This window comes from Lepidochelys olivacea, assembly GCF_965140295.1.
Source record: "Lepidochelys olivacea isolate rLepOli2 genome assembly, chromosome: 9".
In the NCBI taxonomy this organism is placed as follows: domain Eukaryota; kingdom Metazoa; phylum Chordata; order Testudines; family Cheloniidae; genus Lepidochelys; species Lepidochelys olivacea.
Genome location: NC_140419.1, coordinates 11,007,769 through 11,151,947, shown reverse-complemented (window position 1 = coordinate 11,151,947; position 144,179 = coordinate 11,007,769). Strand labels below are relative to the sequence as shown.

The 144,179-nt window shown below is 41.4% G+C and overlaps 2 protein-coding genes and 1 long non-coding RNA gene across 5 annotated transcripts; 2 read left to right on the top strand and 1 right to left on the bottom strand.

Annotated features, from left to right (window-relative positions):
* Positions 1-48,228: 48,228 nt before the first annotated feature.
* TTC14 (tetratricopeptide repeat domain 14) lies at positions 48,229-65,744 on the top strand. 2 transcript variants are annotated; one of them, XM_084638573.1, is made up of 12 exons: positions 48,229-48,466; positions 49,486-49,610; positions 53,806-54,005; positions 54,924-55,008; positions 55,118-55,247; positions 55,890-56,042; positions 56,792-56,863; positions 59,326-59,445; positions 59,561-59,683; positions 60,386-60,503; positions 62,841-62,950; positions 63,955-64,424. In XM_084638573.1, exons 1-12 carry the CDS (start codon positions 48,303-48,305, stop codon positions 63,971-63,973), a joined length of 1,419 nt encoding a protein of 472 aa, XP_084494699.1. In that variant the 5' UTR covers positions 48,229-48,302; the 3' UTR covers positions 63,974-64,424. The 2 variants fall into 2 exon arrangements, with proteins under 2 accessions (XP_084494699.1, XP_084494698.1); XM_084638572.1 differs by having other exon boundaries at positions 48,238-48,466; positions 64,281-65,744.
* A 3,306-nt stretch (positions 65,745-69,050) lies between these two features.
* CCDC39 (coiled-coil domain 39 molecular ruler complex subunit) lies at positions 69,051-98,325 on the bottom strand. 2 transcript variants are annotated; one of them, XM_084640017.1, is made up of 20 exons: positions 98,116-98,325; positions 96,603-96,722; positions 93,832-93,978; positions 92,837-92,995; positions 91,799-91,891; positions 91,577-91,705; positions 89,428-89,619; positions 87,868-87,971; positions 87,237-87,369; positions 84,180-84,374; positions 83,309-83,473; positions 81,366-81,503; positions 79,688-79,896; positions 77,925-78,048; positions 76,700-76,859; positions 75,044-75,150; positions 71,058-71,198; positions 70,687-70,866; positions 70,319-70,404; positions 69,051-69,401 (listed from the first exon to the last, which is right to left on the bottom strand). In XM_084640017.1, the coding sequence occupies exons 1-20, from the start codon at positions 98,230-98,232 to the stop codon at positions 69,233-69,235; spliced, it is 2,868 nt and encodes a 955-aa protein (XP_084496143.1). In that variant the 5' UTR covers positions 98,233-98,325; the 3' UTR covers positions 69,051-69,232. The 2 variants fall into 2 exon arrangements, with proteins under 2 accessions (XP_084496143.1, XP_084496144.1); XM_084640018.1 differs by lacking the exon at positions 70,319-70,404 and having other exon boundaries at positions 69,263-69,401.
* Positions 98,326-98,477: 152 nt separating this feature from the next.
* LOC311525857 lies at positions 98,478-111,839 on the top strand. Its single transcript, XR_014712877.1, has 4 exons — positions 98,478-99,554; positions 108,719-108,788; positions 109,920-110,186; positions 111,401-111,839. It is a non-coding gene; the product is annotated as an uncharacterized lncRNA (long non-coding RNA).
* The last annotated feature ends 32,340 nt before the right edge of the window (positions 111,840-144,179 follow it).

The window sequence follows — 144,179 nt, the reverse complement described above, 5'->3', positions numbered from 1 at the left end:
CATTTTGCCCGAGCAAAGGCTTCGGGATCACATCCCTCCTTTGTCATCTCTTATAAGATGGCAGCTTTTAGGGGATATAAAACCATTAACTGACTATACCTCTGTCCTTGGAGTTAAGCGCACATCACTTTCTGGGATGGACTTTCTCTCATTAGCCTTTTACATTGTTTCTTTTAACAGGACCCAAAGAAACAACAAGTTTCTACTATGCTATAAATCCAGGTAATCATGCAGTATTTTCCAACATTAAGTGTTAGTGACAACCTAGTAATGCTCTCTGTGGTATTTATATAGGTGTGTGAGTATATTTAGCTATTTTTAATGACAGCTTCCTCTCTATGCCAGTAAAATGCTGATACAAACTTCTGTGGTTTAAGCCACACTGAATATGAACATCTGACTATTGTTGGACAGTAGATATACTTATCCCCATTATATACATGGAGAAGCCAAGGCACAAAGAGGTTACAGAGCTAGCACAAAGAGGTTAAAGAGCTTACCCAAAGCCTCAGAAAGAGTCAGTTGTGCAATTAGAACTCAGGAATTCCTATGTCTTACTCCTGTGACCAGACCACTAGTCCAAATTGCTCTATAGCAAACAATATGCTCGTGTACCAGTGCTGGTGCTATAAAGGGGGTGCAGTCTCTGTTGTAGTCATGCAGTCATAAAGGATCTCCAAAGTGGAGTCCAACGTTTAATTGTCTTTTAACACACTTGCCCTACAATCAGAGGTCAAAATACTAAGTTTGAATTAAGCAACATTTTGCCTTGAAACATGACTTCATAAATTAAGTTAATTCAATTTTAAGCAAATCAGTTCATGGTTAGCATTAATAGGACTTTTGACTTCAAATTCTCACAAATGAGCTGGAGAGGATAAAGGTTGGACAATTATTTTTATGACTGGCTGCCCATTCAATTTATGTTTCTCTAATAGTATTGTTCAGTGAGTACTCTACCAAAAATCGGCTAAGCTCATTCCACTGTGCAAGAAAGGAGACAAAAAGCCCAAAACAACTTATTTGACCACTTGCATTATTACTGGTTCTATCTAAGCTGAGTACTAAAGACATTTATTTTAGCTGCAGTACTGTGGAGATGACTTCAGTGGGAGTTTTGTCTGAGGAAGGCCTGCAGAATCAGGCTCCTAATCTTGATTTGGGCCCCAACTCAGCATAGCATTTAAGCATGTGCTTAAGTCCCACTGACTTCAATGATTAAGCACATGCTCAAGTCCTTTGTTAAATAGGGAGTGATTTAAGCACATGATTAAAGTTAAGCACGTGCTTCTGTTTTCTGAATTGGGGGGTTTAAACCCAAAGGACCACGTACTCAGCTGGTGTAAATCATCGTTACTCCATTTATTTCAGTGGTGTGACAATGACTTACAACAGATGAACATTTATGCAGATGCTCTTTATATGGTAATGCACAAATGTTTGTAATCTGGAAAAGACATTTGGGGCAGTCTACCCTAGCCTTTCAAGATGTGTTAACTTCTTGCATTAAATGGCAATCAGGTAAACACATCTAGTGTAGACAAACCCTTACGGTCAAATCCAGATTAGTGGGATGGATCCAAGTAAGCCTCCAGTTATGGGAGGACTGGAAGAATTAAGAAAAAAAGTTGTTCTAACTTTATTTGAGTTTACCGTAAAATACAGTGACTTCAGTTTGTAACAAGCTGCTGTGGTTTAAAATTTTTATTAGAATTAAAAAATGCATGGAATGTTTATAATTGTTTTTAATGAGATTTTTTATTTGGCTGAATGTTAATTACATAATGTATGATACTATAATGCTGACTTCACTTCATTCCCAAATCTGCCCTGGAATAAAATACTCTGTCATGATGGAGAATTTTCTTGATCAACTTTTTCGAAGCAAATAAATTAAATGAATGGAGGAGATAAATTGCCCCAGTCTATTCCACACATCAGGGGACAAACTGTCTCAGTTTGTTTGCAGAAATGTGGGTGAATCTAATTACACATACAAATACACAATGTGTGTGCACAAGTACCTGATTTGTGCAGGGGAAGTTCTGGATAGGTAAGGAATGCAGGATCAGGCCTGAAGCATAAACAGATTTCAAACCTTAAAGAATCTAACACAAAAGCCCAATTAGCAATAAAGTAGCTCAATAAACCATTATTACAAAATTCACTTTGATACTTTCTGGAACAGTCTAAAAACTGTTAGCAGCTACTGTTCTTTATGATTTTCCACCTAACCAATCAGATAACTTCAGTGCTTCCTAGTGAAGATTCCAAGAGAACAGTTTGGAGAGAATGTATAATCATAATACCTGCACCCCAGCATAAGGTAACATTGACTTCTGTAGATACCTTTAATTGACATGCCAATCAAATCCTTCTGACATTTTATATCAAGGTACCTAAATAGGCTTACATTTAAAAGATAAAAAGATATGTACAATATTTTGATTTGTTGGTTTATTAAGAAAAACACTGCATTCTCACTACTCAGTTTTTCATGCTGTTAAACTAATTTACTTGCAGTTTAGAATAATCAGTCAATAGCTTGAAACTAACACTATTTCCTTACTAGTTTTTTTTAGCTTTTAGTAATGGGGGGCACACACTGGTTTGCTGCTGTAGGATCTGTAAAGAGTTCAAAGATACTGGCATTCATCTTTCATAGCAAGAAGAGCACAGAAGCATTTGCTTTGAAAATGAAAACACATAAGCCCAAATCCTGAAATCTCTATTGAGTCTTTGTTCAGTCTTTATGTGGGCCAAACCTCCATTGACTTCCCATAAAAGGACCCTCTCACTGAGTGTATCCCAGTCCACCCCAGTTTTGTGTAGTGATGATCTGGGTCCACAGGAAGTGCAGGGTCATCTGCATGAAGATGCTGTATCTCTTCACAGGCTCTGGTACTCCCTGTGAGTTTTGCCCTGACAGTGTGGTTCATTTACAAGCTATAGTGACAAGACTACCTGAGGCACCCACTACTGCACTCCTTTTAAAAAGGCTCCAATTAGGTCATATTTATATCCCTGAAGATTAGCAGTGGACTCAATGCGTGCGCACCTTATACCCTCCTACCCCAGGCTCATCCACTACCCATATGTATGTTCAGGGATGGTGTAGTGCAAGTGATGGCTTCCCTGACACAACTGGGGCCTGATCCAGGCCACCTCTGTGTGTGGCTCTATGGGATAACATTTTGCTGTCAGTAAGGACTTCAGGACTTTATAAAGAATTATACATAGAGCTGGTCAAACAATGAATTTTCTGTTCCACAAAAAAATCCAAATTTTGGTGGGAAAAATGTCCCATATCAGAACAAAAAGCTGAAATATTTTGCAAAATGAAATTTAAAAATTTGTTGCAGGTCATTGAAATTTTTTGGATACATTTAAAACATTTTATTTCAACTTTGACTCTTTTTTAATTTTTAAAAAACTTCTATATAGAAGAATTAAGTACATTTTGAAATAAAAAAATTAAACTTTGTTCCAAAAATCAAAACCTTTTTTCAAAATTTTGCACAGGGAATGAAGCATTGGGGCCAAATAGAGAACATTTCAAAGAAAACTGTCAAATCCTGGATCTTGGGCCTGATTCTCCTCTTAAATCAGGAGTAAATTCACTCAAGTCAGCAGAGTGACACAGCTGTGAAACTGTTGTGAGAGAAGAGTAAGGTCCTGTGGCCCTAGTTATGAGTTCCTCCTCCTCCATCCCTGTGCTAAGAGGGGCAAAGGATCCTTTCAGGCCTTTTGGGGTCCTGCCTGCCCCTTGGTGTAAATTAGATCTGTCTTAGAGGTGCTCTAATTTATACTCTGCTTCCCATAGCTCTCTGCGTGCTGTGGGAAGCAAAGAATAGCCAGAGCTCTGTGTGCTTTGCCTTTCCCCCTCTTTTTGCCAACATATTTTCTCTCCATGTTGCCACGCTCCCTACATCAAGAGAGGAGACTCCCTGTGCTGTGACACCTGGGGCTGGTTGCACATTCTTTATGGCCCCTTTCTCCTGCCAAAGTGGTATGAAGAGGCTATAGGACGGGAGATTTGGTGCTCATGGTTACAGGTTTCCCTTGTAATATCTACTAACATCACATAAATAGTGCAAGAAAAGAGAAAAAAAATCTCAGTGGGAAAAGAACATTTAAAAGCTGTTAATCGAAAGAATCACTGGGGAGGGAGAAAATATGGAGGAGATCGGCCTCTCTGAAAATGAATTATTTAAAAGACAAAGCATTTTCTTCATTGCAGTTATTCAGCACAAAAGAGCTGAAGGCAAATTCTGTGGTTTATTACATGTCTATGGGAATATTTCATATATGTTCATTCTAATTTCCTGGAACTGTGCAAAACAGTCTCCTGCCTTCCTTCCCTTCTCCTCCTTCTCTTTCTGTGTAAATAATTTTTTTTGCAGATTTAGTGACCAGGCTGTTAAAGGAGACTAGTGCTAGTTAGAACCAGACACTATGAAGTATTCCTAGACATGTATTAAACAGAGAATGCTAGTCATGTCAAACTGTGAGAGCAGCAAATTTATTATCCAAGGTAGGGTTGGAATTCAGGAGCCCTTGCTTCTATTTGTAGCTCTGCCACTGACTCCTGAGGTCTCTTCCAATCCTAATCTTCTATGATTCTATGACTAGTCTGATTTTGGGTAAGTCACCTCCCATCTCTGTTTCTCTGTTTTCCCTTCCACCTTTTGTCTTGTCTATATAGATTGCAAGCTCTTCAGGGCAGGAACTGTCTCTTACTATACATTTATAGAGTGCTTAGCACCATGGGACCCTGATCTCAGCTGGGGCTCTAAGCACTACCATAAGGCATGTAATAAAAAACAGTAATAACTCAGTACCCAGAGGGAAAGGGTCACTGTAGTTGCCTATGACTGAGTGCAGTATCAATAAAAGAAAAGGAGTACTTGTGGCACCTTAGAAACTAACCAATTTATTTGAGCATAAGCTTTCGTGAGCTACAACTTACTTCATCGGATGCAACTCAGTGTTTACCTTGATTAATAGAGCAGAGTCTGTCAGAGACTGGTTGACCCCATAGAGCTTTCATAAAGGTATTTCCATGAGATTGTGGGAAGAGGGTAGCATACTGTGGAATCTCAGACATGTATACATAGGTTCCCCCCTTCATCCACCCACAGAGGCAGAGGAGTTTGAGCCCAGAGGAGTGAGTAACTCAAAGCCTGAGTAAAGCAGCTTTTGTTGAATGTTATACTTGCAGAAACCTTCACACTTAGACTGTGAATCCTCTTTGCAAGATGGTTTTTCTTTGCAATCTCATAAAATGAGATCTCTGAAGATATTTCTGAGGTGTTGTTTCCACATCGTAGGGATATGAACATGAGAGAGATTGTACCCAAAGCAAGAATCATACCTCGAGATCAACAAGCCATATTCCGACTCTGTTTCCACTTGAGGAGAGCAAGCTCTGGTTTCTCTCCCAGTACTGAAGGGTAGGGATGGATATACTGAGTCAGGTTAGAACCAGAATGATCGCAACAGAAGGTAGTCATTCATTCATTGGGGTTCTTGTGGGCATTCACATAGCCATAGAGCTGAAAATCAAACCGCACTTTGAAAAGTACATTGCACTGACGTGTCTCTCTGGTTCTTGAAATGTAGTCCTGAAAAATCAAATTAAGAAACTGGGGACTTACACTTAAATAATAGGTGATTTTTCTTTTCTTTACATTGAGTGGTTGTGAGTTTGTTTTTTTGAAACTGCAGGTGTCAGCTGCATTTATGTTTCTGTTATGAGGCACTTGCTAACTAGGATCATAGCATAGGGATGGAAAGGATTTACTGGATCATCCAGTCCACGCCCCCTGCACAGTTATCTTTGATAATCATAACAAGCTGCCTCTGTTATATAAGGAACTAAAAAAGGTTTTACCGAGTCCGTAGTTCAGGACTTCAGCAGGTTTGCAATATCAGTTATATGGGAAAGTCTTTTGCAGTTAACTATTTTTGGATGTTCTGAATTTTGTTAAATTGTTTTACTGACTAGGAAGCCGTGTGATTTTTTGTTTTGTTTTGTTTTGTTAATGATGGGGAAAATGACGATTGTTGGCTTGATTGCTTTGACTCACGGGGAAGGGCTGTATGTTCTACAGACCTTAATTCCATCAAGATTTAAAATCTTTAAGACTAAGATGATCAATGATGCTGGCAGCTGAGTAAATAGGAAAATTACATTGAAATTATTTCCTGATGATTTAGTTGGAAATGTTTGCTTTAATTTTCACAAGGGACCCAACTTATCAATATAAAGGATCCCCATAGGGAAGCCTGTTCTGAAATGGGATTGGTTAAAAGATAAAGAATGATTTATAATATTCCTAGTGGGTCCATGCAGCTTTATAGATACAAGCTTAAATCTTCAATTTCTTTGCAAAGGGGATATAATTTGAGCTTCATCTAAATACATTACAATGCATTCAGTTGGCGCAAATGAAACTACTCTGTAAGGGGACGAGAAAGTATTTGCATCTTCCTATTCATTTGCCTCTGAGCCTCTTCTGCAAAGATTGTAAATGGTGCCAACTTCATCCCAGCTCTGTATATTCATCTCAGGCTCTGCACCCTTGCCTAGAATGATGATTTTAAGGATATCACTATTCTGGTACCAGTGCAACTAGAGCTCAGAGGAGGTCTAGATGATGTTGTGGTGAAAACTGTGGCACACTCTACACTCGAGGGCCAACCATAGGTAGAACTGGTGTTGCTGGCCCAGTTCTAGTACAAAGGAGGGAGACTTTCCTAAAATCCTGTGTAGATGTAACCTGGGAGTGAATCTGTGTTCTCGCCATCTCATGCACCATCATCAGTGATAAAGGATGTGTGGACCAGACTATGCCCTCAGTGACACCTGTGAAGCTTCCATAATTTCAATGAGGTATAGCTGGTTGAAAGTTAGCATACAACTCTGTTGATAATGGGCAAGGTGGAATAGAATCCAGTTCACTCTCTTAACTGTGTTGGCTCTGTAATAAAAGAATAATTTTTGTCACTGAAATAAGTGACTCTGAATACCCAACAGAAACAGATCTGTTGAGTGAGAAGGTGACATTTTTACATAATTAGCTTTTAGAGTAAAACCGCACTTAAATATACTTTTGTAGAGGTTTGAATGTGAAACTGTTAAGTGACATGTCAAACTAGTAATGATGAATTGGTGAAAAGGTAAGTGGCCTATGGGACTATTAGTGCTTCTTTGGAAAGATGTGCAAGAATGAGATGTAATGCTACTATAGAGAAAAGGTGCACAGACCATGCTCTGCAGAATATTTTGCCAAATGATCAGGTTTTAGAATAGATGACATTAGAGTTGTTCACCACATTCTCTCCACTTTGTGGCTCTGTTTCTTCTCTTCAGCACACCATCCTCATTCCTGTGAAAGGTTTCAGAGTAACAGCTGTGTTAGTCTGCCTTTGCAAAAAGAAAAGGAGTACTTGTGGCACCTTAGAGACTAACCAATTTATTTGCTCATGCTCAAATAAATTGGTTAGTCTCTAAGGTGCCACAAGTACTCCTTTTCTTATTCCTGTGAAAGTAACACACAAACTGAGATGCATGCAGTCATCTGGCCTAAAGAATGTAGAGTGCCTTCCCAAACTGCTTAGGCCAGACCAGGGCTTAGTGAGACCCTTGTTGAGTCCCCTCAGCAGGACACCAGGCAGCACAGACTGTGTGTTTAGTTAGTCTGGGAGCTGGAGAGCCAAACATAAACTAGAGATTCCATCTGTGTGGCCTGAATAAAAAATTCCCTTTTACATTCATTATAATAGTCCTGTCTCTTATTTAATGCAAGGAACACTACAGAGAATATTGAGTTTGCATAATTTAAAGTAAGGAGTAACATGCTTAATGTTTAAATGATGAAAAAATTCAACATAAAGCAGCACAGAGCCCTCAGTATTTAATTCACTTGCATGCGTGTATGCGTATGTAATCTATTTAGCTTGTTTCATCTCGCAAGGCACCCTGTGAGCACCGATCAATTAAGCTTCACCATATCCCTGTGAGATGGGTAAATGCAGGGCCGGATTTAGGGACCGGCAACCCAGGCAACTGCCGGGGGTGCCAGCTTTGGGGGGCGCCGGGTTCAGGATGCTGTTTTTGTTGTAAGCGATAAAAGGGAAAAATAGAATGTTTGAAGTAACATGTTTGAGGTATTCTGTATGTGGATTCATTTTTCACTAACTTCATAGAATGTTCTGGACCTTTGTAGAATCTCATGGAACCTTCCAGACTTTCTGAGAACTACATTTTCCTTGAACCTCCCAGAATGTAGTCAGCCATGCCCAAGCAGGTATATAAGCGGTGGGGCTTCGCCAGTCAGTCAGTGAGATATAAGAAAAAACTGAAGTGAAGTGAGAGCCCAGCTGCGATAGTGTGAACCTAGTTTTATTGTGTAATTGTGAAAGTGTATTTGTGTTTTAAGACTTGAAGAGTATAAGTAGAAACTAATAAAAGACATATTTAATAAAACGCCAGAGATATCTGTAAAACCCCTATCTGTGCGGAGAGGTTTATCTGTGGCGGCACTGTGCGGGGCTTTGGTACACGCAGGGCGCAGCTCCTCCTGGCCAGCACCTCAGGTTGGTGAACTGAGCGCTCCAACCAGGGGCGGGTTCTCTGCACAGCGCTGGGAGCGAGACGTGCCCCACCGGGGCGGGGGGGTATGGAGGAGCAGCGGGGCTGGCGGGGGGGGGGTGAAGGGGCAAAGCAGGGACAGGACAGCGAGAGGGGGAGCACGTAAAGAGCTGATGGGTGGACTGCAGAGGTGACATGTAACCGGCTGCTGCCTGGTGCCTGCCCACACTCACCAGCCACCACAGCTCGAAGTGCGCACCCAGCGCCTGCTGGAAACAGGCCGGGGGATAGGGCCCTACTGACCGAGAACTGGCACGCAGCAGGGGTTGCACTGATGGACCAGCAGGGTGAGCGGCCCGTTCCTGCACGCTGCATCTTTGCTCCGCCACCAGCCTTGCATACCCACTACCATCATCGGCCACTGAACTCCCCCACTCACCGTAGGTAGGTAGGCAGCTGGCAAGCAGGGATCCAGCCAGCAGCAGGACCCACCAGTACTGATGAGGTGGGAGACAGAAAATACAGGACAATTTGCCCGTTTTTAAGAAAAAGTCAGAACACCTGCAGGAGAGCTTAAATACGGACCGTCCCTTTAAAAAACAGGACATCTGGTCACCCTATCTTAAGCATTAAGAGTTAAGGGTTAGAATAAGGCCTAGAAGTTAGCAATATGCATCTTGTGATAAATAGGCAAACCACAAATGAACAGATGGCAATATCTTAGGAGCTTTTTTCAGTAAGAGCTAATTGCACTGATGTATCAAAAAGGAAAGGGACTCACGCAGATGATTGGTCTATCTGTTGAAAATGTAATTACAGTCAACTGGAATACCACATATGGACATCCAGAAACCTCAAATGGGCTCCTGGAATACCAAATATGAATTAGGAGCTGAGACTTGATCAGATATGGTCCTGGATGTGGGTGGAATGCAAAAAGGGGTATAAAAGGCTGTCAAATCCATCCTTTGATGGGATATCAGGAATTACCAAATGGCAGAAGCCTGCATATGAACAAACCCTTGTGTGGTGCTCTCTACTTACTTTTTCTTCTATCTTTGCTGTTACCAGTCTCCATAAGGTTGTAAGTATGTCAACATTGGGGGATTGGTTTATCTTATGCCAGCCTAAGAATGTAAGTGTGCATGATCCAGGGGGTATATTGTTATATGTGCCTGCATGGGCGGCGGATATCATAGGCAAGGGTAGGCTGTGCCTTCCCAAACAGCCTAGTGTGGCCCTGCTCATGCTCCTCCCGCAGGCCAGGCCCCCTCCTGCGTTCCCTGAGTGCTCTGCCTTGGCTGGCCTGGGCTGGCTGGCCTGCCTCCTGCAGGGAGTCAGGGCGGCTGGTGCTGGGGCTGCGCCACCCAAAGCACGGGGGCTGGCTGCGCCGCCCAGGGCCGGGACCACTGCTGCCCGGCGCACCAGGGCTGGGAGCGCTGCCGCCTGGCGCACCGTGGCCTGGAGTTGTGTTTGTGTTGGGACTATTTTTCATACCTCTCCTACTGCACAGAGAAGAAGCAAGGTCTTGTGGTTAAGGCACAGGACTAGGGTTAAGAAGAGCTGAATTCTAGTCCCAACTTTGCCACAAACTTCCCGTGTGACTGTGGGCAAGTCACTTAGGCTCTGTCTACACTAGAGACCTTACAGCAGCATAGCTGTACTGTTACAGCTGTGCCACTCTGAGGTCTCCCGTGTAGCCACTCTGTGCCGGCGGGAGAGAGCTCTCCTGCTAGCATAATTAAACCACCCTCAACGAATGCTGTTCATTATGTTGGCAGGAGAGCATCTCCTGACAATGTAGCACTGTCCACACGGGCACTTTTGTTGGTGAAGGTTATGTCAGTCAGAGGGGTGTTTTTTCACACCCCCGACTAACAAAAGTTTTACTGACAAAAGTGCTAGTGTGGACACAGCTTCAGATTATGAGCTCTACTATGTATTTGCACAACACCTGGCAGAGGGGGGACCCAGTCTCAATGGAGCCTCTAAGTACTACTGCAATACAAATAATATAGGACTGACAGGCCTGCCGACAGCAATTCCGGGCCCCAGGGCCAGGGCCGTCCCTAGCGGAGTGCGGGGCCCAGGGCGGAAGTGAGGACTCCATCACTTCCAGGACCGACCCATCACTTCTGAGACCGACCGCACGGACCAATCGCACTGGCCCACGGGGGCCCCCCAAAGCACGGTGCCCGCAGCAGTCGTCCTGATTCATCATACCCTAGGGACAGCTCTGCCCGGCCAGGGCCCTCTAGAAAGGTCCACCTGACATTTGGGCGGTGCTGTGCCTATGCTGGCTGGTGCCCAGCCAGCTACTCCTGGCAGTGAGCTGCTTCCGGCATGGTCAGGGCTTCCACATGCCTTCCTGACTGCCTTTGCCGCTGCCAGAACTACTCCCCGTGCGCCTAGGAGCCCTGCGGCCTGCCTGGGCGATTTGAAAGGGCCCTGGGCTCCTGGCCGCAAGGCTTTTTTAAATTGCCCGGGCCCCTGGGCAACTGCCCCTTTTGTCCCCCGCATTGGTGGGCCTGAGGATTGATGTTGCAATATTAAGGCTCATGCTGTGTGTCCCATTGGAAAGCTGTGAATTTACCCTTTCCAGTAAAGCTCATGCCTTGATCCTGAGGAGTCACAGCAGAGCAGACCTGACACTAGTCACTGGTACAGGACTGAATATTGAGCTAGAATATTTTGGTGCTGCAAAACTGCATCTTCAAAAAAGGTTAGGTCTAGATGTATCTTTCTCAAGCCTAGCTGCATTGTCCTTAAGACCTTCCCGCAAAAAATAAAAATAAAGCCATGCTCCAGAACAGTACCAATGAGGCAGTGAGATCTTGTGCTAAACCTGCCTGTTATTGCTTATCATTAGCTCTGCAGGATCCCAGACACAAAACAGAGCTTTACATTTGCTGCCTTGGCTCATAGCTTCATGCCAGTTTTCCTAACCTTGTTTTCAAGCTTGAGCAGGTTTTTGTCTAAATTCTAATGGAAGCACTAAATCATCTTGCTATGAAAATGAGCAGCATGTTTGGGCTATGGGAGATAATTAGTACTCTACTCCCTGTTTCAAATGAGCACACTGGGCTGAGCTCCCTAGCTAAGTGGAACGTTTCACTCACTGTAGCTCTCAATGTTCCTTCTAGTAAACATCCATTCTGAGAGTTGTTCAGCATTGGTGCTATCCTGGTTATTCACTCATTGGGATTGATATTTATAAACAATTATATTTATAAGTAATATCTAAGCTAAACATGCAGGTGATCCCTCTTGTACGGAAGGAGGGCTTATTCTCATACTGAATTGAAGAACTATTGGGTCTGATGCTCCAGTTCTTTGCACCTTACGTCTTCATTTACTCCTGTACAACGTGATTGTACAATGCTTCTGAACATGTTACATCTGCTTTGCACAGGTAGAGATGGGGACCTGAAGTGAAAATCAGTGGAGAATCTGCCCCATTGGTCTAGACTATGAACCCTTTTTCCTGGCTTCTTTGTGCCACTCTGGCAGCCAAAATTTACTAAAAAGTTGGTGTAGGAATTCGTGTGAGTTCCCTTTAGTAATGGGAATATCTGGATGGCATAAAGCCAGAGCGGTATCACATTGCCAGCTCTTCCCAGCATGTGATATAGGGGGCCTGGTTTGGGAGTGGGGGCACTGCTGAAGCACCTCTCTGCTTCGGTTATTTCCTGCTACAAGAATAACCCTTAGGGGCTGTGGCCAGCCTGTCATGAATTACAGCAGCATTTAGAATGCTCTAAATTACTCCTGGGAACCATACCAGTATCAGCAGGATCCAGAATTTAGGGTCCACAAGGCGGTGTACAGCCCCTTTCCTTCTCCCTGAGCTACACTGATCAGTCAGAATCATGGCCATACAAAAGCCAAGTGTAAGAATTTACAATTCCTTTCTGGTGAGTTTTTCTTTTCAACCCTATTTATAAGAATGAGCTAACTTTGATTGGGGAAAAAATGGTTACTGAGCTGATAGGCTGTTGCAGTTAGTCCTTGTCTGGAGAGTCCATTTCAATGCTATAATTCAAAGAGGGAGAGTCCGAACATTTTAGCCAAAGAGAAGAGAATTTAAAAAAAAAAAAAAAAAAAAAAAAAGAATGAGGTTTTCTAATCTCAGCAAGTGTTTGAAGTCAGGATGAATTTAGTTAAGCTAAATGAAAACTGTGAGTGAAGAAAGCATAATTTGGACAGCGAGAGGAATTTTTTTTTCTTAATTATGCTCTAGACTCTTCTCTCTAATGGATTCCCTCCACCCTGCAATGCTTCCTGGCCTGCACAGAATGTTCTGCAGCTGAATCAGGAGTGAGCTACCCACTAGAGCTGTGCGAATACCTCATTTTTCTGTTTGCTGGCTGAACTGCAAAAGTTGAAAAAAATTGTTTTGGGGTTGAATGAAACATTTTCTTCTATCTGAAACAAAATCTTTTGTTTCGCTTTCTGGGTTTTTTAAACACTTTAAATGTTCTTAAATAAAATTTAGGGACATTCCAAAATTTCTTTCCAGAACAAAAGTTGAACCATTTCAACATTTCTGGAGAAAACAAAATTCTTTTTGACTGAAACAAGCCACCAAAATCAACCCAAATTCACGAATTGCTTTGATTGACCTGAATCTGCATTTTAGGGAAAAAAAGGCTTTGCACAAACAATTTGCCCAGCTCTTCTACCCCACTGTTTTGCCTGTTTGCCAGTGTGTGTGGGGGTGGGAGTATTTTGACAAGTGAGCTATCTTGCAATATTAAAATATAGGGATGAGACTAATCTGCTGTCAGTTAATTCTTTCCTATGCTCAGTTCTTGAGATGAGATTTCTTATAACTGCTCATACTCACCCCCACTAAACTCTCATCCCAGTAGCAATTGCTGCTTCTGAGGATTCTGGGGATGACAGACTGGGAGTTATGAACATAAGAATGGCCATACTGGGTCAGACCAAAGGTCCATCTAGCTCAGTATCCTGTCTTCCAGTATTGGCCAAGGCCAGGTGCCCCACAGTGAATGAAGAGAACAAGTAATCATCAAGTGATCCATCCACTGTCGCCCATTCCCAGGTTCTGGCAAATGGAGGCTAGGGGCACCATCCCTGCCCATCCTGACTAATAGTCATTGATGGACCTATCCTCCATGAACATATAACATATAAAACAGAATAGTGTGAGCACCACTAGAGACTCAAACTATTTACAGGGATAATACCCTATTTAAGTGATTGCACATGTCTGCCGTAGATCTGTGCACATTCTACTGTAGGTCCGTGCACAGGTGTCAGAGAACTCTCTCCCTTACACCTGTGCATGGACCTACAGTACAATGTGCACCCACTGGGTTGGCTTTAGTGACCCTCTGCCATTGCGCACCACTGCATGCAGGTATAAGAGGGTGAAGCTGTCCCCGTCTCTCCTCAGTTCCTTCGTGCCACCGGTGATGGTTGTTGGAGTGCTTCAGTCTTGTTATAGCCAGTTCTTCTCTCACTCCTTGCCATATACCTTGTTTTTTCTGTGGAAGTTAGTCAGGTAAAGTGTATTATAGATAAGAGTTAGTATTAAGTTTCAAGGTCTTCTTTGACCAAATTCAGATTTCAGTACCAGGACTGGTACTAGAGCCCTGCCTCTCTCTCTCTCTGGGGTTTAAACCCTGCTGGTTGTATAGTAAGCTGAGTCTGCAAAAAATCTTACAAGTTGGTGGACTTTCTGGCCTCGGCAGTGCCTTTCAGAGTGATTCTGCTGATTAATGTAGCCATTCTCGTTACGGCACTGTGGCAGACCCCCTTTTCCCTCCCTCCCACAGCAAAACAGGTGGAGAGGAGGTGATAGGTCCCTTCTAAATGGTTTGATCATCTGTATTCTCATCCTCCTGGGCTCCTTCGTAGTGGCAGCAGCTAATGAGAAGGAGAGGAAGGGACATCAGGCATTGAGACCTAAGAGAATAAAAGAGGCAAGACTTGTTTGGCTGTAAACTTTATTCTACGGGAAGTCTGCAGCTCAGAGTTGCAAACCAGGAAGCACACTTAAGTCACTATGACTTCACTCTCTGGAAAAACATGATGAAGTTTAAGGGCAGGTTACCAGATGACTGCAAACAGGAATTCAGTGGTGGAGGAAGGCAAGCTGATAGCCATAACAGCTGTCCAGGATAGCTTGGATACAGCAGACACAGCAGCTTGAACCACTGCATCTGCCATAATTATGAGAAGGTGTTCTGTGGCTGCACTTCTCTGGTCTCCCTGCAGAGGTTCAACAGACCAGCCAAGACCTCCCATTTAAAGGTCCTTACCTATTTCCAGACAAGACAGACGACAGGCCTCATAGCCTAAAATATCCCAGGGAGAACTAAAGTCAGTTGGAATCTATACACTAGGGACAAAAAGAGAGCAGTTTCAGCCGCAGCAGTCCTACAGACATCAGGGCTTTGTTCCACTCTCCCAGGACCAACCAAGAAACAACGGCAGAGTTTACAGGACCACCCTCCTCTTCTGCATCAGCAGGTTCATCTTTTCCAGCCACTTCATCCAAACACGCATTTTGATGAGTTGTTCAAGGACAGTTTACCAGTTCCACCTGTTTCTACACCTTTGTTTACCAGTTGCTTCTCTCACTTCCTAAATGCTGGGTTCCGCATAACATCAGACCAGTGGGTCTTAAGCATGGTGAATGTGGGATATCTCCCTCGTCCCTGTCCCTCTTCAGGAAGCACTCTCATGAAACTGTCCTTCAGCAGGAGATCCACGACCCACCCTCCTTCCCCTCTCTATCAAAGTCTATCTGGTAAGAAGGAATTTAGGGAGTTGGGGGCAGCTCCACCCTCTTATACCTGCATGCAGTGGCACATGATGGCAGAGGGTGCTCGGTCTGCCCCAGTGGGTACTGCTGAGGGAAAATGTTCTCTGACAATTGTGCACAGGTCACTTGCACACCTACCATGCAATGGACATGTGCAACATACCTCGAAGAAGAACAGCTACAGAAAGTTTTATTCCCACTCTCACCCTGCCTCCATAGAGATTGTTCCTATCTATAAACACCTAGGTATAGGCAACAAGGCAAGGGTAAAGAAAATCGATGTGGAGTTGCTGTTCCAGGGTCTCATTCTGGGTGAAATGCACTGCCTGTGCAGATAGCCAAAGTTGCAATACTTAAGTGGGGCTTAAGTAGTGAGAAGTCCTTGTGCTGGCTCTCTGCAGAGGCGTCGTTCACTCATGCCAGTAGGGAGCTGTAAAGCAGCAGCAACAGAACCCCTTTGCTCAGCCCAGCAAAGTACTCGAGGGGTTCTATGAAAAATGCCCTTAGTTCACAAGTGCACAAGCAGCTAAGTCAAACCAGGGGCCCCAGCTAAAACTCTGACCTAGCGCCACCACTGTGGCGAAGCCAAGAGTGGTATTAGAGGATATTAAATATTTATTTGGGGATTTTGATGATGTTAAGCGTTTTTTCCTTTGGAAACTCCTATCCCAGTGATCATAAACAAGAAACAGGACTAGGATGAACAGATGGCTTGGCAGATGGTGTCTTGCTCCTTTTTTAACCAGGCTTTTGTAGAATGTGGGAACCTCAGTGTTTGTCTGACCTTGTATGTTCTTATGCGTGCTTTTAGTTTTTAATCAGTGAGTTCTGTTTAATGATGATGCTTTTTATTTTTGCCGTTTCTAGAGGTTCCTGATGCTTCAGTATTTGCATCCTTATTCCTCTCTGAAACCACCTTGAGCGACATAAAGCATTTTTTATTAAATGGGACTTTTGCAATATACTTCAGTGGGTGTGGGACCTGGCCCTATAACAAGATTTTAGAATGGTTTCTAATGTTTTTCCGCTTACCTTTTGGCTTCCCCTTTCTATCTCTTGACACAGTTCACTGAATGCCCACTAGTAGTTATAGTTTCATTGAGATTTAGAAACAAATTCAGAGGTGAGTGAGTCCAAGGGTGTTTAAGCTGGTGCAACTTCCACCATCTTGTATGCCCCTCACGGTATAATTTACATTCTTTTTGACCCCCCCTCTGCATTGGGCTCAAAATTTCACATTTGCTTACAACTTGGGTGTGTTCGGCGCCTGTCTAATCCAGGTAGGGATCTGCTTTGTAAACTGAAATATTTCAGTAATTTAAAGGTGAATTTCTTTCTATTCTATTTTGTTCTCTCTAGGTTCTTATTTTGCCGTCCTCACTGTAATATCTGAGTGCCTTCTGGTAGCTCCTTAAGCAGTGCAACATCTCTCATCTTTTCCAGGTGGGAAATTGCATTTGCAGCATAGTGCTGTGTTTTGTTTTGGGTAGGGTTTGTAGATTTGGTAGGTTGTGTTTTAAATTACAAAACTTTTATTCTGGTTCTTAAACCCAGGGACAGGCTACTAACAGATCTGCCCAGCTTAACTTTTCCTTATGCTTAATACAAAGTGTCTCTCAGCAGAGTGGAATTGCAGTGGAATTGTTCTAAGAATACCTGTGGATCCTCTTCACACACAGTCTGGAATGGCTCCATGGGCTTCCAGTTTAGTCATCCCAGAATGGACATAAGATAGTCTGTACTAAATTTCTGCCTAATATCTGACAGTACCAAAGAGAAATTCTGTGCTTGTCCCTTAGCTGCTTTATGCTGCATGCAGTCGGAAAGGCAAAGAGCTGTAGCCTTTTATTTTATTTAAAGTGAATTTAGTGATGTTGTATTACACCACCATGGGTTTGGTTCCCGTTGGTACAGTTTCAAGCACCACAGAGTGAAAATTGCCTCTGGTGCTTTTCTCAAATTTGGAGATGCTAGGAACATACAAAGTCCAAGGATAGTGACCATAGACACAATCACAAGTACAAAGTCTTGTCCATATTATACGTTTTAATAAAGCAATGAGCAAAGTTACAATTACCCATGCATATAGAAATCCTACAAAAACCTATGCAATAATTATAACTAGTCATACTCACATCCTCAAAGGTATTCTAGGGTCCAATGGACCTCTCAATAGACTATCATTGCTAGAGGGATGGTTCCTGCTGGGGTTTCCTGTTGGATCATCCCTTGGGTCTTCTCACTTTTACCCAACCAGGGAACCCTCTTTTATATTGTAATTCTGACTACAGCTAACACCTTATGCATATGGTTTTCCCTCTTTTCCTTCTCTGAATGTCCACACCCCATGAATATTGGGGTGCCCCATTTTTCATAGGTTGTTCTTAGTTTATCTTATTCTCATTATCATCTATGCAGAACATGTACCCTGCAGTCAAGACAGACATTCAAAGATGTTACAATCAGGTGTCTTGCGGTCTTGGACAATACACTGCAGTCTATTGCAATCCATTTTTCTATAACTTCACCTACTGGCACATCTTATGCCAGCAAGGTCACAAAATTACTGCATAGGGTTAATCCTAGGTCACCCACTCATGTCAAGCATTCTTAAGCCTATGGCCTACTATGGCTAAACTAGCATCTTACAGGTCTCAGCCTGTAAGCCTTGCGTTCCAGCCATTCTTTACTTATATACCGAATACACACTCATCACTCCTAATTACTTATCAGTCCTATACTTCTATAATCCTATGACTTGAAACTGTTTAGCACACATTCATTATATATGAATTGACCATAACATCGCATAATACAGTGATATAGGGATGATAAAATGAACTGATTGCCTACAGAGATCACACAAAGTCTGCACGGATTCCTTTCGTCTTTACCCTTGCCACATTAGAGAGGGCAAATGCCAAAAATGGAGAAATTTGAGGTGGTCATGCTTCCCGTGTTTGCTCATTTTTCAGTGGGAGCACACAAGGTTTGATGGGGGTGGAGCAAGGGCTTGCTGTTACCTTATCTTGCTGTTTTACTTACCTAAATTTCCCCTGTAGTTGTTAACACCAGCCAGGCTGTATGAAAGAGAATGTAGCTTAGTAGATAAGCAGATTGCTGAGAAAGGGGCAATACAGATTCTCCTCCAGCTCTGACATTAGCCATAGCATGATTTCTGGCAAATCGCTTCCCCTCTCTGTGACCCAGTTTCCTCATTTGTAAAATGCAGCATTTATGTTTGTAGACTGGGGCTGGTGGGGTATTAACTGAAGAGTGCCAAAATATGGCTCTAGAAATACATAAGGGCTCCCTTGTCTGTGCTTTCCTGATATTATAAAGTGTATCACAGTCCGCTGATGAATGGTTTTGGGAATTGCCCAGGCAATTAGGGCCTAGGCCAACTCCCACTAAAGTCAGTGGGAGTCTTTATATTGATTTTAGCGGGAGCTGTATCAAGCCCTTAATCAGAATACCTCATAACAATCTTGCGAAATCATCATAAGAATTTGTCAGCTCAGGCACAAAATACACTTGTTACTTCAAAATATATTAATTTTCCCCCAGACAAAAATCAGTAGGTAAAATTTGCCCCCACTATTTTAGAATATCAGAAAGAGACAAACAGCAAAGGATCGTCTTAAAAAGATGTTCTAAATCCCTGAAGTACGGACACAGATAAGCATCACAACAGTATTTTTGTGCATAGAGAAACAAAAATGTTTTGGGTTGAATGAAACATTTTGTTTCATTTGAGGGTTTCAAAAGTTTTATTTTGAATGAAATTGAGCCAAATTTTGAAACAAGGGCCATTTCAAATTAAAAAAACCCAAAATGTTTCATTATGAAAATGTCAAAACCATATGTTTTGATTTTTTAAAAATTATTTTTCAACCAAAAACAATTTGGCAAATTCAACACAAACTAACAAAATGTTTCAGCAGACCTCAATATACATTTTTTGGCAAAATAATTAAAAAATCAGCTAAAAATGTCGCCAAAGCTCTACTAACCGGTGTAGGTATAAAGCAAATGGAGCCAGATTTATGGCCCCCACTTCTGCCTCATGGAATACAGGGCAGGGGCATGGGCAGATTGCCTTGCATTCTGGCTGTCCTCAGGTGATCCCTATAGGACTATTCTTGCTGGTGTAAATAGAGTAACCTTCAGTCTAAGTTATGCCAGAGACCAAATCAGATACCCAATTGACCCCAGGATTAGCAAAACAGAAATGTGGCATTGTACCACTTTCTCCTTCCCCATGGCCCATTATGGGATGTGGTCCATTATAGATAAATGATATCGCCTGCATATCTAGCCAGGTGATGCTAAAGCCACCTTTTGAACAATGATTTTCTGAAAACTCCCAGAGCATCTTGAACATGTTAGATTTATTATTTATCTTGCTAAATAACTGAGCTGTGACATGCAGGAGTTTTTGAGTTAGTCTGTAGACGTGACACTATAGTTCTTAAGCAGTTAAAACACCCATTGACCTGAATGGGAATTTTGCATCTGTAAATACAGCAGGGGCAATCTAAGGGTCAGACTTGTGCTCTTGGACATGTACATTTAAGGACTGAGTTCAGGGCTGCTCAGAGGCAGGTTTACTTTGGCTCATCAAAGATAGGAGCCATTTGCAGAATGCGGATCTGGATTCAGATCATAGGGAGAACAACTAGGGCCAAAGGGCCAGATTTACAAAGGTATTTAGGTGCCTAAAGGTGCAGAGAGGTGCCTCGCTCCCATTGAAAGTCAATAGGACTAGGTGCCTAACCTGTTTAGGCATTTCCGTAAATCCCACTAGATGCCTATCTGCAGCCTTAGGTGTTTAAATACCTTTGTAAATTTGACCCAACAAGTTCAGCGCCCAAATTTCAAATGCTCAACACCCAGCAACTCCCATTGTGACATTTACGGACAGATTTTTAAAAATGCACTTTTTTGAGCATTCTGAACTAGTCTAAAAATTCTAGATGTAATATAGTTACTATCACTGTGGCATGCATCTTTCTGAGTGTTTAAAAATTTTTTTATCTGCAAAATGAAAAAGCAGTGAAATCAGACTGAAGGACTAACTTCCTAAAGTTCAAAAGAACCATTTTTAAAAAATTATTCCACTGCCAAAATAAAATCTTTAAGGTGCAGTTTTGTTTTGCAAGCACATAGTACAAATAGCATCATGGGGTTTCAGATTTATTTTGTCTCTCTGATTTCTATATCAAACGTGCTCCATTTACAAGTTGTTTTTTTCTGTCAGGCCTTCAAACTCACCGCGGTTTCAGAGTGTTAAACTGGGTTATTTCCTTGTCATGCATCATCACCAGTAATAAAGATGCTGTAGGTCAAATTATGCCCTGTGTAACCCCACTGTAATAAAGTTATGCCCTCTGTGACATTGCACTCTATATGATTTTATAAAAATATGCTAATGAGTGTGAATATAATGTAACTGGAATATCCTTCATGATAAAGGTCTCTTGTAAGGTATCATTACAAAGCTTATAATCTACTGAGTGTGGTCATCCTATTTGTATAAATGTATCACTCTTGTATCTGAAACTAGAAATATGAAATATAATTGAGGTCTGATTGTAGTTATGCTAAGTGTGGGCCATTAATGGTGATTTGGAATCTTAATGGCTCCCATTAACCAGAACAATTACCTGTAGATGGCTCTGTTTTACTTGTTTCAGAGTAGCAGCTGTGTTAGTGTGTATTCGCAAAAAGAAAAGGAGTACTTGTGGCACCTTAGAAACTAACAAATTTATTTGAGCATAAGCTTTCGTGAGCTATAGCTCACTTCATCGGATGCATTCAGTGGAAAATACAGTGGGGAGATTTATATACATAGAGAACATGAAACAATGGGTGTTACCATACACACTGTAACCAGAGTGATCACTTAAGGTGAGCTATTACCAGCAGGAGAGCCGGGGGGGTGGCGTGGAATACCTTTTGTAGTGATAATCAAGGTGGGCCATTTCCAGCAGTTGACAAGAATGTCTGAGGAACAGTGGGGGTTGGGGGGGGGATAAACATGGGGAAATAGTTTTACTTTGTGTAATGACCCATCCACTCCCAGTCTCTATTCAAGCCTAAATTAATTGTATCCAGTTTCCAAATTAATTCTAATTCAGCAGTCTCTCGTTGGAGTCTGTTTTTGAAGTTTTTTTGTTGAAGTATTGCCACTTTAGGTCTGTAATTGAGTGACCAGAGAGATTGAAGTGTTCTCCGACTGGTTTTTGAATGTTATAATTCTTGACGTTTGATTTGTGTCCATTTATTCTTTTACGTAGAGACTGTCCAGTTTGACCAATGTAAGTCTTCCTGTATACCTGTAGGCTGGCAAGTGGGTAATGAAGTCTTACAGTGACATATGATCATGTCACCTGAACTGGAATCCATCTTTAACTTGGAGCTTTTCCATTGAGAAGGAGGGGTGGGAACCCAGAGGGACAAAGGATTCCCACCTTGTGCAAAAGATATATAAGTGGGTGGAACACAACAAAGGTGGGTGGCCATCATGAGAAATCCCCTAGCTACCACCTGAGCTCGAACAAGGGCTGTACCAGGGGAAAGGATTGTGCCTAGACTAGGAAGGTGTCCAGTCTGTGAAAGAAACTTATTGAAACATCTAGGAGGGTGAGATTTTATCTGTATTCAGTTTTATTACTGTTACTTTATTAGACTTGTGTGTTTTATTTTATTTTGCTTGGTAATTCACTTTGTTCTGTCTGTTACTACTTGGAACCACTTAAATCCTACTTTCTGTACTTAATCAAATCACTTTTTACTTATTAATTAACCCAGAGTATGTATTAATACCTGGGGTGGGGGGGAAACAGCTGTGCATATCTCACTTTAGATAAGCTATTACCAGCAGGAGAGTGGGGTGGGAGGAGGTATTTTTTCATGCTTTGTGTGTATATAAAAAGATCTTCTACACTTTCCACAGTATGCATCCGATGAAGTGAGCTGTAGCTCACGAAAGCTTATGCTCAAATAAATTGGTTGGTTTCTAAGGTGCCACAAGTACTCCTTTTCTTTTTGCGAATACAGACTAACACGGCTGTTACTCTGAAACCTGTCATTATGCAAGGCACTGCATTTAGCCATATGGAGTGGAAATCTATCAACTGCATGAAAAAACTTGTACAGATACAGACAGACATCATCTTCCTTTCCAAATGCAAACAGATGGACATCGTACCAAAAGGACTGACGGTAAAAAATCCATTACAATCTACATACCACACAGACTATGTTGATAGCTTGTGCCACACGCTCTCAAAGAAACTGCGGAATCACCTGATCAACATCCTCTAGAACAGGGAAAGATTAAGAATGAGCTCTCAAAAATGGATACTCTCATAAAAAACCAACCTTCCACACAAACTTCCTCATGGCTGGACTTTACTAAAACTAGACAGGCCATTTACAACACACACTTTGCTTCTCTACAAAAGAAAAAGGACACTAAACTTTCTAAACTACTACATGCCACAAGGGGCCACAGCAATGGTTCCCTCAACCCACCCAGCAATATTGTTAACCTATCCAACTATACTCTCAGCCCAGCAGAAGCAGCTGTCCTATCTTGGGGCCTCTCCTTCTGCCCCTCCACCCCCACGAACATGATACAGTTCTGTGGTGACCTAGAATCCTATTTTCGACGTCTCCGATTTAAGGAATATTTCCAACATACCTCTGAACAACATACTAATCCACAGAGACCTCCCTACCAACACTACAAAAAGAAGGATTCTAGGTGGACTCCTCCTGAAGGTCGAAACAGCAGACTGGACTTCTACATAGAGTGCTTCCGTCGACGTGCACGGGCTGAAATTGTGGAAAAGCAGCATCACTTGCCCCATAACCTCAGCCGTGCGGAACACAATGCCATCCACAGCCTCAGAAACAACTCTGACATCATAATCAAAAAGGCTGACAAAGGAGGTGCTGTTGTCATCATGAATAGGTCAGAATATGAACAAGAGGCTGCTCGGCAGCTCTCCAACACCACTTTCTACAAGCCATTACTCTCTGATCACACTGAGAATTACCAAAAGAAACTACAGCATTTGCTCAAGAAACTCCCTGAAAAAGCACAAGATCAAATCCGCACAGACACACCCCTGGAACCCCGATCTGGGATATTCTATCTACTACCCAAGATCCATAAACCTGGAAATCCTGGGCGCCCCATCATCTCAGGCATTGGCACCCTGACAGCAGGATTGTCTGGTTATGTAGACTCCCTCCTCAGGCCCTACGCTACCAGCACTCCCAGCTACCTTCGAGACACCACTGACTTCCTGAGGAAACTACAATCCATCGGTGATCTTCCTGATAACACCATCCTGGCTACTATGGATGTAGAAGCCTTCTACACCAACATTCCACACAAAGATGGACTACAAGCTGTCAAGAACACTATCCCCGATAATGTCACGGCTAACCTGGTGGCTGAACTTTGTGACTTTGTGCTTACCCATAACTATTTTACATTTGGGGACAATGTATACCTTCAGATCAGCAGCACTGCTATGGGTACCCACATGGCCCCACAGTACGCCAACATTTTTATGGCTGACTTAGAACAACGCTTCCTCAGCTCTCGTCCCTTAACGCCCCTACTCTACTTACGCTATATTGATGACATCTTCATCATCTGGACCCATGGAAAAGAAGCCCTTGAGGAATTCCACCATGATTTCAACAATTTCCATCCCACCATCAACCTCAGCATGGTCCAGTCCACACAAGAGATCCACTTCCTGGACACTACAGTGCTAATAAACGATGGTCACATAAACACCACCCTATACCGGAAACCTACTGACCGCTATTCCTACCTGCATGCCTCCAGCTTTCACCCTGACCACACCACACGATCCATCGTCTACAGCCAAGCTCTGCGATACAACCGCATTTGCTCCAACCCCTCAGACAGAGACAAACACCTACAAGATCTCTATCAAGCATTCTTACAACTACAATACCCACCTGCGGAAGTGAAGAAACAGATTGATAGAGCCAGGAGAGTTCCCAGAAGTCACCTACTACAGGACAGGCCTAACAAAGAAAATAACAGAACGCCACTAGCCGTCACCTTCAGCCCCCAAGTAAAACCCCTCCAACGCATTATTAAGGATCTACAACCTATCCTGAAGGATGACCCAACACTCTCACAAATCTTGGGAGACAGGCCAGTCCTTGCCTACAGACAGCCCCCCAACCTGAAGCAAATACTCACCAGCAACCACATACCACACAACAGAACCACTGACCCAGGAACCTATCCTTGCAACAAAGCCCGTTGCCAACTGTGCCCACATATCTATTCAGGGGACACCATCACAGGGCCTAATAACATCAGCCACACTATCAGAGGCTCGTTCACCTGCACATCCACCAATGTGATATATGCCATCATGTGCCAGCAATGCCCCTCTGCCATGTACATTGGTCAAACTGGACAGTCTCTATGTAAAAGAATAAATGGACACAAATCAGATGTCAAGAATTATAACATTCATAAACCAGTCGGAGAACACTTCAATCTCTCTGGTCACACGATTAAAGACATGAAAGTTGCTATATTACAACAAAAAAAACTTCAAATCCAGACTCCAGCGAGAAACTGTTGAATTGGAATTCATTTGCAAATTGGATACAATTAACTTAGGCTTGAATAGAGACTGGGAGTGGCTAAATCATTATGCAAGGTAACCTATTTCCCCTTGATTTTTCCTACCCCCTCCCCTCCTCAGACGTTCTTGTTAAACCCTGGATTTGTGCTGGAAATGGCCCACCTTGATTATCATACACATTGTAAGGAGAGTGATCACTTTAGATAAGCTATTACCAGCAGGAGAGTGGGGTGGGAGGAGGTATTTTTTCATGCTTTGTGTGTATATAAAGAGATCTTCTACACTTTCCACAGTATGCATCCGATGAAGTGAGCTGTAGCTCACGAAAGCTTATGCTCAAATAAATTGGTTAGTCTCTAAGGTGCCACAAGTACTCCTTTTCTTTCTCTCTATCAGTGTTACAGATGGCGAACAATTTATGAGTTTACCCTGTATAAGCTTTATACAGGATAAAATGGATTTATTTGGGGTTTGGATCCCATTGGGAGTTGAGCATCTGAGTGTTAAAAGACAGGAACACTTCTTAAGATGCTTTCAATTAAGTCTACAGCTGCTAGGGGACATGGTTCAGACCTGGGTCTGGGTTTGCAGCAGGCGAGCGGGTCTGGAACAAACCACACAGGGCAGTGAAGTCCCAAGCTGGGAGGGCAGGGAAAGCAGGGGCAGAAGTAGTCTTGGCACATCACAGAAACCCCCTTGGGGCTGCCAACTGGTCCAACCCATCACACCCTCAATTATTTATTATGGTAAGACCTAGGAGCCCCAGTCACCAATGACACCTGTACAGCTCCAGTGCCTTATGGAGGCTGCATAGGTATAAGCAACTGAAACTTAGTAAATACTTCTGTTGATGCATGAGTAGGAATAGAATTGAGCTCTGTTAACTGTGTTGGCTCCTGAAGGGCTAAGAGGATGAAAAACAGTAAAAACTTATTTTCCAGCATTAAAGTGATAGCCATGACAGAGAGCAGCTCTGAGCAAGAAGGTGACATTTTTGCACAATCACTTATAAGAGCAAGACTGCACTTCAAAATGTATTGATACCTACAGTTTTTATATTCAGAAGTTGATTTGTCTTCCACACTTTGTGCAAAGAAAAACATCCCCTGGGCTCAGCCCTCACATGCAAAGTCTCAGAACATAGGCAGTGTTTAAGGTCAAGTGATAAAGAGAAGAGGAAAGATGAGACGTCCCCTAGAAATGCTGATGCAGTTGTAACTATAATGAAGGTCCCAACCGCCATCCTCATATTAATGTTTGTTTTTCTCGTAGTCGCTCTGTGAAGGTATAAAGTTCAAGATCACACTATTTGATTAGCATATTTTTTTGGAAATATTTTGCTGACACATACATTTTGTGGGGGAATCTTTTGTGGGGTTCCCTCTCCTTCTGCTTACTCACTGAAAGCCTGTGTTAGACTATCTGCCTGACCAAAAATTTAGAATCAGAAGAACCGGGAGGATGAAAACAGTAGACAAATAGTAATTAAAGTGATAACACTCGATGGCTGAGCTCCTCTCAGGTTCTGAAGTACTTTCTGATTGAAGCTGACTGAAACGTAACCTCCCACTTTATCTGGTCTTTAAAATTTAAATAGGAAAGATGGTGTGCAGTTCTGATTATTTTACAAGGCTACAGTGGGGGCTGGTGACAATTGAGAGTGGGAAGGTGAATCCCCCCATAGCATTTGGATCTTCCTTAGATCAGCTTTCCCCCCCCCTTCTTTCTTTGTCTTCCATCATTCTGCACAGAATGAGGCAATGCAGGATATACCTGTTCTGAACCAGCAGCCTCTGCAAGGCTAGCCAGGAAGCTGCCACCAAAATGTATAGTGTTGTGCATTATAGAATCACAAAGCACCTACTTGGATTTGCTCAGCAAAGCCTCCGCTTTTATTTAAACCCAGAGTGCCCAATTCTTAGTTGCCATGTGCTGTCAGTTACAAAGCGCAGTAAATATAAAATGCTACTACTATGATCAAGTAGGATTTGCACTCACTTTGCACCACTGTAAATGACTGTACATAGTACAGGCAAATGCAGAATCAGGCCCAAGAGATGTATCCATGCATCCGACGAAGTGGGTATTCACCCACGAAAGCTTGTGCTCCAATACGTCTGTTAGTCTATAAGGTGTCACAGGACTCTTTGCTGTTTTTGCCTTGAAGATCCATTTTGGGCGATACAGAGCTGTACCACCACCATGGGAGGTACAGTGGGCCCACTTCACTCTTGCTCTGCAGAGTGTGTAATCACCTCCACCAGTACAAAGTGAGTACTAAATTAGTGTAAAATGCACACAGGACATCTCATTACAGCAGCATTTCTGTGTCTTATTTTGCTACACAAGGTGCAGGGCATGATGAATACAAGGTACCTATGCCACCTCAGTCTATGGGGAACACAGATACACCACCACTCTTTTAGATGATGCAGTCTGTCCTTTATCCTTCAGAAAGCCACACAGGAAAGACTTGTGGAATTCTGGAGGGAATCCCAAGACATTGAGATGGGACAAATCTTATCTACATTGAAATCAGTGGGAGCTTTGTCACTGATTTCAATCGAGCCAGGTTTTTGCCCCACAAATACAATACATGGCTTATATCAGTAGTTTCCTACATAAAGGGATTTTACAAAATAAGCTCTTCAGGGTAAGGGTATTTGTTTGTTCAGTACCTACCGCAAAGTGGCTTCGATCTTAAGGTCTGTCCACACTGTAGTAGGCATGTGTGATTGCAGCACCTGTAGATGTACCCATGCCTGCTTTAATTGAGCTAGCTCGCATAATGATACCAATGACACGTGGGCTTCAGTGAGGGCTGTATGCTGGGACCCTGGGTAATTACATGGGCAGCTGGCTCATGCTGAAGTTACTGTTGCTTTGCTGATATTGGTACATGAGCTAGAAAGATTAAAGCTAGCAGAGGGATGTCTACAGGTGCTGCAATCATACACCCCTGCCTTGATTGCAGTCTAGATGTACCCATACTTAGGATCAAAGGCAGTACCATAATACAAATAATAAACTATAAAATCTCCCGGAAAACAAGTAACTTTGCAAATTACACCACAGTGATCTGGATGCCTTTCAGATCATCAAAAACCATCCAGAGCTTTTTTTCTTCCTAAATGATTTGCTATTTTTCCAGTGTCGTCCTTGATCAAATAGATACACACACGCACACAATCTCCTAAATCAGGCAATAGGCAGCCAGGAAGGCTATCAGAGGAACTTTGCAAATTAAAGAACTGTGAGAAAATACTCAATGTCAAAAATCTGCTTTTAGATTTAGAGAAAAAAAACTGATTATTCCATTTCTTTCTTTCTTTTTTTTAAGAATTAGGCACATTTTAAAATGAATGAGAACCCTGGATTGGCTCCTTGCTGAGCCCCTAAAGCATTTATGAATAGGGCCAAAGGATCTAATGTGAGCTTTCCTAATGCAGAATAAGCCAAATAAAAGTTAACTCAATTATGCATAAAAATGTCTCCAGGAATGAATAGTTCAAAAATGTCAATAAATTATGTATGGAATCGAGTTATTCCACCACTTTGTTGTCACAAATAAAACCTCTCAAGGAAGAGACATTTTTTAAAAAAGGAAGTATTGGGGGTGAATACAGAGAAAATGAGAGCTTTAATTTTGACAACTGTTACAGTCACATTTTTGTTCCTGATTTAACCCAAATAAGTTTTGAAAAACATTTCAACTGAAAATCTCTATTTAGTTAATGAAGTTTGATGGCTTTGATCTAATTTATTATAAAAATAAGACAGGTGCTTGATGTAGAAAGGGAGGATGATCCAGTGAATAGAGCACTAGCCTATGACTTGAGAGATCTGGGTTCAATTTCCTACTCCACTCTAGGCTTCCTGTTTGACCTTGGGCAACTCAGTTAGCTTCCTTGTGCCTCAGTGTCCCCATCTGTAATAACAGGGATCATAATGCCTATCTCACATGGGATATTGTGGGGCTAAATACATTAAGCGCTTTAAGATCTGCTGACAAAAAGCTAGAAGTTATTATCATGTGATCTGGGATACTTTATATCCAGAATAGTTTTCTATCAAGAACATCCTCCATAAAGAAAAACAGCAGGCTTGTATTATGTAGCTCTTACTTTTTCATAGAGGGAAAATGGATAATGAGGAGTAATTATCTATTTCAGCAGGTACCCTAGCAAAAGTATCAGGACAAAAGAACAGCTGGAAGATATTTAGGGCCTTGCTCAAGAACATACTTGGGTCAGTGTCATTGGCCTGCTCTGTCCCCTTTGCAAAACTCCTGTGGTATAAAAGGTACAGAATCTGGCTTTAATCCCTACTGGGGATCCCCTTGGTGGGTTGGAATCCCCCGTGGGAGCAGAATTGACACAGCTTCTTTCACTTGTACCAAGTGTGAACTGAGTGCGGCAGAGAATCTGGCCCATTCCTATCCATCAAAGCTTCCAGTATTTTTAACACTTATACTCTTTCCTTCATTGCTATCCTCAGACGTGGGGTGTCTCCTCCACGTACTCCCCAAGAGACTCACCTGGTATGAACTCTTCTCCTCCCAGCCTACAGAATAAAAAACGTACTGAGAGGAACCTCACTGAGCTTTTCCCCGCCCTTTCATCCCCTCTCTATCTGTCTCTTACCAGGATCCATGAGCTGGGCTTCTATTCTTTAATCATGTTGCTGTCAGTGATGAGCTGCCAAAATCTTAACAACCAGTTCCCTCCTCACCCCACGTGGAGGTTGTGGCCCACCACGGCCCCTAGGGACTCCTACCCCATCCAACCCCCCGTGTTCCTTGACGCCCCCCCTGGACTCCTGCCCCATCCACCCCCCTCCCCTGTTCCCTGACTGCCTCAAGAACTGGGCAGGAGGGTCTTGTGGGCCACCGCAGCAGGTGCCCACCCCGCCCCTAAGAACCAGAGAGACCTGCCAGGGGGCGAGGTGGGGGAGTCCTGGCGGTGCTTACCTGGGGCAGCTCCCAGGAAGCATCCAGCAGGTCCCTCTGGCTCGTAGGGGCAGGGGAGCGTAGCTAGGGGAGGAGCAGGGGGAGCGGCCGCTCCCCGGACTGATCACATCAAAAGTGGCGCCTTAGGCGCCGACTCTGTGGGTGATCCAGGGTTGGAGCACCCATGGGGAAAATTTGGTGGGTGCAGAGCCCCCACTGGAAGCTCCCTGCCCTGCGCCCGGCCCCAGCTCACCTCACCTCCGCTCCGCCTCCTCCCCTGAACGTGCCGCCCCGCTCTGCTTCTCCGCCCCCTCCCTCGGCTTCCTGCGAATCCACTGTTTGCGCAGGAAGCCAGGGAGGGCTGAGAAGCAGGTGGTGACTTCGCGCTCAGGCCCAGGGAGGCGGAGGTGAGCTGGGCCGGGGAGCGGTTCCCCTGTGCGCTGCCCCTCCTGCCCCGGGTTACCTGCTGCGGAGCAGGCGGCCCTCCTCGTGCCCTTGTACAGTAAAATGTAGTTCCAGGTATTTGAAAGGTAACGGTCTGGTACTTCCAGAGCCCCACCTACTCCTTTGTAAAGGCCTGATTCTGCTAACGGTTACCTTAGTATAAATCAGGAACAATTCCATTGGCTTCCTTTTCTTTTCTTTATTTTACCCCTGAGAGCAAAGCAGACTTGAATAGTCGATAGCTGCCACCAATTAAAATAGCTCATGAAAGCTTATGCTCAAATAAATTGGTTAGTCTCTAAGGTGTAACAAGTACTCCTTTTCTTTTTCCTAAATACCTAGTGATTTATATTCTCTTGTTCTGCCTTGTGGCCATTGGGTAATGTAACAATGCCTTTCTAATACTACCCCCTTTCCCCAATATTTTTACTAAACAACATAATGTAACTTTTGTTACCTTAAACCATTTAAATTCCTCAAAAAGCTTTCCCCTTTCTTTATCAAAGCCATTACTTACCCAGAAAAGGTGACCAGTTGTTTCTTCTACCATACAGCATGCACTTCTTTGTTTATTCAAAAAAGATTGTTTTAACCACAATTAGTACTGTATTGTGTACTCCCATTAGAACTCTAAACAAAACACTTCATTTTTCCTATCCAGGCCCTGTCATTAGCCTCAATACTAGGGCAAAATTCTCTCTTTTTTTCATTGGCCCAATTTTTTTGCCATTTCTCTTTTTAAATATTTCTGTACTAGGCCATTGGCTTCAGTGGGGCTGCTCCTGATTTATAGTAGCACACTGGAGCTCAGACTCTGCCCCTAACTGCAGAAAGAAAGTGTGTGGTAGAAACAAAAGATAGGCAGCCAGGACCAGCTGCAGCCCGATTAAATTCAACAGTCCCGAAGTGCTAACATGAGAACACTGACTCTCAGTTACCTTAACAAATTGACTTTTTGAAGAACACCTGGAGCCTACTTCTCTTGTTTACTTGGCTTTTACATCCGGTAAGACCAGTGATTTAAGTGGAATTACTCATGATTTGCATTGGTGAACCTAAAAGCAGAATCTAGCCTCTAAGCTTTAAGGGTGTGTCTACAAAGCAAAGAAAAACCCACAGCTAGCCCATTCCAGCCAACTTGGGTTCACAGGACTTGGGCTACAGGGCTGTTTAATTGCTGTGCAGGCTTCAGCCTGGGCTCTGGGACCCTCCCACCTCGCAGGGCCCTAGAGCCTGGGCTCCAGACCGAACCTGGAAGTCTACACAGCAGTGAAACAGCCCTGCAGCCCAAGTCGGCTGTCACTGGCCGGCCACAGGTTTTTCTTTGTTATGTAGACATACCCTAAGATACAAGTCTCTTTAGAGCTCTTCAGTAAGTGGAGTGTTTTCTTCTTACATCTCACTAGCATTAATGCCAGCTCTCCCCATCTGCCAACAATCTAGTGCTAGCTGCATAGTTAGTTAAACAGTTTTGAGATGCACCCTTCCTAAGGCTTGATTCTAGGCTTGTTGAAGTCGATTATAAAGCTATCGTTGACTTGAATGATGCAGAATCAGGGCCTTAAAAAGCAAATTAAGAAACATTCCTTTTAATGATAAAACAATCTCATATTTACATAACTACTCTTATCCCAAAGCACCTTACCAACCTTGAGGTTGAATTTGATCTCTCTTCCCATCTGTTTAACCACCAATGTGACTTCTATGAAGTGACTCGCAATTTACACAAGGGTAAGTGACAGCAGAATCTGACTCTTTATAAATAAGCAGGAATCACCTCATTCACCACTGAAATGCAGCCATTTGGACTGGCACAAACAGCACTATACACAAGAATTTAGGACAGGAAGTAAAGAAATACAGCTTATCCAACTAAAACAACATAAGGGGATTTAGGCAAGCAGAAATATAATTTGGCCATGACAGAGAAGCTAACATTTCAGACTAGATGACCTAAGTCTTTTTCTAACTAATAATGTGATCCTCTGACTTCAATTCTTACAAAAGTGTCATGGACTTTCCAGTTTTTATGTTTTCCCTGTCAGATGAGAAATAGATCAGGTCTGGGATTTTCAAAGAGGCCTAACGGAATGAAGTGCCCAACTCCCTCAACTTTTTAAATCTGTTCCTAGATTACTTGCCTTAACTCTGTGTTTTATTTCATTGTAATTATCCTTTTCCTCATATAAAAAAAATTAATCATATAGGTCTAACTTCACATTTTCTAAAGTGGAGCAAAAGTCTGTGTGGACACTCATTTCACCCAGAGTGGCTTATATTGAGTTCGGTTAAAATGATTGGGCACAAGTCTAAGCTAAACTGAAATTAAGCCACTCTTATACTGAAATAAGAGTATGCACACACTCTTTTTGCACTAATTTAACTATGTTGGTTTAAAAGCTGATTCAAGTCATACTGATGTAACGATAGAAAACTCTGAGTGCTCCAAAGATTTATAAAGACTCCTAAGGAGATAACTGTTTCACAGTCTTATTCCAAACCTTCTGCACTGGAAAATAATCCTTTCTTAAAGGAAGAATTTTTTTTTCCCATTTACCTGGTGGACTTCACAGTAAGCCCGTGCAAACAGTTGATTTTCGGTAGGCTGCAGCTGGGGTTAATTGTGCTTAGTGAGTATGAGGACCCACTAAATAGGCTGTCTGTCCTTTTTCATTTCAGGCTCATTTTCATATATGATTTTTAACAATAGTGGCAATTCTGGACTCATTCCTGAGCAAGATGAGATGTAACTGTGCACTATATTCGGTCTTCGGAGTCATGGGGATATGCACAAAAGATAGAAGCCAGGACCACCAGCACCAAAACTTTAAGCCTCTACTACTTGCTAAAGGAGCTTTAGCTGCAAGCAAGTAGCAGGCTGTTATAGTCACTGAAGTGCACAGTCAATGACAGAATATGGCCCTCAGAATGTAATGGTGAAGGAACATCCAAAACAATAGTGGTCATAACAATCTTAGGGGCCAGATTCTGCTCTCAGGTACATTTGAAAGCGGTGGAGTTGCACATATGTAACTGAAAAGTTTGTAAGTAAGATGAAGATGAGGGGCACAAAGAGGCTGTCAAGGTTCCTCCCCCACTCTGAACTCTAGTGTACAGATGTGGGGACCTGCATGAAAACCTCCTTTTACCAGCTTAGGTTAAAACTTCCCCAAGGTACAAATTAATTTTATCCTTTGTCCTTGGAATATCCACTGCCACCACCAAACTCTAACTGGGTTCACTGGGAAACGTAGTTTGGACATGTCTTTCCCCCCAAATCCTCCCAACCCTTGCACCCCACTTCCTAGGAAAGGTTTGGTAAAAATCCTCACCAATTTGCATAGGTGACCACAGACCCAAACCCTTGGATCTGAGAACAATGAAAAAGCATTCAGTTTTCTTACAAGAAGACTTTTAATAGAAATAGAAGTAAATAGAGGTAAAGGAATCACCTCTGTAAAATCAGGATGGTAGATACCTTACAGGGTAATTAGATTCAAAACATAGAGAATCCCTCTAGGCAAAACTTTAAGTTACAAAAAAGACACACAGACAGAAATAGTCATTCTATTCAGCACAATTCTTTTCTCAGCCATTTAAAGAAATCATAATCTAACACATACCTAGCTAGATTACTTACTAAAAGTTCTAAGACTCCATTCCTGTTCTATCCCCAGCAAAAGCAGCATATAGACAGACACAGACCCTTTGTTTCTCTCCCTCCTCCCAGCTTTTGAAAGTATCTTGTCTCCTCATTGGTCATTTTGGTCAGGTGCCAGCGAGGTTACCTTTAGCTTCTTAACCCTTTACAGGTGAGAGGATTTTTCCTCTGGCCAGGAGGGATTTTAAAGGGGTTTACCCTTCCCTTTATATTTATGACAGAGGCTAAACACACAATTATGTACCCAGTAGGCTTGAAGAGATTATTTTCTGTTTGTCACTTGACTATAGTTGCTTTCCACTATATCCTATCATTGGATCATTTGATCCTCCGTGTACTTTGATCAGAACCACAGAAATGTATTAAAAATAATATATCTTCCATCCTTTATTTTGATCAACTTTGATCACTTCAGACAGCTGTTATTGAAAAACTATAGGAAGTTGAGATGGAATTAACAAGAGAAAGGCCAACATTCTGAATACGTAAGATTTTAAAAAGAACCTAAGGACAACATATGATAAAAAAGGATTACAACTTAAGGTCTTCAGGACCAACTGCTTCTTATTAGGTGTATGTACATTGACCAGCGCAGTAGGGCCCCGATCTTAGTTAAAGATGCTACTATAATATAAATAATAACAAAGTAGTGTGACTCTGTCACTGTTTTTGGGGTGGGCATTTGGGTTCTGCAAGAACTTGAATAAACCTGAATAACATGGAGTGTGAATAAACCTGAATATGTCAGTAATTGAGTGTGTTTGTCACTGGGGTTCTTTTGCTCTCCAAGCCCTTCAGTGGAATTGAAATCACACTAGATCTGATCTTCTCCTGATGTTTACCATGGAGGAACTGAAATGGTGAGAGAAGGCCACCTTTTGCATTTTTTGGCACGTAATCAGCTCCCCAAAACATTAAAAAATGTGAAAAATGTACACGCAAAGAAACACCAATACAAGAACTCCACATGCACCCCTAATTGTTACTGGTATGATAAGTATTTGTCATGTAAAATGCAATGATATGAACAACAGATCAAGCATTTTAGATGAGTGATAGGAACAGACTTGAATGAAGTAGAAAGAAAGTACTGGGTATAGACATGCATTTTTAGCAACTATTTTGTTTCCCTTTGATAACAGTCTTGGGGCACAGAGGATATTAAGACTTCTTGAAAATTTCAAGAGTACTTTAGAACTCATAACCTTGTCAAGTCCTCCTGGCCTCAGCTTGTACACCTATTAGTATTATTTGTACTGCAGTAATGCATAGAGGTCCCAGCTGAGAACAGAGCCCCATTGTACCGGTCACTGTACATATACCGAGTAAAAGACAGTCCCTGCCATGAAGATCTAATAGTCTAAATAGACAAGATAGACAAAGTGTGGGACAGGAAACAGAAGCACAGGGAGGTCATACAGCAGGTCCATGGCCAACCTGGGGCTAGGACCCAGGGGTGAAATCCACGCCCTGTTGAAGTCAATAGCAAAACTTCCTTGACTTCATTGAGACCACGATTTCACCCCAAATTCTCTGACTTCCAGTCTAGTGTCTCAACTACTAGACCACACGAGTATCCCTTGCTTTTGTGGGAAGCCTGTTTCTATGATGTTAAAACCTTGTTCAAAATGAAAAAGATATATATATATATATATATATATATATATGCAAACACCCCAGGAAACATTACTAACAAACTAGAGGTGTAATCTGCTGAAGAAGAATGCACATGAAAACGGCCCAGGAGAACGTGTTGCTATCAGCCACTAATCTGGTCATGTTCCAGTTCTGAGTCAGATAAGATTCACCACAAATGGGTTGCAGATCTTTGGCTATAATTAGACCAACAGAGATGAACACCTCTGTTAAGAGTTTGCTCAGGAGGAAGGGAGAGGTGATCTGGAATGCTTTGCTTGCTTTTCACAGATTGGGAGTCAGCATTAACAAGATTGTTCTTTAGATGAATAGTGCCCTAGTGACACTGCATGGAGGAACAGCAGCAGTAAAAGTAGTGGTATAAGCTCTCCTTTCTCACTTAGATTTAGTTGATCCATCAGCTGAACCTGCAGAGCTGGGAACCAGGAGAGTCATTGGCACCAACTTCCTGTTTATTTTCCCTCGTTATCTTTCACCCTTTTGAGGGTGGGCTTTCTTGTGGGCATGTTGCGTATAGCAGACTGACCTGAAATTCTGAACATGCAGCCATTAATAGCACTACATTTTTATCAGTAGCTGGCTGGTATCTTGCCCTTGCTAAAGGAAGAATACTGTGAAATTGGAGTAATTCAGACATAACTTTAATTGAATAAAATTGTTTAAAAAAATCTTTCTTCCATAAAAATCTTAGGTTCCCATGCTCCTTTCTGGGGTGTGATGTATCCTGCTCCCCCTGGGGATCCAGCATTATCATACAGAATAGGTCAAGTAACATAATTCTGCTCAAAGTCATATAACAACTTTCTCTTGTGAAAAAATTCCTCCCTGATGTAGCAATACTGGAGGCCTCATCAAAGACTTGCTCAGCTTGATTACACTTAAGAGGAGCCAAAGCCATTCTTAGAACACAAGAGCTGCCATACGACCATGGTCCATCTTGCCCAGGATCCTGTCTCCAACACTGGCCCATAACAGAACTTCAGGGTGAGTGTACAGAACCGGATAATTATGGAGCAATCCATCCAGCTTCTGGTAGTCAGAGGTTTAGGGTTGCCCTAAGCATGGAGTTGCATCCCTAACCATCTTGCCTAATAGGCATTGATGGACCTATCCTCCATGAATTTATCTAGTTCTTTTTCAAATTCAGTTATATTTTTGGCCATCATAGCATCCCATGGCACTGAGTTCCACAAGTTAGGTGTGCATTGTGTGAAAAAGTACTTCCTCTGGTTTGTGTTAAACCTGCTGCCTATTAATTTCATTGGGAGACCTCTGGTTTTTGTATTGTGTGAGAATAAATAACCCTTCTCTAGTCACTTTTTCCATACCATTCATCACTTTTCCCACACTATTCATGGTTTTATAGACCTCTGTCTTTTCCCCCTTAGTTGTCTCTTTTCTGAGCTGAACACCCACAATACTTTTAGTTTCTCTTTGTATGGAAGCCATTCTATCCCGCAATCATCTTTGTTGCCCTTCTCTGAACCTTTTCCAGTTCCATTATATCCCTTTTGAGATGGGGTGACCAGAACTAGACACAATATTGAAGGTGTGGGTGCTCAATGGGTTTATATGGTGGCATAATGATATTTTCTGTCTAATCTTCTATCCCTTTTTGAATAGTTCTTAACATACTATTAGCTTTTTTGACCACCGCTGCACACTGAGTGGAAGTTTTCAGAGAATTATCCACGGTGGCTCCCAGATCTCTTTCTCAAGTGGTAATGGCTGATTTAGAATCTAACATTGTACATGTATAGTTGGGATTATCTTTTCCGGTGTTGCATAACTTTGCACTTATCAATGTTGAATTTCATCTGCTATTTTGTTTCCCATTCACCAGTTTTGTGAGATGCCTCTGTAACACCTTACAGTCCAGTTTGGATTTAACTCCTTTGAATAATTTTGTATTGTCTGCAAATTGGCAACTTCACTGTTCACCATCTTTTCTAGATCATTAATGAATATGTTGAACAGCACAGGTCCCAGTAACAGATCCTTGGGGGACCCCGCTGTTCAGTTCTCTCCATTGTGAAAATAGCCTATTTATTCCCACTCTTTGTTTCCTATCTTTCAACCAATTACTGATCTATGAAAGGACCTTCCCTCTTATCCCATAGCTACTTGGTTTCCTCAAAAGCCTTCAAGCCACCATAGGCCCCCCCCCTCTCCTTGGGCCTAGAGTTTTGTGCTCCTCTTAGAGGCATAGCACAGAATCCCTTTGTCTAAGACTTCACACAAACAAATAGTAGTTTGAACTAAAATTGCTAGCATAGCTTGTTCTCTATCAAGGAACCAAATCACAAAGGGGTACATTGAAATCAATGGAGATGCACATGGGGGAATTCTGTTCTGTTCCATGGCCTTGAGCTATGCTGACCTTGAGGAAATGTACCGCTGAGACAAAAGAAAAGAATCTGAGCTCCATTTAAGTAGCAATAACTAGACATTGTTAGCAGGTGCAAAACCGCACAGTCTTGGGCTCAGAGCTACAGGACACCTCATTTGTCATCTCAAAAAAAGAGTATTTAATATTAAACTAGAAAGATGCAGGTGTTTGTGCTTCTGAAACTCTGCCTGATCTTATCTGGTCTGTCTGGAGTAGAGACAGAGAATTTCATGTCAACAGACAACTGTGCTAAGAATAACCCTCGCACACCTATTCTTCCTGACCTACTTCTTGTGTAGATCTTTAGAGAGCTATAGGTCTGGTGAAGTAATTCTATTACTAATGGGCCAGATTCTGCCCTCAAATGCATATATGAGGTTCCCACTGATTTTGATAGGAGTTCTTCATGCACATCTTGGGCAGAATTTGATCCAATGAACTTAATACTTCTTAATGTAAATCAACCAGTAGTTTACATCATAAAGCAAATGGAGACCAAGAATGAAATCCATGCCTAAAGTTTTGTAATAAGTTGTCATAATCTTTCACTGAAACACACACATACCCATTCTCCATCAAGCTTTAGAAATTGTTTCTCCATGCAGTGAGTCAGTGTTAGTGCATTGATAGAAATTAGGAGTCCCTGGATCCTTCTCCCATGCTCAGTGCAGTGTTTCTCAATGACTGGTCTGTGGACCTGCAGAGGACCCTGAGATCACCCTGACACAGTTTAGGAAGGCAGGAGGCTGGCCCCTGGTATCAGAAAGGTTGAGAAACACTGTGCTAGGCCTCTCTGCTGGAATGGAAGAGGGGTTTGATTGGGTAGATTGAGAAGATCTAATTTGTAGCCTTAGGAGCTTGTTTTATTTTTCCTTTTTGCTGCCCAGACTTTGCCTCCTATAATTTTTGTTAGTTTCATTTGGGTGCCAACTTTGAGAAAGATAAATATGCAGGGTATCTCAGTCATGATGCAACTTTATACTGGTACAGCACTTACCAATGCTCTAATCTTTTTGTGAGTTATGATTATAGTGTAAAAACAAACAAATTTTAAAATATTGGATTTCTTTTTTCTGAGCAGCAGAGAGAAAGAAAAAGAAGTGGTGTACTCAACACACACACAAAAATACACCTGCCAATAGAGTTTAATTCCTACCATCCTGCTGCTGTCTCTTTTCTGCTAGGAAAGCCGCTGCACAAGATGTGCTAATTGTGGCTTTCTCCACTAAAAAATGCATTCATGTTGTTCTTGGGTTTTGCCAGGGAGCTGGCATTTAATCACTAAGATGTGTCATGCTGCTCCCCAAAGAAAACGTAAACTGTTTATATTGTACACTATTTTCAGTTAAGAAAGCCACAATTGGTTCCTATGCAGGCTTTCCTTTTTCCAGCGAAATTTCCATTGTACTTACTCTATTAAGTATGTCTGCATTGTTCCTCCATCACCAAAGACCAATGGTACATCCCTATAATAATTCTTATTTTATCCTACAATTTTTCTTTGGGGTCACTTTTTGAAATACTATTTTTCTCCATGAAAAGACTTGTGAATTATATCATCTAAAAACCACTTCTGCTCCCAGCTCTTTGTAACAGCATGAGTTCTAGTACAGCTGCTACAGACAGAATGACTGTCAAGTTTGCCAGCTGTACGCCTTGCGATTTCTGAAGTAGAATACACATGGTATGGCAGATGTCAGGCAGCAAGAGGAGTCTGCTGATGCCAGAAACTACAGTCATTGCTTAGGGCCAGATTTTCAAAGGTAGTTAGAGGCCTAACATGTTTTGGTGATTCTGAAAATCTCACTAGGCACTTGTCTGCACATTTAGGTGCCTAAATATCTTTGAAAATCTGGACCTATAGAAAATGGTAATGGTCACATAGGAAATACAATAGAGTAATAGACAGATCGATAGTAGATGAACAGACTATAATTTTCACCTGCAATTTTGCACCTCTATTTGATTGGGAGTACAAAAATAATGGTTGTTAAAGATCTGGCCCAAATCTCATGCTCAGATAAATGGCTGATTCTGATTGATTTCAGTGGTTGGCATGTGCACACAATCCCACAGAAAGATCAGGGGTGGGGGAATGAGTACACTTACATTTTAACAGAGCCATCCAAACACTTTACAGATATTAATCTGAATCTTCACTGATTTACTCATTAAGCCAGAGGCAGAGCCAAGAATAGAAGGCAAGATACTGACTCTCAAGGGTTACCGGGAGTTAAAAAAAAGTCAAATTATACACAATGAAAATCTCTGAGCAATGTCCAAATCTACTCGGGGTGAAAGTAACACTCAACACCTACCGGCATGGGGGCCAGCTCTGGGCCCTGGAAGGCGCGGGGCCGTGGGTGGAAGGGGCGAGGCTGGGGATCAGCATCCCCCAGCCAGTCCATGCTCGCTGCCTGGCCTGCACCGCCTGGGGCTCCAGCAGTGATTTAAAGGGCCCAGGGCTCCGGCCACCACTGCTGTGGTAGCGGCAGTGGCGGCCGAAGCCGCAAGCTCGTTAAAATCGCTGGCCCCGGGGCAGCTGCTCCTTTTGCCCCTCTGTTTGCGGCCTGATGGGGACAAAAGGGGCAACGATGTTTAACCGCTGCCATTGCAGCACTTTAAGCAGGGTCCTTTGCTGCAGCAGCACTTAAGCCCCCGCCCCCCGTCAGCGGCCCTGCCAGTAGGGACCCAGCAGGGCCGCCGTCGGGAGGCGCAAAAGGGGCAGCAAGGTTAAAGCACTGCCTTAAAGTGCTGCTGTGGCAAAGGACCCTGCTTAAAGTGATGCCGCAGCAGCGCTTTAACGTCAGCTGCTACGGGCCGGTACCGGGGGCCACTTTTTACCGGTGCGCCGTACCGGCCCACTTTTATCCCTGAAGCTCCTTTAAGTTAACAGAAAGACATATTACACATTCTGAATATATTCATTGCCAATTTAGCTCTTTTCCTGCCTTCTAGTTTACTTGTGAACCAACCCTGCTTTCCTGGAATTGATTTCTTATTCAGAAGCGTTCACAAGATAGTTTAAGTAACAAATAATAAATATCAGTGAATTAATAATGCATTTGTGGTTTACATTTGAGATGAATTATTATTCATGCAACTTCTGGGATTCAAAGACCTTTTCACAAATATGTAGCTGCTGTCTGAGTTCACAAATTACTATTAATATGATTCCTTTGTGGTAACAGCGTGACAAACAGAAATGCTGGGAAGAAAGACTAATTTTTATTTACTAGCCCCAGTCACAGAACATGGGAATGTGTTACCAAAGGTAATACCCCAATTACATGCCAGGGGTTCACTAACTCCAGCGGCTGCTCTTATACCCACAAGTAACAGTGACATGAGCTTGCCACTTTTATTTACAAAAATAGTTTTGTGTCACTGTATTTTCCAGCTAGCTCTAATAGTTATTATACAGTAACTTGACAGGTTTCAGAGTAACAGCCGTGTTAGTCCGTATTCCCGAAAAGAAAAGGAGGACTTGTGGCACCTTAGAGACTAACCAATTTATTAGAGCATGAGCTTTCGTGAGCTACAGGTGCCACAAGGTGCCACAAGGACTCCTTTTCTTTTTATAAAGTAATTTGGCGCCATGTAAGTCAGTTCAGCCCATTGACTTCAATGGGAATTTCACCCATTTATGCCACGGCTGAATGTGGTCCATTAAAATCTTAAAAAATACACACAACATGGCCCATTTAAAAAAATGCTTTCTAGGGGCAAATACTATGGGGACCACTAATCAGTAGTTAACAGTTGCCAAGTGTTCTTTGGCTAATTAACCTTAATCTTTATCTAGAGAATATTATTGAGACAAGTCTTGTTTTTTAAATTGTGCTCCTAAGTGTTACTTTAAGATAATTTTAAGTAGCAACACAACTTAACAAAACAAGTGAAGAGGTTGCTAATTACTTTGGGGCAATGGGTACACTTCTGCTTCATTGAGTGTTCAATGGTTACTTTGTTCTATTTGCTCTTCAGTAACTATTTATTGTGCACATTGCACAAGTGGTGGGTTAGAATTACTGATTCATACATGAAAAGAAACAGGTTGTTTCACCAGAGATGAGAGAACTGCAACAAATCTGAAGTCGTTTAGAAATTTCTTTTAAGCCTTTCAGATAGGTCACTGAACGATTCAGAACTTTTTCAAATGTTTTACAATCAGTGTTGCTGGTAAAGGAATTTTACAGCAGATGCCATTCAAAATGGCATACTCCCACAGAAGTAAAACGGGACTAGTTATGTGCTTAAATTTAAGCATATATGTGTAACTGTTTGCAGGATTGCCATCTTAAACAGATTAATTTACTAATATATCCAGAGACATGAAAAATTAGTATAAGAATGAAATTATAACCTTCTTGGGTAAACAGTAAACGGATCTCCCAAGGCTGGATCATTTGGTGATGTTTGATTAAGGTAATGTCAGAATTCAAACCTGATGGAACTAGGTACAGTCTGGAGAAAACTAGGTTTGAATTTGGCCATTTCCTTGTCTCTTAAGGAGGGCTTCAGTTTTTTCCCTATGCTTCCAATGTCTCAGCCCTCTTTCTCTCCCTGACATAAAAGATCAGCAGATGTCTCTGTCCAAGGAGGCACTCCAAAGAGAAACCATCACTTACTCTCAGCTCAGCTGTGATGTTCAGAGGTAACTAACCTCCTTTCTAAAGTACCATATCTGATAATATGATCTAAACATATTTGTTAACATTCTTCTCAGAAGTGGCCTTCATTTCTATTCACAAAAATTTTTCCTTTTATAAAACTTGAAAAGACCATAATTATTCTGTAGGTAGGTTTGCTTTACAGATGTATTTCTGCTGATATGACAATCTGGAGGCCATAACATAATTAATATACTAATCATCATGTCTCCTCTGAACTGAAACATAAGATCATTTATTTTTAGCCACTCACTGTACTTTTTTATTTTTTTCTATGTGTAGCTGTGTATTGGATTGGAAAATTGCTTACATAAGCAAAGAGTTTGTACTTCAAACAACTTTTTACTGTCTTGTTTTATTTGCTAAACCCACAAACTCATACTTCCTCCAATACTTCCCCTCCAAATAAAACTGTCATCATCCAGTAAAGTGCAAAAATATTCACAACATTTCCTTGGGAAAACAGTTCAATAGACAAAAGCTTCAATCCTATATCTGGATTTGTAAAGGTGCATGGAGTCTGCTGATGTGGATTGGGGCCTAACTAATCTTACTGTCTGGAAATTTCCCCTGTTTTTCAAGTCCACGTTTCTTTTCTGAATTCATTATTCCTAATTACATGTCAGGGTTTAAGTGTGTCACCATGGGAAAACAGAAGACTAAGTCCTATGTTCCTGGTTATTGGAAGCTCCTGACTCAAAGCAATGAGACAATAATGTGATAAATAATTCTAAAATAATTCTAAGCTTTACTGATTTGTCTTCTGTTTACCCTTTCTCATAATACTAAAACAAAGGGAGACACACATTAAAATGCAAATTTTCCCTTCCCAGCCCTCCCTGACCCCTATCGCAGCAGTGATGCCATTGCCTGAAGGGGATCTCTTTGGTCTGACCTTTTGAAACCATCCAACCCCCCAGCATCGTCTTTACCTTTAAGTCTATCCTTACCCTATTAGTGACGCCACTTCCGGAAAGGTACTTGGGACTGACCTTCTGAGTATCAGCATTCTTGGTTTTTTTCTATTCTTTGTTTGTGTTCAGGTTGGGTGTGACGTTATGGTGTTCATGATGGTAATTTTTTATATCACTCCAGAGACAAATTAATAGGGATTTCAGGGTTGGGCAACTATGTGTTTCTATAGAGAGAGAGAGAGAGAGCGAGCGCGCTACCTGTATTTTACTTGTTTAAACTTTTCAAATGTAAACACTGGATTTTCTTTTCTTAAACTGATTAGATACTTTTCCTTAGTAAAACTGTTTTATTTGCATAATATATTGATTCAGATGGTCAGTGATGATCATTTATCACAACTTTAGGGATGAAAACATTGTTTATAAATTTTAAAGGGCATCAATAGTAAAGTGAGTTAGAAGTTGGGTGCCTAACTCACATGGTTTTTGAAAATCCCACCTTAGTTTTTCCTACTAGCTTAATTCCTTGTTTTCAGTTTTCTAAATTTATGATGAGGTGTCTGGGGGTGGGGGGGAACCCCTTAAATTATAAGGCCTTGCAAGTATTCAGTTTCAATATGAAGGGGAAAAAATCCAAAAAATTGTTCCAGCTAAGCTCAGGCTGTGGATTTTGTAATATTCTGTCAACTATTTACCTCACCACATTTCAACTCATAAACATTATTAGCATAGGAACTGACTGTATGAGAACAAATCAAGGTATGTTTTGACTTCTGGAAGTGGAGTGCTTCTGCAGTGCAATAAGTCATTTTTTATAACTCCTAATAGCAAATATGCTTCCATTATCAGTAGGGCCCTACCAAATTTCATGGTCCATTTTGGTCAATTTCATGGGCATAGGATTTTAAAAATCGTCAATTTCATGATTTCAGCTATTTAAATGTGAAATTTCAGGGTGTTGTAATTGTAGGGGTCCTGACTCAGAAAAGAGTTGGCGGGGATCACAAGGTTATTTTAGGGTGGGTTGCGGTACTACTACCCATATTTCTGCACTGCTGCTGACGGCAGTGCGGCCTTCAGAGCTGGCAGTCCGAGAGTGGCAGCTGCTGGCTGGGAGCCCAGCTCTGAAGGCAGAGCCACCGCCAGCACCAGTACAGAAATAAGGATGGGATGGGATGGGATGGTATTGTTACCCTTACTTCTGTGCTGATGCTGGCGGGGCGCTGCCTTCATAGCTGGGCACCCGGCCAATAGCTGCTGCTGCTCTGGCTGCCCAGCTCTGAAGTCAGTGTAGAAGTAAAGGTGGCAATACTGCAACCCCCCTAAAAAAACCTTGTGATCCCCCTGCAACTCCCTTTTGTGTCAGGACCACCAAGTTGAGAAACACTGGTCTCCTCCATGAAATCTGTACAGTATAGGGTAAAAGCACACAAAAGACCAGATTTCACGGGGGAGACCAGATTTCACGGTCCATGAAATGTTTTTCATGGCTGTGAATTTGGTAGGGCCCTACTTATCAGCATTTGGAAAAAAAAGTAATGGTATTTTGCATTAAGTTTAGGTACTACACAGTCTCGGTTCTCAGTAAGTTATCAAGCAAACAATGGATTTCCCTTTTTAAAAAACATGTACAGCTCAATCGAGTCCTGATACAGCCCCCTTGCAGTACTGGAGATCTTTCTGGTGCAGGAGAAGCCCCAAATGACATAAGGTTGGTTTAGATGGCTCTATGCTAGGCTTGTTCTAGCCCCCCAACTTGGTGGGGGAGGGGCCTGGGTGGGAGGAGCATGGGTGGGACACAATATGCTCTAGCAATCCCTGGTGGGCAGAAAGGTTCTTGCAGGTCATTGCTGCTGAGGTATATGCAACCTTTGTGAGTAGACAAGATGCTTTTGAGGTTTGGATGCCCAATTCCAAAGGAAAATTAATGAGAATTGTGCATTCATATTCTCTACACTGACTTAAATCTCAGCCATAAGTATAATTAGATCTAGTTTATGAATGGGTAAACCAAGGGATGGAGAGGATAAGTAATTTGACTAAAGTAACTCAGCAAGTGAATTAGGAAGGGATCCCAGGACTTCTGACTCTCAGCCTCCTCTTTGAAACACTAGATTGTACTCACACTCCTTGTCAGAATCCAATTTTCATTATTAGGGGCCATGCTCTACCTTGGACTATTTTATCCTGTTCATGTAGTTAGAGCAGAGGAAAGGAAACGCAGTGCCCTGATCCTGCAAGATATTCTGCCCATGCAGGGCCCATTAAAGTCAATAAGACTGTCCAAGGGCAGAGATCTGCTTGCCTGGAGCAGTTTGCAGGATTGGCATCTTAGTTCTAATCCGTGAAGTCACCAATTCATTGTTTGTAACCTTAGCAAGTCATTGATGTCCTCGGATCTGAGTTAGCTAGTTTTATGGGAAAAGTGGATGCAGAAGCAGCACCTCACTAAAAAAAACAGATTCTACATGTGAGTCATGTAATTCTGGGAGGATAAATTTCAAAAACACAGGGTTTTTTGTACACACTTCTTTAAAGGGGAAAGACTAGTCACTGTGGTCTTATAGCATCCTCTAGTGAACTATCCTCAGCAACTTCCTTTTCAAGGAAATTTAATGCCATTCTGTTAGGAGGAAAGATGATATGATGGGCTAGAAAGCAAGGGAGGTAGGGAAGAGGGATACCAAATTGTCTTGATAAAAAGTGCTAATAGCAAGTGATGAGCAAGAGAGAACCCAGACTGTTAGGCCAGTGGTTTTGAAATACATAACACAAATAAAAGCATGATCATTTCGTAAAGTAATGTGGGAGTATGATGTGCTAATGACAAGGCACGTTACTGTGTGATAAAGCATGCATCAAAGGTGCTGGGAAATTTGTTGCCTTCAATAACTCAAATAATTGTTTATCTCACAGTTACACATTGCAGATAGATGACCTATATTAACTGTATTTTAGGATATTTTAGCTTTTTAAGTCTGCTCTCCTAAGAGCACTTAATATATTAAAATAGTAATAATTGCTTAATGTATATTTGCTTTTATTATAGGCAAGACATTTTCATTTTTGGAGATACGACAATATTTTGAAAGCAATTCTCATGGTGTTCACTAGAGTATGAACTAGTATGTAAATGACATAAATATTATAAATTAGGTCAGTTTAAAGCTAAGATAGCATAACCTCCACACAAAGTAAAACAAAAGTGTCCATTTGTAAAGATTTTGCTTATCTATCTTTATAGGTAAGATCTGTTAGACCACTGATGTGCTGTAACAGCTATTTATTATGCTAATAGTTAACTGTTGCCTTCCGCTCCTCATCTGTTGGAACTTGGACAAACCTGTTATCTCATATATTTAGGCCCTGAAACTGTCCATATGCATGTAATTAAAGATAAGCATGTGTGTGTGAATTTCTGCCTGCTCTGGGTCTGAGACTGTGACCAACTTTGTTTCATGTGTAGGGCCCTACCAAATTCATGGCTGCAAAAACCGTGTGATGGACTGTGAAAGCTGGTCTTTTGGGTACTTTTACCCTATAGTATACAGATTTCTTGGGGGGGGGGGGGACCAGCATTTCTCAAACTGAGGGTCCTGACACAAAAAAGGGTTGCTGGGGGCCCCCCCAGCCAGTGCACTGTTTCATGGTAAATCCGCCCCTGACTAAAATCATGAAATTTACTATTCTAAAAGTCCTAAAACCGTGAAATTAACCAAAATGGAGCTTAGGGCCCTACTTATATGCACACGGCCCCTCATCGGGTCCGACGAATCTCACCACAAGCAACAATAAGTCACGTATCTAGTTGATCAGGGTGTAAAACACAGAATAAAGTCATGGGGCTTCCACTGCACTAATCCCAGCGACTACGGGCGCCCACCGAGCAGGGCTGCTGGAGCGGGAAATGTCATCTCCGGCCAGACTCCCGCTTCCAGCGCGGCCAGCGAGCGGCAGCGCAGGCAGGCAGGCGGGCCGAAGCCTCACAACGGGCTCAGCTCTTGCCCCCTTTGCTTGCCCGGCAACGCCAGCCCTGCAGCGCCCGGCCCCGGCGGAGAACAGCTGGGAGCGTGACCCCCGCTCCCGCCCGAGCTCCCGCAGGCGCCCCCCCGCGCGCGCGCTGGTGCGACGCTGCAGCTCGTGTCACGAGGGGCTGGCGATACCCCCCCCGCCGGGGCTGGCCCGCACGAGACGTGCGTCCTTAACCCCGCCCCCGCGCCCCCGCTCTGGGCGGGGCCCAGCTACCGGAGACGGGCGGGCTGAGGGAGCCCGTACCCCGTCTTGCCAGCGGCCCCTCGCGCCGGGCTGAGCAAAGGGAGGGGGGCACAGGGACGGAGCTTTTCTTGTTCCGTCCCGTCCCTCGGCCTCTCTCGCCCCGCCCCCTCACAGCTCCCGCCCTCCCGCCGTACGCATGCGCGAGAGCGGGGCCGGTGTTTTTTGCGGGCTCCCCCTGTAACCCCGCCCTTTTCCCCTTCCGGGGAGGGGGAAGACGAGGGCGGGTTCTACTTCCGGGTTGCTCCTCTGAAGCTTCCGGTGGCTGCGCGGTGGGAGGGGGGAGTCGCCGCGGTGGGGATGGAGCGGGACCTGCTCCGCCAGGCGCTGAGTTTCCATGGCCCCACGCTGCTCTCCCTGCTCCGCACCGAGCAGCACGATAACCCCGACTTCCGGGGCCTCCTGCCCCCGGCCGGGCCCAGCCTGGAGCCGCCCCGGGAAGCCCAGCATCAGCCGCCCGCCAGGTAAGGAGCCGGACCGGGGAGCTGCTGATACGCCCCAGCCGGGTCTGGGGAGCCCGCCCCCCTCCGCCCCTGTCTCGGCTTTAATGCGGCTCCACAGCCCCCGCCGAGGGTTTGCTCGGTCGGTGACCCCCGGGGTCAGAGGGACCCGCACTCCCCTCCCCCCACAACCGGGGATCCGCTGCCCTGGACTTCGTCCCTCTAAGCCTCGGGCAGAGTCTCCCCCAGCCTGGGCGCTGACACCAGTTCCCTCGCCCCTGAGCAGCTCCCTGGTAGTGGTAGCCACAGGCATTTACAAATGAGTCAGCGCCCCCCGCCCCATAAAAACAAAAATCCCACCGATGACTGGCTTAAAAATCAGAGGTGGTTAAAAAGTGAATGTTTGGTTCTTTGCCTTTTGGTTCCTGCGTCCTGTTTCCAAGCTTTCCTCTGGAACCGTGAGGGCTAGAATCTCATTCTTTTTAAATGAAAGCTGACGTTTTTCACTGGACTCCAGGAACAGGGCCGCATTGCACTAATACCCTCTTCCTGAATAGTGTTTTTCATCGCTGGAGTTGAAAGGCTTCAGGGTATTGAGGATGGATTTCTTTCTTGTGGCTGAAAGGGAAATGGCAGGAGGAGCTTTTTGTGTCCTACTTCCTAGTAGTATCTGTACACTCAATTCAAAAGCTGATGCAAAGGCACCTGGCAGCATACTGTGAAATCTGCTAGGCTTAGTTTGACAGAGAAAATCCAAACGCCATTGTTCTGGAAGCTTCGCTATTCAGCACCATTCATGTTCTTGGTGCTGTACACAAATGTTGTCTCTACCACCATGCTCTACATTAGATATAGAAAAACTTGGGCAACGCATTTTGTACTAAACATGTCATCAGTAGTATAAATTGGGGCACATTTAATTAAATGCTTATGCAAAGCCCTGGACAGTGATTTATTTATTTATTTATTTATTTTTATGTAGCAGGTGTAGCATGCTATGTGAACAAAGCCGGGAGGACTAGATTTTTCTTTATTTTTCTTAGGAAAGAGAAGAGAATTGATAACATTGAGATACAACACTTCATTGCAAAGAAAGCTGATTTACTTTTTGCTCTTTCATGGAAACCAAGTGCATCAACAGATTCAGAATCAAATGAAGAGAATGAAGGTAAATCCTGTAATCACAGGTGAAAAGTGATTCTCTAAGACAAATTAGCTGTGAGGAATTCAGTAAAAGTCTTGTGTATACAATACATTTTAAAAATAAATGGTATTTATAAAAAGAGCGTTATTTTATTTCAAGTTTTTTGAAGTTTAGAAATGCATGGAGTAGATAAATCATTTAAATAATCTTCACACTCTGAATACATCTGTCAGATTTGAAAAATAATTATCATTTTAGTCAACCATGATTAAGGCCTATACTGTGGAATGTGGTGGGGAAAGGTAACATGTTTGCATTTTTGGCTTAAATAAGTATGTTTTCAGTTTATCTAATATGAAAATGTAAACACCTTGAGTGACACTCTGAACACTGTAGTACTGATGTGAAAATGGAGTCGTGGAAGCAGAAGGCATCCTTGATCTTCCAGTTCTCAAAACAGCTTCCGCTTTTTAAAAAACAGATGTACAAAAAAAAAGGCCATGGATTCCTCACACACTTAGGCATATGAGTAGTCCCATAAATTAGTGGAACTATTTGCATGAATAAAGTTACCCAGGTGCATATTTGCAGAACTGAGACCTAAATCAGTCTTGGACTGGGGTTCTGACCACCTCAAATATGACTTGTGTAAGGGACCTTGAGAGGTCATCTAGTCCAGTCCCCTGCACTCATGACAGCACTAGTATTATCTAGATCATTCCTGACAAGTGTTTGTCTAACCTGTTCTTAAAAATCCTTTAATCATTTTTGTTGCTCTTCTCTGGCATTTTCCAATTTGTCCACATATTTCCTAAAATGTGGTGCCAGAACTAGACACAATACTCCAGTTGAGGCATAATCAGCACAGAGTAGAGCGGAAGAATTACTTCTTGTGTCTTGGTTACAACACTCCTGCTAATACATCCCAGAATTATGGTTGTGCTTTTTTTTTTTTAGCTTGTGATCCACTCTTAATCCCAGATCCCTTTCCACAGTTTTCCTTCCTAGGCAGTCATTTCCCATTTTGTATGTGTGCAACTGATTGTTCTTTCCTAAGTGGAGTACTTTGAATTCGTCCTTATTGAATTTCATCCTATTTACTTCAGACCACTTCTCCAGTTTGTGCAGATCATTTTGAATTTTAATCTTATCCTCCAAAGCACGTGCAACCCCTCCCAGTTTGGTATCATCCGCAAACTTTTTAAGTGTATTCTATGCCATTATCTAAAGCGCTGATGTCATTAGTCATAGATCAGACTAAATCATGTCAGCCTTGTAAAATTATTTCTCACACTTCCATACTCTTTACTGAGCTGGTGAGAAAATTATTTGTATTAAGTGAATGGATGAGCATAATTTTACAAGACTGATTTATGTAATACACTGGACCCTCGCTAGAACCCAGGGTTCAGGATCCATGCGCGGTACCGCGTTAATGCGGGGACCGTATTATAGCAGGGGCCACATTACCATGGATCCCTATTTAAATTTGGGATCCATCGCCGTGACCGTGCTATATGTGAATCCGCACTATAGCAACACGTGCTCTAGCGAGGGTCTGTTGCACCTGTGTTCCTGGAAGACCCCAATTTTAATTACACACCAAGGTGGACACAAACTTGCTTTGCTGAAACGTAACAGTCTTTTGGGAGGAACGTGACTGCTGTTCAGAAGGTCACAGCACGCTTCTTAAGGGCTTGATTAAACAGGAAGTTATTCCTGATTAACTTCATGTGTGGATGCTCTTATTCTGGAAGCAGATTAAACTAATTCAGAATAGTGTGCCCTTATTCTGGAATACACAATGAGTTACTCAGAAATAACTGCTTTAATCTGCTTTAAATTTATACCCAACCCTATTCTGGATAAATTTTCTTGTGTGAACAAACCCAAAGTGTTAGCTTAGGAATTGAGGAGAATATTTAATCTTATTAACACTAAAATTCAAGCATTAAGTGTTAATTGATAAATTATTGCAAGAAATACGTTCATACAATATTTTGTATGAAGAGCCTTCTTTCAGAGAATTTCTGTTAAATATTTACTGTCCAAAGGATCCATCAATATTCCAACATTATCTTCAGGAACAAAGTGTAAAAGTAAGCGCACATTGCTAAGCATCTGAGGGGAATGCAGCTATTACGGTGTTGTATTATGAGTCTGGGATTTTGAAGACATGGGTTCTATCCCATACTTTGACTTTGGTCTTTCTGTGCCTCAATATCCCTATTTATACAACTAGATTACTACCTGCTACACAGATTACTAGATTACCTGCTACACAGGTTTGTTAGGGTGTACTTATATGTAAAACATTCTAAACTCCTCTGATGCTCACCAAGTAAATGCAGGGAGGCGTTATTACTAACACTGATCCTTCATGCAAAAGAAATGGGAATTCTACCATTCTGTTGTACAGACTTGCTGGGGATGTTCCAAGGTGCCTTTTTTCTTGTCGGCAAACTATTTTGTTAGAACAGCAGCTCTGTTAAGGTTGAAAGTTTCCTGCTGTTTAAAAAACAATTGTTGTTGGAAAAATGTGGTGACACATTGTAAAAGAAGCAAAATATGTGGGCGTTTTGGTTACTTACATGGGCGTCAGGTGAAGCTTCCCCTGTGGGAAGCTAGCTCCCTGTCCTACCTCTTCCGCCCACAGCTCCACCCCCACTCTGCCCCAGACCCGGTACCTTTGCTGTGTCCCTCCTCTCCTCGCTCCCCCCGCGAGGCCCCTGCCACATCCCTCCTCTCCGATGCCCCTGCCACTCATGCTTTCCTCCTTGGGGAAAGGGCAGAGCAGAGAAGGGAAGAGGCAGAGCACAGGTGGGGCCACCATGCCACCCATGGTTACTTAATGGATATCTGTGTTTAGCATTTTGGAAAAATATTCAAATTAAACAGTCAGTAAAAAGTACTCATTGTTATGTGAAGTCTAGTACTAAAGTTGCTGTCACTCCACCGTATTAACTAGAGGGTTATACACTTTGTTGTTCGAGTAGGCCAAATGCTGTGTTCAATCCAACTTTTTAAGTGCAAATGGGTTTTCAGGTTTAAGGACCATCTGAAAAGGTATCTGGGAATAGAATCTTATGTGGCTGTCCGAAGTAACTGAGAATGTAGCTGTGGAAACTGAGGCTGGAAGAGTTGTGATGGTATGAATTCTCCATTGGAACAGAATGGGTGAAGTTTGTCTCAGCAAACAGGCTCTGCAGAAACAATAGGTCCTTTGAAAGTGGGCCCCTCTAGCTGGCTGAAGATAAATTGGGTAGAGAGAGGAAAGCTCCTAGGAGATTTTTTGCTGGAAGCAAAATTGTGATGTGAAAATGCACACTTCATAACTTCTGTAGGACAAGATCATTGCTTACAGCAGGCCTTCTTGGCTTCCTGTGTTTCCCCTGCTTTCCTCCTACAAGCTCTCTGTGTGCCACCTTTCCGTCCCCTTCAATTTCAGGGATTTTGTACATCCACCCGTGCCAGTCCCTGTGTGCCCCCAATCACCCCACCATTTCTTTCTGTCTTTGAGTTAAGGTGTCAACGTATTAAACTCTATTGGGAGAATGGGCAGAGCTTAGATAGGGGTATTCCTATGCTGAAAGTTGTTAATAGCTGCCAATAGATGCAATAGCAAACCAGTTCTTTGATCTGTAGAAAATTACAGAGCTAGCTGAAGCTGTTAGACAAGAGAGAAGTCAGGTTGGATCCAGGATCTTGCTTCTCTCTGCCAATAACTCAAAATGCAATAGATGTGAACTGGCGGCTAGCAGATGCTGGGTGCCGCAGAGTTTGTAGTGGATATATGAAGCAAGTGTTGACCTTGTGTTGATCAAAAATTACTGTTTCTGGCTGACTAAAGAAATGATATTGACAGACTCTAAAAAGCAAATGTTACCCAATCCTTTTTGAGCAGAAAATTAAAGTACAGATATGGGGAGGAGGGAATGAGATCTCTGGGGACTTGGACATGGGCATGGAGGACCTTGTTGGCCAGGGCAGGAGTGAGAAAGGAAAGAGTGCTCTTAGTTTCCTCAGGTCAAGAAGGAACAAGAGTTCCTATTGCAACGTTGTGTATGTTGGGATGTGTTGCCTATACATAATGCCTAATAAAGGAATATAAAGTGCTTTATTAAAAATCACATTGATTTTCTGATACTATAGTGAACTGTAATTAGATTTCAGAAGGCAGAGCAGTTATTTCATAACTTTTTCTCCCCATTAATTGCAGATTGTTATGCTGTTATGCCACCCCTGGAGCAGTTCATGGAGGTGCCAAGTGAGGACAGGAGGGAGCTGTTTTTCCGAGACATTGAGCGTGGCGATGTTGTGATCGGAAGAATTAGTTCTATTCGTGAATTTGGCTTTTTCATGGTGTTAATCTGTCTGGGCAGTGGTGTCATCAGAGAGATCTCACAGTTAGAAATCACTGTAAGACTTGAATATGATCAGTAACAAGTAAACTGATGCAGGGCAGTCCTGGCTTTCTAATGTGTTGGCTCCATCTTGTGCTAGGGACCTGAATTATGAGGGGTAAATCTGAGTTCTGGGATGGTTAATAGTTCAAAGCCTTAATGCATTCTGGCTTTGATTAAGGTGGAAGCCGCCTTGCTTTCTTAGCAAGATATTTTCTTTCTTTACCACTCAAATATTTTAGCTGTAGGTTGAAAAGTTAGTGTATATTTTGATGCATTGACCTCGATCTGAATTGAATCATACTAATATCACTCTGCTTTAATGCTCAATTTTGGACAGATTTAGGCTTTGTCTACACTAGCACTTTCATTGGCAAAACTTTTGTCGGTCAGGGGTGTGAAAAAAACACCCCCTGGACCGATATAAGATTTACTGACAAAAGCGACAATGTGGACAGCGCTATGTCGGCAGGAGATGTTCTCCTGTCGGCATAGAGCGGCTACATAGGCGATCTTACAGCGGTGCAGCTGCAGCGATATAGCTGTGCCGCTGTGAGGTCCGTAGTGTAGACATAACCTAAGACTAGTTTCCATCTAGTTTAATATACACAAAATGGACTTTTTTGATTACAGATAAGTTCATTTTTCAACATTTGTTTAAGGGTTAAAGCTGGGTGGAAACTGGATTACTCACATTAGTCTTCAATATCACAGTATCACAAATGAGTTCTCTTCAGCAGGATAACTGCCATTGTAATTAAAACCTAGATTTTTTTGAAACATAATTTAATATTTGCTCATGGGACAAATCTTCATTGTGCAAGCTGATACTTCTGGGCTGAGGGAAGTTGTCTTCTAATGCAACACATTTTATTATCATTTGCTTTATTAAGATAAGAGTTCCTGGTCACATTTTTGGTCTCTTCCATTGCAGGCTCTTTGTCCGTTGAGAGATGTGCCTTCTCATAGCAGCCATGGTGATCCTTTATCATATTATCAAACTGGAGACCTTATACAAGGTGAATGCATATTAAAACTGTTCTGGAAGCTGTTTCTTTCCAGTTTTGTTGACTTTGTTCTCAACTTTAAGATGTTGTTTAGTGGGGTTTTTTGTTGGTTTTTTTATAGCTGCAATCAAGGACATTGATCGTTACCATGAAAAGCTCACGATATCACTGCACAGCTCTGCTCTTCCACCCAGTCTATCTAGTACTAAACTGGGGGTAATTAGTTCTGAAGACTTGCCTTTACATTATAGGTAAGACCTTGCATTCTCTTGTACTCTGCTGATCGACATATATTCTTCAATTTTATACTATTGACTTGTTTTCCTAAATAAAAGCATCACTGTTCATATATGGATGTAGTTCGTTTCAGAATTTTTCACAAAAAGATGAAGAATGAAGTAAACTTAGCCGAGAGAGAGACTTAAAATATATATTGCAGGAAATGATCATTACGTGGGAGAATACAGGATTAATAAACTAATGACTTAAAGGGCTGAGATATGAAACTCTTAAAATCTGTCTTCAGCAAGAAGTACAGGAGTGCTTGTAGGGCTTGTCTCAAGGCCCAGAAGGAGCTATGGTACTGCAAGAGAAGAGAGCCAAAATGAGGTTTTCAAGTACTGCCTCTCATTAGTCAGGAGGGCAAAGGGTGGGATAAAACAGGAGGAGGAAGGGCAGGAAAACTGACCACAGAATTCTGCAGCTAGTGGATGAGGAGGAACAGCAGCAAAGGCCAAGGAGTTGTGTTGTATTTCCACTTGAGGGAAGGGAAGCTATGTAATTTGCTTGTGAACCAGTGTGGGTAAAAGTATCAATGTATGTTGACTTTACATATGTCAACATTACTAAAGAAATGAGTGGTCATATTTGTGTATGTTCATATTTTCTTTAAGGAGAAGTGTTGAAGTAGCCAGTACTTCGGAGACATATGAAAAAGTCTTGCATCATTCCTTGGGATTTGCTAATCCAGCAGTAGTTGAATTTTTATTAGGAAAACTAGGACTAAGTGAATCCAGCCCACCATCGTTAATGAGAGGCCTGCAAAGGTACAGTGACATTGCACCGTCTCCATTGCTTTCTAGAGAAAATGCCACTATCTGAAATGTCTCTTTATTTGTAGTTTCTATGTAAAAATTTCTGTGACAACTGTTACTTCAACCTTGGGTTGATCCTCTCTTGCGTGAGCTCAGCAATTAAATATAAAAGACACTCCAGAACAACAAAATTACTCTTAAAATTCTGCCACTTTTTTAAAAAAGTGACAGAATTCTAAGCCACTTCATCCACTAGTACTCTGCTTGATACTGTTTAACTGGGTAAACTGTTCATTGTATATTGGTGGGAACATTAGATTAAAATCACAGGTTACTTTACATCCTAATAATATTTATCCCCAACACTTCTTAGTAATAGCTTGCTTTACTAATGGACCTGATCTTCTGAGCAGTACAGTTTCAGAAAATTTTCTTTCTCAAGTACAGAAAATTAACATGTAGATTATTTCCCATTTGATGTGTAGCTCAAAATTTAATCTATATTAATGCAACTGGCATGGGACAGTATACTTAACTGCAATAGACAAATACATTTAGGGAGGCTATGACTTTGGAAATCGGAAATGCTATTGCTGATTGAGGGGAGAGTAATATAATATTGTTTCAGCCATGCTGAAATTTTATTTAAACCTTGGTATAAATTTTTGATAATGTAGACTCAGAAGGAAACTTGGGTAGTTAATAATTTTATTCCCTTGATTGTTTTTTTGTTTTGTTTTTTCTTTTTTGTTTTTAAACAGCAAAAACTTCAATGAAGAAGACTTTGCCTTTGCATTGAGGAAAAAGCAATCTGCATCTTGGGCCTTGAAATGGTACAGCGTATTTAATTTTCTTGTCAAGCAATTTAGGTGGCATCTACTTTAGAATCAATGATCATAGTTCATCATATTTCTTTGGACCAGTGTTCACAATGAATAACCTCCTGAATATCACCAGGGAGCAACTTACTGAGTGGCTGTGGTCAGTTGATAGGTTATGGGAGTGGGGGAATGCTCTCTGTTTGTAAAGTGAAAAAAAAAAAATCAAATTTTAAGGAAAAGCCTTTAGTTTAGTTCCCAAAGGTTAAGGTCACTTATAACTTGTGCTGGCTCCTGAAATTAGACCTGAGCACTGCTCTGTCTTGTCTCCTCAGCTTTCCCAAAGGACCCTAGCCCTAGTACCCAGCTCAGCCTTTTATAAATAGCAATCAGATGACCTTGAGTTCCCTTGTCTTGACACCTGAGCCCAAACCTGGACTTGTGAGCAATTCCCTTGTGGCCTGAGCTGGCGTCAGTCACTGTGTATCAACACTGAACTCACACAGCTGCCGTTTCTTTTCGGCTGTGCCTGGGATGAAGCTGCAGAGTGCATTCTGCTCTTCCATAGCCCAGCAGGCACCCAGGAGATGGGGCTTGTCAGGAATTTTCCAACGAGATGGCTTTTTCACTGGAAAATGCTGTTTCACAGAGTGTTCACAGGAAAGAGTTGGTTTTGACGAATATCCTGATTTTTCTTTTTCTTTTTAATTAGAAATGTTCAAAATTGTCAAAACCTCTTGTTTCAACATTGCTGAAGCAACTTCATTTTTTGCTTTGAAATGACTTTTTGTTTTAAAATTGTAGTTAGTTTATGCTTTTAAATGTAAAAAGGTCAAAATCTAAACAAAACGTTTTGGTAGACCCAAACTAAATTTTTTTATGGATTGGAAGTGTGCAGAAACTATTAAGACTTTGACTTTTTGTCGCTATTCAGGATGGGAAAACTTTTTTTGAAATCTCAAAATTCTTTCAGGGTGGGAAACAAAGTTCCTTCCCAGCTCTACCAGGAAAAGCACAGAGTTGGAAAGGGAATAGACAAAGTGGTTTACCAATCTCCCTTAGTCCAGCGTGGAGAAGAGGGTGAATAGGGGAAGGTTTATCATCTTTCAGCTCAGCAGCCTCTGCCCATAACCCAGTCAAGCTGGGAATTGCCCCTTGCCATTCTGGTCTCACCTCCTGTCCATGGAAATTCTTGAGATGAGTAGGCAGGTCCACAGAAGCAATATTTAGTTGGGAAGTAGTCCCAGACATAAAAATGATACAGCTGGAAGGGGAATGAGATGGAATTAGTGGTGGTAGAGATAATGCCAGTCTTGGAAACTGTCTTTAATTTTAATATAGTACATCATTTATTTCATTAGTTAAACCCTGCTTAATTTACCATATTGTGAATCCTGCAATATTAGGCCTCCACTGCAATTTCAACAGTGGGAGCCTTGGCCGGCCGCCCCCAGGGCCCCCGCTCTAAGCTTTTCCAAATTACTGCAAATAATAAAGGTCCATTATTACTTTTCTGCAATTTTCCACGTGTTGTCTGCAACTCAGCTGCAATTATTTGACAATCATCCCGCAATTCAATAAGGTCTTATTCAGTGGAGATTAAGTACAACCATTTTCTATAATCTGTGGCCATATATTGCTGTATTAAATCATGAATCTTGATTGCTGTAGTGAAGTCTCATGATAAATCTGATATGAAATTCGGAGCCCCAACTGTTAACTCATTGGAAGATAATTTATCTTTAGACAAATGTGTGAGAGAAGCTTCAGTTTGTAAGATATGAAATAGAAGTCTTAAAGCATCTTACATGGGGCAAAATTGACTTCAGTGTCATTGTGCCCCCTTACTATAGCGTTGAATCTGTCCCTGTACATTATAAAGCCATGTCTACACTAGCACTTATGTCGGCAAAACTTTTGTCGCTCAGTGGTGTGAAAAAAATACACCCCTGGATGACATAAATTTTGCTTGCATAAGTGCTTGTGTGCACCGCACCATGTCAGCGGGAGAGCTACTACTGCTTGTTGAGCTGGTTTTATTATGTCGCTCTCCCATCCATATTACACGGCTACACGATCTTACACCAGCACAGCTGTATCAGTACATCTGTGCTGCTTTAAGCTTGTAAGCATAGACATGGCCTAAAACTCTCCCCCCATTAGGGGGTAATATGACAAGTCTTAGAAAAACACTAAAGTACTGTAAGCCTACCATTTGTAAATGGAGAATACAGTGTAGCATGTATGTGTGCTTTCTAAACTTTCAGATAAAAGAATTTACACTTTGGTGTGATGTAAATATGGCAATAATCTAAAGAGCAATTCTTGAAACTGTATCTTGCTAAAATGCTCCAATTCTGTTACTCTTATGGCAGGATGATGTACTACAAGTTGCACGGCTTCTCAAACTGATTTTAAGTATATTTGTTTAGCTTGATGACTCTGTAATGCTTCTTTTTTTTTACTATTTGTTCTAGTGTGAAGATAGGGGTTGATTATTTTAAGGTTGGTCGCCATGTGGAGGCTATGAATGAATACAACAAGGCCTTGGAAATAGATGCACAAAATGTTGAAGCCTTGGTAGCTCGTGGGGCACTGTAAGTCTTTTCTTTATTTTTCCCCTTCGTTGTTAAAGATGGATTCCAATAATCTATTTAAAGATCAATTGTGATGTTTATTTACAATTCCTGTATCGCTTTTCCATTTTTATAGTTATGCAACAAAAGGAAGCTTAAACAAAGCCATAGATGATTTTGAAGTTGCGTTAAAAAACTGTCCAACCCATAGAAATGCAAGGAAATATCTCTGTCAGACACTTGTGGAAAGAGGAGGCCAGTAAGTGTTGAATTCTATTCTTTATGCAGTTATGGGCAATTCAGTTTTTTCATTCTTTTTTTATATTGGGCTAACTAAGTATATAAAAAAGGGAGTGTTTTATCTCTTTCCTGCCTGTGTGCCAACAATAAGAAGTCTGCTGTGAAAGCAGTTCAGGGTGTATAATCTGTTTATATTCTCCCATGTTGCCCCACCCTACCACACATCAGTTTAAATCTCTCCTCCTCACTGTTTTTTCTTAATACAGTTTAGCTGATGGAATATTAAACCTGTATAACATTCAATGAAATTTTGTGATGAATATTTAACAAGGCATTTTTACAACATTTAAAATTTTTACACATTTTTTTATACCATGACTTGTGTTTTGTTTTATTAAACTTCTGAATTAATTGCATATAAATACTCTACTCAGAAAAACAGTAAGAATTCCAGAATTAATATTCAGGAAAAAAAGGTTTATCAATCTGAGTAAACTGGAGACTCATTCAGAAGTAACAGGACATTTTATTCATCAAAAACTGGAATCGGAGTTTGAAAGTACAGTACTACTGATGTTCAGAAAGTAATGACATGTCAGGGATGTAAACATCTGCATTTTAGTGAGCTTTTTAATACGTATCGGTCTGAGAATTAAGACAGTAAGCATTATAATCAAAAACAAATTCTGTTTGTTGTAAACATTTGTCATATGAATGTTAGGTTGGAAGAGGAAGATAACCTATTAAATGCTCAGAATTATTATAAGAAAGCTTTAATTTTGGATGAGACTTTTAAAGAAGCGGAGGATGCCTTACTGAAACTCCGTAAACATATGCAGGTGATTCTTTATTTTCTCTTAACTTTATCTGCTACAATCAAAACTCTTATTAAAAACATTGGGAAGGGGGAAATGATTTACTGGTTACTGTGTCTTATTCTCCTCTTTCCCCTCTTTACAACACATCTGTCACAGTAAGTATTATGGCTGTATCTACAAAAAGCAAGGTGCCTGTGGATGGCTTGATCATTTCAGATGGGCAGGGGAAGCAACAGCACAGCAGTCGGATGCAGGGAAAGACCAGAACTCAGTAACTGTTTCTGGTGAAGGGGAGGAGAGAACAACCTGTTCACATGAGTGGGACTGCTGATACAGAATTAAGACTTTGTGTAGGGTGAAATCCCGAAACAGACAGGTCAGTTTTAGACATATGCCAGAGGGTTGTAATTGGGAATATTCAAAGAGGAGCAGGGTAAGACTAATCAGGGCTAGCTCAAAAGGAAGACTTTGTGTATCTTCATGTGGCACAAAAAGGATCTTAATTAAAGGCCTGGAGAGAGCTGAGGACACCGTGTCACTGTTATGGTCAGCTGATAATCCAGAATTCTGCCAAATTTGTGAGGTGCAAATTAACAAGTCAGTTATTTAAAACGGAGAAAAAAATAACAATTAAACCAGGGTGCAAACTTTGGAGGAAATAATGGGGGAAGCAAGTTCCAGGGTCCCTTTTTTTCTTTTCTCTGCCGCCCACAACATGTTTCCTTAGTGAGCCCCTATGGGTCTCCATGTCAAGCTCCTTTGTCTGTGGCCTTCTCTTTGGCTTTTTCATTGGTCTCCTTTACTTACTTTGTTTTCCAGATAGGATCAAAAAGAGTGAATTAAAGTTAGAGAACTGGGGCACTGGGTTGCTGTACTCAATGCTGCTGTGCTGAAGGAAGTAAATAGACTGGGGTAGAAGTGTGCAGGCTGGTTTCTTTATGTAGGGCTTGATTGACACTGCTTTAGCAGGTCAGGGAAGCCATAATGTGAAAAGGTTTTGTTGAAGGATGGGGAAGAGGAGATTTATGGTAACCTTTATTAAAGCTAAATTATACTGCAGAAATCTCCACTTGCAGTATGTGAGCACTGCCAACATATTTGGCATTATCCTGAGAAAAAGTATTGTTGCTGTAACAAGGAGTCTTACAACCTAAGTCACAAATAAAAGTGATGAAACAAGTCAAAGAAATGGTTTTACTCTCATTCCAAGTTATACTGATGGTGATGGTCATTGATGCAGCTGAGGAACATAAGGCTCGCTGTTGTTCAGCAGTTTGTGTAAGTTTGCCCACGATAAATTAAGGGTTTCCCTTATATCCTAAGGCAGTATTTCTTATATGACCATTGCCAAGCCTTGAGAATTGGTATCCAGAGACTTGCTGCTCACCCTGGATACGAATTCAACTGTTTCAAACCATTTCAAACGGTACCACGTTAAAGCACATCAGGGAGCTTTTAGTGCACACCAGCAGGGTCTACATGGACCACTTAGCACGTTAGCGTTTTTAGAAATTGCCTCCCCGCCATAGTGCATATTGTTGCACAATGTAGACAAGCCCTTAGAGAGCTGTGGGGTACAGGAGCCTGTCCAGCTAATGGGCTTAGTTAGCATGCCTTTAATGATTGATTGTTTAGTAACTGAAGGCTCCGTTACCTCTAAGTAAACCTTGGTTTACATGTCTCTCTGTTTTTAGCTGCCCTACTAGAATGATACAATTTACAGTTCAAACGTGAAATACTCTTTTCCTGTAATACTGATGATATGTGTTTTTTTCAATGCATTTTCTTCTGAACTGGACCGTTGCTGCTGTGTCTGACATCTGGTGCTGCTCATCAACAACAACCCACTGGAATATGATTTCTTATGTAAACATGCATCAAACTGGGCTGTGGTACGATTACAAAATGGTTTGTATCCGAACATGGCCACTTCCAACAACATTTTAAAATTGGATTTGTCATCACGTTTTATATACAAACTGTAATACCACCTTCCCCAATACGTATCTCCCTGTTTCAATCTTTATTCACGTAACTAACTTTGCTGTATTTTTCCTGCCTCTTTTGGCCTGGGTCATGGGTACCAATGCAATGGCTGGTCATGTCTTTTTTTAATTTGATATTTACTGCAATATGGTCCTTAATACCATACTGATCATCTCAACGATTAATGCCAAACTTCTGCACAATCAACTTTTATTTGATTAACATAACATCTTCATCTGGGAATCTTGGTATTGTATTCGTTGGTGTGTGTGTTTATATATCTTGTGGTGGTGGGGGGTGGGATTTGGGGAAATATTGGGTTACCATACTGTTACTTTTAATATGATTTTTTGATGTCTGGGTTCAAAAAAGAAATCTTTGGAAATGAGGGAGAAGCAAGCTGCAAAAGAAGAGAGACAGAAGGAAAAGAAAATAGAAACAAGTGCACAAAAACTGCGTAAGCTCTTAAAAGAAGAAAAAAGGTAACCCTATTATATTCAATATACTACATCTTAAAGAATCTACTGCTGATTAGAACCAGAGCATTAGCATCACTAATATAAAACATAAGTAAGTAAACAGCAGTTAGCATCCAGTCACTGAAATGGGTGATATTTCTGTTCCTGTTATTGCTAAGCTTCCTTTTTACATTAGTGATTCATACTTAAACCCCATTTTCTTAACAGGTGACAGAGGTCAGGCAATAGTGAATAAAGCAATGTGTTTGTTTTTTTAAATAAAGCCACTAAACAGCCACTGATACCTCATGGATAATCTTCTATATGCTGTTTTCTTTCCCACCCTGTTAGCTGGGTTAACGGCATAAAATAACCTCTGATTTCAGTAGTTCACTAGCTCCCGCTGCTCAGAATATAATATAAAGTCCCCATATAAAGTTGTAATCCCATCTGTTTGTGACATTGTAATTGCTTCCACAGCAACAAATAGTGAGGTTATTAAAGCAGGATTATGCCTAAAAGAGCGAATGAACAGATAAGCCCGTGAAGAATCCATTTTCCTACAGATTTCATTAGTTAAAAAAGAAAATTTTAGTTAGGTAGAACTAACAAGTTGTTTCCCCCAAACTTTCCTATGAGGTGTTCTTTACTACTACACCTGGATTTTTGCAGGGGGAATGTATGGAAATAATACTTATCTGCCTAAATGGGTATTTAGGAAGTATGATGGGATACCCAACGAGAAGAACCCTTCTTGTAATACCAAGGCCCCAAAGAGCCTGTTTGTTAAAGTCCTCCCTACGCAGGAATGTCACTTGAAATCATGGCAATTCTACATGTGCAAGGCTTGCCAGATTGGGCCTAGTATACCTTCTTGTCACTAGTGGTTTGTGAATATTACTCAGATCTGACCGCAGTCCAGGATCTCACCTAAACTCATCTAAAGATCGCCCTCTTTTGAGTCACATTGGTTGTTTAAATATTACTTTAGGTTGTTTCAAAGTTCAAAGTTTTTTTTGTTGCAATAGCATATCTGAAGCTTGCTAAATAAGCTACTTCAAGAGTATGATCCACATAGGACTCTCTACAATCCTGTGTCCTTCCCAGCTGATCCGCTGCACTTCAAGTAGCTGAAATGTACACAAGAAAATAAATATTTTTTTAAAGTACTGTGTGGCTAAAAGATTCTCTCCATGTTCCAATGAGGCTTTTATTAAATATTTTGGTCTTGGAGCTGTTCTGAGTTAAAGGCTGTGTTCCAGGGACCTTGAAAAGGACAGAGCTTTGCCAGAAACTTGCAGTCTATGGATGATTCTGGTGATGGTGATGCCTCATAGGTTAATTACATTTTTAGGCTGAAGAAGAAAAGGAAAAGATCAACTTCTTCCTCTTCCTCCTCCTCAAGTGATTCCTCATCTGATGTATCAGTTTCATCCTCTTCCTCCTCCTCTTCTGATCACAAAAGGCACAAGAAAAGGAGTAGAAATCGGTCAGTGTCCTCTCGCAGCTCCAAAAAACATTCATCTCGCGTTTCTTCACATCAGCGAGATCAGAGTAGGAAAGATGAATGGTACTCGCCCCCAGCTGATACCTCTGCTTCCTTCCTTAACCAAAAATATGAAATGGAAAAACTACTGGAGCGGCAGGACAGATTAGTGTATCAAAAGACAGAGGTGAGAGAGAGAGACAGACAGTGTTCTCTATCAAGGACTTCTGCTGATGATGAAGACACTTTTGGAGGTAGGTCTGAAGATTCAAGGGATTCTTATTGTAGCTCCAAGACTCAGTCAACCAGCAGCAAAAATGAAAAACAGGGTAAAGCAGACAGATCCTCCTCTAATAGGAGGGGTTCCTCAAGTTCATATCACTGGAAGTCAGATGATAAAACCAAGACACATGATTCTAGAAAGTTAGAAAAGGAAGTAGAGGGGAGAAAAGAACAGTTTAGAAAGTGTGGTTCAAGTCAGAGCATGTATTCCACTTCTCCAGCAGGGTCAGATTTCTCAGGCAAATCAGTAGAAAAGAATAAACAGTACAGCAGCACTTGGTTATATGAGTACAGTGGAAATGATGATGGTGGCAGACGTGAGTTAACGCAGAGTACAAATGAAAGGAGAGACTATAAAAATAGGGAAAGTAGTCCTGGGGAAACTACTAAAGCAAAGGAGCTAGATGAGGAAACTACACTCAATGGTAAAGGGCAATCAGAAAGTGGTGTTAAAAAGAGCCTGCCCCAGAATTTACTCAACATATTCAATCAAATTGCTGAATTTGAGAGACAAAAAGGAAGTAAGCAGAAAAACCAGTGAAGTACCTAAGAAAATAATGTGATTATGCTGGATACAGTTAAAGGATTTTCTTTAATCTTTAATTGCTATTGAGCTTGTGCCCTTAAAATCTGTATGAAAAATGGTCAGAACAGAGTCTGTTTTTGTGTCTTGCAAAGTGTTTGTTTAAAGGTTGGTATTAGTCAAGTTATAGGAGATCCTTTTGAAAGACAGGTATATGCAAGAGTATCATGTTATATATCAGAACTTTTAAGAGCATAGGATCTGAGATTTAAAAAAAAAATTAGGATACTCCTATATAATTAACGTTGTTTATAATTGTGTCATTGGATGAAAACTTTATTTTTTGCTACCCTTAAAATATAGCTTACTGGCATCAAGTTTGCACTTTAAACACACCGGTATCTTTTCTAAGGTACAAAAATGGTAACACAATAGTATCATTAAACCTAATTTTTAGCTGTTGAAAGGGATTATTTGACTGAATGATGCAATGTGCCAGCAATGTATATAACTTTTGTTTAATGATTTAATCATTAAATTTTATTAAAATTTGCTTGTTTTGTTTAATGCCACTTTTTGTCTGACTTTGAATTTCTGGTCTCTTTGGTTTTGTGTACATGATAGTACATCCCATCCATAGATCTCATGGTGCCTTACAGCCATGAATGAATGAAGTCGCCCTGGGACGCAAGGGATTATATCCATTTTACAGATGAGGAAAGTGAGGCAGAGGTGCATGCCTTACTCTGGTGCTTGTATCCTAAAATTGTCTTCAAAGGTGTTTTTTGAGAATAGTTTCAGGAAAATGGTGGTGTTGGGCTACTACTGCCTTGTGGTGGATGAGGTATAACATCCAACTAACATCACAAATTCTCAGTCTGTAGTTGGCAGAACACTTGATCACATGATTCTAGCTCTCCTTGTGTCCAGGAACAAGTCAACTACATGTATTTTAAAATATTTGCTGTAGTTACCATATGGGTATAGTGTGGTCCTGTGTGGGAAAGAGGGTGGATGATTATGAATAGAAAAAGAGGTGGCACACAGGACAGTCTTTCTACTCAGATGTGATCTGCAATATAAAAACTTGAGAATCTGTTTCAAACTGTTCTTGGAAACCAAGCGTACAAATGTTGTCTGGCTATTAAAACTGTTCCCTGAAATGTCTTAAAACCTTATATTTAAAAAATACTCTTTAGGAGATGGGGATTCTTGTAGTGTAGATGTAGCTCTTACACAAACAAACAATAGGAAACTTACTTAATAAAACTTCAAAAAATGGTTTACACCTAAAAATGATGAATTTATATCTACAGTATAGCTTTCTTCAAGTAAATCAGTCAGAACTCTGCTACCAACACCTTAATTACTATTACCTCCCCCAGCATTATTTATATGGAGCCAGAGGAGTACGTGGCACTTAAAAACATGACTTGTTATGGAAGTGGGCAGCAAAGATTATCTAGGGAAAAGCAGAGATGTCTTGTTACATAAGTAATACTGGTTTATATTAAAAATGAGAATCTCCACCCTGAAGGCTGGGCTTGCCCTCTATGGATACTTAACTGAATACAACTTTAAAACACTTGAGTGGGATGTTTAATGGAATTTATAAAGAATGTGGTAGTTATGGTGCTATCTTGATGGGAGCATAAGTTACTCTTACCATGAATATTGAAACTCATTTGTAAATCTTTGCATTCAAAAAATATGCTGCAGATAGTCTGGTTCAGTGCATGAAAGTGTAAATGATTATCCTGTCAAACTTGTTTTGCTGATATTAGAAATGTAGAAGAGGGTGAATAGGGAAGGTTTATCATCTTTCAGCTCAGCAGCCTCTGTCCATAATCCAGTCAAGCTGGGAATTGCCCCTTGCCATTCTGCTCTCACCTCCTGTCCATGGAAATTCTTGAGATTAGTAGGCAGGTCCACAGAAGCAATATTTAGTTGGGAAGTACTAGTATCTTTTTTGGTTGCTTTTCTGTAAGTGGGATAGTTCTTCCAAAATGGAATGTCACAGGCTCGGCCAGTGGTTCTCAACTCTGGTCCTCTGCTTGTTCAGGGAAAGCCCCTGGAGAGCTGGGCTGGTTTGTTTACCTGCCACATCCACAGGTTTGGCCAATCACAGCCTCCACTGGCTGTGGTTCACTGCTCCAGACCAGTGGGGGCTGCAGAAAGTGGCATGGGCCAAGGGATGTACTGGCTGCCCTTCCCACAGCCCCCATTGGCCTGAAGCAATGAACCGTGGCCAGTGGGAGTCGTGATCGGCCAAACCTGCAGATGCAGCAGGTAAACTGGCCTGGTGTTCCAGGGACTTTCCCTGAACAAGCAGTGGACCAGAGTTGAGAATCACTGGGCTAGGCAAACCTGATCAACATGTAATCTTGGGCTATACTCTGCTATAGAAATGTCATTAGGCATACTCACTTCAGTTATAACAACAAAGAAGTTCAGTACCTTTCCTCCCATAGCAACTCTAATTTCAATGGTACAGCATTTAATAGGCATGGCAGAGTGGAAAAGGAGTGACTGAGGTAGAAATGGTGCTCTTAAAGTAAATAGCTACTCTATCTTGGCTTTGGAAGTCCTACCACACCTGCCTGCTCCAGCTTTGTCAGTGAAAAGTCTCACCCCTATACCTGCACAAAATGTGGTAGCTAGGAGTCTGTAAAGGTAATCAAGCTCAAGGACATGAGCACAAAAGAATTCATTGTTAAAAGGCTGAAGGCACATGCTTAACTTCAGGCTTTTTTCCTGGCCATTCTGTTTTTAAAAGCTCACCTCCAACACTGCTTTAAAATGTTAACATCTAGTATAAATCTTGCTGTAGCTGGACATAATTTGAAAAGCTCTGAAACCTTGGAAATGGTTCTATAGATAAAAGGTAGTGAACAGAATGTGCCAATCATTTTGGGAAAACATGAGAAGCTAAAGTTAGGCACTGGGCTATAAAGAATTGATATTCTTAGCTGAGGGCTGCAACATGCTAATAGTCTTATGATTATCATATGCAGTGTTGTAGCCATGTTGTTCCCAGGCCATTAGACATTACCTCACCCACCTTGTCTTTTATTGGACCAACTTCTCTTGGTGAGAGACACAAGCTTTTGAGCTTCCACAGAACTCTACTTCTGGTCACCCTGTGTAAGCTCAAAAGCTTGTGTCTGTCGCCCACAGAAACTGATCCAGTAAAAGATCTCACCCACCTTGTTTGTCATGATTATAGTGTCATTTGGGGGAAGAAAAATGGTAAACTTATTCCAGAGTTAACAGTTTCAAATATAACCCTCTTATTTGTGTGACAGATTATATTTAATGAAATAGTGGAAATGGAAGCTTTGAAAGTTGGCTTTATTTACAAACTCATTCTTCCCCCCTTCCTTCCAAATTTTGCAAGAAGAAGAAATGTAGTCTGCTTGTCATTATCTAACTAAGATATAATGCTTCCTTGCAGACTTTTCTTTGACCATGAGATGATCATAAATCAACATTGCAGAGAGTGTTTACACTCAATGTAATCAGTGATGTGTTAGAGGGGAAAGTAGGAAGACTAGTTGTGTCCCTAGAAATATGTAGGTTTCAGAGTAGCAGCTGTGTTAGTCTGTATTCCACTGAAGTGAGCTGTAGCTCATGAAAGCTTATGCTCAAATAAATTTGTTAGTCTCTAAGGTGCCACAAGTACTCCTTTTCTTTTTAGAAATATATACTGACCTTGTGCCAACTAAGAATTTGAATCACTGACATTGAGGATTTCCCAAAAGTCATTTAGTCATAACAGCAGGAATGAACACAGACACAATTTAATTTAAAGTTTTATTTGTTAAACAGTCTCTGCCAAATTGATCATTTAATGCATTGGGTACAACATACATTTTCCCAGCCACTAAAATATGGACTTCAGTCTAGTAAACATTTCTAATAAGATATTTCTAAATAAGGAAATATGCATTAAATCAATTTTACCAATTCAGAAGTACTAGTGTGATGTGAGTCAGCTGTAGTGGAGTTTGAAATATTATTTCAAGCTCTTTCTGCTATGAAGACTACTAGAGCTGCTACCTGCACTGGAAGGCCGTGAACCAGCACTTCCTGTTGCTGCCGGCGAACTGAATGATAAACTCAGATCTATAATTTTAAGTGAGGATGCTTGGCCAGAAGTTGAACCCACGGTGCTCCTAGTTGATCTAAAAGGCAAAACAAAGTTATTGTAAAGTTAGAATGTAGACAAAACCCTCTTGATTAATAAGGGAAAAAAGTGTAGTTGATAGTACAAGTGATCACCTGAGCACTTTGTAAGACCAATGCACCTCATCTTAGTGTGTTAGTAGCATATGCATTGATGATCTTAAAAGTTTGGATTCTGCTCTCCAGTAACAGTGATTGGGGGGAGGGAGAAACTGAGCAAGGAAGGAACTAGCTTCAAATTATGTGGGCAAGATGTTTAATGTTTGCCCCTGATACTCTAGAAATCCTCATCTAGGCTCTTGTACTACTGTCTGAAGACACCTACAAGAAATGTGTCTGGTCATAGCTGAAGACTTCACTCAAGCCACAATATTTGTAACACTGAAGGTAGAGTACATGTCCTTTGTAACAGAAGAGAAGGTACTTTGGTTTGTTAATCAGCCACCAGAACAAGCTTTTTTAAAATAAAAAAGATCTTTATATGTAATGGGAAAGGGAACTGAGTTTAAGACTAATAGTCCAGAAGACTGCAAGTGCAAAAATTGCAGCTGTAAGGAGAAGAGCTGGGTCCTCAATCAATTTGAAAATCATCTAAAAGTGAACTGTGCTCCAGTGAAAGAGCAAAGTAGGAATGGGAAAAATTAATAAGCAATTTCAGAGCACTGCTACCAAGAAAGTCTGAAATTATTGTCCTGATTTGAAGTGAAATGGACTAGGCTAGACAGAGGCACAGGACTTGTCCACACATCTAAAGTGACATAGATTCTTCTAGCAAACCCACCTAACAGAAGACTTGAGGAGAATCTATAGTGAAGCTTTTACTAGCCAACAGACATGAACAAGAAGGGACAAAATGAGAAATCAGGGCGTGGGAGTACAAGGAATTACCATGTACAGTATTAACTTTAACACTCACCTGACAGAGGCCACTGAGCTTTGTGAAGAAGATCTAGAACTGTAATAACTACCTATGGAAGCAGCTGTAGGAAGTTCTAAACAGGACTAGAAGAGAAGAGAGATCTACTATTGGTCTTTGCAAGTGGGAGATATGACACATACACTACTGATTTTCTATGATACCATGTGTGATAAGCTACTTTCAGTATATTCCCTTATTTTCAGTGCTAACAGCATGACCCCTGTGTTTTACAATGGCCATATTGTATTTTATGAAATTGAGGCACAATGCCTTTGAATCACTGAAATAAATCCATTAATTGTTCTTTACTATCTATAACTGTGTCAGCATTTTCAATAACAGTTCAAGTCAACTAGAGATGCTACCTGTTGAAAGTATGTTTGAAAGGGTAGCGTTAAATCAGGGTTTGCTTCTAATACATCAACCAACAATTTGTCAATGGTTCTGCTGTAGTCTTTCAGCTCACGGAGGTCAATGTCTTCTTCCTCCTGTGTTTTAGTTTTACTTTTCTTTAAAGATCGAACTTCTTTGGACAGTCTGGAACACTTTTGGCATAAAATAACAGGTAAATGCAATTTAACAAAGTTATATTATGAAAACAATTTAAATACCAATTTAAATGGCCAAACATTGTTAGTAACACACTTAAAATTTAAGTTTATGCTGTATTTTTACTATACCCCAACTATAACTCAAACCAATAAAATAAGAGTTGTCACTTATTTATGAAACCAACCTGTGCCATGACTCTTTCTAACTTTGGCTTCTGTTGATCTATTTCTTTGTTCAGCTGCAAAATATGAGCTTGCTTCTCATTTGTTTTTTCTTGGTAGACAGCCTCCTCTTTTATCATGATGTCTAAAGTGTTTTCCATACTCTGCAAGAATAGAATCATAGAATATCAGGGTTGGAAGGGACCTCAGGAGGTCATCTAGTCCAACCCCCTGCTCAAAGCAGGATCAAATAGTACAGATCAAACCTGAACATCAAAGAAGAATGTTATTAGTTTAAAAATTATGTGAATGTTAAACAGCAAATACGGTGATTAATACCTTTTAAATAGTTTACTGCACTTAACATTTTGTATTAGGCTCTTGATCACAATTTAGTTTTTTACTCTTGTTGCTTTTGGCCCCAACTTTTGAAGGTGTTTAAGGGTTTCACCTCTGTGTTATGATACCTGATTTAGGAGCCAAAATCCCATCCACTGTCAATTTTAAAAATCTGAACCTCTAACTAGAGCCTCCATCCTTAAAGTGTGTTAGAACTATGATCAGACAACCCCTACCATCTGTTGTCTGTCTTGTATGATCCATTAATCAACTGTACATAACATGCTTAACACAAGCTCAAAGGGATGGAGTCCTTGGCCAGCTGGTTAGAAGAAAGGAGGTTACTGTCTCTTTTTAAGGGCTCCCCTATAACGGGGCAGAGGGATAAGTGGGGAGAAAGCTTACAGGGACGAGCAGGAAGCAGTTGGATCATGTGTGGGTATGGGAGGTATTGCTCTTCCTGCTGACTGGAAGAGGTGGGGAGTGGGGTATTTATAGCCCATGTAGCCTCAGAGATGCTTTTTTACACGGGTGAGGCTCACAGCAGCAAAAGTAAGTAGGCTGCAGCATCAGATGAGACCTTCAGTCGACATGGCTTGGAAGCAAAGATGCCCCAAATCACATGGGAAAGAGTGCAGGGATAGCATGCTCCCAGCAGTGTGGTAGAGGGGGTGCAGAGGCAGGGGAGAAAGGAGGAAACACCCTTGGGCAATAAGGAGGGGACACCAGGCTCTCATCAATCACCCAGCAGCAGCTACTGTAACTGCAGCAAACTTCTCTGCCTCCTACTTACATAGGACTGCTGGGCCCCACCATGTGACACTGGAGGTCTCCAGGAGCTTCCGTGACCAATGGGACCCTGTGAGGATGAGTCAGAAGGGGCAGCAGCAGCAGCAACCCAAAGCCATGTGGCTGTTTCCCCCTTGTCGGAGGGTGAGTTAATGACCCTCTAAGGGACCTAGCCGAAGTCTCTCCCTCCCATTCATATGTGGGAATGGGTGTGGAGGGAGGGATAACCCCCCACAAGCAGCAACAGCCTGAGCCAGAAGAGGAGAAAGAAATGGCTCCTTGTAGGAAAAGGGCAGGGTTGACTGCTTCCTACACTATGCCATAGTGAGTGGTTGACCCCTTGTAGGAATGGGGGGGGATGGAGGGGGAGGTTACTTGGGCTTCTCCGTACTGCATAGTAGTCAGTGGGTGTTGGTTGTACTTTCATGCCCCACAACGTGGGAGCACTTGTGATTAGGAGTGGGGGACAGTACAGCAGGGCAGCTAGTCTGGAACCTTGGCACATAAGGGCTTTCGAGTCGGGATGTAAATATCAGTTAAAAAGGTTAACTGGTTAAACAATTAAAATTATATCAGTTAACCGAGCTCGTTCAGGCAGGACGGCCAGGGCTGGAGTCCTGCTGGCCCGGCTGGGGCTGGGGTCCCGCCAAGTCTGCTGGCCTGTGGTCCCGAGGGCCCGCCGGGGCTGCTCTGCCTGGCCCGCCGCAGCCTGGGATCCTTCTGGCTCACCGGCCCGACATGGCTCTGGCCTGACATCGCTGGCCAGCCACTGCGATAAATGGTTAAGGTCTGGTTAACTGTAAGCCTAATTCTTACCAGTTAACCTTTTACATCCCTACTCACGAGGTGGTACAAATATCAGCAGTGCTGCAAACATTTAGGGTTTAAGAGCACAGATTTAACAATTTTGAGCAATTTCATAGGACGCTGGCCCTATCTATGATATGGCCAATTCCAGAGGCCCAAATATTGCAGTACATGGTGTTGGTGGCAACCCATGGGCCAGCGTCATATTTGTCCACTAGTTGCCTTTCTTGTCTTATGTTTGCCAGCAGGTTGCGAGGTTACATGGATCCTTGCAGCAGGGTCTTTGTCCAAAAGTTTTTAGTTGGGTAGTCTTAAGAAAGGTCCTTTTGAGAATCCCCGTTACTGTTCAGACTCTTACGGATTTGTGGCACATTCTCAACCAACTATGCAGAAGCAAATAGGAGGCAGCCTTATTCAAGGCAGCATTCCTGGTCACTTTTTAGTGTGGAGTTTTTAGGGTCAGTGAACTAGTGACTGGTCAGTGAGGGATACTTTGGGAAGAGCTTTGGCATGGAGGAGTGATCTGTCCTCTTCACCCTGAGACTGGGGGAAAAGGGAGTCCATAATGCTATAGGAGGGTGGTAAGATTGGGATTTGCCCAGCAGGGGCAATAAGGACTCATTCATGGGGATGATAGGCCCCTCACAACATACCAATTTATTACAGTTTTCAGAATGGGACTTACAAAGTGGGAGCTACTGGAACATGAAGTGTGTTCCCACTCATTCTGGATCGGAATCACAACAGCTGCGGCCTAACTAGTGCTAGGAGGTCACAGCAATTCAGGCAATTAGGCAGTGGCACTCAAATGCATACAAGATATACATAAGACCCCATGTAGGGAATCAGAGCTAATTTTCCTGTGTTTCCAATTTTAGAACCAAGCAAATGGGCCAAGTGACTAATGCTGTGTATCTGGTTACAGCATTGTATACTGGGAACATAAGCAGGCTTTCCAGTCATCTGGAGGTTCACAGCTGTGCCTAGATTCTGAGGCAATCTTGCACCAGTATAGAAGGTGGAGTGTGCTGTGGGACCAGCTGATGGCTGGGAGTAGGCACCATGTGCAATTACTGTTCATGCTGGTAAACAATTTGGGAAGATGTAAGGTGTGGGGGGCGGTGAGGACATATTTTTGTCCAATATTAATGAAGGACTCTGTAAATATGTGAGAATGCACTGGGAAATGGGAAGCAGCCAAACTAAATTGCTGGCACCTCTTTGTGGCAGATGTCCTGTGCAGAAGGCATTCGCCTTCCCCGCAGCAGGTCTGGGAACTGGTGGGGTAGGGCAGGGGAGATAGGTTATAATATCGTAACTTAGTACAAATAACTCATGGGAGATGTCCAGTGCAGGTACTGATTATGGAAGGAATATGGTTATCAGATAAAATGGATTGGAAGAGGATTTGAAAGAAAGCATCTGAGGAATTGGAGTTTGGAGTGCCTACATCGCATACAGCAGGGAGCCCCCCCCCCCTTTTAACTTCACATAAGGGAAGGGTTGTGGGGTCCCAGCAACAGGATGGCTGGGACTAGGTTGGGAATTACATGGAAATGACTAAGGAAAGGTTGATCTTCATTATACAATCTACTGCCAGGTACTCCCAGATATTTTAAGTGAATAAAGTTGCAGCCTAATTAAAGCATACCAATTACTACCTGTCTTTCTTCCAGGGTGGCCGGCCAATGGATGAATAACTATATAAATCACTATCTGTAGTTTACGTATATGTAGATTTCATATGTAGTAAGAATGACAAATCCTGGGTAAAATTTCAGATGTGCCTAAGTGACCTGAGAGCTTAAGTCGTGTTGAAAAAAATCAATGACACTTAAGTTTGTAAGTGCCTATGTTATTTTGAAAATGGGACTTGGGCTCCTCTGAGTTTGACACTTTTGAAAATTTTACCTATTGTCCATGAGCAGTAGGAAAGGGGGTGCAGAAAATTCACAAAGGAGAGAGAGGAAAAAATTCCCAGAATGCTTCTTAATCCATGAGGGGGAAAAAATTGCCATTTGTATAGGCGAAAACATAGTTTTCCTTAGCCTAGGCAATCTCATGTGCCCATTACCTGAAGGTCGTCTTGAAGCTCCTTGATCTGTCTTCGCTTGTATCTGTATTTTTCATCAGCAGCTCTTTTCTCTTCTTCTAATTGCAGCTTTTCTTTGTACTCCTCACCTACAATATCAAACACTCTGAGCTAGAGTTTAAACATCGTACAAGGTGTGCACATGTTTAGGACATTAGATTTTCATTCCAAAAACAGACTATTGCTGCATTTTAAAGTAAGTGCACCAAAATGTTTTCAAGTACAATACATTGAGACATCATTTTTGGCCATATCTAGGGTAACGGAAGTCTTCTGCCAGACAGCCTTGAGGATCTGCAACTGTGCTATACTAAACTGGGCAGTATATTTAGCAACTCACGTGTCTGGTCTTGCAATGATCAATTGCTGAACAGATGTATTTGTAGATCAAAAAAGGAAGTATAGTTGGTGATAAAAGGTTGAAGCACCCTATGAAACACTTTGATTAAAGCATCTACCAGGGCAAGGGGGAGCCTTAAACATTCCAGTGTTATCTACAGTGCTTCTGAGAAGCCTCTAGGACTTTCCTGTGGAATTATTACCACAGGTATTTTAGGAAACTTACAATTTTGTTACTCAACTATGTAACTAAAAAATAAATACTGTACTATATTTGATGTACTATAAGATGTATACATGAAATATTAAAAGAACAACCAAAAAGGACATCTTTATAGGAAGTCTGTGTCCTAAAGCGCCCACAGTACCTGCTTTTAATTGATTATAAAATTACAGGGAACATCCTAAAAAAAAAAAAATATTTTTTTTTAAAATATAAATACTCCACAAACTAGTCACCTAAAAACAAAGAAAAAAGTGACTGGTTTATCAAGGATAAGGATTTAAGATCCATTGTTATAAAGCCAGCAGAGGCGCAAAAGTTAAACAACAAGCCCTATCTTCACACACTTATTGATATCATTGATAACAGTGTTGCATAAACAAGACTAAACAGAGAAGACTAATTGTAAAAGCAACTTGTGAAAGCTGTAAATTTGCAATGAGCTTTCAACAAAAGGCAAACATAAAATCCCACAGGATTCCACAAACTGTACTGTGGGGATTCAACTTGTTTAAAGTTGTCTATGCAGTACACGAACAGTGGCACAATCCTCAGCTCACCTTTTTACCAGATAACAGCACTGTCCTATAACGAAAACAGGAAACAAACAATACTGTCGATAAGGGACCTGCCTTCACCAGTGCCTCACAACCACTATGCCTTGCTGTCCTGCCACTGGATTCAAGTACTTGCAGACCTACTGGCCATTCCTCCTATCACTGATGAATGGGCTTTCAGTGGAGACACTTTGTGCAGTCTCTCTACAACACTTTATGCCTCCCTACTGTGGTTTTGCTGTACTTGAGAGTTTTCACAACCCTTACTTAAGCTTAAGAATTTGCATAAAAATAAGGCAAAACTTGAACTTTAATAGCTTCTTTTTCCTGTATCTACTCTGCCCTGGTGAACTGACAGCAACATTCAAAATTATTCTCTCTTCTGCTACTATCAGTGTGTTCTGTAGCTAATTTATTCAGTAAGTACAGCCCTTTAGTATCATTGTTTTGTTCCGGTGTCCCTAGTTTATGCTTTCATCTCTAACTCACACAAGTAATAACAATGTTCATTTTACATACTTGTCTCTGTCACTGTTTTAAAAGAGTTCCGGTAATTGCTGTTGCAGTTATTAAGAACGTGCATGGTATTTTGCAAGGCTATGACTTCTTTTTCAGCTTTGCGGATCTTTGCATCCAAGTCATCACCTTCACGTTGAAGGTCCTCCTTTTCCTGGGCAGCCTAAAAATAAAAACAGATCTGAGAGAGAGAAAGAAAGAATCCAACAGACATATTGTGATGGCTGTCTCTGGGCTGCATGGGTCTAACTGAAACACACTAATAATATCATGGCAATAACAGAAGAATACTTGATGTTAAGTAGTTAAGAAGAAAACCTTTTTCTATACTCTTACAAGAAATTAATCTTAGAGCCTGATCTTGTCATGAGCATCTATGCAGAGCTGATTTCCCTGGAGTTTTATGTGGGCACAGGGGTTCACATGTGTGCTCACAGTAGAAGTCTTAGCTACTAAGCAGCCAGAAAGTTCTGCTTTTTCTAGGTTTGAAAACCACATGGTGAGATAAGTTGTCCAAAGCACTCCCTAACTATAAGGCTGTTCTTGGATTATACAAATTTAAGACTAAAAGAGAACTCTATGATTAAGCCTTTCCTTTTGTACATGGATTTCAATAGAGTGGCTATAACATCTTCTGTGACCTATAAAACAGATGGACCAGACAAGTTAGTTCATTTCAGATTTTTGAAGCAAATAAAAATTAAGTCAGCGGTGCACTGTGTGAGCACCTGATTGCATCCACATAGAGCAACTTGCAGGATTGGGGCCTAAACTAGAGTTTTTCTGAAATCTAGCTCTGTGGTACAAATTTCTACTTCACAGTACTCTGTGGTACTGAATACTACTTCAGTTATTTTTTTTTTTTAAATCCTATTCCAAATTGAGTATAGCTGAAGGAGCACAAGAGTAAACTGCAGGATGTCCTGCAAGGCATTTTGGGCCGAGGTCCCAATATGCCACATGCCATTCAGAAGAGCAGACTAGTTAGAATAGGGGTACTGCACTCTGGGAATAGGGGTAAAGAGCCATGTTCCCAAGACAGCAGGAAGGAATGCAGCTAGGACCTTTCTCCAAGAGAGGCAACTGGTGGGAGGTCAAGGTGGTTGTCTTAGAGGTACGGGAGTTGAAACCAGAGTAGAATAGGGGAAGCTATAGTTTAAATCAACACTTATGATGGAAGAGTTTTTAGTCGATTAAAAGCATTCCAACAGTAAAGTAACTCAACTACCTTAATGACATAGTAGGTCTGAGTTTTCTCCTCTTCTCCTTCAGGAGGCATCATGACGATAGTAAGAATTTCATATCTGCATCTTAGTTTTTCAATTTTACTTAGACGGTCTTGAAATTCAGCACTGATTGATGGAAGAAAGTGAACACACATTGATTGAGATGTTTAAGAAAATATACGTTTCTGTCTTGTACCGTTTTATAGGCTATTTCTTGTATTACAGCAGCACTTGCTACTACCCCAGTAGTCTGAACATGCACAGGGAGCCAGCCATGAAAGCATTACTGCTACTGCTGTTAGGTAGGTTTATTTATTCCCAGTCCTCCCCAACTGCAGACATCTGGTCCTCTTCCCACCCCCACAACTTCTCTCACACTACTGCTTAAAGTGGACAAATTTCAGATCCCTCACATCACAGAGAGCTCTGTGATACACCTCCCCCAATCTTTAAAGCTTTGGTATTTAAGTCCTACAGCTGCACAAGATGCCCCCTGCTGATCATTTCTTAATATTGCTACTGGTAAATGAGAATAAGCAACAGCAGGCAACAACCCCAAATCAAATTACATGCAAGTACTAATTAGCTGTGTAACTGTCAAAGGAAAAACATACAGTCTGCACTCTGGGTGAGGAGTTAAGCTTTAGTCACACTAAATCACTCTAATTTCCTATTGCGTGGGGTGTGGTTAGCAGAGGGGTGAATAAAAGCCTGCCAGCTCAGCTATTGAGTGTTTGCTAGCTTCCTAGTTAGATTTAACTACTTACTACAAGACAGATATTAGGTGGTCAGAACTAAAGATTATAGTAAATATTTTGAATTAATTCTCTTATTATGAAGGCAACAAAGAAGTCTGTGCTTTCTTGTAACTTTCTAATATCACTTTACCACAGTATAATCAACTAAGTGGTATATGTGTACCATTTCTGATCCACAGGAGATTAAAAGCTCTACTACACAGGACTGTTAATGGAGATTCTCCGAATGCTTGTAAGAACTGTTCACTTACTGGGTCACCAATGAAGACCAGTTTTCTCCAGTATTTTATTCCTGATGAGTAGGTCCTCTCATAAAAAAATAACTTGGCTGTTATAACTAGCTATTGTAACTAGCTCTAAATATACAGACAATATAGTCACCAGCTATCCTGAACAAATGCAGCAGTGGAGGGTCAGACGTAGGAACTTTGCCTTCAAAACCCAGACCTCTATTGCTTGAGCTTAAAGAGATTCTGTATGGCAGTAGGTATGCAATTACAGATTCCTTACAATACCAGATGACATATTTCCACATTGGACAAATGATGATTTCTTGTTCAGGATAGGATGGGGGATAGCAGAGAGTAAAGAGAGATTTGCCTAGTGGTTAAAGCAGGAGACTGGCATCAAGAAACTTAGGTTCTATTCCCAACCCTTCTGCTGACTAGCTGTGTGACTTTGGGCAAGTCACTTACTATCCTCAATCTTTTTGTTTGGGAAATAAGGATAATATTTACCTCCCTTTGTAAACATTTTTAGATCCCACATGAAAGACACTATATAAAAGTGATTTAAAAAATGATCGCTGAGAAATTAATTTATTAATGCTGTACTCAAAGACAGGGAATCTACTAGCTGATTTTTGAAATGTTTAAGAGAGGAAAATTGTAAACAGACCACACAGTTCACCCAGATATTTTGAATAATATCTTAATGTATTGTGTTTCTATTTTCCATTTACTGTTAAGAACATTGAAGGTAATGTTTTGAAAATAAATGGTAACTACCTTACACTTTGCCGTTCCTGCTCCACAAATCTTATCTGTGATTCAATCATTGCCTTGTGAACCTTAATTTCTTCAGTTCTTTCTTCCATAGCTGTATTTAACTGTAGCTTTTGTTTTTCCAGTGAGAGAACTTGCTCTGCTTTGTTGTATAGCGTATCTCGAAGACGTTTCAATTCCAATTTTAAGAGATTATCTTCAATCATCAAATCCTATCAAATGCCAAAAAAAAAAAAAGAGAGAAATAATACAAAATTAAAAGGTAGGTATGCTTTTCAACTTGATTTATTTTTAAACCGACACATTTTTAGAAATTCCAGTTTCCTGTAAAGCACTCTTTAAACAGTATTTCTATACCACAAAAACCAGCACTGAGCCTTAGGTTATTGTCTTACGCTGTAGTCTCAGCTGAGCCTCGACCACCCAGAGTTCTCTTGGGGACAGGGAAAAGGTGAGGGAAGCACTAGTTTCAGAGCTCCTGCTGCACCTTTTCAAGTGCTTCAGGGGCTTTTGCACCTCTTCCTTGTGTCTCACAGCAAAAGGAGGAATAGGACTTTTACAAAAAGCTGTTCTAATTAAGAAGTCAAAATAAAACAAAAGGATAGCTGTGATTTATACAGAACCTACATTACCAAACTCATACTCCCAAGGTTGTGCTGATGAGCCTTGCTGGGAGGAAGAAAAAACAAACACAAAAAAAGTCTTAGTTTCAGACTTTAGACCATAAGAAAAACAAAAGATTTTTGCAGAAAGGATGACAGTGGAAGGGAAACCAGTTATTATATGTAGTTGGTGCATCCTATTTGTTATATGATATTTAAATTAGTGAGCCAGAACATCCCATCAGTCTCAAAGTTGGAGGGTGAACATCTGGGTTTGGGGCATGCTAGCCAAACAGTATTAGCTCCTTCTTTTCCCTGTCCATGTAAGCCCCTCTGTACGGTCATCTTGGAGCTGTGGCTCCACAAGGCTTTGGAGACTGGGTAGAAGGAACAATTGGGGTTCATCTGCTCTCCACAACATTATCCCTTGCCAGCTCCATGGATATTCTATCCATATTCTATTGTATTACTGATGTTTCTTTGAGAAAACTTTAATCCGAAAGTAGCATTAATTTCAAATTAATGATTTCTCAAAGAAACGTTAGTAATACGCCTCTGGCAACAAAGCACCCTCCAAATGGATATTGCTTCATAAATGCAAGGGACTTAGTCAGTAATAACTGAATTCCCAATGGAGCCCTACAACTTGAGGTGGTAAGAGGCTACAGTTCCTCTGCACCAGGGGTTCCCAAACTTGGTTCACGGCTTGTTCATGGTAAGCCACTGGCGGACCTCAAGACACTTTGTTTACCACTCGCAGCTCCCAGTGGCTGTGGTTCGCCGTTCGCTGCGGGAAGTGGCGGCCCCTGCTCTATACCCTCCCCAGACACTACCAGCTAATGGGACAATAGCCATGAAACTGTCCTTCCTTTGAAGATCTGGGTATTACAGGGAGGCTGAAAGACCAAGAAACTCCAGAGGGTTTCCCTCTGGAAGGAGATGACCCTGCACAAAAGAAAGTAGAAAAGAACCCCCAATCTATTAATTAAGAGTGTTTAGATGGTTTATTCTTAAAAAACAGAACAAAATAAAAAACCTCATACTTTCCATTAGTAAAAAGCCACAAATTATCATCATACCTGCTTAAGAGCTTTGGCTTTTTTTAACTCTTTATCCGATTTGTCATTGAAAAGGTTTAGTTCATCTATTCTGATCATCAGACCAGTCATTTCTTCTCCTGTCTTATCCATTGCTCTCTTGATAAAATGGACATCGCTCTGTTAGAAAATAAATGGCTTTTAGTTCATGACCCCGGAAACAGATTACACCAATTACTAGCAATTAATTAAAAATTACAGATTATAAACTCTTTAGGACAGGGGCTCTCTGTTATATTTTTGTACTGTCTGTACAGTGCCTAACACAATGGGTTCTGGTCCATGGTGCTACTGAAATATTTTAGGCGGGGTGCAAGCAACCCTTTTATGACACCAATACACAACCTTCATATTCATGCAGTCATAGATTTTAAGGCCAGAAGGGACCATTATGATCATCTAGTCTTTCCTCCTACATAACACAGGCCATACAATTTCACTGCATCTACCCCAGCATTTATGGTTGAACTTTATAGAGCATATAAAGACATCCAATTCTGGGTAAGACTCCCAAGTGATGGAGAATTTACCACATCCCTTGGATGTCTATTTCAATGTTTAATTACACTAGTTCAGAATGTGCATCTTATTTCCAGTTTGAACTTCGATGACTTCAACTTCTGGCCATTAGATCTTATTGTGTCTTTGTCTATTAGACTAAAGAGCCCTCTAGCACAGCGGTTCTCAAACTAGGGCCGCCACTTCTTCAGGGAAAGCCCCTGCTGGGCCGGGCCGGTTTGTTTCTGGGGGCTGCGGGAAGTGGCACAGGCCGAGGGATGTGCTGGCCTCCCTTCCTGCAGCCCCATTGGTCTGGAGCAGCGAACCACGGCCGGTGGGAGCCGCGATCAGCCGAACCTGCAGACGCGGCAGGTAAACAAACTGGCCCAGCCTGCCAGGGGCTTTCCCTGCACAAGTGGCGGCCCTAGTTTGAGAACCACTGCTCTAGCATCAAATATCTTCTCCCTATGTAGGTAATTATAGACCATGATCAAGTTATCTCTTAAGCGTCTCGTCGATAAACTACTCATGATATGCTCCAATGCTTCATTTAAAATTAGACTTTTTTTACTTAAAGGAGCAAGTGTTCATAGTTTGAAAATTGTTTAAAAAGAAACAAAATAAAGGCGCAAATTTGGGGGATAACCTGAGGGTGAGAGGAGAAGTTATATGTATATACACACAAAACAAAAATATTGGTGTGTCAAACTCATGACGGGCTGATGTAGAAACAAGTTAGGTGCATTTATACATTTCACTGTAACTGTGCTTGCAAGTAAAGTAACTTGCATATGCATATTGGGTGACTTGTGATATACAAGATCTCCTAGAGCAACATTTTAAAAACAGAAAAAAGTTGTTTGTACAAGTACTGGGTCAGCTTTGGGCTTGTGAACGTGAACATTTTTTCCTTTAAACAAAGGACTTAAACTTTAACTTAAAACTAAAATCCTAATTGGACAAAAACAATGCAATTATATTGTAATACATAAGAGCTAGTGTCAATGGAGCACAATATTATCATAGAATAATGGTCTCTTACTGATGCCTTATTGTGAAGACAAATCTGAAAAGTTTCATTTTTAGCTCTGATTGCTTGAAGATCAAGTAGATGTAAAGTAAGTTAAGTTTGTGCTCAACACAACCCAAAATCCTCCTTCATGCCATAAGAACATAAGACTGGCCATTCTGGGTCAGACCAAAAGGTCCATCTAGCCCAGTATATGCCAAGAATCTTCAGTCGTCCAGTAGCTATACATTTCCCACAAGGTACATCAGAGGAGTGCGGTGTGAGGTTACCTGTGTAACTTACATGAAGTTCACACATCCTAGTACCAGATTAATGAATAAAGAAAAAATCTCCCTAAACTAATTTGTTAGGATTTCCAGAATTTATATCAGCAAAGATGATATTGTAAGTAAGTTACCTGAAGTTTCTTGTGCTGGGCATGTAAAAGATTATATGCCTCTTTCTTTTCTTCTAAGGTCTTTGTAAGTTCGGCAACTTTTGCTTCCAGAACTTGCCTTTCATCTGTATTAACATCCCCTTTTAACCGTGACAGTCGTCGTTCCACTTGCTGAATATAAAAATCCTGTTAAAATTATATGTAAAAAATAAAATTGAGAGACTGAGATAAAGAATTGTAGCTCTTTCTATAATGCTAAATCATTGCATATAAACTTTGGAACTAAATTTTGGCTTTAGGACAGTTGCCTAATTAAGCTATTGTTATTTTACAATAATATGCGGCCTATAGCCTTCTCATTTTAATGTGAAACATTAACAAAATGCTCTTAAATGATTGGTGTGTGATGATGGATCATAAGTAATCTCCTAAAAGTGTAACAAAGCACACACTGCACAGATAGGGAGTCAGCTATAGGGAGGCTTACAGCAGTGTTGCAATCTTGCCGTACCAGTGGAAATTGATATAAAGGGGCAAATTTTCAAAGTAGTGCATAGGAGATATACACATAAATCCCATTAGCAAATAACAGAATTTGGGCATGTACCTCTCTTGTATCGCTTCGAAAATTTATCCTGAAGCATCAGTAGTTCAGAGGAATCAAAGTGAAGAATTGATTTGGGAAATTAAAGTGGAGAACAGAAGATACAAAAAATAATACACACACAAAATTTCATTCATGCACCTGGGGAGATGGAACTGTAGAACTCATCACAAGCACTGATCATTTCAGAAACTGCATTTTCTAAGCAGTTAAAGACAGAAAAACCCCAAATATGTTAGCCCCAAAGAACAATCACAAATGAAACTGAGGGCTTGTTAACACTTTTACCTGATTATACATGATTTCCTGTTGCTTTAAGGTGTCTGCATCAAGTATACGTAAACGACTGTTAAGGTTTTTAAGTGATACTCGGGTTCCCTCGATTTCTGCAATAATAGATTTCTCCTTCTCCCCCTGTATCTGTAACTCCTGAGTTTTCTTGAAATGGAGTTCTTTCAACTTGTTCATTTGTGTTTCTTTTTCCTGATGACAAATTACTCATTAAACACAAAAAGTCAGTTTTGGGTAATGCCCTGCAGGGACACACATTTGTCTTTATCATTCATAGAAAAAAAAAACGATACATATAAAATATTCTACATATGAGGTATTGGAAGCATGAAATTTTAGTATCAGAAGTTTTAGAAACTGTGTGCTGGTTTGAAAAGTCTTTGACTTTGGAGGATAAAAATGTGTTCTTAAAATTTTGTCCTTGCAAAAGTACTGGAGTGCACTTTTGAGAGACTTTTGTCCCTTTTAGTCTGTACTCCATTTCAGCAAACTATAAATTCTTGCCTCTTTCCAGTCTTACCCCTCACTGCCTTCCAATATACACCTGTAAAATAGGGTTGCTTTTTTTGTACTGATTTCTTACAGATGACTTACAATATGTTTTTTCAAGATTGTTTAACAATCAAAATGTATAACAGAATATGTATATATAATATAGTTTTGTTTTAAAATATATTCAGACATTTTAAAATCACTTCATTCTTTTCATACCTGCCAGGACCTAAGATGAGGTTTCTATGCTGCAGTTGATATCATTAACACCTGAAGCAAAGTAGGAAATTCAGTTCCTTGCTCTGTTTTAGGTGTTAGAGATGTCATCAACTGTAGTGGGATAGAATCTTGAACTCTGATTGTGAGAGGTAAAAAACATTAATGTGACCTGAAATGTATTAGAAACATATATGAACCAAAATGCTAAGATTTTTCAATCATTTACAAAATAATATGCTTAACTGTTAAACAAACAAACAAACAAAAACAAACCACCAAAGGATTTCTACTTGCCAAGACCTGAATTCAAAGTTTTGCGTTTCTCTCACCATCTTTAATAACATTGAGAGATGACTTGAAGGCAGGAGGGTTGAAAGAGAGTTTTATTTTTGGAATAAGTGTTGAAGGAAAATTATTGAACCCTGAACTCAGTAACTTGGGGGCAAGTATGGACTTGATCCAAAGCCTACTGAAGTGAATGGGAAATGGCTTTTGGATCAGGCCCTAACTGAGGAAATGATTTTTTTAAGATTTGTTTTTAAAACATATTTATTTTTAATTTCTATGACCACCTGTGTGTCCAGTTAGGGCCAATTTTTTTGAACTAATGAAAGAAAAAAAAGGCAAAACTATCATCTCAAATAGGATCAGAATTTGGTCCTTAGTCATTAAGGTCTTAAGCAGTTTTTGTATTTTTAAATGTATTTAAAAAAAATTTTTCTTCCTTTTAAAAAGAGGTCCCCCCAAAATAGATATGGGCATTAGATAAGAATCAGTCCCTACAACACTGCTTTGCTACAGAGTCCAGGAGACGTCAGGAAACTCAAGCACAAGTGACGAATGGGATTTTGTCTGTATTGTTCTCAGTAAATATCTTTTCAAAGTAAATTAATAGATGCGGGAAATAGACATGCATGCCTAATGTTGATGGAAAGCATGCTTCTGACTAATAAATTACAGACATTGTTCAAGAACAGTTCATCTTATTTAAAATATTACCCCAAGGCTGTAGAGCTGCCAAGCTCAGTGTCAGCTTGGGTTATCTGCCACATATGTAAGTAAAGAAACCCTGCTAATGGCTTAGCCACCCTAGGAGCAGATTTACGAGGAAGCAAATGCAGTTTTCAATTTACAGAAATGTTATATAATTCCAGCTAGTTTTCAGATTTTCTGCAGTATTTAATCTTTTTTAATAGCAAACCCTATTTTTTTAATCTATGTATATAGCTAAGGTTCATTTTCTCTAAACTGTGTATTAATATTCAAAGTGCAATTTAATGTACATAGTAACTTTATAACACAAGAGCAAAGTTCATGAAATAAGTCCCAAATGCTATCATGAGAGCAGCATTTCACACAGCTATTGCTTGAAAAATAAGACAGGGTTTGGGAAAACGAAGTGGCAGAAACAAAATATGAGATGGTGTGCATGACTGTAGTTTTTCTTGTCACTTGTTTGAGAACACCTGTTCTGCCACTTGTGTAATGAGGTCATCTGACAACTTTAGAGCATCCAATACCCTATCATCAAGCAAAATGTCAAAGGTTTATATCAGATATGTCAGAGGCTAAACATATTTATAAAGAATTATTAACAAATTGGGAAACAGGGAGTTTGGTGGTTTTTTTATTTATTTTTTAAATAAAGTATAGGAAAGCTCATCTGTCAGGCTGATAGGGAGCCAAGGACCTGAAAATCCTAAACTCCCAGAGCATCCAGACTCACAGTTCCTAAGCAGCCCAAGCTCACAGAGCTTCCTGAGTCCATGGCTCCCAGTAGAGGTGGATAGAGAATGGTAATTCCATTTTGTGTAGAAATGTGAATTTTTTGGTTTTCATTCTGACGCTGAACCAAATCAAATTTCAAAATCTTAAAATCCTCCATGAAATGGAATTAATATTCTCTGCCCATTTCTAGTGATAGCTCCTTAAAATTTAGCCACAAATCTGGGATTAAATGACCTTTGTCTAGAAATTCTACTGGATGTTTAATAACCACAAGTGATCAAGATCTAGGTTTCATCTGATCTGAAAGATGGCAGTTCCACTTCACAGTGCCCCCTCAATACCATGCCTTGATTCAGTACCAATTCGGAGGGAAGAATGCCACCTATCAAATCCACATACCACTTTGCACAACACCAAGGCTTTCCCTAGGGATCTCCTATCCAAGTCCTGACCCAACTGAATATTGCGTACTTTAACGTTTGAGGGGGAATGGCTGCAGGCCATATTAATTAATAAATAAATTCAATTTTAATCCATACATAAATTCTTGTCCGAAACACAACCTGTAAAGTCCACATTAATCCTAAGTGGCAGATATTGTCTAAAAGGTTTTACTTTAACAATTTTCTCCTCTTCTTTTAGTATTTCTTCCATCCTGAAAGCTTTTTCTTCTAAACTCAATGTCTTCTCAGTCACAAACTTCAGTTTATTTGAAAGATGCACATTCTGATCTTTAACATGGCTTAGCCTGAACAAAATTATAAGGCACAATGAGTTAAAATGAAGGGTACACACAAAACACTAAAATGTTTAGAACAGTTGCTTGACATTTAAGAATGTCTAAAAATGTTTAGAACAGAACAGTTGCTTGAGAAGTGAATCTAATAAAGCAATTCATTATATTCATCGAAAGGCATGTAAGTGTGTAGAGTGCTTAGGTCTGTCTCAGACAACTGTTATGGACACTATTACCACAATTTTATAAACTAAACAAAAAATAAGATGACAGCCAGGGCCCACACAGATTTCACCCCCCCACCCTCAACTGAGATGAGACTCACAGAGTATTTCAAGGCTATTTAGTCCAAAGAGTAACTAGGACAGTCTAGCTGTGTCACAAAATATCCTGCTAGTTGACTACTTAAGTGTCCAACATTGTTTAAGGTTCCTTGGTATGAATAACTTGATCAAAGATCTGATTGTTACAGAATGTTATAAACTTTTTCTAAGAGTTTATCTTTCTTACCTGATGTGTTTTTCCTGGATTTCTTTCTTCAGATTGGCCATTTCTGTTCTCAGAGATTCTAAATCAGAAGCAGTTCTGTCCACAGTGGCTTTTAAAGTATCCAGCTAATAAATAAATAAAGTAAAAAGGATCATTTACTCTATTTTGTAGTGTGGAACATTTTAGTACATTTATAAACAATTAATTTTCAGAAAGCTCACTTACTGTTAAGCATTACCAACACTGAAACGGGATAATACTTTCTTTTATAAGTATATAAATATTAACAATCCGCCTTCGGTGCCCCATCAAAAATGTCAAAACATTTGCTAGTGTTGCTAACAAACCTGTATTTCTACAAAGCGAAGATTATTCTAGATAGTTTTAAAGTGTTTTCTCTAAATGGAAAAAAAAAAAAAGGGTCCAGATTCTCAACTTGTGTAAATTGGCAAAACCCATGAAATCAGACTGATTTACAGCAGGTGAGAATCTGACCCTATATATTTTTAATTAATTAATTATCAAGAAGAAAGAATGGGACCAGATACTGCAACTGCATCTGTGTGAGTAAACCCTTGTGCTTATGTGGCGTTCCAATGACTTCAATGAGGCTCCATATGGGCACTAGCGATGGTGTGAATCCAACAATTAGTGCTGGCCCAAACTCTGCTGATTGCACAACATTACTTTGGTTAAACTAAGGGAGGATTCTGAGGTACGAGGACACACAGACTATTCATAAAAATTAAACAATAAGTTTTATGATCATAATGGTACCTTCTGACCTCAAAGTCTATGATTCTATAAAGGGAAATATTTTTATGCCACACAAAATTAACGTGTGGAACTTTTTTCAGCAAGATATAATTGAAGTAAATAGTTCAGCAAGAGAACAATACTTAGCATTTTATACATTCCAACGTCTTTACAAACGTTAGCTGTTTAATCTTCAAAATACACCTTTGAAGGAGGGATGCAGGTATTGTTCCCATTTTTACAGATGTAGCAACCCACTACCCCATATTGCCTCTTTATTGGGTAGCTTTATGAAAATGAAAAGCCTCTACAGTTATTTTAATTAGGACAAAATTACAAGGGCTGTCAGCCCTCATTCTTCAGAGCATAAAATGGTGATCATCTGGAGAAGTGAAGACATTTTTTTTTTCACCATGTTACAGTACTACAAAATTAGATGCATGATATGTGTGGTAAAGATGGGGCATTATACTCTGAAGCATCTAGTAGTCACTGTCACAGGCTGGATACTATTTAAGGGAAACATTTGAACCAGCCATTGGAAGGCAATGCAGTAATACAAGGCACTTCCTTTCTCAATGGCTACATGCTTCCTCCTCTGCAGCATTACCAGCCAAAGACCAAGCTCAGGATTCAAACTCCAATACCCCGCACTGCATTGGCAATTGCAGACATTTTGTTACAACATAAGGGCTGTATCAGAAAATGAGAGAGGTCACCATATATTTCTGCATTTTTGCTGTCGCATTCGTTTCATTAATTAAAAGTTATGTTTTTTTTTTTTTTTTTTTTTTACTTTTCCCTGAAGCATTTAGTCGCTATTACCTCATCCTGGAGTTGAACTCTATAAGCATCTTGGTTTTGGTAATCTAATCGGAGTTTGGCAGCTTGCCGGTCAGCAACAGAAATTCTCTTTTCATACTCCACGTTATTCCCAGTCTCGTTTGCCAAAAAACGAATCTTCTCTTTAATCACATCTTCTTTCTTTCGGATCTCCTGTCTTACCTGGGCTAATAACTAGCAGAATAAAAAACATTTCAAGTGTTTTAAATAATGCAACAAGCATTGCCGTAAGACTGTTACTCTTTGTTTTTGGCTATTGCTTTACCTCAAAAATGATTAATAGTAAAAAGAAACAAATCAAAATATACTTTAATGCAATAGTATGTGGTAACCTAGGTATTGCAGCACCATGAAATAATTTCCTTTGATATATGACTCATTGAACTCATATTTAGCAACATAAAATACTGAAAATATTTTGGATAGGCAACTTCTATTCCAGTTCTCTCTCTCAGTATTAAAAATCACTGTAAACTTACATAGAACAGTGACACGCTCAAAGTGACAGGAAAGGAAGAGGTTATAGGCATAAACAGCATTTTAATAGACCAGAACAGGGGAGAGGGCATAGAGGAGGTTACAATAATAGTAATAATTCATAGCCATGACAAATGATGACCAAGGTGTGCGTGAGGGTTTTAGCACAGCAGATTTTAGGAAATGGTGGATTTTGTTGTTCTTAAAGAATAAGTAAAATGGCTCAGCAAGAACTTAGATATTGGTGAAACAATAGTGTACAACAATTAATTTCATGTTCTTTGAAAAGTGACGGCAAAAAAATGGCACCATCTCTCTTAGCTGATCCGGTCCCTATATTAAGAATCATAACTGCTTATTTTAATCAAAAAATAAATCAACAGGACTAATTGCAGAGTATGTGAGAAAAGGTAGCAGAATCTGGCCACTAGCAATTATATGGCCTATAGTACTAAAGAGCTCAAGTTATTCCAGCTAAGTTTCTACATTAACTCACATTCTAAATTATTCCTCCTGATTTTTTTCTCTTTATTATATTGTTTACTGTTGTATAATAATAATAATTCAAAACACTTTTTCCCACAGAGCTTCCTAACCCAAATGTGAACAACATGCAAAGCTGAAGTTCCCCTGTTTTTCAGGGCAATTTCATACTAGCCACAGCTGAGATTTAGTGCAGAATCTTCTTTCAGACATATGACACCTTTTCCAAAATCTGAAGCTATCATATGAGGCTTCTGAAACTTTATAAAAATTCCACTTTGATACCCATGTTTATTTCTACACACATTTCAAATTCAATACACATAAAACAAAAGAGAATGTGCGTTATTTAACCCCCTTTCATTATAGCTTTTTTTTCTAGGACAGAAACATAAATCTCGAGGCTCTAAGAGAATGAGAAAGGTGACAAATAATAGAAGCAAGCATTAACTTGTAAAATGTAATCAAAACAACACTTTTTGAAAGGCTTTTTAAAAAGTGCTAATGTTGATTCATGTTTGTAGCAAGCTCTTAGGGCTAAATTCTGACCTTAGAAAGCACTAACTCCAACTGACCTTTATAGGGGCCACACATGCACATGACGGCAGAAATCATATCTGTCAGAAATCTAAAAATTAATTCCCCTATTTTCCCTTTGAGTCATGTCCCAGACCTGTAATTTCCCCCTCCCCCCTCTTTTGCAGCCCACTATCCTTTTCTAAGAGGAATGGGTAGAAGTCTACTTGCTCTTAGTGCTGATAAGACAAGACAGAGGGAACATTATCAGAAGTTGCAAGGCACTCTAGCTCCTGATGGAACAGGGAACGTCAGACTGGAACTGAAAATTAAACCTGAGACTCCTGTATGGTAGTGCAGAAGAGTATCGCTTAAGTTGAGAGGGACTTTACTTAGCTTTACAGACACCCCTTTAAGACTAAGAATATTTATCAAAATGATGCAATGCAATGCAACTGTGTAGGTAATCTTCTGTAATATATCTTAAATTTGAAACAGCTGAGTGAAATGTAAAGAAGACCAATGCAGAAAGGAATAGGATACGGCCCATTATGTTTTTAATGTTCTTCTATTTGAGACAATAGCACCATTTTCATTATTGGTGCAAGGTTAGGCCCACTATTTATATAAAGCAAACTCTGAATACATGGTTTACCAAAGCACAGTGATCTATTTCTTGATCTCTTTTCTGCATCTGCTCTATTGTACTTTCCCACTGTCTGATCAGCTCTTGCCTTTCATGGTGAACTCTGCGAAAATCTTCAGCTGCCTTATCCAGCTCCATCTGTAAAGAAGTGAAGCCCTATTAGCAATGGTTTCTAATTTTAAGAAGTACTTCAAATACAGAAAATAATCTTCATTTGCTTCATACACAAACCTGAGCACTTATGGTTTCTGTAAGCTCATTGTCAAGAATTTTGTGTTTCTGATTAGCTTCCATAGTCATCTTTTCTATCTGTTGGGTCAGCACCTGAAATGAAATTATTTAAGGACTAACATAGTTAATTAATTATAAATAAATACAAAGCTCTGCTACAGTTAAGTTGGGAGTTAATGAGACGACATCTATGTCATGCGTTTGAAATGCATAAAAAGCTAAGGGTCCGATCTTGTAAACCTTTGCTCATGCAAGCAGCCCTAACTCATAGAAATAGTCCCTTTAACATCAATGGGACTATTTGGGTAAGCTATGGTATCTGAATTGTCTGTTCATTCAATAAACATGACAATAAAGTTAGCTTTAATTTGAACTGTGTGCAAAGAACACTTACATTTATCAACAAAAATACTCTTTTCCTAAGTGATAAGCTACTTGAGAACCATCTATGAATTTTGAACTAGTTGCTTGATGCGTCTACTTTATATTTAATATCAGTCTTTCATTTCTCTGGTCAATTTTATTCAAATAGCCTTATTTTATCCTCATTGATATTAAGCAGTTCAGTTCTAGTTTAAACAGGAACATCTAAATTACTTGCACTTGTTTTTTCAGAGGGTCATATGTCCTAGATCTAGGATAACCTTCCTATTGGATTCAGCATGAAGTTCTGTTTAAAATTTTATCCACGGTGACTACTGGCCATAATTAAATATTTATGTACTTTCAGGGTAAACGTCAGCCTTATCTAGCAGAACAAACAAATTCTAATAAGTATTAAATTGTGCATTTTAGCCCTTTATAAAAACAGTCACCTATATAACCTTTAAAAAAGAATTTAAATGAAATTTCATTGATGTACTAAATGGAAAACCATCACAGATTAAAAGTGCTGTTGAACAAAATGTCTTGCCTCTCTCTCTGTCTGTCTGCCTAACCTGATGACATGACAAATCCTTAGATGCTAAAATTAGCCTTATGTTCCTGTTGAAAATATACATATTATAATATTTTTTTTTAAATGGTATATCTACATACTCTTAATTTCCCATCATCCTCTTGAGCATACTTCTGGATTGTGACTGCATCATTGTCTTTATGAGCTGATTCCTCTAACCAGGCCTCCAGAGCTTGCTGATCCCAGTTCATCTGGCATCTTAAGGCTTCCAGCTTCTGCGTGGCTTTGAATATATTATTCTGGAAAAGTTTGAGAGAAATTAAATTTTAAGTTATGTATTATCTTTCTAAGCACAAAATCAAAACAGACAATGTAAGTGGATACGGACTAGTCTTGGGAATTTAGTGGTGTCTGAAGACCAAACTGTTAAGTGGATGAGTCTTTTTCTATGGCAAATGTCTTCAGTTTGAATAATGCCAGTATATGGTCCTGGCATTAAAAAGAACCAAGGCAATTAAGTTTCCATAAACCTAAAAAAGAAAAAAATTGTCTTAACCTGAGGTGAGTGAACCTTTGGCACAAGATGCCTATTCTATTATCTGGAGTTAATACACGCTTGGTGAGAAATTGATCCAACTCATCATTTAATGCAGTTTACGCCCCCTCACCCCCACCCCAACCAAAGAGCCAAATTCAGATACTCTTACTCCAAGAGTGGTGCCAAGTGACTGAGAGGGGACTTCCCAATGTGAGAGGGAATGGCAGAATCCGGCCTTGTACAGCCAGGAGGAGGATCTGGCCATTTTGAGCACCAAAGAGAGTCAACAAAAAGGAAGACAGCCAACCTGAAGGAATAAAAGTTAGCCTCATGGTTTGAAAAGAAGAAAAGACATGGTAAGTGATTGTTCTCCAGTTCTTACTAACACAAAACTCTTAACATGTTCCTGAGCAAGGGCTGAAGGACTGGGTCATAAATATTTGTGGGACGTCTCAGGCATTCGTGCTCCATCAACAAGTACTATTGTTAAAATTGTTGTCTTATGACCTCATTTGTCTAAGGAAAAAACACTACTCATTGCAAGAAGAATAGTGATAAACAGAACAGGTTACATTTTACAATATTTTTGAATCTTACTTCTTGACTATTTTTTTTTTCCCTTAAGGAAACCATCTGATTTTCCAGCCGTTGAATCTCTTTTTTGAGACGTCCAAGCTCTCTCTCAGCAAGGGCTTTAAAGTGCTCTTCGGTTTCAATTTCATTCTCTCTGGCTCTGTAAAGAGACTATAGAATAATATAGTTCATTATTTTGCATGGAATCGTTAACAGGCATTTAACACGCAATACCATTTTTATTATTTCACCAGAATCAGAACTCTAATAAAGGTAACACTGATATAAAACTATGAAATTTACATCTAGGGATTTTACAGAACTAAAATAAAAATGCGTATGGAGGCTTTTGAAATTCAGAGTCTGATTTGCATTGGTGTAAATTCAGAGCAACTCCATATACCGGTGTTTGGACTTTTAGATATGGAATTCATATTAAAAAATCAATGACCTTTATCAAATGTTCTCAGATTAGCCTTCCCTATCTAGCTAAGTGATTCAAAAATATTTCATGCAAGATTCAGAATCCATTATTTCACTGTTCTATAGTTCAGAACCAAACAACAGTACAGATAATCATATTCAAACTAGTCTCTCCATCATTATGTAGCTTTCTGTCTGAATCAGGAGGCAAAGCAGCAAAGAGTATTCTATTGTTTTGAGCTGGGATGGATTAGCTGACATAGATATTACCACATGCCAGCTGGGTGCCTCTTTTTGTCTCGCAAAATTGCTTTAATATATTTTCCCCTATACAATACCCAATCTTTTACCTACTGGAAGTCCTTCTCTTACAGAAGAAGGAGCACATGGTGTTCTTCATCTCAATTGCTAATTAAAACTTGCATCTAGCACATTAAAACTAAGAGGCTGTTCAGCTGCAAGGAAGCCATCTATCAGTCTCTCAGTGCCCTTTTACATGGGTTGTATCAGTAGATTCATTATCCGAGTTTCTTCTCAGACATCCATTTGAAATCATAGGCTGTGATTTAGTGATTTGGGGGGGTCCAGCCTGAGACTCCTTAAAGGGGTTCATTTTCAGAAAGTTCTGAGCACCCACCTGTGTAAATTGGGCTCCTTTAAAGTATGTGAAGTTGGGTATCCAAAAACAGAGGCACCCTAAACCACTAATCATTTGAAAATTTGAGCCTTAACTCTTAGCCACATAACTAATCACAGAGTTTAAGGCCTGAAGGGACCACCAACTCATCTAGTCTAGTATATCACAGGCCACCAACACCACCTCACACCTGCACACTAACCCAAACAAATCAGGCTCTCTGCAACTCCGGAGGATTTTCCAGCAGTAGGGAATAGAAAATAATTTTTTGCTTCCTGAATGAGAAGTAATCTTCACAGTGGATGACAAAGTGAAATCTCTGTGGAGACTCCATGAGGTAAGTCATATTTTTTATCAGATGAAACTCTAAAGAACTGATATAGTCAAAATAAAGTTATGAAGCTGCTAAAAGCCTATCAGGAGGTCCCAGTAAAATATAGTCTGCATTTGGTAACTTTCAACAGATGTTCTTCAAATGCTTTAAGAAAGTGGTTAAATAGTACTCATTTTCACAGATGGGGAAATGGAGGCACTGAAGGGTAATGTCTTTCTACAGATCACATAGCAAATTGGTGCCAGATTAGGGAACAAAGTCCAGAAATCTGATTTTGAACCGTCAAGGTATGTTTACGCTAGAATTACACATCTGTGTCTGGCTCATGTCAGCTGAGCTGGGCTTGTTGGGCTGTGGGTCTGGAAAATTGCAGTACAGACACTTAGGCTCAGGCTGGAGTTAAGAGCTTTGGGATTCTGTGAGTGGGACGGGTCCCAGAACTCATGCTGGAACATTTACACTGCAATTTTACAGCTCTGCAGCCTGAGCCCAACTCGGCTGACAGGGCCAGCCGTGGGTAGACATTGCAGAGTAGACATACCCTCATACTGGTGTGAAACCAGTAACTCCATTGATCTGAGTGGAGTAGTTCCTAATTTATAGTGGTTTAAGTAAGGTGAGAGGCAGGCCTCAGGTCTCCTGAGTCCCAGTTCCATGCTATAAACAATAGAAAGTTACAGAATTCATTTATGCACCTTTTTAGAAAAACAACTTTTTTATATCATTAATGGTATCTCATACCAAGGTCTACGCTGGATCCCAATTTGGTCCGAGTGCAATTCAAGCTGTTAATACTGATCTATAAAATCCTATAGGGTTTGGGTTCTAGATACTCAGAGACAGCCTCATTTGCTAACATGTGCAGTCACAACAGCTGAGATCCCTAGATTAGATGTATTTATCTAATGCATTTATCTGAAAATTTGGGCCCATATGTCCTAGTCATATGTCTCTCAGAGTGTAAAGCAGAGTTCTCTCTCCCCTTATAGTCTTGTTTCACTTTTCAAGAATTAAGTCCCCATTAGCATTTGGCAATTAACCATCTTCTGATCAATAAAAACATTCTCCTTTTACAATTTTTTTTTTCCAGATTGAAACAGTTTTTTTTTCCCCCTGGGTCAGACTTATCTATCTATTACTTCTGTAAGTACCCATTGCCAAACTATCCTAAAATCTGTGCCTTCATTCCATGCACAATAATTATTTATTCATTTTTCATTAATTTAATAATATTTTTGAGACATGCCTTCATTTATTTCCTAGGCAAGTACTGGAAGGCTCTGAGGTCTCTCATCAGTAGTAAAATGTATTCAGACAAGTAGATGTGTGTACAAATTAGAGAAAAATATCAGGCAGAATTCTAAACTGGATAAGGAGGATCTACTAGTTACAACAATTTACCTGTGTAAAGTTGAACTCCTGTCTGACGTTTTTCAAATGTGATGTCATTGCCTCAATACGCTCTTCAAAATCAGTCAACTGATTTTTTAGGTTTGCTTTTTCTTTCTGCAACTTTTGCAGCTGTAAACAAACAAAATCTACTAGTTTATTGAATATATCTTCAGAAAGCAATATATACTATTTAACAAGCAATACTTGCCTGTTTACAATATATAAACTGTATAATGTAAACCACACAAATATAGACAATAGACTTCATTTCTTTAAAAATGAAGGAAGAGAAAAATAAATATAGTTGGTCTAGATAATAAAAATGTTAAAAAAGTAATGTTACTTATGCCTTAAAAGATAACCCAATGTGACATGGAATTATGTTTATCATTTATTTATATAGCATCTTTTATCCAAATGCATCCTAAGTAACTGATTATATGAAGTATAGCTCTGTTCTTGCAAGTGGATCTTCCAGTGTTTAACAGTAAGTGCATAACAATATTATGCAGTTTACGGCAGGAACCGAAGAATACCGCATCCAACTGAAATTACCAGGGGCCAGAATATAGTTACATATGCTGTTGTTCAGTCATTGTATATAACAGGTGTATATTAATTTTACAAATTAAAGAGCCTCATCATCCTTCTCTTGCACCTGGCACAGTCATTTTAACTAGTGCAAAGTGGGTGTGAAACTGTTATTTTTCTAATTCTGTAGCACATTACTTCTGTTGTGCACTGGTGTAAATAACTGTATGAAGTGTAGGGTAATGGTGAATCAAGCCCATGTCCTGAGAGATCACGAGATCTGTGCAGGAAGACTAATAGGACATTGAGGTTATAAGAATGTCCCTGCATGGATCAGGACCTCAGTAAAGAATAGCTGAAGATGACAAACTCAGGACCAGCCTAGAAGGAGAGGGAAGGATGAAGAGTTTGTCTCGGACATACTTTAACCCTACTCCTCTTGTGAAAAATGCCATGGGAGCTTTATGTGTGGGTAGCCCTTGGGATTTATAAGTCAGCTGTCAACAGGTGCCCCCAGTAGCACAGCACCATGCTGCTGGGCCATTGGGTCAGTGCATAAACTGAAGAGTAGCATTAGCTGCATGAGCCCCCGCGGGGGAGGGCCCTGGCCTGGGATAGATTCTTCCCTAGGGAACCCCAGGTGGGGTGTTTTGGGGGGTGTTTCCCATCTAGTCCTAATGGGGGCCCTAGCCTAGGACCCGTGGAGGGGTTCGAACCCCAGTGAGCAGGCAAGGGGATGCTTCATGTCCCCCCACTTCCCTGGGGGGGGGGGAAGGGTTCGTATTCCGCCCCGCCCGCCGTTAGGGGCCGGGGCCGGGTCCATTCATGTCTCCCTCCCGCTGGAGGGGAGGGGGATCCGTGTCCCTCCCTCGCTGGCGAGTCGGGGAGGCGTCAGTCCTCCGGCGGGGGGTCGGGTTCATGCCCCGTTCCTGGTGAGCCGAGGGGGGGGGGTGTTCGTGTCCCCCTGTCGGGCTGCAGCCTTCCCACTCACTTCCTCTTCCAGCGCCTTGTTCTCCGCGTTGGCCACGGGGATGGCGAACCCATCGTCCCAGTCCAGCTCGGCCAGGACCGAGGCGGAGGAGCCGCTGTCGGCGTCGCCACTGCTCATGTTGGGGCGTTGGGGTCCCTGCAGCCCCCTCGGCTCCGGCTCCCTGGCACAGGCTCCGCCGCCAGCTCCCTTAGCAACAGGAAGCCCTTGGTTACGGACCAAACAGGAAGTCAGGCGCGGGAGGGAACCCGACTTCCGGTCACACATTTCCCCCCCCCGCCCCCCCTCGCACGCGTCCACATCCCCCCGATCACCCCAGCCCCCATGCCCACGACACGTGTCTCAATTCACCCCACCCTCTTCTCCCGGGCGCTGCCTTGTCCCCCCGTCGCAGGGAGTTCCGTGTCCCCCGGGCTGAGGCGGTAGGGATTTGTTACCTCAGCGTGGGGCCGGGAAGGTTGCTGTGGACCCCCCCCCGCCCCGAAAGGTAGGGGAGGGGTTGTGTCCCCCACTCCCCCCCCCACACACACTGCGGATTTCATGCTGGAAAGTTGGGGGAGGCATGCCTCCCCGCCCCATAGTGAGACGGGTTTGGTGCTGGGGCATCTGAGGGGTTCATGCCCCCCACGCACCTCCTGAGTGTTGTGTTCTGTCTCCTCTCGCGGCCCCAGGACCATTTAGAGATTAATGAGTCTGCTCTACATCCTTAGCTAGGGTCCAGCTGGCTGTTAGCTCAGGCAGTAGAGGCTCATGCACTAAGCCAGGGGTGGGCAAACTATGGCCCACGGGCCACATCTGGCCCTCCAGACGGTTTAATCCGGCTTTTGAGCTTCTGCTGGAAGCAGGGTCTGGGGCTTGCCCTGCTCCCACACTCCAGCTGGGGAGCCAGGTCAAAAGTTGCTCCCGGAAGCAGCATGCTGCTGCTTCCAGGAGTTGCTTGAGGTAAGTGCCACCCAGAGCCTGCACCCCTGGCCTCCTCCTGTGCCCCAGCCCTGATCCCTCTCCTGCACCCTGAACTCCTCATTTCTGGCCCCACCCCGGAGCCTGCACCCCCCAGCCAGAGCCTTCACCCCCTTCTGTACCCCAACCCCAATTTCGTGAGCGTTCATGGCCCACCATACAATTTCCATACCCAGATGTGGCCCTCGGGCCAAAAAGTTTGCCCATCCCTGCACTAAGCTGTAGAGGTCCCCAGCTCAATCCCTACGTGAGCAATCCAGGTTCAGCCCCACAACTCTTTGCCCACCAGGGCCAGCAAGAGCTTGGTATCCTGCACACAGGTGGTTTTCAGTTTTGGAGATTAGACTGTCAGAAGTTGTATCACTGCCTTCTGCTAGCTGGAATATCACAGCTATATGTGAATCTACACGTATATGTATATGAGAGTCTTCCACGCAACTGACTGGCCAGCAAAGATGCTATAAATCCCACTGATGGAACAGGTAACAGCAATTCTTCTTGTTCTCAAATGGCAAAGGCTTATATTGTATTATCATAAATGTGCCCAAAAGTTTGTTAGGTGCCTCCCTTGGCAGAAAGAAGAAAACAGAATTAAATTAAAAGCGCCTGGCCCCAAGCATCTTACAGATTACTTTTGGAAAATGATGCAATGAGAGAAATAGTGTGACCCTAGAGCAGGCGAGGGAGGGAGGATGGGGCAACAGTAAGATTACATACTTACTCAGAGAGGTTAGTGCACAGCATAATAAAGCACAGAGCGTTCTTTTCATGAGATATACGAACACAGTGAATAAGAAGACTAATGGCCAACTTGTAGGAATCATGAAAGACGTGGGTCTTCAGGAGGAATTTAAAAGGAGAGGATAGAGGCTTTGCAGACCAGCTTGGGATGGTATGCCATGCATCTGGGCATGGAAGAAAGCATGGAAAAGACGGTGGGAGAAGCAGAGAAACATGTTAAGTCTGCCATTATTCAGTGTAAAGGGGCATATCAGGGTCCTGTTTTCCTTACTTGTGCTCCACATTTTGTCAGGAGCAATGAACCAGCAGACGTGAAAGTTTACATTTTCCAAATGTGTAGCAAGGCTACAGGGAGCAAGCTTTTGGCCTCACATGAATAATTCCACCACACCTAGCTGCACCACCTGCCCTTTATGCCATTCTGGCTCTGGAAGTCATAATTGAACCCATGAAGTCCCTGAAGTGGCAGTAAACACAGAGAACAAAAATATGCCACCCAGAGCAGTAGACATGAGCAAAACCATGCAATTAGCAATTTCATTATCGCCAACCCCAAAAGTTCAAAAATCATGACCCAGACCCCCGCAAATCATGAGATTGGCCCCAAAATCATGAGGTTTTTTTTCTAAAAGATACTGTGTTTTTTGGTCTCTGTAACAGGCAGCCTGCCCTATTAAGGGCCAGTAGGCCTTGGATCAGTCTGCTCTGTTCAGTTAGCCTTGCTATGCTACACATGTATAGGACATGAAACATAAAGGAAGAATGCCCAGCATTTCAGTGCTGAGCAGCAGTGATCTATTAAATGATACATTAGTTTTGACAACAGAATTAGTAGGTAAAGGCTGACTGGAAAGAAAACAGAATTAGCAGGTAAAGGCTAATTGGGAAGAAAACAGATTGACTGTTCCTATCTGGGGGTAGGAAGCCTGGCTGAGAGCCAGGAGCTCTGTGAGGACTGTGGCTAATTAGAGTCTGTTGTCAGGGTGGGCTTAAACTGGATTGTTGAATGGACTAACTGCCCAGGTACTTATTAGTAAGTGTGGAGACAGGTGAGGCTTGTCTATAAAGAAGGGCTGGATGCTGAGTCTGGCTAGGCTGAGGATTCCTTTGTTTTGTGTTTTTGTTGTCCTTATAAGGACTCTTTTGCCCTGGAAGGTGTAGAACTTTCCTTTGAGGGCAAGTCACCTCTATGACAGGAGTAGGCTGAAGAACCTTGTGGGGAAGCTGAAATGGAAGTGCTGAAATGCTGTGTGTCTCGGGTGAGTCTCTTAGTCTGTCCTTTAATTTTTGAATTCTCCCTGCTCACCCGTAGTGTGTATGGGACAATTAGGCCATGTCTACACTAGAACCCTTTGCTGACATAGGTATACTAGTATACTATATAGGCTAAGCACTCCTAGGTCTACACTCGGGGCTTTTGCCAATACAGTGATGTCTATCAGAGGTGTGTTCCCTCAGGCATTTATCAGTAAAGCACTCTGAGTGTAGGCCTGGCATTAGTGTTCCCAAATCTCCCAAATTTATCAAGTAAAGTGACATTGCCGCCCCCTCCCCCCAACTGATGGTGCCTTATTGGCTGCCTGATGATGAGGAGCTTCCAGCTAAACCGTAACATTCTAAATAATTAATTTGGTGTCAGTTCATACTACAACTACCTAGCAGTTAATTTTGTTCCAGGATCCTACATCAGTTCTACCCCACCAGCCTCACTTCTCCTCCCCCTGCAGCTCCTGGTGTTCTTCACCCCTCTCCCACACTAGGGCAGGGGCTGCAGTAGAGTCATCTTCTCCAGCTTCTCAGGCCTGGTGTTGCAGGGAGGTGGAGGAGCAGAGGAGCCATCGCATTATTCTGGGAAAGCGGAGCTGTTATGCTGCTAGACTCTTTCTGCTCCCTCCTTCCCGCCTCCCTTCCTGTGAGAATAGTGTCCGCTCCTGAGAGGAGGTAAGGAGAGCTCAACCTGTTTCCTTCAGCAGCCCTAATTGGCTGCTCTTTTTGAGGAGGCAAGCAAGTGGGTAGGGCAGCCAAACAGGGGGGATTTTCTTAGACAGAGCTGAAATTCACTATGGGGCTGGAGCTTCTGGCCTCAACCCTAGACTGGCTCCAGCTTTAGCCAAAATCCCTTGACTCATGATATCGAGAGTTGGCAACATGGCAGAAAACATGGAAGAGATGGCTGATTGCTATAGAGATCTTTTAATTAAATGAGAACACACCCTTCCCGTGAGTTGTTATGAGAATTAGTTAGATAATTAGTGGGGGAGCTGGTAGCCATTTACTGTTAAGGTTTCTTGACACTTCTCATAATAAGACCCTGTTTTCAGTTGCTTATAACTTTGCTGAACTTTAACTGTTTGGGCTTGAACCTTCCATGCTGTGTGTCTGCCTCAGACTGATTACTTTTTGGAAAATTTCAGCCCGAATGGTTCACTTGTTTCCAAGAACAAGGCTGGGGGTAAAATATGATACACCCATTAAAAAAATTTTAGTGGCCATTTCTTTGAAAAGCTTTAGAACCCTCATGCTTTGGAGCAGGCATAGGTGCTGACTCCATGGGTGCTCCAGGGCTGGAGTACCTGCGGGGAAAAAATGGTGGGTGCTGAGCACCCACTGGCAGTCCCTCTAGCAGTCCCTCCCTCCCCCCCAGTGCTTCCCACCCACTGGCCGGCCCCACAGATCAGTGACCACCCCCACCCCCCCCACACCTCCTGCCTGCCTCCCTCCCTCCCTCCCTCGAATAGCTGTTTTGCAGCGGGCAGGAAGCTGGGAGGTAGGGGGAGGAGTGAAGATGTGGCGCGCTTGGGGGAGGAGCGGAACTGGGTGGGAAGAGGCTGGGGATGGGGCTTTGGGGGAAGGGGTGGAGTGGGGGCAGGGCCTGCGTCAGAGCCGGGGGTCGAACACCCCACTGCACTTTGGAAAATCAGCACCTGTGGGAGCAGGGACTTGAAAATTGTCAGGGATTTGCCTTTTGCCATTCCATGAAAATCTAGCCAAATTTGGTCAAGTTATAAGCCTCTGAAAAATTGCAGTTTGCACATGTTTAGGAGATGTTCCTTAGATTTTGGCAGCTAAATCTCCAAAAATTCATTGGAGGTCTAGGCTGCTGTGGGCTGTGCCAGATCTGGCTGCAGGTGCCCAAACTGGGAGCAGGGAGACTCTCTCTCTCTCCTGTGTTCTCAGTGATCCCCCTGCGGGGCCTAGGCAGCATGGAGGAGGAAGCTGTCACAGAGTTGGGGCTCTGCAGATTTTGCCGACCTGACAGGCAGATGTAGAACTGGGGAGTCTGGAACCCCAGGGAGATGGGACTGGAGATTTTAAAAACAAAACAAAACTCTGTTTTGATTCTTCCACAGGAAATTTCACATATCTGACTTTTTGTTCCAATTTGGAACTTTTTTTTTTCAGAAATGTGACATTTTTTAAAGGACGGATGTGCCAGTTTTCATACAGCTTTAATTGTGATACGGTCTTTAAGTACATGATCGTATTCTATTTTTTCCAGGGGAGCCTGCCTCATTCTGCACAGGTTAGACCTGCTCTGGGAATCAGTCAGGATTGTTTATTGAAGGAGGCTGTTGTTTGTAGGATGTTTGCTCTATTTGTTGCAGAAGTTGAAAGCTGTGAAGTGAAGGAGGCAGGGGACTGCAGGAAGAGAAAGGATAGTCTCAAGGTGAAGGCAATTGAATGCTCCCCTGGAAAACTGCGTTCTGTCCCTGCCTCTGCCAGAGAGTTCCTATGTGATGCTAGGCAAATCACATAAACCTAACTTTTCACAGATAGTCACTAAATGTGTGTTCCTCATTTTTGGGTGCCCAACTTAATACACTGGGGACTGATTTGCAGAAGTGCCGAGTGCTCATAGCTGCAACTGAAGTCAATGTGAGCTATGCTTTGAACACTTAAATTGTTCTATTTGAGCATAAGCTTTTGTGAGCTACAGCTCACTTCATCGGAAAGCTTATGCTCAAATAAATTGGTTAGTCTCTAAGGTGCCACAAGTCCTCCTTTTCTTTTTGCGGATACAGACTAACCCGGCTGCTACTCTGAAACCTTACATTGTTCTGTAATGCTAAGGCATCTCAAATTGTTCATCTAAAATTAATGGACATTTTTAACTTTTATCTCTCTGGCCCTCAATTCACTGTCTATAAAATAGGGATAATACCACCCCCTCATTTCACAAAGGTGTTGTGAAAATTAATTAATTTTTGTGAAACACTCAGATATTATGAGGAAGTTTATAATTCTGTCTTCAGAGCAGCGTTTGAATAGTGTGCAGTAAATAGGGGGGGCACACACTGAACAATGAAAAGAAAACAAACTATTAAGTAGCTGCTCATGGACTGAGCACCATTCGTCCTCTGCATTGAATTAGACAGGGCCCCCAGGGAAAAAAATAATATCTGATCATGTAATTAAAGTACATATACACAAGGAAGCTGAATTAAGGTTGCACAGGAAATTTTAATTCTTGAACGTCCTAATTTGCTTGACATTGCAACCTTAGTAATGTTCTTTTGACATAGTTTTTTGTGTGTACTATTTATATAGTGCCTTGAAAATATAAAATGCTAAATCAGTGTTAAGTATTATTTCATGATATCCATGGAAATTCCATATCTATGGATTTATCGGAGCCCTGATGCTGACTAAATACATCACTATAATAAGCTTTGGAGTGTATGACTGTTTTCTACCTTTGCCTTGTGGAAATATATTCTGTACATGTCAGTCATGCATTTATACACAATATACTAATCCAGTAGATGGTGCTGCATGTCTATATATTTCAGTGTTTGTTTTTTTTAACAAGAACTCAGTTGTCAAGCTCCTCTGTTTAAAATGGAGAGTGTGATTTCTAGCAAAAAACAAACAGAAAATGCTTCCTTGCTGGTAGAATCTATGGGTGCTGTATTAGAGCTTTATGGAAGGAAAGAGAAGTAATTTTGAACAAAATAAGACTATAACTTGACAAACAATTTCCCCAGCATATTCTCCCACTGAAATTATGGACTCTTTGGTTACACAGACCACTATGTTCATTTTTCAAAATATATAACTGCAAAACCACAAAAAGAAAAGGAGTACTTGTGGCACCTTAGAGACTAACCAATTTATTTGAGCATGAGCTTTCGTGAGCTACAGCTCACTTCGAAAGCTCATGCTCAAATAAATTGGTTAGTCTCTAAGGTGCCACAAGTACTCCTTTTCTTTTTGCGGATACAGATTAACACGGCTGTTACTCGGAATCTTTACAAAGCCGAATAACTGTGGTTTTGCAGGTTTCAAAGTTTTTATTGTATCTAATAAAAATCCAGTTTTAGACTTACTAATTTTGATTATGCTCAGTGCATTAAATAGCACATATGCATGAAAATAAAGCTTTTCATGATGGTTTGGCTTCTGATAATGACTATGGAGGTAAATTTGTTACCTGTAAACAGAGAGAAAAAACAAATGTGTAGACATTTCTTGAAAAATGTCTGCAGTCTGTATAGGTCATCAGGAAAAACAATATCTTATTTAAAAGGCTGTTGCCTAGGGCATTTTAAAACCGAAGCTACAGGATTGCAAGTTAATAAAAATAAACCAAAAGATTATATATTTTACATATGGCTCCTTTCATCTGGTGACCTCAAAATGCTTCACAGCACTCAGGGAGGGAAATATTTTTAGACCTGCTTTACAGATGAGTAAACTGAGTTGGTAGAAAAATGAAAGAAGCCAAGAATGGGAAAAAAAGATTATGGGGATAGCAGGAATGAGGAAAAGAAGAATTGGAAGATATGAGAGTAGAGATGCAGGGCTGACACTGCAAAGGTTCTTGCATTGTTATCTGATTTGAGATGAATATAAGTAAATACAAGGAATCAAGAAGAAGTCATGGTAATTTCTGCTCGTATTAACTAAAAACATTATTTCTTTATTGGACCCTGTAACTCCCACCTTGGGTAGGTAGAAACCGATTGCACCATAAAGTGATGTACTCAATATCCAGAATCGTTGTGGTATCAATTGTAGAACGTCCATTAATTGCTAGTCAATGAATGAAATCAGATTGGTACCAGCTTTTATTTCTTCATAATAAAGAGAATCTGGACCAAAATCAAACACTCTTGAACACTGTGGAAGTCTACATGTGTATCTGAACTTTGTGATCCAATCCATCTCTACTGTATTATTGCCAGCACCCAGTGCCGAGAGGCTAAACAACAGCTGAAGTTGGTTCGCTACCCGGTGTGCTACACCCAATAATCACAACGGGGTGGAGAAGCAGAAAAGTTTATTTGAAGCTGTAAAAAGGTACAGGGAGAATAAAATCTCAAATCCTGCACACAGAGCAGGAAGTTACACAGGCTTTTATACATCCTTTTTCCCAGCATACTTATCCAATAGCAAGCTGCCCTAAGTATCCATATAGCCAGCCAATCCAATTCCCAGCTAGTTCCCTTGTTCTCTGTATCATTTCTTAAACCATACATAAAGCTGCTTTATTCAGCATTGTTCTTCCATATCTGCCCTGTTTGGCCTTGCTTAGTTTCAGGCAGTCTGACTCTGCAGCATATTGTTGCAGATTCTCAGCATAACTGCTGTGTGCGCCTCCAGGCGGGAGGGCCAAGGACACTTGGGCCTAGTGCGAGGGGGCTTCATCGACACTCGTGGTCTTCCATCCCCTCGAGTTACCTAGTGGCCATGCCCCAGTGTCCCCGACACTATGATGGTCTCCAGTAGAATCTCTGAGGGCTGGTCTATCCTTAAAAGTTTTTCTGGCATATCTGTGGTGGTTAGGAGTGTGATGTATATTTTACTAACATGGCTATGTGGCCAAAAGCCCTAATGTAGACACAGTTGAATCAGCATAACTGCACTTTTACCAGTATAGCTTGTTTTATTTAGGGATGGTGGAATAACAATACTGGTGTAAAAACAACAAGGAGTCCGGTGGCACCTTAAAAACTAACAGATTTATTTGGGCATAAGCTTTCGTGGGTTAAAAAACCACTTCTTCAGATGCATAGTTTTTAAGGTGCCAGAAGTTGTTTTTTACCCACAAAAGCTTATGCTCACATAAATCTGTTAGTCTGGACTCCTTGTGTTTTTGTGGATAGAGACTAACATGGCTACCCCCTAATACTGGTGTAGGCTCCAGCTTTGCCAGTATACGAGTGTCTATAGTAGCAGCGCTTTCCCAATATAGTATATTGATTTACTTTCAGCAGTGAGGGGCTCGTAGTTCAGACATGACCTTAGTTATGGCTAGGAAGGTGGAGAGCAGTCTTTATAGCATCTGTTAGCATCAGCCAGTTGAGGGCACCAAGACTGCAGTCAGATCTATGCCCAGTGATCAGGTGGTACATTTTCAAAACGTTATTCAGAAAGTGTTCACGTCAACCCATTGCTAGGTTTTATTTAATAACCTTCTAACCCCCCGCTCTCTCCTCCCCCGCCCCTGTGTTCCTCTAATGTCTTTTACAGCTCTTGCTGCACAGTTTGAAGCCTTAGAGCTGTATTCATCAATGACTCACACCCTTGCTTAGGGGCCAATTTTCATAGAAGCTATTTAGGAAAATCTTGAAATGCACCTCTCCCATGCAGTGCACAAAATGATTTTTGTATTCATTACTATTCTAAAAGAACTTGTTGCCCTTTGGAAATGTTCAGTTATTAGTTATATGTGTGTGTGCGTGCACAGAGCTTAGAGGCCATGTTTGAGTGCTCTAAAAATAAAAATGTATCATCATTATTATCATTGACACTAGTCAACTGAAAGGTAACTATAGACCTGGTTAAATTGAGTGGCAGCAGGCAAATGCAGAGGAGTTAGGACTGATCTGGTTTAGGTTAACAAATACCATAGACTCTCAAGCACTAAACTTATTAAAAACCATCCTCACACTTGATAATGATTAGCAGCCTTGTCAGGAGTTTTAGGAGGGAAGCCAAAGACTGACTGTAGGAGACTGAACTGCTCTCTTACCTCTCCAAATTCTTCCTCAAGGTCAAGGTTAAAGCACATTCCTAGAGCAGTGAGGGGAAACTTACTCCTTGCACTAAAAAAGCCAAGTGTTAGAATTTACCCACTCAAGCACCTAACCCTTGCTGGTGACGGCATCATGAAAATGGTTAGCCATAACAATATTTCTGATAGATCACTTTTAACAGTGAGGGATTTCTGTATTAAAGAACCATAAAGCATAGAAAAATAGCTAGTTATTTATGCAGAGGAGACTATCTTACCCCAGAATTACTTTTAGCAATTTTGGGGAAGAGACAGAGCACTTGATTCTCCACTGGTTTGCCCAATGTGTTGTTGTACAGGTGTACACAAAGTGGGCCTGAATCACCACAGCATTAATTTAGTTACTCCTCTATAAACAGGTATAAAACTGGAGTAATACAATGGTGATCTCTGATTGGGTTGCATTTGACACCTACTTTGCACTGGTATAAATGGCAATGCAAGGTACAGTCAGTGAAGAAATAGGCCCTGGTTGAGATAAAGACTGATGCATCATGTTTATCCAGAGTAGCACTGGTGTTCATGTTCACTAATTCCATCCATTCAAACACCTTTATTCATAGTCTAGACAGATTTGTAGAGTTTTTTGAGGTTCATTAGCACTAATGTGGCATCTTCCAATAAAGAATCTTAAAGCACTTCGTAATCATTAATTGGTTAAGCTATACAATGTTTTTGTAGGTATCATACCTGATAAGGCTACCCTAAAAGTGAATCTAATGACTCACCATAGGCTACACAGCAGCTGTTGGATGCAGGAGTAGAGCCAGGTTTCCTGCTTCTAAGTCATATGCTTTAACCGCTCGAGTCTGCTGCTTCTCGTTTTAGTTCCAGTATTTCAGCTTGTGATTAGAAACGTAACCATTACTTTTTCTGTTTGTCCAACAGAATGAGAGACTCCTTCTCCAGACTGGGGATGTGTCTGACAGAAATTCATTTCTGTACCCAGGCCGCTCTGGTGAGTTCTTCTGGGACCTGTGTTACAAAGATCTTTTGGGATTTAGCTATATACATTCTGCTCTTTACCTAAATTAGTGCAGCTACAGCAGCCTTTCTGCTTGGCCGAACAGTATCCTGCATTTCAAAATAGCCAAAGAAGCAGCATACTATTCCTATTTATTTGTATTACAGTAATATCTAGACATCCTTAGCCCCATTGTGGGTACATACAAATAGCAGGACAGTCCCTACTCCAATGAGCTTACTGTGTAAATAGACAAGACATACAACGGGTAAGGGAAAAGGGAGTATTATTACCCTCATATTATAGATTGGGAAAAGAGAACTTAAGTGACTTGCCCAAGATCACGCTGGAAGTCTGTGGCAGATCAGGAAATTCACCCTGTCTCCTGAGTCCTGGTGCAGTTCCTTAACCACAAAAACATCCTACAAAAGAAAATGAATAGGTTAAGAGGGAGAAGGCTTCTTTTATAAAATGCACAAATCCTGGGTAAGATAACCAGCTACCAGAGGGGGAAGAGCTAGGTATTTTAGTCATTTTGAACAACAAACCTACACCTACAAGATATACAACTTTAATACTGAATTATTGCAAATGGATATACTGAAAGTTAATGAAGGGGAAATATGGAGTAAGGCAGTAAGGAAGCATGCTGTATGATAGCTTGTCACAGTTGAACAGTGCATACTGTAATTTTGTGTGGAGAATAAAGCCTGTGCTATTATGAAGCTGGATTCTGAACTCTGCCAGACTAACGTAGCAAATGTGCATCCCTTGCATGTGGCCCAGGAAGATTTCGTTTGCCCTTCTTGGCTCTCTTGCTGTTAACATTAAAGGAATTGAAGGCAACGCTGCAGAGAGGTGGGTGGGTTTTGTCCTCTGAGCTGCAACACTCCACCTAATACCAGGGTAAATTTCCAGAGAGTATTATTTAGCCACTGCCAATCACCTGCTTCCCAGCACAAGTTTGCCTTCCTCCCCTTATGTGCAGACTAGGAGACAAGAATTATTACTTGCTATTTACTTTGGGAAACAAATTGTGCCCTATATGTAAAAGTAATTGCTGTTGTGTTTACGATGTAGCTGGTACTCAGTTATTCGATAACATCGTATGTCCATCCCATATAGAATACTGATCATTGTAATGGGTTCTACAAACCTCATACTGAGCATAGGCTGAAGAGGGAGGAGAGTCTCTTCTGTTTACAAGCAAGCAGCTTGATCACAACCCCACGCAGTTGCCAGAGCTGCCAATCATGGAGAGAGGCACCAGAGCTTCAACCAATAGAGGAAACAAGGCCAGGGGAGAGTAAAGAGAAGGAAAGGGAGGCAGAAAGACCTGGGACTGAAAAGGGGTGACAACCCTGCCCCATGCTACCTCCAAGAAACAGCCAGGTGAGTGAAGTGCTCACAGGGCTGAGTGAAGTGCTGAAGGGACAGAGTGAAGGCTTGACGGATTTAATTGGAGGTGAAGGTCCAGGAACCGACCTGACTGAGAGCAAACTAAGGAGGGTCAGTCAGGAGAAGTTGAGACCCGTTGAGAGACCACACTAGGAGACAATGACAATCATACATGTATTTAAGTCATGAATGCATTTTACCCCCATATATAACATTGCACAGCCAAGCAAGTGGGGGTTGCCTTCCTGTGCATCATCAAGGGTTGTCTCCTGTCAGAGGCAGGATGCCAGACTGAATGGACAAATAATCTGATCTAGCGTGGCAAATCTTGTAGTACCATCAACCCCAATTCAAATGGTTTTACTCATTTGGATGTGATTGAGCTGGGAGGCTACAGCTTTCTATAATCATGATAACCCTGTATCATACTCTACAACCTTAGTCCAAATAAGGGTCATATCCCCTCCCATATTTCCAGGGAATAGTGATGAAAGGGGTGCAAAATTGATTCCTTTAGGCTAAAATCTGACAAAAGGAGGCAGTGTATTATCAAGTCCCTCACCCTCAACTATCTTTCTCCATATCGCTGTGAACTGAAGTTGGATGTGTGGCTGGATGCTGAGGGAGAACCACCAAGACATTTTTTGCAGTAAAAGCCATAGGGATTTTCCCTAGTTAATTAATGTTTCTGTAACAAACAGTGGCTGCACACAGACACTATGGTTGTCAGTAGGGACTTCCATCACCTAAAGCGCACACCCATATCACTTGCACTAAAGGAGCATTTGATGGTTAGCAAATATCAGACTGTCCCATGGTAGCATCCCACAGAAGGAGCCCTGATCATATGTTCTGAGCCATTGTATTACATTTAGGTTAGATTATGCCTATCCTCCCTAAATAAAATGAAATTAAACCCTGAATCAAACAAATGAGATGTATGATCATTGATCTGACTTCTACTCCTTTATTTGCACAAAATACTCATTCTATGCCTGTCTATTGTCCATTTAGATTGTAAACACTTCAGGGCATGTGCCATTCATTCTTACCTCTGCAAGGTATCAAGTTCACTGTTGGGACCTTGCAAATAGGGCTAGTGTTTCAGAGGTACTAAGCACCCGCAGCTCCCACTGACTCTGAAAATCAGGCCTCTAACCAATATTAATTAATTTACAAAAACTCCTTCTTTTAAATCACCCTTTAAGGAGGTGCAGGATGGGCCAGCCCAGGACAGGGAGGCTGAAAAAGTCATGGTGCCATGAGGAATGAGGAGTCTGAAGATTACTACAGAGTTTCTGGGATCTCCGTAGAGGAACACTGGCTTTCAACAAATATGGGTTTTTCCTGTGTCTGGTGAGATTTGTGGGCTAGAAGGACCACACAGCTGACCACTCCATGGCCAAGAACCTCCCAAACCAAGCATAGGATGCAGCAAAAACTCTGCAGCTATAAGGCAGTAAATTTATAATGTGTTCATGGTTTCCTCTGTATACTATGCAGGGCTGGCCCTAGATCAAATGGTGCCCCAAACGAGGAGCATCTTCAGCATTCCCCCCCATCCCATTTGCTAAACTTTTGAATATCTTATTTTTATTGTATTTGTAGCCTATTTCACAACTTTGATGCATGATTTGCATGCATGATTTATCCCTATCATATAAGATGATATATTTTCATGCTAGGATATGTAAATCTGTATTTATTCATACCATATATAAGCAAATAAAAAAAATTCATTTCTTCTAAGCTTATAGAAACTTTTTAATTTTAAGGATAACTGAAATGTACTAACATCAAGAAATTGAACTGTGCACCAGCATTGGACAGTAGTAAATAGTGTTACAGTAGGTGACAGCCTTAGAATGTTAACCCTAGTCCTGTAGGTCAAAAAATTGCTTTTCTCGCCTTTGCCCTTGCGAACTGAAGCATAGCGTCAGAGAGATTTTCAAGCGATAAAATAGCAAGCGATGTCAGTCTCTTGTTGGCCATTGTCGATCGAATATATGTTTTAGTGAGCCTGAGCTTTGAAAAGCTGTGTTCACCACTCATGACTGTGACCAGCAGCGTGAGCAGAAACCTCAAAGCTATCCTCACCTTAGGAAAAGTATCTTTCAGCTCTGCATTATGAATGAATTGGAGAACTTGGAGCGCAGAGCACTTTTCATGTTGCAAAATGTGAAGGATGTTGCCCAATTCAACACAGAAGTTTTTATCATTGATGTCCAAACATTCCCCATGTGTCACCCTCCAGTGAAGGTTCATACAATTGTTCAAAAATGTTTTCCGCCAGCAGCTTATTAAGGTCATACAACCCCCCCCCCCCCACCCCACCCACAGGTCTTTTTGTGGTGCTTCATTTGTCCAAACCTTTTTTCGATGGGCACTTGAGCGGTGTTAGTGGGCGAGCAAAAAAACTCCCTCTTGAATTTTTCTTGCGAGCTTCCCATCACCTCATTTCTGCCCTCATAACCAGACTGTGTCTTCTTCTGGTGAATACGAGTGTCCCTGAAGACAGGCTCATCTCCTAAGTTTTCCACTATTTCTTTGGCAGTTTGATGGCATCTTCAAACCCATTGTCTCTATAGGCCACAATGATATCAAGGCAGCTTCTCATCAAAGTAGCAGTGGTCACGATGTTCATTGATGGAGTTTGTAATGCCTTGCTTACAGTGTTTACTTGGAACAAGCTATCATGCAAAACCACAATTGAGACCAGAAATTTGAAGTCAGTGATCTGGTTTGCCAGACTTTGCACATTGTGTCAGTTTCTGGCCTTGGCCTTACTTGACTGTGCCAGTTCATAGAATCATAGAATATCAGGGTTGGAAAGGACCTCAGGAGGTCATCTAGTCCAACCCCCTGCTCACACCAGTTCCATCAGGGTGCCGCAAACTTCAGTCACTTGGTACCTCACTGGTCTTATGCTATCAATGAGGCTCTCCCAGCAAGTGTGACTTAGCTGCTTCACAGTCAGATTTGTAATATAATCCATGAGGATCTTCCACCTGATAGTTGAGACTGAAAACAGAACGTATATCCTTTGCAGTGCTCTGGAGAGAGATAATGAATCTAAAGATGATGACTCTGCATCAGACACAACCAGGTTGTGGGAATGGCAGCCACAAGTCCAGAAGAAAGCTCTTGGATTCAGCGCAAGGATCCTTGCCTGGACACCACTGTTTCTTTCCTCCATGTCCTCACCATTGTCATAGACTTGGCCGTAGCAGTCCTGAAGCTTTACGAACAATTTGAATGAGAATAAAATAAACAGTTCTCATTGATTTGACTGGCAATGCCCCGCCCCTTATATACCTGCGAGGGCATGGCTGACTACATTCTAGGAGGTTCAAGGAAAATGTAGTTCTCAGAAAGTCTGGAAGATTCCATGAGATTCTACAAAGCTCCAGAACATTCTAGGAAGTTGTGAGAAATGAAACTACATACGGAATACTTGAAACGTTTTACTTAAAACATTCTATTTTCCCTTTTGTCACTAACAACAAAAAACAGCACCGTAAGCCTGGTGCTGCTCAAGCCCAGCACACCGGCTGGTCCCCTGCCCCTAAACTGTCCCTGATAGTATGACTAATGTCTCTGTTCACCATTCTCTCTAGGGAAGTGTTTCCTTCTCTCTCCTCTTTTAATTCAGTCTTCATTGGCAGAAGAGTTGTAATCCATGATATTTAGAGAAGAATAAAAATGAGATGCAAAACACAATATAAAGAAGATCATTCTTATCCTATCTCTCAGGATAAATGTCAAAGCAGGTTTTAATTACAAAATGATACCTTTTTCCATTCAGTATCATATCTCCTCTCTTTATACACCGAGTAGCTGGGAGAGTCAGTTTTAAAGACTGTTTCTGCTTTCAATCCTCCTGAATCTTACCTTGGAATGAAAGGTGTTGCCCTCCCAGTGATCAGCTGGACATGGTACACTGGTGACTTGTCTTGTGGGATAGTCAGCAAATTCCTGGAGCAATTGCACAGTAGTTTCAAGCTTTTTCTACCTTTTACCAGCTTATTGGGTTTAGGTGTCTTACTGCAGAGACAACAGACCTTCTAAGAAAATGGCAAGGTTAAGGGTAACCTGAGTGGCCATACCCTGGTGTAAAACAGGAATACCTCAGTTGAAGCCAGTGGAGTTATGCATATGTGAAATTGATGTAAGAGGAGAATTGGGCCCATAATGTAATGACAGAGCCACCGCAAATGTAACTGAATCCTCAAGTGACTACAACCTCTCAGATCTAGCTGAGCCTTCTATGTTTGCGTCCCCCTGGTTAAGAACATAAGAATGACCATAATGGATCAGACCAATGGCCCATCTAGCCCAGTATCCTGTCTTCCAGCAGTGGCCAACACCAGGTGCCCCAGAGGGAACGAACAGAACAGGTAATCAAGTGATCTATCCCCCATTGCCCGTTCCCAGCTTCTGGCAAACAGAGGCTAAGGACACCATCCCTGCCCATCTTGGCTAATAGCCATTAATAGCCACTGATGGACCTATCCTCCAGGAATTTATCTAGTTCTTTTTTGAATCCTGTTATAGTCTTGGCCTGCACAACATCTGACTGATTGGCGAGGCCCCGTTTCTCTTTTTTGAAATCACATGTCTTTAATAGGATTCTCGATGCTTGTTTTGGCAGGTTCCCCATTAAATGATTGAAGGTCCTTGGACAGTAGTTAGTTGTTTGTTTCTCAGCAGTTCTTCTTCTTGTGGAAGGGACTTAGCTTTCTTCCTACTGGCACATGCGGAGCCCAAGAATGCCCTGCATTGTCAAGGCAACAGCATTTGCTTGGGCAGCAGCAGGAGAAAAAGAAACAAGAACATCCTCCACAGGACCAAGTCTTGTCCAATGTCGTATGAGCATGTGACCTAGTCTGCTCAATGCAACCAGTACCTATTTATCAGTTAGAAATGGCAGAGACCGCTCAAAGATTTGTTTAGTGTGTTGGAGTATAAATGCTACAAAACACCATCTAAAGTATATGCAGATACATGGCACAATTGTGTCTTTGCTTCAATAAACTTGCTATGCTGTGTAAAGGTATCACATACCAGTAAGGAAATGCCTCCATAAATCAAATGCTTTTAAATCATTTTTCTCAGATAGTTCTGTTCATTCGGTATTCTTTCAGTTTGGCAGTTCTATTGTTATCCACAGCTCCAAAAGAATAATTCCTGTTGATCTTTGTTATCTGAATCTCAGTTTTTATGTTGTTCAGTTAACTTCTCCTCAGTTACACAATTTGTTTCTCATGCTGGCCAAACTTTAAAAAAAAAAAAAAGGGCCAGATTCTCAGCTGGTATAAATCAACATAGCTCCATTGAAGTCAGTTGTGCTATGCTAATTTATACCAGCTGAAGAACAGGTGAGTTTGGTGTAGAAAAACTGCTTTTCTGGCTCTTGCCAGATCAAGACCACTAGAAATCCAAGTTCTCTGTTTAGCCATCTAATAGAAATGGCACATGCACACAATCCTGCAAAAGTGCCCGCAACAGCACACAAAGGCAGTAGATCCTGGGAGTCTTTCTACATTTTCAAAAAAGACTTGCAATATTTCTGGAATCCCTCCTGGCTGCTCAGCCCATACCTAGAAAAAAATATGCCATTTTATTATAATTGGAGCAGTAAATGGATGTTCTCATAGTGATGTGATAAACCATAATTCTCTCATTAGAAATCAAGTGACAGTATCTAAAGTTTATTAATACATCCAGTCTTATACACAGTGAGGTCAAAAGATCACGAGAACTGTGATTGTAGGTGTTGGCTGGCAGTTCTGCACTCTTACTAAGATCCTCCATTACAGTCTTCTTGGCTGGCATAAACTAATAGGTTTTTGACATTTGTAAATGCCTGCCTTCCCATATTTGCCACCTTAATATTATACGTATAGAAGTACCATACAGCATATCACATATTATTGTTCAATGTTACATGACTGTTATTTCTTCCCTATCCTCCTCCAGTACCCCTGGGGCTATTATTTTAATAACGTCTTTGTTTATTAACATTTTATTCATATAGCAGCATCGTGTAGATGGTCCTTCACAAAGTGCTTTCAGTTCAGGTTAGACAGTCTAATTTTTCCCTCTCCTCTTTCTCCTTTCATTTTGTTGGGAGTCTTCTATTTAGTCCCAGACCTGTGAAAACCTAAAAGATCAATAAAACTTTAATCCTGAAAGAACTGCCACAGAGTGGGGTGCTTACAGAGACTTTGGGCCCAACTTAATATTGTCCTGCATTTGTGGAGTTATTGATGCCAATGCAAAGTGTGTATAAAATGCTACCCAGTTACAGTGGTAATGATTTACACCCATTTTGTATTGGTGCAAAAGACTATATAAACTGGAGGGTTATAGTGAAGCAGGCCTTTTGAAATATATTTCATTGGAGGTATCGGACATTTGTTGGAGGTTTTGAGTCTAGAAGGAGTCCAGATTAAAAGATATAAAATCTCTTAAAAATTAAGATCTTGGAAGTGTGTTTCAACATGGACAGATGCATTAAACAATCTCTTCCCAACATCTCAGCAGAAATATCAGAAATCCTATTCCTCCATGTAATGTGGTATATAGATATATGTAAGACATAGAGGAAAACAGCAAAACCTTTCAAATAGACTTGGTTCTGTTAGGAGAAAGAATCTGCTGTCTGACTGTAATTCCATTCCCCATCTCCAGCCTCTCCCTACACTGGTTGAGCCTCACTGCTCCTCCAATGCATAATGCACTCCCAGCACAATGGAGAGAGGCCAGGGGCAGTATGGTGAAAAATCAAATAAAGCAGACAAAAACTTGACAGACTCACTCCCTCTAAGTGTCACAATATGAACTGGCCAAGTGAAAAATAATGGCTATTATCCTGTCTCATTAAGTGACTTAAATGAGTTACAGCCTCATTCAGAGGAAGTTCTCTGGGCTGTTTCCATGGGCTACTTGTGTAATTTGCTTGGTAAGATGAGGAAGTCAGTTTTCGTCAGCTTGTGTAGGCCTGATTTTTCTCTAGACCCCAGTGTAAATCAGGAGTAACTTCACTGAAGTCATTGCAGTTATTCCAGTGTCAAATTGATGTTAATGAGAGCAATACCAGGCCGATTAGGCAACTTTGCAGTTCATGAACAGTGCCCATGATTTCTTCCATTTACATTCCACGCTGGTGGGTGGCTCCACAAATGCACTGCAGTTGTACATTTCTGGTAAAGGCTTGTATGAAGCCATGAAAAAATGGCCCTTAATGTATGACTGGTTATAACTTTAGTCAACATGCAGGACTATGGTACTTTGAGAGCCTGCAGCCAGTTACAGTACCTACTTCCTTCTAAGCAGCCATTTGGCTGGCAGATATAGGTATTCTAGTAAATAGTACTCAGAAGGTATCCTTTCAAAACGTTTTACAAACATGGGTACAGATTCACGAGAGCGGGTGCAAGGGAGGTAGAGAAGTGTACGTTATTCCTCACTGTGCAAGTTATAGGATGCCTCTTGAGCCTCAGGGAGATTTAACTAGATGGCAAGTAGCAGTGTGACCATTGCCACCCACCTCCATCAAGTTTCCTACTATGGAAGTAGCAGCTTAATTTGGAGCTCCGTGGATACCCGTTGTGGATACCAGAACTGGACATACTATTCCAGCAGCGGTCACACCAGTGCCAAATACAGAGATAAAATAACTTCTCTGCTCCTACTCCAGATTCCCCAGGTTATGCATCCAAGGGATTGTCTTCACTACTGGGGTAAGTCGACCTAAGTTACGCCACTCCAGCTATATGAATAATGTAGCTGGAGTCAACGTAGCTTAGGTCGAGTTACCCTGGTGTCTTCACTGCGCTGCGTCAACAGGAGATGCTCTCCGGTTCACTTCCCTTACTCTTCTCAGAGAGCTGGAATACCGGGCTCGACCAGAGAGCACTCTACCATCTAAAAGGACCCCTGCTGCATCAATTGTAGCAGTGTCGATCTCCTCATAGCGAAGACCAGCCCTAAGGATCGCATGAGGCCTTTTGGCCACAACATCACACTGGGAGCTCATTTTCAGATGACTATCCACCACAATCCTCATCTTTTTCAGAGTCACTGCTTCCCAGGATATTGTCCCACATCATCTAAGTGTGGCCTATATTCTTAGTTCCTAGATGTATATTAAAATGCAAAGTGTTTGTGCGTACCCAGTTCACCAAGCAATCCAGATTGCTCTATATCAGTGACCTGGCCTCTTCATTATTTACCACTCCCCCAATGTTTATCTGCAAACTTTATTGTGATTAAGTAGAAAAGTTAAGTGGTATATGGCCAAGAACCAATCTCTGCAAGACCCCACTGGAAACACCTGTTTGATGATGATTCCCTATTTACAATTATATTTTAAAATTTACCAATTAGCCAGTTTTTAATCCATTTAATGTGTGCTATGTTAATTTTATATAGTTCTGTTTTTTAATCAATATGTCATGTGGTAGCAAGTCAAATACCTTACAGAAGTCTAAGTATATCACATCAACTCTATTACCTTTGTCAACCAAATTCGTAATCTCATCATAAAATGATATCAAGTTTGTTTGGCAGGATCTATTTTTCATATATCCATGTTGATTGGCATTAATGATATTACCCTCCTTTAATTATTTATTAATTGATTCCTGTATCAGCTGCTCCATTATCTTGCCTGAGTTCAATGTCATACTGACAGACCTATAATTATCCAGGTCATCTGCTTACGTTTTTTTACATATTGGCACAACATGAACTTTTCCCCAGTCTTCTAGAACTTCCCCACTGTTCCAGGATATATTGAAAATCAACATTTATGGTCCAGCAAACTCCTCAGCTAGCTCTTTTAAAACTTTTAGATGCAAGTAGCTGCTGTTTAGCATCCTCCTGAGATACTAGTGGAAGGGAAGGAGTATTACCATCATCATATGATGAGATTGTGTCGTCTGTTCCCCGCCTCCCATGCAGAAAAGAAATATTTGTTGAACACTTCTGCCTGTTCTGCATTATTATTGATAATTATACCATTTCTATACCACTGTTAGGATTATATTTATTCTGAATGTACTGGAACAACTTCTTATTGTCCCTAACTGTGCGGGTCATAGATTTGTCCTTTTGTCCCTGTGCTTTCCTTATCAGTTTTTTACAATTCATAGCTTCTGATTTATATTCATTACTATCAACAACCCCTTTCTTCTATTTGTTTTATATAAAATATCTATCTATTTATCTGCCTTCACTTTCCCTCTAAAGAAGGTCAGTTTTTTAAGCACTGTAGCCTTCTTCCTCAATTATGGCTTTTTGGTCATCTAGTGAAGTATTTTGAAACAGTTCCCAATTATCATTCACTTTTTTGAATTAAATTTTTCCTCCCAGCTGATTTGGCTCCTAACTGTTTTCATCTTTGTGAAATTGGCCCTTTTAAAGCACCAAGTATGTATGTATATATGTGTGTGTGTATGTGTATATATATATATGTATATATATTTTGTTTGGATTTTATTCTGTTTCTACATTATAAATGTGATCATTTGTACCTAAAGCTAAGATACCGCTAATTTTGAGTTCTGTGATCAGTTCCTTTTTATCTGTTAGAATGAGGTCTAATACAGAATTCCCCCGTGTTGGTTGCAACAATTTTTGAGTTAGGAAATGGTCATCTGTAATATTTAGAAATTCCAGGAATGTTTTTGTACTGGCAGCATGAGACCTCCAGCGTATGTCACCCAGATTGAAGTGCCCCATGGATCATGCAGCTTTTTTCCCTACACATTAAAGATAGGTGCATAAGGAGCCAGTCGTTCTGTTCCCTAGTGTGATTTGGTTGTCTGAAGCAGATACCAACTAATACTCTAACTTGTGCTTTATCTGTTAGTTAGGACATTGATCCATGAGCATTCAAGATCATTTTCTTCTGAGTTACAAGTGACTCAGAAACAGGTAATGCCATTTTTGACATAAAATACCACTTCCTCTTCCCTTTTGTGCACTTGATCATTTCTAAAAAATTATAACCATTGATTTTAACATTTCAATTATGCAAATCAGTCCACTAGTTTTCAGTAATACCAGCTAAATAGAATTTATTCTCATAAATGAGCAATTGCAATTCTTGTTTGTTACCCAGGCGCCTACAATTGGTGTATAGGCAGTTAAAGAATTTCTTCTCTTCACGTCTTTAGGTTTTTTGATTAATTTCTTGATCAATATCTTGATTTTGTGGTAAATGAGTGCCCATATCGTCTCTCTTTTTACCATCTCCTTTTGTTATGCTGTATACACGAATCAGTATTCTTCATTCAGGAGGCACCCTTTGGTTTCTTTCTCATTCCCTCCCCTCTTTTGAATTTGGACACACATACACCCAGAAGCTGATCATTTGATCACAATAGATAAAAAAGACACAGTCCTGTATCATACCCACTGTTATCTTTCCTTCAGATGCATGGTCTACATTGTCTAAATAAATGAAATTAAAAAAAAAACCAACCAAATGGATATATGAGCAGGAAGATTAATGAAGGTTAGGAACTTTGAATCCAGCAAACAATTTTGATTCTATGTCTATGATGCATTTAGATGCGTCTGTTTACTTTAGCTCATAATAAAATAGCATATATTGTTCACAGAGGCAAATAGTATTACATCTGTTATTTTTCCTTGTCTCACCTTTGTTCCAGTGTGATAGAATCATATTTCTCTGCACCGAGGTACTCCTGTTGATGAAGAGTGAAGTACACGACAATAGATTCAAATCCATTATCAAACAAATATAGAATAGTGAGCTTTTCAGGAAGTCATAAGAGAAAGATGTTGTCTTTTTTCTGGCCTTACGCTGAATGTGAGCTACACTTTTATGCAAACAGGACCCAGTGATGTTTTTAGTATGTTATGTACAAACTACTTTGCTTTGTAAAATTCTCATTTATTTCTGTTTTTGTTTGGTGACAGTCTTGTTAATTCAAGCTGCAGTGCGCTGATCACTAGAGAGCAGAACGCTGTCCCATGCTGCAATGCATCATTCAAAGTTGTTTGTGAATTTGTGTCAGTTTGCCCACTCTGCTCAGGAATCCGCACAGAGCATATCATGAGCCCCAGGTAAGTGCTCCCACTGACAGAGCTATTGAAGCCAGATGTGAACTGAGTGATGGTAAGATTAAATTAATCAGAATTGTTCACAAAGTAAACTCTAAATGCCTACAAATAACTATTTACTTACTTCACCTGTGTAACTATTGACTTTGGTTGACTTGCTCCTGATTTATCCTGGTATAGATTAGAGAAGAATAAGGTCCTATATCCTCTTTTTCTTTGTTTCTTAAACCCTGAAAGATCCTAGGAACAAGGCTGGGTTACGGGAGGGGAGATGGGATTTAGTTCTTCAGTAAAGACATGGAGCTCTACTGATGTCTCCTTCTCCGAGCACATTGCCTCCATCAGGAGCCTTACAGCTGTTAGCAGTCACTGGCATTAATAATGATAGTGAGCATCACGCTTTGTCTTAAGTTTTTGCAGGTTTGGTGTCCTAGTTTTGTTTTGGTTTTTTTAGTATTGATGTTAATTAAATTTAGCTCCTTCCAGTGCTGGTTGCTTGAAGAGGTCTTTTCCCAACTTTCTATAATTCTGCAATTGGTCAAACTGTTTCTTTATTTCTCAGTGCTAATGGGAATTTAAATGATATGTTTATTTGTGGCAGGATGTTGGAATCTATATCAGTGTGGTGTTTTATATCTTTACTGCATCCAGTCTACTAAATACCTCCTCATATTCTTCAGAAGACAAGATATACACCTTAACCATCTGATTTTATAAACTGATCTTCTCCTCGTGGGACACATGGAATTCCTCCAGGTCTTTGTGCACAAATGCATTTTGCTTTTATACTTCTTTGCAATTTGTACTGAAAAGATTTGAAGCAGTCTGACTGAGACTCGGGCAACCTGGGTTCAATTCTGGACTCTGCTATAGACTTAATGTGTGGCCATGGGCAAGTCACTTAACTCCTGTTCACCTTAGTTCCCCATCTGTAAAACTGAGATACTTCCCTTTGTCTCTGTTGTGTAGTTAGACTGTAAACTGTTCAGGTGAAGGACTGTCTCTTACTATGAATTGTATAGTGTCTAGCAGAATGGGGACCCAATCTCAATAGTACTGTAATACACAGTACTAATAAGAGCAGCATACTTTTGCAAAATGGTTGTTTAATTGCATGCAGCATTACATCAAATTCTTTATGTTGGATACTCTTACATTGTAATCGCATCCACATTTATTGCAAACAAATCGGTTCTCTGCTGTTTGCTTGCCATTGTATTGTTTCTGTGCCTTTGTATGGATTTTTAATTAGATGGACTTCAGTTCTTGCTAACACTTTCACTTGGGGCAGCATAGCTTTCTAAAAATATCCACTGTTTTTTTGTAACGTGAAATCAGTTTCACATTACCTTGTTTTGACCTGGTTATCAATTTTTAACAACAAATAATTTGGTGTCTGATTAATTCTTCTGTTAACTATTCAAATTCTCATGATTTAGTTTTATTATTTAAGTCTCTAACATAATGGTTAATGCTCTCAGCTCTTAGCTTCTGTCTTGTCAAGAATATGTGCTTTTCCTAAGTGACATTCTTATGTATATCAAAGTATTGGACATTTTTGAATGACTTTTGAATACAATTTGCAGTTCTTTTCGTGCTTCTACTGAAATATATTGCATATCTCCAATATCTCTGTGCCTGCTGCAGTAGCAGTATGTTAAAGGATTTTACTCTCTTGGATTTCTCTGTAATATTACTTGCTTCTAGGAAAACTGAGCAACGCAGCCACCATCTCCATCAGTTTTCTGCCCAGTTCACTTCTAGGCTGAGGGATTCAGGCTCCATTTCCCTCCATATATTTAGCTTACTTGTCAGATAGGGTAAGAGATCGGTCTTTATCTCCTGGCGTTAGTCATATGACATAGTCCCATGTTACAAAAAGTCCATACCCTTGTCACATGACAGGGTGGTTCAGTCAGTCTCCAGTGACTCCAGCAGCCGTTGTTACAGTAACATAGCATTTAATTCTCTCTTATGCCTCCAGAGGAAAATATAGTCTTCAGTATTTACAGAGTCTTTTTTTTTTTAAACATGGGGCCCAATCCTGTAGTTCTGACTCAGATAAAATTCCCAATAACAATGAGTCTGATACTGCTCCTATTAAAATAAATGGATAGATTCCCATTGACTTCAATGAAGCAGAATTGGCCCTAGCTGGGGAGTTGTGTGTGTGGAAGCTTGTAGGAAAAGGATCTTGAATTCTACTGAAAGGTGACACATTTGATATATTTCAAAATTATCATAAAGCAAATTATTGTGGCTTGAATTTCTATTCTACAACCGTATTTAATTTATTCTGCAATAATCTACTTCCTCAAATTAGCTTAACAAAGAGAAGGTTGAAGGGTGACTTGATTACATATTAGCATCTACATGGGGACCAAATATTTAATAATGGGCTCTTCAGTCTAGTAGAGAAAGTTATAACATGATCCAATGGCTGGAAGTTGAAGCTAGACAAGTTCAGATTGGAAATAAAGCAAAACTGTTTAACAGTGAAAATAATTCACCACTGGAACAATTTACCACGGTCATGGTAGCTCCTCCATTATTGACAATTTTAAAATCAAGATTGCATGTTTTTCTGAAAGATCTGCTCTAGGAATTATTTTGAGGAAATTCTATGGCTTGTTTTATACAGGACGGCAGACTATATGGTTACAGTGGTCCCTTCTGGCTTTGAAATTTTGAATAAACGTCCATCTAATTAATGCCTAATTTTTTGCAAACCTGGGACTGTTTTAGGGGCGGATACCATAGTCTTTATTCGGCAGAGATCCCACTGTCTTCAATGTGGAGTTTTATCTTCAAAGAGTTTCCCCTTCAGTAGGAAATTTTGTGTGAGTAAAGAGAGCAGGATCAATCCCATATATTGTACAGACTTGAAATCAGGAATAAATGTGCAATAAGAATATGACAGTGGCTCTAATTCCTTTCACATTAATTTTAACTGTTGTTATTAATTAAACCCTGAAAATCAGGGATTTAATGGAAACTTTGACAGACCTTTGATTATAACATTTCAACAGTCTAATACTCGAAGGTGTCCTCTACTGGGTGCATAGGACATACTGTACTTCAGAGAGTGTGGGAAAAAATCATAGGTTTTTACTTTGAATTTAAGGTACTTTTTACATTTATGTCATGCTTTCCAGACTTTAGGATCTCACTGCTGATTGCTACAGCTGGGTGAGCTATATAAAGAGAATTATTTATTTAACCCTTTTTTCTGTTCACAAATAATCAGCAATCAGAGTTAGATTTTTATTAATTGATTTATTGTTCAGAATTATTTGACCAATGTTTTATGAGCATGTATTTCAGCCTGTGGATTGTGGAATGTATTTCAGCCAATGCCTAGTACAGTGGGATTCTGGTCCATGATTGGGACTCCTACGTGCTACTGTAATACAAACAGATGAAATTTGACATTTTCATTTTACTGAGGAAATTCATCGCTGTATAGAGGACCAGCACAAAGCCTTTATGTCCCATGTGCGGCCTCAAAATACAGCTTATTTGTGTCTGTAGTAGATGTTGTTGTGTAAGACTGTGGGGTGTGCCTGCAGAGACCTAACGTGACAGGAGGGTCTGTGGACTGCACGAAGTGAGCAGAGAACTGCAGACAACAGGCTCCTGTTACTGTGCTCTATGATTTTTACCAAATTACTTTTTATTTATATAAACTTGATGTACTTTGCTGAGAAAAAGACATTGCTGATCCTCTGCATGGGATGAATTTCAATCTCTTCCATTGTTGTCAACTCTTTTGATTTTATTTCAAGTCTTGTGAGATGTGGTGTTTTTATTAAAGCCCATCCCAGCTCTTGGATTCATATGAATATGGGAGAATCTCATCTTTCATTTTAAAAAATAAATAAATTTTAGACCAGGTGGATGTGGAGTAAAGCTGGAGAACATAAACTTGAGTGCTGACTAATGTTAAAAAGCAAATAAAAAGAACCCCAAATGTAGTGTTTATTTTTTAAAAACTCACTATTTTAAGCCAATCTCATAATTTTGCTTGACAAGATTTTTGAATGTTTGAGGATGGCAATATAGCTTTTGTGTCACGGGTCTGCTAAGTCACATGGTACTCTTTCTGCACTCTGATTGGGTAACTGAAACCTGAGAGTATGAGATAGTAAATATAATGTGGTGTGTTGTAAAGCTTTTATTGGCATGAGTTTGAGAAGTCTGTATTACTCACAGAGATAAAGTCATCCCTGTGTTATAAGGATTTCCCAAAACTCATGAAACTTTAATAACACACCACCTTATTAGAACTGTATATGCACATTATTTTACAGTAAAACTATTTGAGAAACTATTCTACAAATGCTTTTTCCAGTAGGAAATGGCAATTAAAAAAATGAGTGCTGTAAAATACTGTATCTTACATTGCCATTGCATTTTCTATCCATGAATCTGAAAGCACTTTACAAACAATAATTCATTAAGATTTACAACATGTCTTTGAGGCTGGATATTATTTATTCACATTTTCCAGAGATGGAGAAGTTGAGGCACAAGGAGGCGCATACAGAGATGCTTGCCCAATGTCTCATGACAAGAAAATGGCAAAACCAGGAATGAAACTAGAAGTTGTAACTTTTAACTCCTTGCTCTGACTATTATACCACATTCCTCCTTTTTACAAGTTATGGAGGGCCAGGTTCTCAGTTGGAGTAAATTGGTGTCATTCAGCTGAAGTCAATGGAACTACAGCAGTTTATACCAGCTGAGATTTTGACCCCAAATGCTCTGTACAGCGGTCCAAAGGAAACATATACGTTATGCTTCACCATTCTCTTTAAACAGCAAATGTTATGGTTCATTAATTTTAATAATTTAGAGCCCGATTGTGCCATCCATGTTCACATTAGGCCAGATCCACATTAGGTATCAATCAGTGTACTTCCGCTGACTGCAGTAGTGTTGCACAGATCTGAGCTGAGGATTTGACCCGTAGAGGAGTACCTTATGACACAAGTAGTCCTGTTTAAATTCAAAGGAGCTACTTACGTAGTAAAGTGAAATATTCAATAGAATCAAGCTCTACTTTATTATGCTATGAATAACTGACTACTTAGCAACTTCCACTGAGCATTAAGAAGCATTCTTGGGAATTAAACATTTCTGTTGTTCTTCAGTGACAATGATAAGGGTTTCTAGCCAAGATCCTAAGAGCCCAACTGTGTGGCCCTTACTCACTCAGGTTAGCACTTACTCACATGACTAGCTGTGTGAGGAAGTACTTACAAATATGGGTGATGGCTACACAATTGTACTTCTTGTACAAAGGAGGGTCCCAGCCATGCAGCCTCTGGCCCATACTCTGATATCACTTACACCAGTGTAAATCAGAAGTAATTCTGCTAAAGTGAAAGGAGTTATACTAGTACCTGGTGTAAGTGGGATCAGAATTGGGCCCCTGGGCTTAGCAGGAATATTTGCCTGGGCAGAGACTGCAAGATTAATAGGATTTATTTATTTGTTTATTTATTTAACAAGCATTTCTCACAATAGCTGTGGGTATTATTACTCTTGTGCATATCAGCCTAAAATGCCAAAGAAGTTGCTTTAAAATAAAATAATGTTACATACAGTATTTAAAGAGTGCAATTTGAGAAGGCATTTCTCCTCTCACCATAATGGGATTGTCACTGCTGCTCAACACATCACTAGAAAGTTTTATCCTAAAAGAGCAAAATAATGTCATTAACAGAAATTAAACTTAGTCACCATGAACTATGGACTTGAAAGATCCTCAAGAAACGAAAACGAATTGTCTGTTGTAAAACCAGGAGGTCAAGTAGTCATTGACCAACCAAAAGCTGCACCAACTGCTTGAAATGTACAGTACTTTCAAATCCAATTAACTGTTTCAAGCAGACAGTCCTCATTTTTTTCTTTCATCAGGAAGGGAAATTTGCAATCATACATTCCAATGAAAGTTAAGTTGTTTTGATCTGATAATTGTCAGATGTATTTATCTTAATTTGTAAGTTTCTAATGCTAAAGCTCCAAGCTGTTCAGATATAACAGAAGTACTGGGAAATGAGGTACAAAATGCTAGAATTCAAATTAACCAATAAATATATTTTAATATATATCAGCAGGACTCTAGAGGATTCCATTAATGTTGAAAAATAGAAAGGATTTAGGTTAATTTGGTAAGAAGGCAGGTCAGAACGTTTACAACAGTGGCATAGAATTGTATAGAGATGCAAAATTTTTCAAGAGAGCAGAATTTTTTCAAAAATGCTGACTCTAGCTGTCATAGCCCTGCCTTGGTTAAATCCAGTGGAGAGATATGAGGACTTTCTAATTTGCTTTCCCTCTATTTTAATAATAGCTGTGCATAAGTAATTTATGAAAGGCCAACCAGGCAGTGGGCAACAGAAAATTAAACTCATTTTATCTGAAAGCAGGTGGATTTCTATATATCATTAGCATGCATAGAATTTTCACAATGTTATTTCTCATACTGATGGAATGTAACCAAATAATATGAGTTTTTTGCTTATGCACGAGTGAAATTTTTAGATAAAAGTGCCATCCCCAATGGCAATTTTCTGCAAAACGAAAACTAATTCTGCGAAGCTTCTTATTACTGGGAAGACTCATTTGGCTTGCATTAGAGACTGACATAAGTGACTTTAGGATTTTACTAACAGATTAGATGAGATGTGCCATATGCAGTAATATCATTAGAGAATGTAGCAGCAGCAGCAGAAGAGTTTGTGCCACTTAAGGATACCGGCATGAGTAAATTGTTTTCATTTATGATAAGTTTTTGTCTGATTTTTTTTCTTGATAAGAATGTTTTATTTTTGTTTCCCCTTGGCCCTCCCGAACATTTAAAACAGATTGTGTACAAATTTTTCCTCGCTTTATTTCACCTGCTGTTACTAAACCTTTTACCTCTGCCTTATTTCATCTTTATCATCTAGACAGAGGATAATCTGTATTAAGAAAACAGCTTATACAGTGCTAAATCTGAACTCTAAACAACTATATTACAGATGTTATTCTAATGTAAATCAGGGACGAGTAGCAAAACTCTAGTTGCTTTCTTTTCATTATCCACCGACACACACACACATTTCTGGTCAATTCACACTGTCATCAAAGATACTTTTAAACATGGCAACAAAAATATTGCAACTTTTAAAATTAGCCAAATTTATATCTCCTTTTCCCTATGCCATCATATTTGTAAGTTGTTTTTTTTTTAAAAAAAACCCGTATACCTGAGGCCTTTCTTTTGCTGTTATATCTTGTTTAACAAAAATAACATGTCACACAACATTTATCCCTGAGGCAAGCAAAGGAAGAGAGAGAATATAATACAAATCATTTTTTTAAAATGAAATCATGGGACCATCAAGGTAGTTTGTGGCAAGGTGAAACGTCCAGTGTTTCTTTATTCCAGGAGCAGTAACAATAGCTATAGGAGATAGAGGTTACTGGCCCTTTAACTGGTTGTATTAGTTTGTTCTTGTCTTTCTAGCTGGGAATATCTTTTGTCTGCATTTGAATTATTACCAAAAAAAAGCAGATGTAATTGTAGCCACTGGAGTGGTATTGACATTTGTCATGTGGCAGGGATATTAGTCCTTTATGACCCTGACCCATGTCAGGTGGTTCTATTCAGCTATTTGTTTCTTCAGTCTCTCATGTGTGTCAACTTTTATTAAAGTAGCTCTCTCTTGGTTTGCTGCAATAACAGAATTCATTCAGTATTCTTACCGTCCACATTCAGTAGTCTTACAGACCTCTCCTTACCGCAAATATCCTCCTAAGAAATGTGGAACTAAAACCCTGCTTTCAGTTATGGGGTAAATCTAGAATAGCTCCATTGACTTTAGTGAAGCTAATCCAAATTTACAATGCTGTAACTGGACCAAATTCTGCTCTGAATGTGATTGATACTCAGGACACACTTGGGGTTAAAGTGAACACAATGAACAGTAAGTAAGGCATGGTGGCCAAATTCTGCTCTCAGTGAGCTTGGGATAAATGCAGAGTACGTCCACTGAAGTCAATGGATTTTCTCCAGATTTAGTGCAATGTAAATGAGAGCAGAATTTGGCCCTATATATCCTGATGTGGATTCAGCTAGTGTATTAAGTGGTAATGATAATGATTTGTATTTATGTGAAAATTTTCAACCAGAGGATGTCAAAGAGCTTTACAAACTTTATTTGACAAACTCACTCTCTAGTGGATCATTTCACCCAGCACTAAAATAAACCCACCTCTTGTATGAAACTCGGCAAACTCTTCAAAACTGCACAGCAACATTGCATGGCAGCTTAGAAAAGAAAGTGAAGAAGTATGACATAGCCAACTGAGAGTGGAGAGGGAATTTATAATAGGTAGGGAGAATGCAATTACTGGAATGTGATTATAGATTTATCTGACTTCATATACTGCACCCATCACCATTTTATCTGAGTGCTTAATGACTAGCCCTCCTCTCCCTGGGGCTAATACCTCAACTCATACAGAAAGTGCCATGGGATTTTTAATGCCCACAAGTGGTCAGAAACTTGGTTTCTCATGAGTCTAGATCATTATTCATGCAACTTGTGAGATTAATTTATACAAGGGAAGGTCTCCCATGTTATCATCTGTGATTTGTGCCATTCTCCTAGTGCAGCCAGACACAAAAGGGTCATAAAGTGTTTTATTCTGATTTATTTTTTAATGCTAAGGAAAGAGAAATGTCTGAAGAAGTATAAAAATTCTGAATGCCCAGTTCAGTACAGAGATCGACAGACCCTTAGCCTATGCATCCGCTGAGGTTGTGTTTGTGCATGCTGCTTCAAGGCATGGTTTCTGTTGAGTGAAGTAAATAATACTTCATATTTAGCACAGTGGTACATCCAAACCTTCTCTGTAAAAGGAACTGCTCTCAGCTATTTAAGGAAAGGGAACACGTGCTGGCTCCAGACTCATTACTTCCCATTCTCTACCTCTGTATCAAGTGACCTTGCCCTTACCATGTACTCTAAGCACTAATCTGGAGTAGCAGGCAATATGCAGACCCAACTCTCTGGGCTTGTCTACATTTACCATGGATCCATGCTGTGGCGATTGATCCACCAGGGGTTGATTTAGCGGGTCTAGTGAAGACCTGCTAAATCAACTGCCGATCGCTCTCCTGTCAACTCTGGTACTCCAGCGGAACGAGAAGCATAAGACAAGTCAACGGAAGAGACTGCAATAAGTCGACCTATGGTACATCTACTCCAGCTACTTAGGTTGACTTTAACCCTGTAGTGTAGACCTGCCCTCAGTTGCAGGTTTCAGCAAGGAGGGGCCAGTGAAGTTGTTAATCACTGCATCCATTCACAGATACACCCTCCACTCATGTGCATAAGAGCACTGCCCCAACTGTTTCAGAGCAAGATGGCTGCTGAGTGGACCAGTCCAACATCCATAGCTATGCACACACACTGGGAATGACAGCAGGGACTCAAGAATGCAGCCATTCCCATGAGCAGTTTGTCCATCCACTGAAAGACTGGTGCTGAATGGCTGTGTTCATTCTCACTTCTTCCAGTTCCATGTTACTTGCCAGTTGTTGCTCAAGGACACTCAGGTTGGCACAGCTATAGTCTGTAATAGTAGTTATGGGAGAGCTGGATAGCAGACTTGTTCATTGGCCCTCTCCAACTGCTCCATACTCCACCCAGATAGATCCTGAATATTCAGGCTTTATTCTGGAGCAGTGGATTTCATTCAAAGCCAAATAACTCTCATTGAAGTAAACTCTCACTGAAGTGCTAGAATTGAATCCCTGTGCTTCTTTCCATATGAGAACCTCCACAACCTCATTGCAAAATAGTGGTGACGTTGATGCATTAACAAATAAGCATATACAGTGTCCGTGACATGGAGGGTGCTATGGAGGGAGCTACAGTATACCTAGATTAATCATAACTGCAGTTAGTGGCAAGACACTTTAAGGTCAGAAGGGACCATTGTGATCGTTTGGTCTGACCTCCTGCACAACGCAGGCCACGGAATCTCACCCACCAACTCCTGTAACAAACCCCAAACTTATGTCTGAGCTATTGAAGTCCTCAAATCACGGTTTAAAGACTTCAAGGTGCAGAGAATCCTTCAGCAAGGGACCCGTGCCCCACGCTACAGAGGAAGGTGAAAAACCCCCAGGGCCTCTGCCAGTCTGCCCTGGGGGAAATTTCCTTCCCGACCCCAAACATGGCAATCAGCTAAACCCTGAGCATGTGGGCAAGATTCACCAGCCAGACACCCAGGAAAGAATTCTCTGTAGTAACTCAGCTCCCACCCCATCTAATATCCCATCACAGGCCATTGGACATATTTACCGCTAATAGTCAAAGGTCAGTTAATTGCCAAAATTAGGTTATCCCCTCATATCATCTCCTCCATAAACTTCTCAAGCTTAGTCTTGAAGCCAGATATGTCTTTTGCCCCCACTGCTTCCCTTGGAAGGCTGTTCCAGAACTTCACTCCTCTGATAGTTAAAAATCTGCATCTAATTTCAAGTCTAAACTTCCTGATGGCCAGTTTATATCCATTTGTTCTTGTGTCCACATTGGTACTGAGCTTAAATAATTTTTCTCCCTCCATGGTATTTATCCCTCTGATATATTTATAGAGAGAAATCATATCTCCTCTCAGCCTTCTTTTAGTTAGGCTAAACAAGCCAAGCTCATTGAGTCTCCTTTCATAAGACAGGTTTTCCATTCCTCGGATCATCCTAGTAGCCCTTCTCTGTACCTGTTCCAGTTTGAATTCAACCTTCTTAAACATGGGAAACCAGAACTGCACACAATATTCCAGATGATGTCTCACCAGTGCCTCGTATAACAGTACGAACACCTCCTTATCTCAACTGGAAATACCTCGCCTGATGCATCCCAAGACCGCATTAGCTTTTTCAAGGCCATATCACATTGGCGACTCATAGTCATCCTGTGATCAACCAATACTCCGAGGTTCTTTTCCTCCTCTGTTACTTCCAAGTAATGCGTCCCCAGTTTATAACAGAAATTCTTGTTATTAATCCCTAAATGCATGACCTTGCATTTTTCACTATTAAGTTTCATCCTATAACTATTACTCCAGTTTACAAGGTCATCCAGATCTTCCTGTATGATATCCCGGTCCTTCTCTGTATTGGCAGTAGCTCCCAACTTTGTGTCATCTGCAAACTTTATTAGCACATTCCCGCTTTTTGTGTCAAGGTCAGTAACAAAAAGATTAAATAAGATTGGTCCCAAAACCGATCCCTGAGGAACTCCACTAGTAACCTCCTTCCAGTCCGACAGCTCACCTTTCAGTGTGACCCGCTGTAGTCTTCCCTTTAACCAGTTCTTTATCCACCTTTCAATTTTCATATTGACCCCCATCTTTTCCAATTTAGCTAATAATTCTCCATGTGGAACCGTATCAAATGCCTTACTGAAATTGCGGTAAATTAGATCCACTGTGTTCCCTTTGTCTAAAAAATCTGTTACCTTCTCAAAGAAGGAGATCAGGTTGGTTTGACACGATCTACCTTTTGTAAAGCCATGTTGTATTTTGTCCCAATTACCATTGACCTCAATGTCCTTAACTACTTTCTCCTTCAAAATTTTTTCCAAGACCTTGCATACTACAGATGTCAAACTAACAGGTCTGTAGTTACCTGAATCACTTTTTTTTACCTTTCTTAAAAATAGGAACATGGGCAGATGTGATAAGCAAGAATTGAGAAAATAGATAATAGGAAGGCCAGAGACACACATAACTCTGAGAAGTTTGCAAATGGAATAAAAAAAAATAGTGGCACTTTTTTCCTAAGTTTGCTTTTTATTTTCTGGTCATACTTTATTTCATAGTTGTAAATATTAAAGACAAAACAGGCAAATAGACACATCAAGAGAAATCATGATTTCTCCCATATTTTCATTTAAATGTACAGTGTCTGAGGGCACTCTACCTTCTGCTCTCTATTTATTTGCTGTGAACAATCAAGTTAAGTAGTTTCACTAGATTCTGTAAAACTCAAAAATAAATACTTTTTAAAAAATCTTAAGCATTTTAAAAAATGGAATAGGATATTTTCCAGTAAGGGCTGGCACGTCTAGCTATAAGTTACTCATGTTGACACAGTGCCGATGGCTAAAAACAGCTTATGCTGATTTTATTTGTTTATAGGGCAGATGATAAAATGTTCCACCAAAATAAGTAATGACAATTTTTGTCTACATAAATGTGCATATAAATGTAATGATGTTTGTTGTCGTTTCAACATCACAGCCATTATTGAAACAGAAGAACCAGTATTAATTCTTGCTGTCATATTTTTAAACAATGAAAATAAGGCTTTTAAGGAAGTGTCAAGGTTTTCAATGTTGATCATTTATTTCCTGCAAGTTCTTAGAAGAACACCCTTAGCAAAAGAGCTAGACAAAAGCTAACTAGAGTTCTGGTTTTTAATCTGTTTAGGAAACACACACTTAAGATGTTTTCTAACTTCAGAGTTTTCTGAAACTTGGTGAAGCACTGATGAATAAGGTATAAACATTTCTCTATTTCTTTAGATTCTATTTTACTCAGGCATTGGGTAAAAAACTTTGAAAAGTGGGATTTTGCCCTCTGCTCAGTCTTTGGTGGCATCAGCTAACAGCCTATGAGCACCCTTTCCTATTTAATCTGAACGAAGTATTTATAAGCATCCGTCACTGTAGTAATACATGAATAAAGTTTCCTTGCACCTTCCACGTAATGAGACCACTCATTAGATCTGGGGTGGCCAACCTGAGCCTGAGAAGCAGCCAGAATTTACTAATGTACATTGCCAAAGAGCCACAGTAATACGTCAGCAGCTCCCCATCAGTTCCCCCCCGCCCCGCTCCCAGCGCCTCCCACCCGCCAGCAGCCCTGCTGATCAGCGCCTCCCTCTCCCTCCCCCACCTCCTGATCAGCTGTTTCGTGGCATGCAGGAGGCTCGGGGAGTTGGGGGGAGGAGCGAGGGCACGGCAAACTGAGGGGTGGCATGGGGGCAGGGCCTGTGGCAGAGCCGGGGGTTGAGCAGTGAGCACCCCCCAGGCACATTAGGAAGTTGGCGCCTGTAGCTCCAGCCCTGGAGTCGGTGCCTGTACAAGGAGCCGCGTGTTAACTTCTGAAGAGCCGCATGTGGCTCCGGGGCCACAGGTTGGCCACCCCGCATTAGATCATCACCGATGACAACATTCATTCAGGATGAAATTCACAAGGCCTATATCTTCAAAATACAGGCCTTATGGGGCTTGAATGAAGCATTGGACTTGCGTTGGCCCCCTATATAGGGATGAATTCTACCCTCTGGGAGATTGTTCCACAGATGATCTTTGATGGCACTGACTGCTCTGAACCGTTTGCTTCCTGGATGACAGTCTGGTCATGCTGAAAATCATGGTGTTGCACTTCTGTTCCTTTAAAAGCTGCCATCTCACAAGTGAAATCACTTTTTGCCAAGATGGCCACCCTTGTTAGCTGACTCACAAATGTCAGTTCTCATATTTGGAATATAGGAATTTAAGAATAGATATACTGGATCACAACAATGGTCTATTACGTCTGGTATCCACTCTCCATTGATGATAAGCATCATATGCTTCAAATGAAAGGAGTAAAAGCATCAAAATGGACTATTCTGATAACATTATATTGCATGTTGTGGTTGTTGGATGCTTCCAATTCCAGTCATCTGACACAGGAAGACAAATGAAAAGACAAACCGAAGCTTTCAGTGGTCATGAGTGGAAACTGCAGTTTACAAGTACTAGATAAGATTAGGTAGTGAAGAGCTTTCTAGATGGCATGGTGGTTTCATAGACTAAGCACCCTATGGGGAGCCAAGAACTCCAGAATTCCAATCCTGCCTCTGCCGCTGACATACCATGTGACCACAGGCAAGGTACTTTGGCCCCTACATTTTAAAATGGCCTCCAGTTTTTGGATGCTCAAATTGCTGTATCTTCGATGGGGCCTGGTATTCAGAGGTGCGGAACACTTGCAACTCCAAGATAAAGCTGTAGATACTTGGTACCTCTGAAAATCAGGCCCCTTTAATGCATCTCAAGTTGGGTACCCAGAACTGAGGTACCCAAAATCAGAGACCACTTTTGAAAAATTTGGTTTTAACTTCACTGTACTTCCGTTTTTGCCAGCTGTAAAATGAGCATAACATAGTACCTTCTTCATGGTGTGTGTATGTATATTAACTTGTTTTAAATAATTACTTTCTGTGAAGTAGTTTGCAAATATTAAGTGTTAAGTATGTTACTACTTTGTTCCCTGCTGCTCTATGGGGGCTTGCAGGGGCAGGGCAGAAACTCCTGTGTATTAGCATGGTACAATCACAGCAACTGCACTCCACAGAGAACAAGGATATCTCTCTCCATCTGCCTCCCAGACACTCCAAAGAGAGAGGGAGGAGGCAGGGCCATAGCACTGTTGCCACTACTCATTGGCTATTGGAGTTGTGTCTGGGTGAGCAGGGAGGTATGTGGCGCTTTCTGAATGGGTACACCTGTGGGTGCGCACCCCCTGTATTTCAGTGAGCTCTAGGAGGGATTCTGCCTCTTTGAGTTCAAGACAGAACTTAGACTAACTACAAAACACATCTCAATGAGGGCAGCAAGAAAAAACAGTTAGCTCCACAATACCTTGGGGCCATTTGGGGGAGTGTGACAGTATGTACCAATCCTGCACTGGTCAGGCAGGTGTTAACCAATTACTTTGGCCCCAAGAGGCCACACCCCCCACCCTTGCTGGCATGATCCCAGTGGAGGGAGCATATGAAAGGGAGCAGTTCAGCTCAGGGTGGGCTGTCTGAGGAGGAGAGCGGGCTTGAGCTGCAGGCTCCTATGGAAGAGCCACCAAGACTGTAGACTGCTGAGGCTGGGGACCCTGATTATGCCACGGAGAACCACTTGAAAGAAGGGGACACTGAGTCTCTGCCAGCTGGGGAGATGCCTGATATGGGCCATTGGGTAGGAAGTGACCCAGGGGACGGGTCAAGGGACCTGAACCCTTTTGCAGTGGTGATTGGTTTCGTAGGGCCCTGGGATGGAACCTGGTGGAGTAGGGTGGGCCCAGGTTCCCCTACTAGGTGCTACTGCCTGGGACTGTTGGTACTAGGTGCTAGTGCCTTGGACTGTTGACTCTGGGCAATGGGGCCCTGAGAGAGCATGTGACCTCTTGCCGCTGCCCTGAGAGGAAGGGTGGCCCTGGGGACACTTGTTGCTAGGCGTTGCTGCCCTGAATGAGAAAGAATGGCCTTGGGGATTCTTACCGCTAGATGTCATGAGCGCCACAGAGGGGGCATAGCTCTTTAGACCCGATGGTCCCCCATTGAGCCCTATTGACTTGAAACCTCTGATCATAAAGTCAGAAAAATGTTAACATTTTATGAAAAACTCCCCCTTTTGTAAAACCATCAAATCTTCTGATACGCCTTTAATTATTCACACTAGTGAGACAGTATTTTATTCAGTAGTTTCTGGGAAACTAGCAGTCTGGCATCTTCATAAGTTGTTCTGATCATCATAAACTTTTCCAACATCTTTCTTCTCATGTAAATTTAACTCCAAACACACCACTTCATGCCTTATTATCCCACAACAGCAATTGCATTTGGACTTTTGATTCGTCTGTGGAGAATGAATTTTGAAGCAAATCATAAATATCATAAAATGATAGGTTCATGGAGCTTCTAATTTCAGGAACATCACAAAACATTAATTCATAGTCTTCATAGTAGCACAAAAATGCATAAGGGCAAATTCCTGCTCCCACACTTCATTTAGGAACATGCTATAGTTTAAAGAAACTCAAAAATGCTCATAAAAACTTACAGGCAACTGGCTTTCAGGAGTGTTTCTCTAGACTTTTGAATAAAAATTATGTAAGGAGAAGTAGAGTCCTTGAAGTATCCTAGTGTGAGAACTAGCAGTAAAAGAGCAGGTTACTGCTACTTGCTTTTTTACCTGCATTCTATATTTTGATGATCATTACTTCCTGGTTTATTTGGTTAATCTCACCTTAGCACACGGCTGAATCCTCCAGGTACTTTGGTGGCCATAGAGGGCTCAAACCACAGCAGAATCACCATGTTTTTTCTATATGTGGGGCCCAGAAGCAGAGAGATCATGGAGGAGGAATCCTCAGGCATCTACGTTGTGGGGTCAATTTACTAAATTTCAGCTCCCTTTGAAGCCTCTTTTGTTTCTTTTCTTCTGTTTATTTGGCCATGCCTTTAAAAAAAAGAAGGAAGAAGAAAGAAGACAAAGGAAGGACTTTGTTCTTTTGTCAACACCCAGTGGAGGAGAGGGGACCCCCACTGGACAAGTTTATGCTGGCTCTTTGGGCTTCAAGAAGTGCTGCACTTGCAGCAAGGCAATGCCAATTGCGGACAAGCACTCTCAGTGCATCTACTGCCTCTCCGAGGGCCCCATCCAGCAGAAGTGCTCCCTCTGCCAGCAACTCCAGCCAAGATCCTGCAAGGACAGAAAACTTTGCCAAAAAATCATCTTTATGGAAGCGTCTCTCTGACCCCAACCTTCCGGTGGACGTGAGTCTTCCCCTCAGTCTTCGACTTGAAAGGACAGTGGATCAAAGAAACAAACTGGGGACTCCTCTCACAAGTTAAAAAAGAGCGGGAAGTCCCCTCAGCAAGCCCAGGGATAACCAAAAGCAATCACCATCTCACTTTGTATCACTGACACCAGGACACTTGGTACTGGCGGAATTCCATCAGACCGATGACATAGGCATGACGGAGGTACTCGACTCTTCACCCCTTGATACTGAGATCATGGCACCGAGCCATTGCTGGCAATGGGATATCTCCCTGCTATCATGCCATGCCCCTCCATTATCAAGTGAGGGGTCAGATAGTAAGCAGGAATGTACCAGCAGATGGCACCACCAACATCTTGGTATGACCACCCGTGGGGCACCTCCGCCAGGCCCTATGCCACCACAGCGGCCATACTGGGACCTTTGGGTGGCACACCAACAGCCTGCCTCCCGGGCTTCAAGCATTGTCCAACAACCCTCCAGGCACGATACCTCGGCCACAGCATTGAGGGCCTCAGAGCCTTAAGAAATGGAGGAGCAAGGAGAGGACATGGAGGAGGAGGTAACACCTAAGGCCATATCCTCCTCATCTCCATACAAAGTGGTCATTCTGTCACCACTGTCGATGGCAGATGACTTCTGCCTGTTTCAGGAACTGGCAAAAAGAGTAGCAGACCACCCTCCACATACCACTGGAGGAGGTCAAAGACATGCACCACCAGCTCATAGAATCATAGAATCATAGAATATCAGGGTTGGAAGGGACCCCAGGAGGTCATCTAGTCCAACCCCCTGCTCAAAGCAGGACCAATTCCCAGTTAAATCATCCCAGCCAGGGCTTTGTCAAGCCTGACCTTAAAAACCTCTAAGGAAGGAGATTCTACCACCTCCCTAGGTAACGCATTCCAGTGTTTCACCACCCTCTTAGTGAAAAAGTTTTTCCTAATATCCAATCTAAACCTCCCCCACTGCAACTTGAGACCATTACTCCTCGTTCTGTCATCTGCTACCATTGAGAACAGTCTAGAGCCATCCTCTTTGGAACCCCCTTTCAGGTAGTTGAAAGCAGCTATCAAATCCCCCCTCATTCTTCTCTTCTGCAGGCTAAACAATCCCAGCTCCCTCAGCCTCTCCTCATAACTCATGTGTTCCAGTCCCCTAATCATTTTTGTTGCCCTTCGCTGGACTCTCTCCAATTTATCCACATCCTTCTTGAAGTGTGGGGCCCAAAACTGGACACAGTACTCCAGATGAGGCCTCACCAATGTCGAAGAGAGGGGAACGATCACGTCCCTCGATCTGCTCGCTATGCCCCTACTTATACATCCCAAAATGCCATTGGCCTTCTTGGCAACAAGGGCACACTGCTGACTCCTATCCAGCTTCTCGTCCACTGTCACCCCTAGGTCCTTTTCCGCAGAACTGCTGCCTAGCCATTCGGTCCCTAGTCTGTAGCTGTGCATTGGGTTCTTCCGTCCTAAGTGCAGGACCCTGCACTTATCCTTATTGAACCTCATCAGATTCCTTTTGGCCCAATCTTCCAATTGGTCTAGGTCCTTCTGTATCCTATCCCTTCCCTCCAGCGTATCTACCACTCCTCCCAGTTTAGTATCATCCGCAAATTTGCTGAGAGTGCAATCCACACCATCCTCCAGATCATTTATGAAGATATTGAATAAAACCGGCCCCAGGACCGACCCTTGGGGCACTCCACTTGATACCGGCTGCCAACTAGACATGGAGCCATTGATCACTACCCGTTGAGCCCGACAATTTAGCCAGCTTTCTACCCACCTTATAGTGCATTCATCCAGCCCATACTTCCTTAACTTGCTGACAAGAATACTATGGGAGACCGTGTCAAAAGCTTTGCTAAAGTCAAGAAACAATACATCCACTGCTTTCCCTTCATCCACAGAACCAGTAATCTCATCATAAAAGGCGATTAGATTAGTCAGGCATGACCTTCCCTTGGTGAATCCATGCTGGCTGTTCCTGATCACTTTCCTCTCATGCAAGTGCTTCAGGATTGATTCTTTGAGGACCTGCTCCATGATTTTTCCAGGGACTGAGGTGAGGCTGACTGGCCTGTAGTTCCCCGGATCTTCCTTCTTCCCTTTTTTAAAGATTGGCACTACATTAGCCTTTTTCCAGTCATCCGGGACTTCCCCGGTTCGCCACGAGTTTTCAAAGATAATGGCCAGTGGCTCTGCAATCACAGCCGCCAATTCCTTCAGCACTCTCGGATGCAACTCGTCCGGCCCCATGGACTTCTGCACGTCCAGCTTTTCTAAATAGTCCCTAACCGCCTCTATCTCCACAGAGGGCTGGCCATCTGTTCCGCATTTTGTGATGCCCAGCGCAGCAGTCTGGGAGCTGACCTTGTTAGTGAAAACAGAGGCAAAAAAAGCATTGAGTACATTAGCTTTTTCCACATCCTCTGTCACTAGGTTGCCTCCCTCATTCAGTAAGGGGCCCACACATTCCTTGGCTTTCTTCTTGTTGCCAACATACCTGAAGAAACCCTTCTTGTTACTCTTGACATCTCTGGCTAGCTGCAGCTCCAGGTGCGATTTGGCCCTCCTGATAACATTCCTACATGCCCGAGCAATATTTTTATACTCTTCCCTGGTCATATGTCCAACCTTCCACTTCTTGTAAGCTTCTTTTTTATGTTTAAGATCCGCTAGGATTTCACCATTAAGCCAAGCTGGTCGCCTGCCATATTTACTATTCTTTCGACTCATCGGGATGGTTTGTCCCTGTAACCTCAACAGGGATTCCTTGAAATACAGCCAGCTGTCCTGGACTCCTTTCCCCTTCAAGTTAGTCTCCCAGGGGATCCTGGCCATCCGTTCCCTGAAGGAGTCGAAGTCTGCTTTCCTGAAGTCCAGGGTCCGTATCCTGCTGCTTACCTTTCTTCCCTGCGTCAGGATCCTGAACTCAACCAACATTTTCCATCAACATTTTCCACTCCTCGTCTTCCTCAAAAATCGCCCTCCCAATCAATAAGTCTATCCTAAACCTGGCTAAGATGGTGTGGCAAACCCTGGCATTGGTAATCCCGACATGCGAGAGGGCAGACAAGAAATATTATGTCCCCACAAAGGAATCAGAGTTCCTTTTCACTCACTCACCACCCGACTCCATTGTAGTGGACTCTGTAAACTCTTGTGGCTGACAACACCATTCCAGGGCATCACCCTGTGACACAGACTGGAAGCACCTTGATCTCTTTAGTAGGAAGGCATATTCTTTGACCACCTTACAATTTTGTATTGCCAACTACCAGGTGCTCTTGGCAAAATATGATTACACAAATTATAATAAGTTAAATGACAAGCTACCAGAGAGTTCTTGAGATTCCTTCAAGGCCATCATTCAGGAGGGGCAACTAGTGGCAAAAACAACATGGCTGCCAGATCCATCTCTGTGGCTTTGGTGATGAGACTGGCATCATGGCTCCACCTCTTGGGATTCCCGAAGGAGGTGCAGACCATAATGGAGGACCTCCCCTTCGAGGGTGTGAAGCTCTTCGCTGAGAAGACTAATGCCTCTCTCCACTCCTTGAAGGATTTCAGGTCCACTCTCAGGTCACTGGGAATCTACACACCAGGGCAATAGAAACATTTTAGTCCCCAGTCCCAGCACAAGCCTTATTTTGTCTCAGTTTCCATCACAACGTCACTGTGAGCCCTAAAGGAAAAACAAAACATTCATTAAACGGAAACCTTCTGGTTCTCAATCTTTGACCCAAACCCCTGCCTCTAAGCACCAGTTTTGATGGGCAGGTCGAGAGGTTACATGACCACTCCCCACTGCTATCGGAGCCCATGGACCCATATTGCCACCATCTGGCAGCGTTCCGCAGTACCTGGGAGTGCATAACCTCGGACAGATAGATTTTAGAGATTGTGACCTGGTTATTCCTTCCACTTCACCTTCCTACCCCCTCCACGACACCCTTCCCATCTCTCTTCAAGGACCCTTCTCATGAGAGTCTATTACGTCAGGAGATAGATTGACTCCTGAAGTTAGGAGCTATAGACCCAGTATCTCAGCATCTAGGAGGCAAGAGGTTCTACTTTTGTTACTTCCTAATGCCTAAAAGGAAGGGAGGGTGAAGACCCATTCTGGATCTTAGAGCTCTCAACAAGTTAGTCAAAGCTCAGAAGTTCAAGATGGTCATTTTATTGACGATCATTCCGTCATTGGAACAGGGAGACTGGTTTTTGGCTCTTGACTTACAGGACTCCTACTTTCATATTTCAATACTACAGGCTCACAGATGATTTCTCAGGTTTACTCTGGGACACGAACATTACCAATACAGAGTCCTCCCCTTCGGACTTTCATTGGCTCCGAGAGACAAGCACCAGACTCACCTGTAGCTGTTCCCGGTCACGCTCTTCTGTTCAAGTGGCATGCATGCCCCCAGACAGGAGACACAGACAGCTGCGTGGAAAGGACGGGAACAGGGCTGGGGGCGGTACAAGCCACGCCGGAGGAGCTGCCAGCGCAGAGCTCTGGCTCCTGGGAGCAGCAGCCCCAAGTTCTGCTCCTTTTGCTGCTGCGATTCCCGGGAGAGCCCAGCAGATATCTGCATCTATATCCATGCAGGGCTCCACTGATCAGGCCCCCCTTCAAGCCTATTGGCTACCTGTTCACTAACATACCTATAGATTAAAATGGCTTTTCTGATAGCAGTTACCACAGCTAGAAGGATAGGGGAGACAGTAGCTCTGATGGCGCATCCCCCCTGTAGTGCGTTGGAGGGGTCCCTCCCTGTCTGCATCAGAGGGATGCTACTTCGCTTCGTTATGCCACCTAGCAGCTGAAAGCCAATCAACAGGGAATTAGCACAATATGGCTTCCCCCCCACCCCCGGGCAGGGCAGAGCAAAAACATCTGTGGCCCAGCTCCCTGGGCGGGGCAGAGCCAAAAGTTAGTGGCCCAGCTCCCTGGTTGGGGCAGAGCAAAGTGGTCTATGGTCCAGCTCCCTGGCTGGAGCAGACTGCAAACAAACGCAGGCCATCCAGCCCAGGGGTTGGCAGCGTGGGGTAGGGGGGACCCAGGCCCACCCTACTCGACCAGGTCCCAGCCTAAGGCTCTAACAGTGGTGGGGAATCCTGCCACTGGGTCAGTGGGAATCCTGCTGAAACACGCTGACCATGGCTTCAGCAAACACAACTGGACTAATGTCTGGTTTCCCTGGGCTACTTCCTACCTCTAGCTGGTTGTAGGGCTTTGTTGCTCCCAGGTCCTTGGGGTCCTCAGCAGCTGGCAGGTCCAGCAGCTCTTCAGGGTATTTGCTCTGGGGCATCTCCTCTGGATATTTGCCAGTCGGCAGCTCCTCCACATGTTCCTCCAGAGACAGGGTTGATATAGCTCAGTCCCTGGTTCAGGGACCAGCAGCAAGGCAGCAGCGTCTGACTCCTTCCCTGGCTCTCCCTCAGCTGAGCTGGAGTCCCCGCCTCTTATACTTCCTGTTCTGCCCCTCTGCTTGCAGCACAAGGGGCAGGCCTGGCCTGGCTCCACCCACCAGGACACAGGGAGTGGTTCCTCTCTGTCTGTGTCAGAGGGAGGCCACTCTGCCTAGCATTCTTCCCAGATAAGGTAACACTGCGGCCACACCCAAAGTTCATCCATAAAGTAACCTCCTCTTTTCAAATGAATCAGTCAGTGCACCTTCCCATCTTCTATCTTAGGCATCACTGAGACAATAAGGAGGTCATACTATATAACTTAGATGCTAGGAGATCCGTAGCATTCTATCTTGATAGAACAATAGCCTTTAGGAAGTCCCCCTAGACTGTTCTTCTCTATGGCGGAAAGATCTAAGTGCTCAGCAATATCAGCCTAAAGACTCTCTAAGTGGATCTCAAATTGCATCAAACAGCACTACCAAATTCGTAACATGACCTCTCCAGACTCAATCTGAACACATTCCACAAAATCGTTCTTCTCATCTGTCACCTTCTTTAAGGATGTCCCTATCTCAGAGATCTTCACAGTGGCAATGTGGGCATCAGTCCACACCTTCGCAGAACACCAACGCAGGTCACTGGGGACTCTGCCTCTGATACCATCTTTGGCTCCACAGTACAGTCATCTGTGACTGCACTGACTCCGAAGTCCTTGCCCTCTAACAGGGGAACTGCTCAGGAGCCACTTACAGTGGAGTATCCACAGGGATACTACCTGAAGAAGAAAAAGAAGTTACTCATCTCGTGTGGTAACAATGGTTCTTCGAGATGTGTGTCCCCGTGGGTGCTCCAA

What these genes read in the sequence shown, in the direction of transcription:
- TTC14 (XM_084638572.1), top strand. Translation starts at nt 48,303, where the DNA reads ATGGAGCGGGACCTGCTCCGCCAGGCGCTGAGTTTCCATGGCCCCACG. An exon ending in CAGCATCAGCCGCCCGCCAG is followed by an intron (nt 48,467 to 49,485) that starts GTAAGGAGCCGG and finishes TATTTTTCTTAG; the next exon opens with GAAAGAGAAGAGAATTGATA. An exon ending in TCTCACAGTTAGAAATCACT is followed by an intron (nt 54,006 to 54,923) that starts GTAAGACTTGAA and finishes CTTCCATTGCAG; the next exon opens with GCTCTTTGTCCGTTGAGAGA.
- CCDC39 (XM_084640017.1), bottom strand. Translation starts at nt 98,232, where the DNA reads ATGAGCAGTGGCGACGCCGACAGCGGCTCCTCCGCCTCGGTCCTGGCC. An exon ending in GAGTTCAACTCCAGGATGAG is followed by an intron (nt 87,972 to 89,427) that starts GTAATAGCGACT and finishes TTTATTTATTAG; the next exon opens with CTGGATACTTTAAAAGCCAC. An exon ending in TTCAAACATACTTTCAACAG is followed by an intron (nt 70,405 to 70,686) that starts GTAGCATCTCTA and finishes CTTCTCTTCTAG; the next exon opens with TCCTGTTTAGAACTTCCTAC.